General features: G+C 41.1%; 1 protein-coding gene across 1 annotated transcript; it reads right to left on the bottom strand.

Moving 5' to 3' along the window:
• Positions 1 to 74,907: 74,907 nt before the first annotated feature.
• MRPL2 (mitochondrial ribosomal protein L2) lies at positions 74,908 to 120,929 on the bottom strand. The gene is made up of 5 exons (XM_053712825.1): positions 120,775 to 120,929; positions 114,352 to 114,467; positions 114,175 to 114,285; positions 75,614 to 75,687; positions 74,908 to 75,518 (listed from the first exon to the last, which is right to left on the bottom strand). Exons 1-5 carry the CDS (start codon positions 120,927 to 120,929, stop codon positions 75,300 to 75,302), a joined length of 675 nt encoding a protein of 224 aa, XP_053568800.1. The 3' UTR covers positions 74,908 to 75,299.
• Positions 120,930 to 144,179: the final 23,250 nt, after the last annotated feature.

The following is a 144,179-nucleotide window of genomic DNA, read 5'->3' as shown; positions in this document are numbered from 1 at the left end:
AAAGGGGGGGGGGAGAGAGCTAAAGGGGGGGAGAGCCAAAGAGGGGGGAGAGAGAGAGCCAAAGAGGAAAGAGAGACAAAGAAGAGAGCAAAAGAGGGGAGAGAGACAAAGAGGGGGGAGAGAGAGCCAAAGAGGGGGGGGCAGAGCCAAAGAGGGGGGGGGAGAGCCAAAGAGGGGGGGAGAGAGCCAAAGAGGGGGGGAGAGAGCCAAAGAGGGGGGGAGAGAGCCAAAGAGGGGGGAGAGAACAAAAGAGGGGGGAGAGAGCCAAAGAGGGGAGGGGAGAGCAAAAGAGGGGGGGGAGCCAAAGAGGGGGGGAGCCAAAGGGGAGGGGGGAGCCAAAGGGGAGGGGGGAGCCAAAGGGGAGGGGAGAGCCAAAGAGGGGGGAGAGAGAGAGCCAAAGAGGAGAGAGAGCCAAAGAGAGGGGAGAGAGAGCCAAAGAGGGGGGAGAAAGAGCCAAAGAGGGGGGAGAGAGAGCCAAAGAGGGGAGAGAGAGAGCCAAAGAGGAGAGAGAGCAAAAGAGGGGAGAGAGCCAAAGGGGGGGGGGAGCCAAAGAGGGGGGGGGGAGAGCCAAAGGGGGGGGGGAGAGCCAAAGAGGGGGGAGAGAGAGCAAAAGAAAGGATGGAGAGAGCCAAAGAGGGGAGAGAGAGAGCAAAAGAGGGGAGAGAGAGAACAAAGGAGAGGGGGGAGAGAAAGCAAAAGAGAGGGGGGAAAGAAAGCAAAAGAGAGGGGGGAAGAGAGAGCAAAAGAAAGGGGGGAGAGAGCAAGGGGTGGGACCGCTGTTCTGAAAAAAATGGCCCGTGTACACGGGCTTTAGTACTAGTCATACATAATCACACAATATATATACACATCATACATAATCACACAGTATATATACACATCATACATAATCACACAGTATATATACACATCATACATAATCATACAGTATATATACACATCATACATAATCACACAGTATATATACACATCATACATAATCACACAGTATATATACACATCATACATAATCATACAGCAAATATACACATCATACATAATCACACAGTATATATACACATCATACATAATCACACAGTATATATACACATCATACATAATCACACATTATATATACACATCATACATAATCATACAGTATATATACACATCATACATAATCACACAGTATATATACACATCATACATAATCATACAGTATATATACACATCATACATAATCATACAGTATATATACACATCATATATAATCATACAGTATATATACACATCATATATAATCATACAGTATATATACACATCATACATAATCATACAGTATATATACACATCATACATAATCACACAGTATATACACATCATACATAATCACACATTATATATACATATCATACATAATCATACAGTATATATACACATCATACATAACCACACGTTATATATACACATCATACATAATCATACAGTATATATACACATCATACATAATCACACAGTATATATACACATCATACATAATCATACAGTATATATACACATCATACATAATCACACAGTATATATACACATCATACATAATCATACAGTAAATATACACATCATACATAATCACACATTATATATACACATCATACATAATCATACAGTATATATACACATCATACATAATCACACAGTATATATACACATCATACATAATCATACAGTATATATACACATCATACATAATCATACAGTATATATACACATCATACATAATCACACAGTATATATACACATCATACATAATCACACATTATATATACACATCATACATAATCACACAGTATATATACACATCATACATAATCATACAGTATATATACACATCATACATAATCACACAGTATATATACACATCATACATAATCATACAGTATATATACACATCATACATAATCATACAGTATATATACACATCATATATAATCATACAGTATATATACACATCATACATAATCATACAGTATATATACACATCATACATAATCACACAGTATATACACATCATACATAATCACACATTATATATACACATCATACATAATCATACAGTATATATACACATCATACATAATCACACAGTATATATACACATCATACATAATCATACAGTATATATACACATCATACATAATCACACATTATATATACACATCATACATAATCATACAGTATATATACACATCATACATAATCACACAGTATATATACACATCATACATAATCATACAGTATATATACACATCATGCATAATCACACAGTATATATACACATCATACATAATCACACATTATATATACACATCATACATAATCACACAGTATATATACACATCATACATAATCACACAGTATATATACACATCATACATAATCATACAGTATATATACACATCATACATTATCACACAGTATATATACATATCATACATAATCACATATTATATATACACATCATACATAATTACACAGTATATATACACATCATACATAATCACACAGTGTATATACACATCATACATAATCATACAGTATATATACACATCATACATAATCACACATTATATATACACATCATACATAATCATACAGTATATATACACATCATACATAATCACACAGTATATATACATATCATACATAATCACATATTATATATACACATCATACATAATCACACAGTATATATACACATCATACATAATCACACAGTATATATACACATCATACATAATCATACAGCAAATATACACATCATACATAATTACACAGTATATATACACATCATACATAATCACACATTATATATACACATCATACATAATCACACAGTATATATACACATCATACATAATCACACATTATATATACACATCATACATAATCACACAGTATATACATATCATACATAATCACACAGTATATATACATATCATACATAATCATACAGTATATATACACATCATACATAATCATACAGTAAATATACACATCATACATAATCACACAGTATATACATATCATACATAATCACACAGTATATATACACATCATACATAATCATACAGTATATATACACATCATACATAATCACACATTATATATACACATCATACATAATCACACAGTATATATACACATCATACATAATCATACAGTATATATACATATCATATATAATCACACAGTAAATATACACATCATACATAATCATACAGTAAATATACACATCATACATAATCACACAGTATATATACACATCATACATAATCATACAGTAAATATACACATCATACATAATCATACAGTATATATACACATCATACATAATCACACATTATATATACACATCATACATAATCATACAGTATATATACACATCATACATAATCACACATTATATATACACATCATACATAATCATACAGTATATATACACATCATACATAATCACACATTATATATACACATCATACATAATCATACAGTATATATACACATCATATATAATCATACAGTATATATACACATCATACATAATCACACAGTATATATACACATCATATATAATCATACAGTATATATACACATCATACATAATCACACAGTATATATACACACATCATAATTAATTAAATGTCCTATCCTCCTGGCTTGCTGGAAAACTTTAATAACTGGAGCCATAAAACTGGCTCAACACATAACTATGTACAATTAATAACTGGAGCCATAGAACTGACTCAACAACATAACTATGTACAACTATAACTCTTAAATAACTTTACATAAAACTGTAATACTTGAATAACCACGCAGACACAGATATATGGGAAAAGACCCGAAGGTCGCATTTATTGTAGAACGTGAGAACCGGCTGGACTCAACGGGGCCAGCTAAAACATGTGGCGGCAATCTAGTTAGGAGTAGGAACCCCCTGCTAGGAAGAATGGACCGCGCCCGTGAATGCCCACACAAGCGGAGCTCAGCTGCCGCAGAAGCTTAGGGAGTTCTCGGCATCTTAGAATGGGAGGGACCCCAGGCGCGCGCCTGCAGAGATCACCCTCCCCTGGGCAGCCGTCACTCTACCTCTGATGGCAAACCGGGGCGTGGACCAACCGCCACAAGAGATAGCCCAACAGGCTCACCTCTTGCCGCCACACCTATAGATGATTAAGTATAGCACGCCTCAAATTACAGAGGAACAGGTCAATGCCCCTCTCAGAGAGGTGCACCCCGTCCCTCCTGTAGAGGCACCTCTCAGCCGTTGATATGTTCCCATGTTCCACAACAAACCCTCCTGACTGCCCTAAGAAAATCCTCACTTCTCTGTTAATTTTCTTGCGGACCTGAAAAGCTGCGCGATGAGACTGCATATGGCGCCATTCTATCCTGGGGATGATGTTAGACCATCCTATCCTGACTTGGGGAATCCATGCCTGAATCGTGCGCAGATCCGACTGAATAACCGCACTGAGCTGCTTGCACGGTAGGAGCCCCATATCATTTCCACCTGCGTGGATGATAAGTACATGGGGTTTCTCCCACCTGCGCAAGGCCCCCTGCAGCAACTCAGGCAGAGCCTGCCACGTAAGCCCCCTGCGCCCTAACCACCTAACAGTGACTCGGGAAGAGGGGAACCCCAGCTGACGCCCATCAGGTCTTGCGATCGCCCGAAGCTCCGCCCAGTGGATGTACGAATGCCCCGTAATCCATACTCTCAGTGGACCGCTCCTTGGTCCTAAGAAAAGAAACAGAGGTTAACCATTGCATCTGCAAAACATAATCACTTCTAAACAGTCAAAGGCCTAACGTATAAAAGATACCTTTGCGACCTCCATCTCCCCAGAGCTCTAATATGGTCAGCCGACCATCCTAAACTAGCGGCAGTAATGGCCGCGCCCACCCTAAAGGAATGGGGAGCAATGACCCTTGGATCAAGACCTGCCCTTGATGCTGCCCAGGCCAACACCTTCCTAAACTGGAATCTAGTCAACGGGGAACCGTCCTCGTGAACTAGAAATTGTGAGAAACCCTCAGGACGCACGTCCATATAGGCTTTAACCAGTCTGACCGGGCAGCAAACAGATTCATCATGGGCCGGCAAAGCTAACCAGGCACCTCTCCCTTCTTGGTCAGTTTTGGATCTGGGAAGAAAGACCAAGATAGACGACCCATCGTCTCTGACATGAGGCAGCAAAAGGCCGCCCGTCTTTTTCTTAGAGGGCGGGACAATTTCCCCTACCCTAAGAGCCCCGTGAAAAGCCAGCCCAAAGGCGGCTGAGAAAAGGGCAGTTTCGTAGGCGGATGAACAGACCGCCGGCAAAATTCGGCACAACGTTACCAGACGCTCAATGGTAACTGGTTCCCTGAAATCCCTGACCCTGTGGGCCATAAGCCCCCAGCCTCGAAGTACCTGCCTAACCAGGAAGGTCTTCGAGGCGTCAACAAGCCCATACAACTTGCAGAAAAAAGGACACTGCAGCCAGGCGTGAACCCACCGCAGTCTTCGAAACACCATTACCTTTAAGTTCGGTAATCCATTCCAGTAAGCCCCACTGGTCCCCGTCACAGGAGGGACGGCACCTGAAGTCACAAAAAGCGATCCACTCCGTCCAGTATTTCACATAAGTAGCCCAGGTAGACGGAGCGAGGGAAGCCTGCACCATCGCAATCAAGGGGCCCCATCCAGCGCCACCTGCCATAAGTAAGTGGGACAGGACAATCCGTTAGTGTCCGCATCGGGCACCAGTGCATAAAATGCTTCCCATTGAAAACGGGAGAGCGCATCAGCAATCCTATTCTGGACGCCCGGAACATGCTTAGCACGGAACACAATATTCAGGTGCAGACACCTCAACACCAACAGTCTCAAATACCGCACAACCGGAGGGGAACTAGATGAAAGTCTGTTAACAGCATAAACAACGCTCATGTTATCTGTCCAGAAAACCACCTCACGGTCGCGAAGCTGATCGCCCCAAATGTCAAGAGCGACCAGTATGGGGAACAGCTCAAGAAGGCATAGGTTCCTGGCCAAGCCTCTTTCTATCCACGCGGCGGGCCATGGGCCAGCGCTCCATTGCCCGGCCAAGAAAGCCCCGTACCCGTGGAACCCAGCCGCATCAGTGAACAACTGGATCGCTGCGTTAGAAGGAACAACCTCCCGCCACAGACAGATCCCGTTAAAGTGGAGAAGAAACTCTTCCCAGACCTTAAGATCTTCCACCATCTCAGCAGACACCCGGAACCTCCGGGTCTGCGATCTTTCTCCGTACAGTTGCCTCTCGAGCCTGCGGAGGAATATTCTACCCATAGGAATAATCCTGCCGGCAAAGTTCAGCAAACCCAATAGGATTTGAAGGTCTTTTATGGAGCTATACAGCTCTGTTCTCATAGCGCGTACTGACTCCAACATGCGCTGAATTTTTTCTTGTGGCAGACGGCACTGCTCTGCCACCGAATCAACTTCGATGCCCAAAAAAGAAAGGCACGTGCAAGGACCCTGGGACTTGTCCTCCGCCAGAGGAACTCCCATTCTATCCATTAGAAACCTGGTGACTTTCATCAGGAAAGCACACTCAGATGATCCTGCCCGCCCAACCAGCAGAAAATCGTCCAAATAGTGTGCCAAGCCGTTGAATCCGGCCACCTCCGCGATGGCCCAGTGCAAGAAGCAGCTGAAAGCCTCGAAGTAAGCACACGAAATTGAGCACCCCATGGGCAAGCATTTGTCCACGTAGTACTGCCCCTCAAAATAGCACCCCATAAGCCTAAAAGAGGAGGGGTGAATAGGCAGGAGCCTGAAGGCGGATTCTATATCCAGCTTTGCCATCAGAGCTCCGGCCCCCGCCCTGCGAACTAGCCCCAATGCTTCATCAAATGATTGGTAAAAAAACTGAGCTAAGTTCAGGGGGGATGGCGTCATTCACCGAACGACCCTTCGGGAAGGACAGATGTTGGATGAGCCGGAATTTACCCGGCTCCTTTTTTGGGACTACCCCCAAGGGTGATACAACCAGCCCTGGGAGGGGGATATCCTCAAATGGGCCCGCCATACGACCCAACCCAATTTCTTTATTCAGTTTATCCCGCAAAACCCCGGGAAACTGATATGCGGATTTTAGGTTCCTGCGTGACAAGGAACCCTCCACGTGCGATCCGACTGGGATAACAAATCTGGACCGCAGACCGCCACCAAGCAGCAAGGCGGCCTCCTTAAATGGGTATAGCAGCAGCCACTTCTCAATTACGGCCACCTTCAGAGGTGTGGCCGCCCTTTCCGACAGGGAAAGGTTTGGAGCCGGCTGCTGTTCTCTCCTGGGAACGACCCGCGTCCTGGGTTCTGGTACACTCAGACCCCGAGTGGCCGCCACCGCAGGTTTTGCACGCGTGCCGAAATGCGCATGCCGCTCCCCTGGTACACGATTTGTCCTGAAAGCGCCAGCACACCCCAGTGGCCCGCCGTCGAGAGCGCTGCGAGGCCTTAACGCCCCCCGATGCTCCGACCACTATAGCAGGCGCCGCCTGTTTTTCAGGACCCAATTGCGCCCACAAACGCGAATCAACGTCACCGAAAGTAAGAAGAGGGTTCCCAACCATCTTTCTACGGAAGGCAGCGTCGTAATCCCGCCAAGCTCCATCCCTGTACTTCTCGTACACCGTTTCAATGGAATCCTGATATTTCAGGATGTTCAAAGCTTGATCGGGAAATTTAGAGATATAACAGGACGCATAAACCCTAAAGCACTTGCGCCATTCCTCATAGGAATCAGGACGTTTAAATTTTTTCGGGCCCGTGCCATCATCCGCCATTTCTTTCTGGCGATAAGCCTCCGCAGAAAGCTCAAACATGTGCACGTACCTCCCACCCTGAATGCGCCGAACCATCTTAGATTTGAGATGTTCATGGAGACTAAACGCAGGCCATGTGTCAGTGTCCCCATGCACAGCTGCCCTGCGCCTGTTCCCCATAACAGGGCTAACTAAGTCTGTTGACGCAGGAGGTGTCAACATAGGAACAGTGGGCTCCATGCGGGATGAACCAGGGGGGAGGGGAAGACCCATAGCCTTCCTTTCTTCTACTAACCATTTCACCATCCTATACATTCTTTTTTGCCCTTTCGCTTCCAACCCCAGGGATCTATCACTTTCAGAACCTGAATCATCCGAGGATGAACTTAAAACACTACGTTCAAAAGTAATAGTGTGCTTACCAGCTCCCAAGAGGCGTTGCACCGGGACAGGACCAGAAGAAGTGGACGGCTGTTCCTGAGACTGTGGTTCCCTTTCCACGGCACTGGGGGTGGCCTGGAGTGGCAGTAATGCAGTTCTGGGTTCCATAATGATCTGCGGAGAAAAATGTGAAAGAGGAGTACCCAGGGAAGGGGACGAAGGCCCACCAACCACATTACCACATTACCACGGGACCCTAGGGGACTGGGGCTCCTGTGATCACTGCCACACTCCACCATACCATCATCACCCATATCAGCCATACGCACATTCATCACTGCATTAGCAAACTGCACTTGTCTACTCTGTTCAGTCGCAGCCTGCGTGCCCTGACATAGACTGGGCGTGATAACTGGGCCTTTCTTTGCTGAAGCCCTAGTAACAACACCTGGTGGAGCCCCGCTGAGGGCCACACCCGCGGGCGCCGCCCGCGCACCCTGTCGGGCGTTACGTTTGCTGCGTGACGCAGTACTACGGCGTCTGCTAGGCCGCGATGTATTCGCGGGCCGACGCTTGCCCCCAGCCTGCGTGATTGCGGCCTGAGGCCCTGCGACTTGTTGCGCAGTAGGCATATTCCCCGTCAGGCCTGCGGCCTGCTCATTAATGCCTGTTTCCCCAATCTGGGCCCTCCCGGGCGAACGTGCCCTTGTTCCTTGCCCCTCAGGAACCACTTGCCCCTCAGACACACCGTTTGCCCTGATCGGAGCACTGTCAAGTGCTAACATACCCCCGGTCAGGCTTGCGGCCTGCTCATGAGATCCCTCATGCAACCTTCTACCCCTTTCAATGGCCGCCAAATCAGTGTCCCCTCGCGGGCGCTGAGTAATTGAGCCTCGCTGCGCACCCCCCGCGGGCGTCGCCCCCCCCCCCGGGGTACCCCTCTCTTACCTGTGTACCCCGGCGGAGACGACGATGCTGCCCGCTTGCCTCTGGATTCCGGAATGGCGTTCCCGGACGTGACGTCACCGGAAGTGACGTCACCGGAAACGGCCAAACCGGAAGAGACGGGCCCTGAAGAAGCCATGGATACCCGCGTGGACGCCGGCGCGCAAACCGAAGCCGGAGGACCTCCCCGGGATGCCGGCCCCCCGCCGGAAAGCACCGCTGCCAAAGATTGGAGCAGCGCTACCGCCGTGGAGATCGCCTCACCGGTAAGAATGACTGGATCAGATACGGCCTCCCCCCCGCCACAACTCGCATTAAGAACAGGGCCCTGCTCCCCTACCACAACCCCCTCTGCTACCTGGGGACCCACCTCTACCACTGAAAGGGGATTTAAAGGAGGGGTGGGAGAGGGAGAGACAACCATAACTTCGGGATACAGGCTAGACCCCGGGGGACGACTCACCGGGCGAGGGGGGGAAGGCTGCACCACATCTTCTCCAGAGTCAAACTCATCGATCATCAGCTCATCTAATTCCGACATCTTCTTCCACAGGACTCCTGACAGATGATCCTGACGCTGTGAAGACGAGCTGGAAAAGAGGGTTTGGGCCTTGGGAGCTGACTACTTAAAGGTAAGCTAAACCCCACCCTCACTAATGCAACATTGTTGCAACTTCACAGCAGCACACTCCTAAGGGCCTTAATTATTATGGTCGTTCTGGGCTATGCTGCCCTCCACTGTCTTACATAATCATACAGTATATATACACATCATACATAATCACACAGTATATATACACATCATATATAATCACACATTATATATACACATCATACATAATCACACAGTATATATACACATCATATATAATCACACATTATATATACACATCATACATAATCACACAGTATATATACACATCATACATAATCACACATTATATATACACATCATACATAATCACACAGTATATATACACATCATACATAATCATACAGTAAATATACACATCATAGATAATCATACAGTATATATACACATCATACATAATCATACATTATATATACACATCAGATATAATCATACAGTATATATACACATCATACATAATCACACAGTATATATACACATCATACATAATCACACATTATATATACACATCATACATAATCACACAGTATATATACACATCATACATAATTATACAGTATATATACACATCATACATAATCACACAGTATATATACACATCATACATAATCACACAGTATATATACACATCATACATAATTATACAGTATATATACACATCATACATAATCATACAGTATATATACACATCATACATAATCACACAGTATATATACACATCATACATAATTATACAGTATATATACACATCATACATAATCACACAGTATATATACACATCATACATAATCATACAGTATATATACACATCATACATAATCACACAGTATATATACACATCATACATAATCACACATTATATATACACATCATACATAATTATACAGTATATATACACATCATACATAATCATACAGTATATATACACATCATACATAATCACACAGTATATATACACATCATACATAATCATACAGTATATATACACATCATACATAATCACACAGTATATATACACATCATACATAATTATACAGTATATATACACATCATATATAATCACACAGTATATATACACATCATACATAATCACACAGTATATATACACATCATACATAATCATACAGTATATATACACATCATACATAATCACACAGTATATATACACATCATACATAATCACACATTATATATACACATCATACATAATTACACAGTATATATACACATCATACATAATCATACAGTATATATACACATCATACATAATCACACAGTATATATACACATCATACATAATTATACAGTATATATACACATCATACATAATCATACAGTATATATACACATCATACATAATCACACAGTATATATACACATCATACATAATCACACAGTATATATACACATCATACATAATCACACAGTATATATACACATCATACATAAAACCAATTAATGTTGTTGCAATAAAGTACTTCATTTGTATTCTCCGTTTTGTAGTTTGGTTCTTGTGTTATTAATTGCATACAACCCTTGTCACAATAACAGATAAATATGCTGCACTGTAGTTGTCTGGTGTGTAACTCAGTCCTGTCAACCCCTCCGTTCTGCTGTACTTCCGGATCGCTCACTTACAATTATGCCGCCACCTTGGCTAACTGCAGGATACAAACTACTGAAGCCCGCATTGGACAAAAAGAGAGATGCATTTCAGCAGCCCATGTCTTTCTCAAGCTCTAAGTTCATAGTGGTCCACTGTTTTTATTTATATGGGATTATTAAAGGCATATTCACCATATTTTATACATATATTTACATTCAATTTAAAAAAAGCCATATTAAAAATGTTTTTTAACTGTATGAAATAAATTTATACTGAAGACTATCGAAATGAATCCCATTCAATAGGTCAGTGAGCAGTTTTTTCATTATCACCAAAAATATAAAGGCCGTTCATTCTAGGTAACTCATGTCCTAATAGTATTAATATTGTATAAAACAGAAAGAATATTTGAACAACCACTTTGAAGCAGATAGTCCCTCAATTAGTGAAAAACTCCTGTAAGAAAATATCCCATCACTAATTCTTCACTTAGTCCATTGGGTTTCAAGGTCTTTAGTTCAATAATCTCCTTCCCTTCTGATGTAAGCAGTGGTTTATGTTGGCCACCCTGTCTCTATTCTATATGTGTCAATACCTTTATATGCAAATAACTTTAAGTTCACACCATTACCTATTGCAAAGTGTTTAGGTACCGATAAAGCTTCATTTCTTTCTAAATCATAATTCTCTATGGATAGAATATGCTCCCTTATTCTTTCCCACAGGGGTCTTACAGACTCTCCCACATACTGAGCCCCATATTTGCATTCAGTTAAGTAAATTATAGTTCTATCTGTACACCTAATAGTACTTTGTATTTCTTCTACAAGATACGACAAGTCCACGGATTCATCCTGCTAACAGGAAGTGGCAAAGAGCACCACAGCAGAGCTATATATATAGCTCCTCCCTTCTCTCCACCCCCAGTCATTCTATTTGCCTATGCTAGGAATAGGAAGAGGTAAAGTGAAAGAAGTGTTAAAATGATAGTTTTTAGTTTCTTCAATCAAGAAGTTTTTTATTTTAAATGGTACCGGTGAGTACTATTTTCCTCAGGCAGCATATGAAAGAAGATTTCTGCCTTGAGGTTTATGATCTTAGCAGATGTAACTAAGATCCATGTCGGTTCCCACAGAGTTGCTGAGGAGTACAACTTAAATCTTCAGGTGGGGAATGTTTTTCATGCTACAAGCAGCATTGAGGTATGTTCAGTCATTTATTTCTAAGGAGACTGTGATATATCAGAACTGGCTGACATAGTTCCCAAAGAGGGAAGGGGTAAGCAGTAATCCTATAGAGAATAACAAGGGGTATTACTGAAATCCTGTGTATTATTTTTTATTAGGGCGTAATACAGCATTCGATGATATGGCAGCATGGTTAAGACACTGGGGCAGCCTAACGTTTTTTTATTAACAGAAAAAAGGTTATATGGCTGGTTGTTATACTTTGTGCTGGGGGTCCACATGGCTAGTATCCTACTTTTTATGGATGCCTATCCACATGGCTAGTTATAAACCGCTTTACATGCGGTTGTTGAGGCTGAGTTTTCATCATATATGATGGGCGTGGCCTAATTTTCGCGTCTCAGTTGCGCAGTTACTTTGTCAAACAGACAGCAGTTTTCAGCTCCGGTTGGGCCCAAACTGAATATTTGTGTACCGGAGTGATTTTGAAGCATTTCTCAGATCCCTGGGGGCAGGTAGGCGCCACAGCAGAGCTGTGGCGAGGTGCAGGGGTTTGTCAAATTTTGTACATTTACGTTTTTTGGTGTTAATTTGCTAGTTTAGAGGGTTATTTTGCCCCTTGTTTGTGGTGCAATATCCAACTGCAATATAGGACAGGATTACCTTAAAATTGAACATTTGTGAACATTTTTAAGCAGATTTGGAAAAATTGTGTGCTTTTTATCTCTTAAAGGGACTTACACTGTAAAGAACATATTTTAGGTAATGAAAGTGTGCCTAAGGATGATTCTCAGTCTGAAGAGAATCAGGTTATGCCATCTAATTCTCTCATCTAATGTCACAACCTTTAACGCCCACGCAAGCGACGCCAAGTACTTCTAGTGCGTCTAATTCTTTTACTCTGCAAGATATGGCTGCAGTTATGTCAACTACCCTTACAGAGGTATTATCTAAACTGCCAGTTTTGCAGGGAAAACGCAGTAGGCCAGGTATTAATTTGAATACTGAACCCTCTGATGCCTTATTGGCCATTTCCGATGTACCCTCACAGTTCTCTGATTTGGGGCTCAGGGATTTGCTGTCTGAGGGAGAACTTTCAGAATCTGGAAATGTATTGCCTCAGACAGATTTGGATGTCACTTCCTTTAAATTTAAACTTGAACACCTCCATCTGTTGCTCAGGGAGGTTTTGCGACTCTGGATGATTGTGACCCTATCACAATTCCCCCAGAAAAATTGTGTAAGATGGACAAATATCTAGAAGTACCTACTTACACTGATGTTTTTCCGGTTCCTAAGAGATTTTCGGAAATGGTTAAAAAAGAATGGGATAGACCAGGTATACCGTTTTCTCCCCCTCCTAACTTTAAGAAAATGTTTCCTATATCAGACACCATACGGGACTCCTGGCAATTGGTCCCTAAGGTGGAGGGAGCTATATCTACTTTAGTAATTGTACAACTATACCTATTGAGGACAGTTGTTCTTTTAAAGACCCCATGGATAAAAAATTAGAGGGCCTTCTAAAGAAGTTATTTGTTCACCAGGGTTTTCTCTTACAGCCTACAGCCTGCATTGTTCCAGTAACTACTGCAGCGGCTTTCTGGTTTGATGCTCTGGAGGAGTCCCTGAAGGTAGAGACACCTTTAGAGGACATTTTAGACAGAATAAATGCTCTGAAGCTAGCCAATTCATTTATCACAGATGCTGCTTTTCAAATTGCAAAATTAGTGGCGAAAAACGCAGGCTTTGCCATTCTGGCGTGCAGAGCGTTATGGCTGAAATCGTGGTCTGCTGATGTGTCATCTAAATCTAAGCTTTTAGTGATTCCTTTCAAGGGTAAGACCCTATTCGGGCCTGAACTGAAGGAAATCATTTCTGACATTACTGGAGGTAAGGGTCACGCCCTACCGCAGGACAAGTCTTTTAAGATGAGAGGTAAACAAAATAATTTTCGTTCTTTTCGAAATTTCAAAGGAGTACCCTCTGCTTCCTCTTCCTCCACTAAGCAGGAAGGGAACTCTGCTCAATCCAAGTCTGTCTGGAGACCTAACCAGGCCTGGAATAAAGGTAAACAAGCCAAGAAGCCCGCTGCTGCTACCAAGACAGCATGAAGGGGCAGCCCTCGATCCGGGACCGGATCTAATAGGGGGCAGACTTTCTCTCTTTGCTCAGGCTTGGGCAAGGGAAGTTTAGGATCCCTGGGCATTGGAAATTGTGACCCTGGGGTATCGGCTGGAATTCAAAGATTTTCTCCCAAGGGGGAGATTTCACCTTTCACCTTTGTCTGTAGACCAGAGAAAGAGAGAGGCGTTCTTACGCTGTGTAAGAGACCTCTATACAATGGGAGTAATTTGCCCAGTTCCAAAACTGGAACAGGGACAGGGGTTTTACTCAAATCTATTTGTGGTTCCCAAAAAAAGAAGGAACCTTCAGACCGATTTTAGATCTCAAAAGTCTAAACAAATTCCTCAGAGTCCCATCGTTCAAGATGGAGACTATACGAACAATTTTACCAATGATCCAGGAGGGTCAATGTATGACCACTGTGTATCTGAAGGATGCGTATCTTCACATTCCTATCCACAAGGATCATCATCAGTTTCTAAGGTTTGCCTTTCTGGACAAACATTATCAGTTTGTGTCCCTTCCCTTCGGGTTGGCCACAGCTCCCAGAATCTTCACAAAGGTGCTAGGGTCCCTTCTAGCGGTTCTCAGACCGCGGGGTATAGCAGTGGCGCCCTATCTAGACGATATTCTGATCCAGGCGTCAACTTATCATCTAACCAAATCTCACACGGACATTATGTTGTCTTTTCTAAGAACTCACGGTTGGAAAGTGAATATAGAAAAGAGTTCACTTGTTCCACAAACAAGAGTTCCATTCTTGGGAACTCTGATAGACTCGGTAGACATGAAAATATTTCTGACAGAGGTCAGAAGATCAAAGATTCTAAATACTTGTCGAATTCTTCGGTTCGTTCCTTGGCCATCGGTGGCTCAGTGTATGGAGGTCATTGGATTAATGGTAGCAGCAATGGACATCATTCCGTTTGCTCGCTTTCATCTCAGGCCACTGCAGCTGTGCATGCTCAGACAGTGGAATGGGGATTATGCGAATTTATCTCCAAGAGACCAGAGACTCTCTTCTTTGGTGGTTGTCAAAGGATCATCTGTTCCAGGGAATGTGCTTCCGCAGGCCATCATGGGTAATAGTGACGACGGACACCAGCCTCTTGGGCTGGGGTGCAGTCTGGAATTCCCTGAAGGCTCAGGGTGTTTTGGTGGAGTCTCAATTACCAATCAATATTCTGGAACTGAGGGCAATATTCAATGCGCTTCAGGCGTGGCCTCAGTTAGCTTTGGCCAAATTCATAAGATTCCAGTTGGACAATATCACAACTGTGGCATATATCAATCATCAGGGGGGACAAGGAGTTCTCTAGCGATGATAGAGGTATCCAAGATAATCCGATGGGCGGAGACTCACTCATGCCATCTATCAGCAATCTATATCCCAGGAGTAGAGAACTGGGAAGCAGATTTTCTAAGTCGTCAGACTTTTCATCCGGGGGAGTGGGAACTCCACCCGGAGGTGTTTGCATCATTGATTCATCAATGGGGCATACCAGAATTGGATCTGATGGCATCTCGACAGAATGCCAAACTTCCATGTTACGGGTCCAGGTCAAGGGATCCTCAAGCTGTACTGATAGATGCTCTAGCAGTACCTTGGTAGTTCAACCTGGCTTATGTGTTTCCACAATTTCCTCTCCTACCTCGTCTGATTGCAAGAATCAAACTGGAGAGAGCTTCAGTAATTCTAATAGCGCCTGCGTGGCCACGCAGGACTTGGTATGCAGATCTATATCAGCATATTTATAAGAATCTTAGCATTTACTCTACAAATAATATGTTAGTATATAGCAGGGTTATAACTTGATATATTTAACAATCTTTCTTTAAACTAAACCCACAATTAAATATAAATTTGCTAAGACAATAAAATTAATATAAATACCTGAATTCTTTTTATTAGTAAATTATTATGAGCACATTGAAATATATATATTTATATTTGTAAGAATTAAAATATGAGTCAATATTATATATATATATATATATATATATATATATATATATACTCTAATTTAAACACTAGAAGTTATATATATATTATTTATGTAAAAACCCAATTCTGAGTTATAACTATATATATTTGCACAGATAACCAACTTAAAACTTAGGATTAGCTTAACCATACATATGAATATAAGCTAAAATACAAACAGCTCTTTAACTCTATTAAATACAAATTGACTATGTTCTCACCAGTACCCTTTTTGTTTCAAGTTTTGAAAATTAGAACAATTATACTTCACCAATTTTGAACCAATTCGTAGCGGTCTTTAGGTCATCTCATTAGAAGGAAAGTTATTGCATATATCAAGGTAAAGTTTTCAGCTCCTTGCTTAGTGAAATGTTCCCAAGGATGGCAGCCAAAATCAGATCACTAGCCTCAGCAAGTTTCAGAACAACTGTCCCTTGTGCATTCACTACTCCTGTTATGTAATCATTGAAGACCTGTTTCGTTCACGCCCTTTTCCTTGTCCCTTGTCATTGGATAATTGGTTTAGTATATATTGTTGTTATGGAAACGCATCCTTTAAACAGTTAAATCTCTTAACTGCTATACTGGGTTTTGGCCCTCGGGTGGCAGTGTGACATTACAAACAAATTCACATTTAAACCATTTCTAAACATTTTCTAACAACTTAATTATTCTTATAAAATGATTATTTATTTGATCATAACTTCCTGCAACAATTATTCACAATACTTGTTTTAGATAGGGTAGTATCTTATGAATTTTCTGATCATTTTGATATGAAACATCAGTATATTATATTAAAATAATTTATCCTGTTAATTATTCTGAAATTAATGGCATTTATACATCTAATATGGTATTCATGCAAATATAGCATGCTTCCCATTTCCAACCAGTTCTGCCTGCATGCATTCCTCTATGGTCCATCTGAAAAATAGAAAAAAATTATGTTATATATATGCACACACTGTATTAATTTCTATGTTGTCTTTTAACAATGATTTTATTTCAATTGCCTTTTAATCTATTACAAACATTTTAATTAATTTCCCATATATATTCATGTGTTTATATTTAACATCACACAAATAGACAGTCTCATATCCACTAAAATATATTTATTTATTTATTTTTTATCCTAGAAGTATATTTTACTTGAAATTTAAATACAGTTGTGCCTATAATTTTCATTAGATTTCTGGAGAACAGAGAGAATAAAAAGAATGTTGTTTTTTTGTTTCTTTGTTCCATGGCTCAGTGTTTGCAAACCCCCCCAGACGTAGCATCTGCATTACATTATCTAAGTGTCAGAGCCACACAGCAGGGTTTATTTGCATTTGAAATGCACAGAGTTACTTTCTCATAAGATATGTCGCCTGAGTCAGACTCTTAGGCACATTGTGAGGGGTAATAGATTTTATCTCACATTCCCAGGCAGTCACCCGTATGGTCTCCTGAAATGGTTGTTAAATTTTAATTAAACCAAATGCTCTATTGTTCTCACTTGTATGCCCTTTTAACTTTTGCATCCTGAGTGGGGGAGAACTAAACATGATTGAAGTCAGCCTTTCTGAATGAAATGAATAATTTTCTACTGACCAGCCAAATATCTGATTAAATATATATATTTATTAACCTTAAAATATATTATTAAAATATATATATTTATTAACCTTACATAGACCTTGACATAAATCCCCCTTCCAATTTTAAATAGATGTAGGACACATGTATTTAAATTGGCTCAAAGTCAATGGTATTTGGTGAGGATGTTGATTGTATGCATTATAGACAGTCTCTCATGCAGAGAGTCCGTCATTTTTGAGCCTTCATGTTTATCAGTTAGGCATCTTTAAACTACAATATGTCTTTATTTCATTTGGGGATATGACATTTCATTCTCCCTCTTATGACGTAGTTGGGACCTAGGATGACATGCCCACAATTGATTGATATGGACCCATTTATCTATGAAACTTTTATTTTTGGGGATCCTTATTTTATAGGCCACTGGAGATATTTTGTCAGTAATGACAAAAGGACCTTTCCATGAGGGAAGAAATTTCTTCTCCCTAACCTGATCTCTTCCAAAGTTATAAAGATAAACTTTATCATTTATTTCGTATTCCTTTTTGGACGTTTTGAGATCATAATAGGTTTTAGTGGTAGTTGCGGCTCTTTCTAAATTCCTTTGAGCAAATGCAAAGGCATATTGCAGGTGCTTTCTTAGGTTCAAAGGGAATAACCCAATAGGGGGCGCTACTAAGAACGGTGTATAATATATATGTAGGCCCACGTGACCATATATGGATGTTTCAGACAATCAACAAAGTACTAAGATAACCTAGATACAATGTAAGTGTGTGTATTCACAATATTATACCCAATCCTAGATCAGGATGATAGACAAATATACAAAGTCCAGGATAACCCAATCTGGTATAGGTATCTGTCTTCTATGGGACTGGAGGCAGCACTCGATCTTCACCCTCCAAAGGTTATAAATCTAAAATCAAACACAGGAAAGAGGCGCCGTATGTGTGAATCTGAAGAAGCGAACGACAAATATAAGACATGTGCAGGGTACTCACAATGTGAAAAGGCACTCCAATGTGCCTATAGGGGCAGGCTGGTATTCACAGCAAACCAGCTGGCTGAACCGGCTAACCAGGATACCCAAGGTAGAGGACTCTATGTCTTGATGGACTGTGTATACTGGATCCAGCAATGTGGGAACAGGAGCTAGGTGCAAACACAGGCACACCACTGTGTGAATCTGTAGGAGTACACAGGTAAATATGCAATCTGTGCAGGGTACTCACATTCTGTAGCGGCACTCAGTTGTGCCAGTAGAGGCAGGCTGGCTTTCTCAGCAACCCAGCTAGCTGTGTAGAGTATGAAGCGGGATACTAGGCAGTAATCAGGATTGGCAGGTAGCTCAGAAATAGACAATTGCAATGAGGATATATGATTAAAAGAAGGATTTTAATAAAAATTAAAAGCAATAAAATACATATATTCCTCATGCACAGTAAGTAAGTAGCATGCAACGCGTTTCTCGGTGTCAACCGTTTCCTCAGGCATGTGTTCTAACTCTACATAAACATCTTATAAAGGCCTGAGCTACCTGTATTGCCCCACCCTTCATGACAAAAGAAACCAATCACAAAGGCCCTTTGTTTAATTGCCCATTAGTTGATACACCTGCACACTTCTCATACCAAACCCTAATATGCTTGCAGGGCTTGTACATGTGTTGTATTAAATGGGGGAGGAAAACCTAACTAAATGTCTTTTTGAAACAAGTGCCCCAGTTGAGGATCATAATAACATTACTGAATGTTTAAAGAATAACATATATGCTCCCGGTATGTGGCCTTAAATAAATAACATACTCTCTGCGATTGACCTCATTCTATAACCATAAAACCAAATATTCATACCTGTCTGCTGGTCTTTGGCGTAGTACCTAACAAATACACAAAATATCCAAATATCGAAATGTTTCTATATTAGATCTTCTGTATTTCACTGTGGATCACTAATCGCCTAATACACACAATTTTGTCAAAAACAAATGACCGCCACCCAGATCGTAAAAAGTAAACAATCCTCTGTGATTGTTTGGCGTCTGACGTCAACGCCAATGATAGGCCGATAGGTTCCAACTTTCTAACCAATCCTAAATGAGAACCGCTACACACCCCCACTGGAGCGTGTCCGCGAATCTTCAAACTCATAACAAATGGAAAAAAGGCTCTCTCATTGAAGTCCTCGGTGCCCACAGCCCTCTGTAAACATTACCAGCACCGGCTCTGGTACCGATCAGTGTCGCAAGCTAGATCCAGCTCCCGCATAAGGGCCGATTTAGGGGAAACTTCTCCCAGCTAAGGTCCATCAGCGGCAAGACTCACCTCCTCACTACGTCACTCAGCTGTCAGCAACATCCTCCGTAAATACTCCCACAACTGGGTACACTCGCTCCTATGGCTAAGCGATACTAGTGCCAGCAGCTATTCCTGTTGTTTAGCCTATGATGCAGCAAGGTATCTAATGGGTGACATTGTATATATGGCAAGAAAAGTTGAAAAGATTATGGGTGTCTTGTGATGTAGGATCTTTGTATTCCAACATCACGCATGAGATAGGTTTGTTCACCACTAGTTTATATTTAGAGGGAGACATATATATGCCCAAAACACAAAAGGAATTTTTGCTCACATTGATTGATTTTATTTTACATCATAATTATTTTCAGTTTCAAGATGAATTTTATTTGCAGATCAAAGGTACGGCCATGGGCACCAGATTTGCCCCCAGTTTTGCTAATCTCTTTATGGGCCATTTCGAAAAGCTGTATATTTATGACTCGAATTGGTGGGGCAATCTGGTGTTCTATGGCCGGTACATAGATGATCTCTTGTTTATTTTTGATGGTTCCTTAGCTGAGGCAAAAGAATTTGTACTACATCTTAACAATAACAATATGGGCATTGGTTTCACCTCCAACATACAGCAATCCACAATAGAATTTTTGGATTTAAGCCTTACATGGGACATTGATGGCAATGTTTGTACTGCAACTTATTTTAAACAAGTTGACTGTAACAATTTCTTACACTTTGGCAGCAACCACTTACTAAACTGGAAGAAAAATATCCCTTTCAGCCAGTTTTGTAGAATAAGACGCAATTGCTCCTCTATAGACAAGTATGATGAACAATCCCAAACACTCAAGTCAAGATTTCTAGAGAAAGGCTACCCATTACAACTGGTAACTAATAGCTACGAAAGAGCTAGGGAACTCAATCGGACTAAATTACTTTTGTCAACAAAAAACAATGATGAGAAAAAACAAGAGGACTCATTTAAGGAGATCCCTCTTTTTGTGACCCAATACAACTCTAATCACAAAGCCATAGGAAAAATCTTAGACAAACACTGGCCACTCCTTATGAGAGACCCCATTTTGAAGAAAACATTACCTGGACGACCCAAGATTGTATATCGCAGGGCATCTACCTTAAAACAAAAATTAGCACCCAGTAAAATGGTTATGCTATCTAAAGGTACAACACAGAAAAATACCTTAAATAAATCTGCACTGATGACAACTCGACACTTACTTAAGGGCAGCTTTAGATGTGGCAAGACCCGGTGCTTTATGTGTGATTATATTACCCATAAAGCTTCTAATGTGACATCTTACACAACTGGAGAACAACATCAGATAACCTCTAGATTAACTTGTGACTCTTCATATGTAATATATGTACTTATCTGTGAATGTGGGGTCCAGTATATTGGAAGAACCTGCAGGAAAATAAGAATCAGGTGGAGCGAACATCTAAGAAACATTAAAAACAAATCTATGAAACACAGTGTACCTAGACATGTTTGCCAGGAACACACTGCAGGGAGATGTAGATTTAAAATTACCCCCTTAGAAAGTATTCCACCTAGTCGCAGATATAACAGGTTCTCACGACTCCGACAAAGAGAGACCTATTGGATCTATAGGTTCAAAACGTTGTTTCCATCAGGTCTCAATGAAGTGATAGACACTGCAAGCTTTGTATGATTTTGTGCACTTTTTTTTGTGAACCGGAGTTTAATCCTATGTTGACATCTGCCCATTTCTCTATATACACACACCTAGAGCTAATTGTTCTTTCAGGTACATAGGGATATCACTATACACATATACCACTATATGGAGATTACGCAACAAAATTACATCACACAAAGATTCCAACACATTCCCATTTGAGAATTTCTTATGTATATACATCACGCACAACATTAGTCATCACCATCACTATAATTATTTATGATTGTATATATATCACGCTTAATGGTATATCATGACCAGGAACCTTCACTGATTGATTTTACATATGTATTATGTTAAATGAGATAGGATTATCACTTGTCCATTATTCACATGATTATTTTCGGTAGGGATTTAGGACCATTTAGTTATTTATGGCACCAGTAATGGTTAGAAGTATTTGAGTATGAGGAGAATGGTATGATATTATTATTATATATATTAATAAATAAAGGTCACAATATGTGAAGCACTTTTTATCATGGTCATATGCACATAGTGGTTTATAACTAATGACCTTCTTAGTATAACTCTAATGCATAGCACTGGCAGGGTTGATAGTGTGGTATATAAGGGGTTTGGTAGGTCATTGTACCTTATCAATCAAGGGTTACAATATGTAAATCATTTTCTGACATACAGTATTTTATAAAGAGAAAATGTTGTTAATACAATATAGACCAGTGAGTGTATTGGACTCTAAAAAAATTAGCACGTTTACTTGTTACACTTGTTATAAATATTAGTGTGCGGAGAGCACACCTAGTTTAGGTATGGACCACCAAGCATGGTGGCTATGACCATGTAGAGGGTCAGTTTGTCTCGTTTTTGTTTTGGGTTGTATATTGGGGCACTAGGTAGAGATTCATTTTGGATCATATAGTGGCGATAATCTTTTCAACTTTTCTTGCCATATATACAATGTCACCCATTAGATACCTTGCTGCATCATAGGCTAAACAACAGGAATAGCTGCTGGCACTAGTATCGCTTAGCCATAGGAGCGAGTGTACCCAGTTGTGGGAGTATTTACGGAGGATGTTGCTGACAGCTGAGTGACGTAGTGAAGAGGTGAGTCTTGCCGCTGATGGACCTTAGCTGGGAGAAGTTTCCCCTAAATCGGCCCTTATGCGGGAGCTGGATCTAGCTTGCGACACTGATCGGTACCAGAGCCGGTGCTGGTAATGTTTACAGAGGGCTGTGGGCACCGAGGACTTCAATGAGAGAGCCTTTTTTCCATTTGTTATGAGTTTGAAGATTCGCGGACACGCTCCAGTGGGGGTGTGTAGTGGTTCTCATTTAGGATTGGTTAGAAAGTTGGAACCTATCGGCCTATCATTGGTGTTGACGTCAGACGCCAAACAATCACAGAGGATTGTTTACTTTTTACGATCTGGGTGGCGGTCATTTGTTTTTGACAAAATTGTGTGTATTAGGCGATTAGTGATCCACAGTGAAATACAGAAGATCTAATATAGAAACATTTCGATATTTGGATATTTTGTGTATTTGTTAGGTACTACGCCAAAGACCAGCAGACAGGTATGAATATTTGGTTTTATGGTTATAGAATGAGGTCAATCGCAGAGAGTATGTTATTTATTTAAGGCCACATACCGGGAGCATATATGTTATTCTTTAAACATTCAGTAATGTTATTATGATCCTCAACTGGGGCACTTGTTTCAAAAAGACATTTAGTTAGGTTTTCCTCCCCCATTTAATACAACACATGTACAAGCCCTGCAAGCATATTAGGGTTTGGTATGAGAAGTGTGCAGGTGTATCAACTAATGGGCAATTAAACAAAGGGCCTTTGTGATTGGTTTCTTTTGTCATGAAGGGTGGGGCAATACAGGTAGCTCAGGCCTTTATAAGATGTTTATGTAGAGTTAGAACACATGCCTGAGGAAACGGTTGACACCGAGAAACGCGTTGCATGCTACTTACTTACTGTGCATGAGGAATATATGTATTTTATTGCTTTTAATTTTTATTAAAATCCTTCTTTTAATCATATATCCTCATTGCAATTGTCTATTTCTGAGCTACCTGCCAATCCTGATTACTGCCTAGTATCCCGCTTCATACTCTACACAGCTAGCTGGGTTGCTGAGAAAGCCAGCCTGCCTCTACTGGCACAACTGAGTGCCGCTACAGAATGTGAGTACCCTGCACAGATTGCATATTTACCTGTGTACTCCTACAGATTCACACAGTGGTGTGCCTGTGTTTGCACCTAGCTCCTGTTCCCACATTGCTGGATCCAGTATACACAGTCCATCAAGACATAGAGTCCTCTACCTTGGGTATCCTGGTTAGCCGGTTCAGCCAGCTGGTTTGCTGTGAATACCAGCCTGCCCCTATAGGCACATTGGAGTGCCTTTTCACATTGTGAGTACCCTGCACATGTCTTATATTTGTCGTTCGCTTCTTCAGATTCACACATACGGCGCCTCTTTCCTGTGTTTGATTTTAGCTTTCTTAGGTTCTCCACGTATTGATGTGTATTGGCAGCATTTATCAAGTTTTGGTCTGATGTACGGTACAGCAGAGGCTGAGGTAGAACCATTCTTCTACCAGTCATCAGTTCAAAAGGTGACATTTTGGTAGCACTACTTGGAGTTGCTCTTAATGCCATTAAGACAAGAGGTAGTTTTACATCCCAGTCTTTACCCGTTTCATTCACAAACTTTTTGAGGATTTTAACAATGGACTGGTTGTAATACTCTACACCACCACTTGAGGCAGCTCTATAAGCAATATGGAGCTTTCTTTTTACCCCTAGTATTTTCCACATTTTGGTCATCACTTCGCTAGTGAAGTGTGTTCCCCGATCTGATTCGATTCTTTGAGGTAAACCAAATCTGGAAAACACGTGGTTGATGAGCAATGCTGCGCATGTTTCAGCACTATTTTTAGGTGCACTGATGCACTCTACCCATTTATTGAACAGGCATGTCACGGTTAACATGTATTTGTTACCTCTTGATGATCTTGTTACTGGACCAATAAAATCAATTTGTATATCTAACCATGGCATTACCATCCCCCTTTTCTGCAATGGCGCTCTATGCGTTGGTGCAGTGGGTTCGAACTGTGGACAGATTAAACAACCTTGACAGTAGGTTTTAACATCTTTCAACATGTGTGGCCAAAAAGCATAGTCACGCAATATTTCATACGTGAGTTTGGCACCACGATGACCAGATGTAGGAGCATCATGGGCATGTTGAAGCATTAGACCTCTGAACTTGGTGGGTACTACCCATTGCTGGATGCCAGTTTTGGAGGTTCTAATTAACAAACCATCCTGTAACTTGAATTGTGATCTAGATTTTATTAAGATTCTAAGATCTTTTTTGCCTATACAATCATCTTTTGAGATGGGGTTGCTTTCAGGATCTTCTATGTGTTTATAAAAGATGCCTACAATGGGGTCTTCTTTTTGACTAGTGATCAGGTCCTCACTAGGAGAATCCTGACTCCATTGTACCAAGTTAGGCTCACTCTGTTGTTTTGCCTGGTTTCTGGTAGTGGCTTCTACCTGAATTGCACCCATTAAGTGGTCAATATTTAGGAGTTCTCCAGTTATGGCTCCCTGTTTGGCTAATGAATCCGCTAGATCATTGCCTTCCTTATCTGGGCCTAGAACCCTGGAATGACCCTTGGTCTTTTTCCAGTGTATGGTTAAATCATTGGATACCACCAGATTATCAATCTCGCAGAACAACTTGCCATGCTTGACTGGTTTGTTATTGCTTTTCTGCATGCCATTTCTTTTTCAAGTTGGCAGGTATTCAACAAAACTGTCACGCACATAATTTGAGTCAGTTATGATCACAAATTCATGAATACCATGTTCAATAGCCATTTCAATGGTTTTTAGAATAGCAGTGAGTTCTGCAACTTGACTGGATCTTGGTCCAATGTCAAACCCCATAGATATATTTGGGAATCCATTTGCCCAAGTTATACCAATGCCAGCGACTAATCTGCGCTCATTTTTAATACTGGCATGGTAAGAACAACCATCAACATACACCCAAGGTAATGTTTGACAATTGTCCTCATTGTACATTTTATATGGGGAAATCAATTGTTCCTCCAGGAAATCATCTTCTGACAATTCTTCCCTAGGATCTTTAGCAGTACAGTCGTGGAGCTCAGCAAGCCCCTGTGCGACTGGATTCTTTTTATTCTGCTTGTAGCGAATTTCTAAAGGCCAGCCTTGTAAGGAAAGAGTCCACGCTGTTATGCAGCTATTAGACAAATTCCCATCTCTTATTCTCTCACTTTGCAAATATAGCAAAGGCTGATGGGCCGTTTCTACAATAATTTTCTCGCCCTGTATATAGTTGCGGAAATGTTGTAGAGCCCATACAGTAGATAAGAGGGCTTTTTCGCATAAGCAATGGCTTTGCTTAATTATCATGCTTTTGGTATAACACAGCACTCATGCTTACATCTGTGTAACCTGTCTCTAAGAAGAAAGGTTTACCTCCTTCAGGGTATGCTAAGCAAGGTGCTTGTGTGAGTTTCCTCTTCAGCTCTCTGATGGCTGTCTCTTCTTGAGACTCACTCCAGTGCCATTTCACATCTTTCTTTAGAACGCGTAGTAGTGGCTTAGCTAACTCTGCATAATTATCAATGAATTTGCGAGAATAATTCGTCATACCCAGGAATGACCTCAATTCCTTTAAGTTGGTTGGGTTTTTAGAATTTACTTTAGCTTCCACCTTTTTCTTCTGAGGATTTAGTCCTTCAGAAGTAACTTCATGTCCCAAGAAGTTTACACAAGTGCGGCACCATTGAGCTTTTTGTAGGGATAATTTGACACCTGCCCTTTTAAGTTTGCTGAGGACGTGTTTAAGCTCTGCGATGTGTTTTTCAAAGTCTGTGCTTTTGATTAAAACATCATCAACATACGATAAGGTCCCCCTTTCCAGTGCATCAGGCATAGCTTTATGCATGAATACAGCAAATTCATGTCCAGAATTTATGTATCCAAAAGGAAGTCTCTGAAATGCATACTGGACTTTTTGGAATGAGAATGCCAGCTTATACTGGTCCTCCTCATGTACCTTTATGGTCCAATATCCCTGTGCACAATCAATGGCAGTGAATATTTTGGATCCCTGCATCTGCGCTAGGCATTGTTAAATGTATGGTACAGGCCAGCCAGACATGTACACTCATTTGTTTAGCTGTCTTAAATCAGCACATAAATGCCATTGTCCATTGGGCTTGAGAACACCTAGAATAGTATTGTTGTAAGAGCTGTGCACCTGTCTGATAATACCTCTTTCTTCCAGGTTCCTTATGATTTCTGCAAGAGAATCATATGAGGCTAAAGGGAGTCTGTATTGTTTAATAAAGACAGGTGATGCATTAATCTTTGATTTCCTGACTTCTGTCAGAAAAATCTTCATTGAAAGAGAATCTATTATGGTTCCCAAGAAAGTTACTCTTGTGTCTGGAACTAAGGAACTCTTTTCCAAATTTACCTTCCACCCGTGAGACTGCAGGAAGGAAAGCATCATCTCTGTCTGGGACTATGCTTGACGGTGCCTGGACTAGGATGTCGTCTAGATAAGGCGCCACCGCTATTCCTCTTAAACGAAGAACTGCCAAAAGGGATCCCAGAACCTTTGTGAAAATTCTTGGAGCTGTAGCAAGACCGAAAGGAAGAGCCACGAACTGGAAGTGTTTGTCCAGAAATGCGAATCTTAGAAACCTGTGATGATCCTTGTGAATGAGAACATGCAGGTAAGCGTCCTTCAAATCCACTGTTGTCATAAATTGACCATCTTGGATTAAAGGAAGAATGGAACGAATAGTTTCCAACTTGAAGGACGGTACCCTGAGAAATTTGTTTAGACTCTTGAGATCTAAAATTGGCCTGAAGGTTCCTTCTTTTTTGGGAACCACAAAGAGATTGGAATAAAACCCCTGACCCTGTTCCTGAATCGGAACTGGGACAATCACTCCCAGATCTGAGAGGTGTTTTACACAATGTAAGAACGCCTCTCTTATTGTCTGGTCTGCAGATAATCTTGAAAGTAGAAACCTGCCTCTGGGAGGAAGGCTTTTGAACTCTAGTTTGTATCCCTGGGACACAATCTCTACTGCCCAGGGATCCTGAACATCTTGAACCCAAGCCTGAGAGAAAAGAGAAAGTCTGCCCCCTACAACTTCCGTTCCCGGATCGGGGGGCATGACCTTCATGCTGTCTTTGGCTCAATGGCAGGCTTTTTGGATTGTTTACCTTAATTCCAAGATTGACATGGTCTCCATGCAGGTTTGGGCTCTTCCTGCTTGGTGGAGGAAGAGGAAAAATTTCCCTTGAAATTTCAAAAAGGAACGAATATTATTCTGATGTCCTTTTTTGCTTGTTTCTCTTATACTGAGGGAGAAGATGGCCTTTACCTCCCGTGATAACAGAGATAATTTCTGCTAGGCCGGGTCCAAACAAGTTTTTCCCCTTGTAAGGAATATTTTTCCCCTTAAACGAAAGAATTATGACAAACATTTTAGAGGACCAAAATCAGCATGGTTTTACTTCAGGGAGATCATGTCAGACTAATCTAATTGACTTCTTTGATTATGTAACAAAAGTATTAGACAAGGGTGGAGCAGTTGATGTAGCATATCTAGATTTCAGCAAAGCATTTGACACCGTCCCACACAATAAACTAATTCACAAACTATATCTCCTTGGTCTAGATTCAAAAATTGTGAACTGGGTGGAATGCTGGCTTAAGGACAGAAAACAAAGTGTCTTAGTAAATGGAGTTCATTCAGCAGAGGGAGCTGTTACTAGTGGTGTTCCTCAGGGGTCAGTTCTGGGGCCTGTTTTGTTTAACATATTTATCTGCGATATCAGCAAAGGGCTACAGGGGAAAGTATGTCTCTTTGCAGATGATACAAAAATTTGCAACAGAGTGGATGTTCCAGGGGGGGTAGACAAAATGAGAAGTGATATACAACAATTGGAGGATTGGACAAACGACTGGGATCTAAAGTTTAACACAGCAAAGTGTAAAATAATGCATTTAGGGAAGAAAAATCCAAATGTTAATTACAGACTCAATGACACTTTACTGACTGTTACAGATGAGGAATAGGACTTGGGAATTATTATTTCAGATTATTTAAAACTTAGTAAACAATGTAGTAATGCAGTGAGTAAGGCTAGCAGAATGCTTGGATGTATTGGTAGAGGTATTTGCAGCAGAAATAGTAAGGTTCTAATGCCACTTTATAGATCATTAGTAAGGCCTCATCTTGAGAATTGTGTGCAGTTCTGGAGGCCATATCTTCAGAAGGATATTAACAAACTTGAATCTGTGCAAAGGAGGGCTACCAAAATGGTACATGGTCTAAAAAATAAAACTTACCAGGATAGGCTCAATGACCTAAATATGTATAGCTTAGAGGAGAGAAGGGAAAGAGGTGATATGATAGCAACTTTCAAGTACATTAAAGGGTTTAGTAAAACTGAGGCTGTGGGTATTTTACATAAAATGGAAAATTCAAGAACAAGGGGTCATGAGCTCAAGCTAAAGGGTAGTAGATTCAGGAGTAATTTGAGGAAGCACTTCTTTACAGAAAGAGTGATTGATTTATGGAATAAACTTCCTCAAGAGGTAGTAGCAACAAACACTGTGGGGGACTTTAAAAATGCATGGGACAAGCATAAGGCTATCCTACGAACTAGATAAGTTTATACTGTTAGGTAAGGTTGGGCAGACTTGAAGGGCCTATGGCTCTTATCTGCCGTCAATATCTATGTTTCTATGTATCTATGTTTCTATGAATAGCCAAAAGCTTAGACTTTGAGGATACATCCGCAGACCAAAGGTTTCAACCATAAAGCTCTGCGGGCTAAAATAGAAAAACCTGATATCTTCACTCCAAGTTTAATAATTTGAAGGAAAGCATCCGTAATAAAGGCATTGGCAAGTTTCAGAGCCTTTATCCTGTCCTGAATCTCTTCCAAGGACGTTTTAGTCCTGAGAGACTCAGACATAGCATCAAACCAATAGGCTGCCATGCTAGTGACGGTAGCAATGCACGTAGCTGGCTGCCACTGCAGACCATGGTGAACATAAATCTTCTTAAGAAGATCTTCTAATTTCTTGTCCATAGGGTCCTTAAAAGCACAACTATCCTCTATGGGAATAGTAGTTCTCTTAGCTAAGGTGGAAACGGCCCCTTCTACTTTAGGAACTGTTTGCCAAGTCTCCTTAATGGAGTCTGCTATAGGAAACATCTTCTTTAAAATAGGTGAAGGAGAAAAAGGAATGCCTGGTCTCTCCCATTCCTTTGAAATAATCTTCGAAGCTCTCTTTGAAACTGGAAAAACATCTGAGTAAGAAAATCTAAAAATGACAACCTCTGAATCTGTCAGAGGTAAAGTACCCTCTGAATCTGAGATTTCCCCCTCAGATACTACCATAGGATCCTCCTCCTGTCCTTGGGAGGGTGCCTCCGAAATAGCATCTGAACTGACTGAGTTTCTGGCCTTTCTCTTACGTTTGCCCTGCAACATGGGGAAGGCAGACAATGCATAACAAATTGTAGAAGACATAAGAGAAGCTATGTCTTTTAAAGTAACTCCAGCGGGCGTTAGAGCAGAGGTGCAGGGCACTGCTTGTGTGGGCGGTACACTTTGGGACGTTTTTGGAGAAGGCTGCGGCATAACTTGACCCTTATCAAGTGACCCTGGGGCAACATTAGCCTTAGAAAAATTTTGCTCAGATAAATTATAATCCCTAAAATTTAAAGTCCTCTGAATACATGTTGGACAGAAAGGGATTGGTGGTTCCACTTTGGCTTCCAAACACAAGGAGCAAGAAACATTTTCTAAGGCCCCTTGGTCCATAATTGTTCACAATTGTTCTTTTTAAGCACTAAAAATAAAATTTCAAAAAAGCGTTACTGTCTCTTTAAATTTAAAGAGACAACAATTTTACTTTACTCAATAAAAGCGTTACCACTGCTTTAAATGATCAATCTTTTGCCACAAATTATGCTCTTAGTGATGTCGCGAATAGTTCGCCGGTGAATAGTTCCCGGCGAACATAGCATGTTCGCGTTCGCTGCGGCGGGCGAACGTATGCGATGTTTGATCCACCCCCTATTCGTCATCATTGAGTAATACTTTGACCCTGTACCTCACAGTCAGCAGGCACATTCCAGCCAATCAGCAGCAGACCCTCCCTCCCAGACCCTCCTACCTCCTGGACAGCATCCATTTTAGATTAATTCGGAAGCTGCATTGTTAGTGAGAGGAGGGACAGTGTAGCTGCTGCTGATTTAGTAGGGAAATCTATAGCTAGGCTAGTGTATTCAGTGTCCACTACAGTCCTGAAGGACTCATCCGATCTCTGCTGTAAGGACAGCACCCCAAAAAGCCCTTTTTAGGGCTGCTTTTTTTCCCCCTGTGTAATCTAATTGCAGTTGCCTGCCTGCCAGCGTGTGTGTCAGGCTCACAGCGTATACTGTGCCCAGTGCCACCACTCATATCTGGTGTAACAGTAGTGTAAATTTAAAAAAAAAACAAAACTTTTTTGACTGTGAAACATCAGTCTGCTTGTGTAATCTAATTGCAGTTGCCTGCCTGCCAGCGTGTGTGCCAGGCTGACGGCGTATACTGTGCACACTTGCCCAGTGCCACCACTCATATCTGGTGTAACAGTAGTGTAAATTTAAAAAAACTAACTTTTTTGACTGTGAAACATCAGTCTGCTTGTGTAATCTAGTTGCAGTTGCCTGCCTGCCAGCGTGTGTGTCAGGCTCACAGTGTATACTGTGCCCACTTGCCCAGTGCCACCACTCATATCTGGTGTAACAGTAGTGTAAATTTAAAAAAAAAAAAAAACTTTTTTGACTGTGAAACATCAGTCTGCTTGTGTAATCTAGTTTGCAGTTGCCTGCCTGCCAGCGTGTGTGTGTCAGGCTCACAGCGTATACTGTGCCCACTTGCCCAGTGCCACCACTCATATCTGGTGTAACAGTAGTGTAAATTTAAAAAAACTAACTTTTTTGACTGTGAAACATCAGTCTGCTTGTGTAATCTAATTGCAGTTGCCTGCCTGCCTGCCAGCGTGTGTGCCAGGCTGACGGCGTATACTGTGCACACTTGCCCAGTGCCACCACTCATATCTGGTGTAACAGTAGTGTAAATTTAAAAAAAAAAAAAAACTTTTTTGACTGTGAAACATCAGTCTGCTTGTGTAATCTAATTGCAGTTGCCTGCCTGCCAGCGTGTGTGCCAGGCTGACGGCGTATACTGTGCACACTTGCCCAGTGCCACCACTCATATCTGGTGTAACAGTAGTGTAAATTTAAAAAAACTAACTTTTTTGACTGTGAAACATCAGTCTGCTTGTGTAATCTAATTGCAGTTGCCTGCCTGCCTGCCAGCGTGTGTGCCAGGCTGACGGCGTATACTGTGCACACTTGCCCAGTGCCACCACTCATATCTGGTGTAACAGTAGTGTAAATTTAAAAAAACTAACTTTTTTGACTGTGAAACATCAGTCTGCTTGTGTAATCTAGTTGCAGTTGCCTGCCTGCCAGCGTGTGTGTCAGGCTCACAGTGTATACTGTGCCCACTTGCCCAGTGCCACCACTCATATCTGGTGTAACAGTAGTGTAATTTTTTAAAAAAAAAAACTTTTTTGACTGTGAAACATCAGTCTGCTTGTGTAATCTAATTGCAGTTGCCTGCCAGCGTGTGTGCCAGGCTCACAGAGTATACTGTGCCCACTTGCCCAGTGCCACCACTCATATCTGGTGTAACAGTAGTGTAAATTTAAAAAAAAAAACTTTTTTGACTGTGAAACATCAGTCTGCCTGTGTAATCTAATTGCAGTTGCCTGCCTGCCTACCAGCGTGCATGTCAGGCTCACAGCGTATACTGTGCCCACTTGCCCAGTGCCACCACTCATATCTTGTTTAATAGTAGTCTACATTTAAAAAAAAATAAAAAAATTTTGACTGTGAAACATCAGTCTGCTTTTTTGTGTCAGGCTCACAGCGTATACTGTGCCCACTTGCCCAGTGCCACCACTCATATCTTGTTTAATAGTAGTGTAAGTGTACATTTTTTAAAAAAAACTACTTTTTGGACTGTGAAACAGCAGTCTGCTTTTTTGTGTCAGGCTCACAGCGTATACTGTGCCCACTTGCCCAGTGCCACCACTCATATCTTGTTTAATAGTAGTGTAAGTGTACATTTAAAAAAAACAAAAACTTTTTGGACTGTGAAACATCAGTCTGCTTTTTTGTCAGGCTCACAGCGTATACTGTGCCCACTTGCCCAGTGGCACCACTCATATCTTTTTTAATAGTAGTGTAAGTGTACATTAAAAAAAAAAAAACTTTTTGGACTGTGAAACATCAGTCTGCTTTTTTGTGTCAGGCTCACAGCGTATACTGTGCCCACTTGCCCAGTGCCACCACTCATATCTTGTTTAATAGTAGTGTAAGTGTACATTTTTAAAAAAAAATTACTTTTTGGACTGTGAAACAGCAGTCTGCTTTTTTGTGTCAGGCTCACAGCGTATACTGTGCCCACTTGCCCAGTGCCACCACTCATATCTTGTTTAATAGTAGTGTAAGTGTACATTTAAAAAAAACAAAAACTTTTTGGACTGTGAAACATCAGTCTGCTTTTTTGTCAGGCTCACAGCGTATACTGTGCCCACTTGCCCAGTGGCACCACTCATATCTTGTTTAATAGTAGTGTAAGTGTACATTTAAAAAAAACAACAACTTTTTGGACTGTGAAACATCAGTCTGCTTTTTTGTGTCAGGCTCACAGCGTATACTGTGCCCACTTGTCCAGTGCCACCACTCATATCTTGTTTAATAGTAGTGTAAGTGTACATTTAAAAAAAAAAAAAATCTTTTTGGACTGTGAAATTCAGTCTGCTTTTTTGTGTCAGGCTCACAGCGTATACTGTGCCCACTTGCCCAGTGGCACCACTCATATCTTGTTTAATAGTAGTGTAAGTGTACATTTAAAAAAAACAACAACTTTTTTAACTGTAAAACATCAGTCTGCTTTTTTGTGTCAGGCTCACAGCGTATACTGTGCCCACTTGACCAGTGGCACCACTCATATCTTGTTTAATAGTAGTGTAAGTGTACATTTAAAAAAAAAAAACTTTTTGGACTGTGAAACATCAGTCTGCTTTTTTGTGTCAGGCTCACAGCGTATACTGTGCCCACTTGCCCAGTGCCACCACTCATATCTTGTTTAATAGTAGTGTAAGTGTACATTTTAAAAAAACAAAACTTTTTGGACTGTGAAACATCAGTCTGCTTTTTTGTGTCAGGCTCACAGTGTATACTGTGCCCACTTGCCCAGTGCCACCACTCATATCTTGTTTAATAGTAGTGTAAGTGTACATTTAAAAAAAATAAAAAAATTTGGACTGTGAAACATCAGTCTGATTTTTGGGGCAGGCTCACAGCGTATACTGTGCCCACTTGCCCAGTGGCACCACTCATATCTTGTTTAATAGTAGTGTAAGTGTACATTTAAAAAAAACAACAACTTTTTGGACTGTAAAACATCAGTCTGCTTTTTTTGTGTCAGGCTCACAGCGTATACTGTGCCCACTTGCCCATTGCCACCACTCATATCTTGTTTAATAGTAGTGTAAGTGTACATTAAAAAAAACAAAAAACTTTTTGGACTGTGAAACATCAGTCTGCTTTTTTGTGTCAGGCTCACAGTGTATACTGTGCCCACTTGCCCAGTGCCACCACTCATATCTTGTTTAATAGTAGTGTAAGTGTACATTTAAAAAAAAAAAACTTTTTGGACTGTGAAACATCAGTCTGCTTTTTTGTGTCAGGCTCACAGCGTATACTGTGCCCACTTGCCCAGTGCCATCACTCATATCTTGTTTAATAGTAGTGTAAGTGTACATTTAAAAAAAAAAAACTTTTTGGACTGTGAAACATCAGTCTGCTTTTTTGTGTCAGGCTCACAGCGTATACTGTGCCCACTTGCCCAGTGCCACCACTCATATTTTATTTAATAGTAGTGTAAGTGTACATTTAAAAAAAAAAAAAAACTTTTTGGACTGTTAAACATCAGTCTGCTTTTTTGTGTCAGGCTCACAGCGTATACTGTGCCCACTTGCCCAGTGCCACCACTCATATCTTGTTTAATAGTAGTGCAAGTGTACATAAACAAAAAATGACAGGCAGAGGCAGGCCACCCCGCAGGTGCCGTTGTGGTCGTGGTGCTGTGATTCCCTTTGGCCCTAGAATAATGCCCAGTGTTCAGAGGTCATGTACCATGAACTCGAAAAGTTCTGAGGACATAGTTGACTGGCTAACACAGGACACCCAATCTTCTACAGCTTCCGCTCGGAACCTTGACGCACCATCCTCCTCCAGCTTAGCTTCGGGCACCTCTCAAGTTACCACTCGCCCGCCTGCCGATACCACCAACACTAGCACCACAGCCGCTTCACTTGATCTGTCAGAGGAGTTATTTACACATCAGTTTGAAGAAATGAGTGATGCGCAACCATCATTGACAGAGGATGTAGATAACAGTGATATGTCTCAGTCAGGCAGCATTACAGACATGGACGTATGGTGTGATGATGATGATGTTGTACCCGCTGCTGCTTCCTTTGTTGACTTGTCAGATACAAGTGAATCGGTTGATGATGACGATGCGTCCGTGGATGTCACGTGGGTGCCCGCTAGAAGAGAAAAAGAACAGGGGGAAAGTTCAGATGGGGAGACAGAGAGGAGGAGGAGGAGACGAGTTGGAAGCAGGGGGAGTTCGTCGCAAGGAGCTAGTGGCACAGTCAGACAGCATGCATCGGCACCCGGGGTCAGCCAGACAGCACGCCAATCAACGCATGCTGTTGCCACCACCAGAATGCCGTCATTGCAGAGCTCAGCAGTGTGGCATTTTTTTTGTGTGTCTGCCTCTGACAACAGCGATGCCATTTGCAACCTGTGCCAAAAGAAACTGAGTCGTGGGAAGTCCAACACCCACCTAGGTACAACTGCTTTGCGAAGGCACATGATCGCACATCACAAACGCCTATGGGATCAACACATGAGTACAAACAGCACACAAACTCAAAGCCGCCATCCTCCTCCTGGTCTAGCATCTTCAGCCACGTCAACCACTGCTGTCCTCCTTGCCCCCTCTCAACCATCCGCCACTCCGTCTTTCGCCTTGAGCAGTTCCTGCTCATCACCAGCCCACAGTCAGGTGTCTGTCAAGGACATGTTTGAGCATAAGAAGCCTATGTCACAAAGTCACCCCCTTGCCCGGCGTCTGACAGCTGGCTTGTCTGAACTCTTAGCCCGCCAGCTTTTACCATACAAGCTGGTGGAGTCTGAGGCATTCAAAAAATTTGTAGCTATTGGGACACCGCAGTGGAAGGTACCCGGCCGAAATTTCTTTGAACAAAAGGCAATCCCTAACCTGTACTCGATTGTGCAAAAGGAAGTAATGGCATGTCTGGCACACAGTGTTGGGGCAAGGGTCCATCGGACCACTGATACCTGGTCTGCAAAGCATGGTCAGGGCAGGTATATCACCTATACTGTGCATTGGGTAAACCTGCTGACGGCTGCCAAGCATGGAATGCGTGGCTCTGCAGAGGAGTTGGTGACACCGCCACGACTTGCAGGCAGGCCTGCTGCCACCTCCTCTACTCCTCCTACTCCATCCTCTTCCATAACCTCCTCGGCTGAGTCCTCTTCTGCTGCTGCGTCTTGCTCCACATCAATGGCACCCCCCAGCTCCCCAGGTACTATTCCACATCCTGGATACGGCAGTGTCACGCCGTCTTGGGGTTGACTTGCCTGAAAGCAGAGAGTCACACCGGACCAGCACTAATGTCCGCCCTGAACGCACAGGTGGATCAGTGGCTGACTCCACACCAACTGGAGATCGGCAAAGTGGTTTCTGACAACGGAAGAAATTTGGTGGCGGCATTGAATTTGGGCAAGTTGACACATGTGCCGTGCATGGCACATGTGTGTAATCTGATCGTACAATGCTTTGTGCATAAGTACCCAGGCTTACAGGACATCCTGAAGCAGGCCAGGAAGGTGTGTGGCCATTTCAGGCGTTCCTACACGGCCATGGCGCACTTTTCAGATATCCAGCTGCGAAACAACATGCCAGTGAGGCGATTGATTTGCGACAGCCCAACACGTTGGAATTCAACACTCATAATGTTCAACCGCCTGCTCTAACAAGAAAAAGCCGTTAACGACTATTTGTATGACCGGGGTGCTAGGACAGCCTCTGCGGAGCTGGGAATTTTTTGGCCACATTACTGGACGCTCATGCACAATGCCTGTAGGCTCATGCGTCCTTTTGAGGAGGTGACAAACCTAGTCAGTCGCACCGAAGGCACCATCAGCGACATCATACCATTTGTTTTCTTCCTGGAGCGTGCCCTGCGAAGAGTGCTGGATCAGGCCGTATATGAGCATGAAGAGGAAGAGTTGTGTTCACCATCACCACCAGAAACAGCCTTATCAGCATCGCTTTCTGGACCAGCGGCAATGCTGGAAGAGGATTGTGAGGAAGAGGAGTCAGAGGAGGAATGTGGCTTTGAGAAGGAGGAGGAAGACCAACCACAACAGGCATCCCAGGGTGCTCATTGTCACCTATCTGGTACCCGTGGTGTTGTACGTGGCTGGGGGGAAGAAGATACCTTCACTGAGATCACTGAGGATGAGGAACGGGTCTTTCATGCTGTCGTGCCTGTTGAGGAACCCTCGTATAAAAAAGCTGAAGGATAACAACCTGTACTGGGTGTCCACGCTACTAGACCCCCGGTATAAGCATAAAGTGCCTGAAATGTTACTGAATTACCGCAAGTCGGAAAGGATGCAGCAGTTCCAAAAGAAATTAAAAAGTATGCTTTACACAGCGTATAAGGGTGATGTCACAGCACAACGGGAATCTAACAGGGGAAGAGGTGAAAGTAATCCTCCTCCTCCCACGACCACGCCGGCAAGGACAGGACGCTTTACAGACGTGTTGTTGATGGAGGACATGCGGAGCTTTTTAAGTCCTATGCATCGCCGCAGCCCTTCGGGGTCCACCCTCAGAGAATGACTCGACCGACAGGTAGCAGACTACCTCGCCTTAACTGTAGATCTCGACACTCTGAGGAGCGATGAACCCCTTGACTACTGGGTGTGCAGGCTTGACCTGTGGCCTGAGCTATCCCAATTTGTGATAGAACTTCTGGCCTGCCCCGCTTCAAGTGTCCTGTCAGAAAGGACCTTCAGTGCAGCAGGAGGTATTGTCACTGAGAAGAGAAGTCGCCTAGGTCAAAAAAGTCTAGATTACCTCACCTTTATTAAGATGAATGAGGGATGGATCCCGAAGGGACTGACATTGGGCGATACATTCAACTAAAAAAGGCCTGATGAGATGAGCTGCCTTGGGCTAAAAATGGTCCACACGCTGCTGTATTTTATCTCTGAATGCTGGATGACTTGCGTGACTTATCCGCCACCAACTAGGGTTCAAGCCGCAATGTTTTAGGGCAATTTCTGCCTGGGAAACAAACATCAATTTTTCTGGCCGCTGCTACAGCAGCGGCTGACACAATACCTAATTTTTCAGGCATGTGTACATGCCTAATTTTTCTGGCCTCTGGTGCAGCACTGCGGCTTCAAAAACCAAACCAATAAAAAAGGCACATAACAGGGATTAAACTGATAGGAATAGTACTACTTAACACACCACTCATATCTGGTGGCACAGTAGATTGAACATGTAGTGCCCCAAATTTGAAGTAGGAGGACCGACCAAGCATCTTTTTCCATCTCCCGGTTCCTAAAATCCATGCCATATACACGTCCCCTGATAGGGGACGTAACAGGGATTAAACTGATCAGAATAGTACTACTTAACACACCACTCCTATCTGGTGGCACATTAGATTGCACGCGCAGTGCCCCAAATTTGAAGTAGGAGGACAGACCAAGCATCTTTTTCCATCTCCCGGTTCCTAAAATCCATGCCATATACACGTCCCCTGATAGGGGACGTAACAGGGATTAAACTGATCAGAATAGTACTACTTAACACACCACTCCTATCTGGTGGCACAGTAGATTGCACGTGCAGTGCCCCAAATTTGAAGTAGGAGGACAGACCAAGCATCTTTTTCCATCTCCCGGTTCCTAAAATCCATGCCATATACACGTCCCCTGATAGGGGACGTAACAGGGATTAAACTGATCAGAATAGTACTACTTAACACACCACTCCTATCTGGTGGCACATTAGATTGCACGCGCAGTGCCCCAAATTTGAAGTAGGAGGACCGACCAAGCATCTTTTTCCATCTCCCGGTTCCTAAAATCCATGCCATATACACGTCCCCTGATAGGGGACGTAACAGGGATTAAACTGATAGGAATAGTACTACTTAACACACCTTATAATAACGCAGAGAGAGGCAACGCAGAGAGAGGAGTCTGAAGAAGAGGAGTCAGAGGAGGAAGGTGGCTTTGAGGAGGTGGAGGACCAAACACAGCAGGCATCCCAGGGGGCTGGTTGTCACCTTTCGGGGACCCTTGGTATTGTACGTGGCTGGGTGGAGGAAGAGACCTTCAATGACATCAGTGAAGACAAGGAACGGGACATGGCTAGCTTGGTATCCAACCTTGTGCAAATGGGGAGTTTGCGGTTGTGCAAATGGACTGTTTGCGGTTGTTTGCGTTAAAGGGACAGTCTAGGCCAAAATAAACTTTCATGATTCAGATAGAGCATGTAATTTTAAACAATTTTCCAATTTACTTTTATCACCAATTTTGCTTTGTTCTCTTGGTATTCTTAGTTGAATGCTTAACCAAGGAGGTTCATATGCTAATTTCTTAGACCTTGAAGCCCACCTCTTTCAGATTGCATTTTAACAGTTTTTCACCACTAGAGGGTGTTAGTTCACGTATTTCATATAGATAACACTGTGCTTGTGCACGAGAAGTTATCTGGGAGCAGGCACTGATTGGCTAGAATGCAAGTCTGTCAAAAGAACTGAAAAAAGGGGCAGTTTGCAGAGGCTTAGATACAAGATAGTCACAGAGGTTAAAAGTATATTATTATAAATGTGTTAGTTATGCAAAACTGGGAAATGGGTAATAAAGGGATTATCTATCTTTTAAAACAATAAAAATTCTGGTGTAGACTGTCCCTTTAAACGGGGAGTTTGGTCTGTCACTGTGAAGCGGGCGTAACCCTTACACTACCTGATCGATACAACATCATACCTGATGTTTTAAAGCACGTTATTCCAAACAATTTAGGAATGTTAGGTGATTTATGCCCTTTATGGCTTAAAACCAGACTCTGCATCAACTATGTAATTTTCCATGAGAGTTTTGCCATGGATCCCCCTCCGGCATGCCACAGTCCAGGTGTTAGTCCCCTTGAAACAACTTTTCCATCACTATTGTGGCCAGAAAGAGTCCCTGTGGGATTTAAAGTTTGCCTGCCTATAGAAGTCTATGGCGGTTCGCCCATTCGTGAACAGTTGCGGAAGTTCGCATTCGCAAACGCAAAATTTTAGGTTTGCGACATCATAAGATTAAAAAGCACCTCTGCACCTATAAGCTGTGCTGTGGTGCTCCTACCTGACCAGGAAAAACGGAGGCTAAATCATCCAAACAGCGCAATCTATCTCACATGATCCGATGCATTGCAGAGTTTAAGAAAACTTTATTCCTTAGAAACGAATAATCCTACTACAGACCATGCGCCTCTACACCGCTTCTTAGGAAATGTCGACTGACCAACTTCCCGACTGCTGCGCAATGAAAATGGCGCGAATTGGAAGCTCAGCCCATCATAGGCGTGATGTTAAAAAACTGAAATCTTAACGTCTTTAGTTTGAATAAGAAAGTATAATAATAAACAACCAAAAGAGCAAATGGGTCCCCAGTATCAAGCACCTAATGCTGTCCCAATTTCTTTCATGTAATTGGCAAGAGTCCATGAGCTAGTGACATATGGGATATACAATCCTACCAGGAGGGGCAAAGTTTCCCAAACCTCAAAATGCCTATAAATACATCCCTCACCACACCCACAATTCAGTTTTACAAACTTTGCCTCCTATGGAGGTGATGAAGTAAGTTTGTGCTAAGATTTCTACGTTGATATGCGCTTCTCAGCATTGTTGAAGCCCGATTCCTCTCAGAGTACAGCGAATGTCAGAGGGACGTGAAGGGAGTATCACTTATTTGAATACGATGATTTCCCTAACGGGGGTCTATTTCATAGGTTCTCTGTTATCGGTCGTAGAGATTCATCTCCTACCTCCCTTTTCAGATTGACGATATACTCTCAATTTACCATTACCTCTACTAATAACTGTTTTAGTACTGGTTTGGCTATCTGCTATATGTGGATGGGTGTCTTTTGGTATGTTTTTTATTACTTAAGACACCTCAGCTATGGTTTGGCACTTTATGCATTTATGTAAAGTTCTAAATATATGTATTGTACTTATATTTGCCATGAGTCAGGTTCATGTATTTCCTTCAGCAGACTGTCAGTTTCATATTTGGGGAATTTAAACATTTTAAGAAATGTATTTCTTACCTGGGGTTTTAGTCTTTTTTTTTTTTTTTCAATTAACTACTTCTTACTATTGCGGGTATTAGGCCCGCGGGTGAGTCAAATGCTAAACTTTATTGCATCATTCTTGGCACGAAATTTTTTTTGGCACGGAAAAAGACGTTTATGATGCAACTTAATCATTTCCGGTGTCATACGTGACGCCGAGACCTTTCACACGGCGGCGTAATTTGTGACGCGAGTGTGTCATTTCCGGTTATTTTTGGCGCCAAAAAAGTTTACGTTACGTTGTGCGTCATACTTGGCGTCAATTTTGTTTCATTATTTCAATACCCCATTGATGTTTGCCTCTTGCTTTTTTCTCTATCAAGAGGCCTATGCTTTTGCATTTTTTCCCATTCCTGAAACTGTCATATAAGGAAATAGATAATTTTGCTTTATATGTTGTTTTTTCTCTTACATTGAACAAGATGTCCCGATCTGATCCTGCCTCAGAAGTTTCTGCTGGAACATTGCTGCCTGACATTGGTTCTACCAAAGCTAAGTGCATTTGTTGTAAAAGTGTAGAAATTATTCCACCAAATGTCATTTGTAATAGTTGTCATGATAAACGTTTACATGCAGATAGTGTTTCCATCAGTAATAGTACATTGCCAGTTGCAGTTCCTTCAACTTCTAATGTACATGATATACCTGTAAATTTTAAAGAATTTGTTTCTGATTCTATTTTGAAGGCTTTGTCTGCATTTCCACCTTCTAATAAACGTAAAAGGTCTTTTAAAACTTCTCATTTAGCTGATGAAATTTCAAATGACCAGCAACATAATAATTTATCCTCTTCTGATGAGGATCTATCTGATTCAGAAGATCCTTCCTCAGACATTGACACTGACAAATCTACTTATTTATTTAAAATAGAGTATATGCCATCTTTATTAAAAGAAGTGTTAATTACTTTGGATATTGAGGTAACCAGTCCTATTGACGTTCAGTCTAATAAACTTTTAAATGCTGTTTTTAAACCGCCTGTGGTTTCCCCAGTTTTTTTTTCCTATTCCTGAGGCTATTTCTGATATGATTTCTAGGGAATGGAATAAGCCAGGTACTTCTTTTATTCCTTCTTCAAGGTTTAAAAAATTGTATCCTTTACCAGCAAAATTGATGGGGCTATTTCTACTCTTGCTAAATGTACCACTATTCCTATGGAAGATAGTACTTCCTTTAAGGATCCTTTAGATAGGAAGCTTGAATCCTATCTAAGGAAGGCCTATTTAGATTCAGGTCATCTTCTCAGACCAGCTATTTCTTTGGCTGATGTTGCGGCTGCCTCAACTTTTTGGTTGGAGAATTTAGCGCAACAAGAATTGGATCCTGACATATCTAGCATTACTCGCTTACTGCAACATGCTAATAATTTTATTTGTGATGCCATTTTTGATATTATCAAAATTGATGTTAGATCCATGTCTTTAGCTGTATTAGCTAGAAGAGCTTTGTGGCTTAAATCTTGGAATGCTGATATGACATCTAAATCTAGATTACTATCTCTTTCTTTCCAAGGTAATAATTTATTTGGTTCTCAGTTGGATTCTATTATTTCAACTATCACTGGAGGAAAAGGAGTTTTTTTGCCTCAGGATAAAAACCTAAGGGTAAATCTAAGGCTTCTAACCGTTTTCGTTCCTTTCGTCAGAATAAGGAACAAAAACTCAATCCTCCTCCCAAGGAATCTACTTCCAGTTGGAAACCTTCCTCAAATTGGAATAAATCCAAGCCATTAAGGAAACCAAAGTCTGCCCTTAAGTCCGCATGAAGGTGCGGCCCTCATTCCAGCTCAGCTGGTAGGGGGCAGATTAAGGTTTTTCAAGGATTTTTGGATAAAATCTGTCCAAAATCTTTGGATTCAGAGCATTGTCTCTCAAGGGTATCGAATAGGATTTAAAGTAAGACCTCCTGTGAGAAGATTTTTTCTCTCACGCATCCCTGTAAATCCAGTAAAAGCTCAGGCTTTTCTGAAGTGTGTTTCAGACCTGGAGTCTGCAGGGGTAATCATGCCAGTTCCTCCTCAGGAACAAGGTTTGGGGTTTTATTCAAACCTATTCATTGTACCAAAGAAAGAAAATTTGTTCAGACCAGTTCTGGATCTGAAAATTTTGAATCGTTATGTAAGAGTGCCAACTTTCAAGATGGTGACTATAAGGACTATTCTGCATTTTGTTCAGCAAGGACATTATATGTCTACAATAGACTTGCAGGATGCATACCTTCATATTACGATTCATCCAGAACACTATCAGTTTCTGTGATTCTCTTTTCTAGACAAGCATTACCAATTTGTTGCTCTTCCATTTGGCCTAGCAACAGCTCCAAGAATCTTTTCAAAGGTTCTGGGTGCCCTACTATCTGTAATCAGAGAACAGGGTATTGCGGTGTTTCCTTATTTGGACGATATCTTGGTACTAGCTCAGTCTTTACATACTGCAGAATCTCACACGAATCAACTAGTGTTGTTTCTTCGGAAACATGGTTGGAGGATCAGTTTACCAAAAAGTTTCTTGATTCCTCAGACAAGGGTCACCTTTTTAGGTTCAAGTAGTAAGAAGTGAATACAGCGCCAACAAGAGGCCAAGGGATAAATATACTCACAGAGAGATAAAAGAAGATTATTTAATGAACCATGTTAAAATGCATCAGTAATAAAAGACTATATATAAAAATGTAAAAAGCACATATAAATAAAATTACAAATACAGGAATATCTTACAGAAGCGGCTCAAAGGGCCAAAGCTGATAATTACAATAAAAACAGAGGTAATAACAGGTGATCAGTGTGAGTGGTACACCAGAATAAGAGTGTATACTAATAAAACAGAATTAGCCTAAGTACAACTATAGCAAGTGCATCAAGCAAAAAACTAATAAACAATAGTACAAACAATAGTGTTCAAAAGAATAGTGTTTCAAAAATAGTGTTCCAAAAAATAGAAAAATGCACTGCAGTGCAAAAAAAGGGGGGTAGCAAAATAATTGTATAGATACGATCAAATAGTGAGTGAGTGCAAATGGATATAAAAATGCTAGCTACTTAATCCAGTGAGGTTGAGATATAATTAAATAAAATACACAATATGCAATAACATAAAAAATAAAATACACAATATGCAATAACATAAAAAATAATAAAATATAATCCAAAAAAATGTGTTCAAAAAGTTGATCAACAAATGTTAGTGAAGAACAAAAATAAGTCAATCAAAACTAAAAAATGGAAAAAATGGGTGATGAAAAGCAAGGTGAAAGTGAGGAAATTGATTACTTCCAATGTTAGTTACTTTAACAGATCCAAATTCCTGAGTGTGGTTGCTGAAGTAGCTGATTGGATCCTAGCACCTGTCAGCTGCTCCTATAGTATCCTAAAAAGTGTCCCTGTAAAAAAAGAAATTCACAACATAGTGTATCCAATATGAGAATGAAGTAAAGATTAAAGTAATGCTTACCAATATGTCAACGCGTTTCTGCCCTCAAAAAAGGGCCTTTCTCAAGACTAGCAGAAACGCGTTGACATATTTTTACATTTTTTATATATAGTCTTTTATTACTGATGCTTTTTAACATGGTTCATTAAATAATCTTCTTTTATCTCTCTGTGAGTATATTTATCCCTTGGCCTCTTGTTGGCGCTGTATTCACTTCTTACTACATGTGCATATTTTTTGGAGGTTGGTTAGGATCTCTGTTTGGATACAGCTTGGGGATTACCTTAGCGCTTGTACACTACCCCTTTTTCACCTTTTTAGGTTTCCAGAAAGATTCAGTGTCCACGACTCTGTCTCTAACAGACAAGAGACGTTTGAAGGTGCCGGCATGCTGCAACCAATTTTAGTCTCAGTCATTCCCTTCAGTGGCTATGTGCATGGAAGTTTTAGGTCTCATGACTGCAGCATCGGACGCGATCCCCTTTGCTCGTTTTCACATGAGACCTCTACAGCTTTGCATGCTGAATCAATGGTGCAGGGATTATACAAAGATATCACAATAAATATCCCTGAATCCCAATGTACGACACTCTCTGACATGGTGGATAGATCACCATCGTTTGGTTCAAGGGGCCTCTTTTGTTCGGCCAACCTGGACTGTGATCACAACAGATGCGAGTCTTTCAGGTTGGGGAGCTGTTTGGGGATCTCTGACAGCACAAGGGGTTTGGAAATCTCAAGGGGCGAGATTACCAATAAATATTTTAGAACTCCGTGCAATTCTCAGGGCTCTTCAGTTTTGGCCTCTGCTAAAGAGAGAACCGTTCATTTGTTTTCAGACAGACAATATCACAACTGTGGCTTATGTCAATCATCAGGGTGGGACTCACAGTCCCCAAGCTATGAAAGAAGTATCTCGGATCAAAAAGAAAAGGCGGATCCATCCCAATGCTTTCAAACCATAGGTGACTTTATTGAAGCGTATTTCTGTCAATAATACAACCTTGAAAAACTTCAGAGGCACACACTTTAAAATCAAAGGAGCTGTTAAGAGGTCCGGTGTCGGTCTTATGCGTTTCGGCGGATCCTGACCACCTTAATCATAGACCATACCGGAACCTCAATACCTGTAACCTTTTTACCTGTATACAGGTATACGCCCTCTAACATTTACTCCAATCATATATGTACAATGGAAAAGCCCTAAACGGCTAAACAACATAGAATACTATTGTATTAGACCTTGTGAATAAATTTTAACAGTTTAAAGACCATAATTCAATATTATATAAAAACGTATCATAAACCAGACACCATATTAAATTGAAGAGCTGATTTCATTCAGATGTTTTATACTTATTTCTCAAGCAAATCTTATAAGCAGATTTTTTACTATCATTTGGTTTTAATATAACTTGTTTTTCTTTCTTTTGTTATCACACTTAGCAACAATTTATAGCTCTTAAAGACCTGCAGTCTACAATCAACTTACCATACAAAATGTATATAAGAATTAAATTTAGATACAATTTACTCTTAATAAAACAGAGCTACGGAGTGTAAAAGCCTATTTTGCCCTGCATATTTATAGAATAAAAATCCTAAATACAATTATGAAGATTTTTTATATATATCTGATAACTCAATAGAACTATTGGTAGAGTATTTCACAATAGAAATAACAAAGTTTATATTAAACCATATTTTCTTGGATAATTTTTATCTTAACTTATGTATATGTTCAATGGCTGACCAACTAAATGTTCTTAGATCTTGGTTGTGTTCCTCTATAAAGTGGGATGCTAGCGCAGAGCATGATATATCATTTTCTATGTATGAGATGTGTTCTCGAATACGAGTCCTTACATCTCTTGTCGTCATTCCAATATATTGTTTTTTATGTTCAGTGCACTCTACTAGATATATTACGTGGTCAGTAGAACATTTTATGCAACCTTTAATATCATATTCTTGTCCTGTAGTGTATGACTTACAGGTTTTTGTTACTTTAATGTAACCACATGCCCTACACCTTTTGTTCCCACATTTATATATTCCATTTGTGTGCAACTAAGAACTTCCTGTATCTCTTTCTTTATTTTTAAGTTCACTAGGTGATAAAATATTAGCCAATGATTTACTCTTTTTATATACAAATCTACAGCCTTCATCAATTATTGGTTTTAGAGCACTGTCCCCGTAGATAATAGGCAAATACTTATTTACAATATCACAACTTCCTTATATTGATCTGAGAACTGAGTAATGAAAAGGGGTCTTGTGTCTCTCTTATCATTTCTCTTTTTTACTTTCAAAAGATCATTCCTGTCCATTTTATTAACTTTTTCACCAATACTGGTTACTTGCTGGCGATTATAACCTCTTGCTACCATCCTCTCTGTCAATTCTGATCTAGCTCTGACAAAATCCTCATTTTGAGAACAGTTCCTTTTTGTCCGCATCATTTGACCCTTTATTATACCCTTGGTGACATATTTAGGGTGATTACTCTTAGCATGTAATAAAGCATTGCCTGCTATTGGTTTCCTGTACAGGTCTGTTATTACTCTCCTATTTTGTCTGTTAACAATCAAAGTGAGGTATAAATAGTTAATTTTGTCTTTACTCCAGTCAGAAGTAAATCTCATACCTAGTCTGTTATTGTTGAGATATTCTAGAAACATGTCTTTCCCTGTTTCATCACCATCCCATACAAAGAGCAGGTCATCTATAAATCTCTTATAGAGAAATATAGAGCCCCTGTATGGGTTGAAGTCATTGGTAATGAGACTCCTCTCTAGCCATCCCATAAAGAGATTTTCATATGAGGGCGCAAACCGCGCCCCCATTGCAGTCCCTTGTTTTTGCAAAAAGAACTCCCCCTCGAACATAACATAATTATGTCCGAGGAGGAACTCTATGACTTCAAGGATGTAGCTCTTAAAGTAAGGGTCATAAGTTGTTTCCAGGTCAAGGAAGTATTCTATGGCTTTTAGGCCCAATTTATGTTGAATCATAGAATACAGGGATACTACATCTACTGACAGCCAGCTAAAGGTATCCCTCCACTCAAAATCATCAAAAATATTTAGCACATTTGTTGTGTCTTTGAGGTGACTATCAAGATTAAGGACCAAGGGTTGTAATATATCATCGACCCAATTAGACAGTGGTTCTAGTACTGATTCAAGCCCTTATATAATGGGTCTTCCCTTAATATCCTTTACACCTTTATGAGTTTTGGGGAGGTGATAAAAAATAGGTATTCGGGATTTTCAACATACAAAGAGTCAAAGGTTTTTCGATCAATATACCCATTCTCCAAACCATCATCTAATAGAGATAATAATTTGTCTTGAATTCTCAGAGTGGGATTATAGCTTAGTTTAGCATAACATCGTTTTCACTTAATTGCCTATAAGACTCATTGATATACCATTCCCTGTCACAGACCACTATACTATTGCCTTTATCTGACCGTTTTATCACAATCTTTTCATTCTCTTCCAGGCTCTTTAGAGCTTTCCTCTCTTTTTTAGTAAGATTTGTTTTTTTGTGTCTTACTTTTGTGGTCTCTTTAAGGGCCGTAAGATCTTCTAACACCCTCTTGTGAAATAGCTCTAACGGAGGGCCTCTAGTCCTGGTGGGATAAAAGCTAGATTTCTGTTTATTAAAACCAAGTCTCTTAGTCTTTTCTCTCTCATATTGTTCAATTTAATATGGTGTCTGGTTTATGATACGTTTTTTATATAATATTGAATTATGGTCTTTAAACTGTTAAAATTTATTCACAAGGTCTAATACAATAGTATTATATGTTGTTTAGCCGTTTAGGGCTTTTCCATTGTACATATATGATTGGAGTAAATGTTAGAGGGCGTATACCTGTATACAGGTAAAAATGTTACAGGTATTGAGATTCCGGTATGGTCTATGATTAAGGCGGTCAGGATCCGCCGAAACGCGTAAGACCGACACCGGACCTCTTAACAGCTCCTTTGATTTTAAAGTGTGTGGCTCTGAAGTTTTTCAAGGTTGTATTATTGACAGAAATACGCTTCAATAAAGTCACCTATGGTTTGAAAGCATTGGGATGGATCCGCCTTTTCTTTTTGGTTCTATGCTAATTGCAAACAGGAAGGAGTTTGCACTGTGATCACACCCTAACCTGAAAGGCAACGTAAGTGTGCAGCTGTGACCGGGCGAGCCATAAGAGCGAGGACGGAGCAGGATCCGCAAGTGTGGAGGTTACTAACGGACATTCTACACCACTAGGTAAGACCTCTTTTTTCCATGCAAAAGGAGCTCGATCTGGGAGGACAGACGGGGTGAGGCAACCACATGAGGAGCGGGGTGAGTGAGAGTTTTCATAAGTCCGTGCATATTGGTATACTGAACCTGTTGTCTGCTCTATGGCTTGTAATATAAAAGGACATTTTACACACTGCACTGTTTGTCTTAGCAACGAGAGAATAAAGGACATTGCACTTGGCAAACCTGGTTTTGCTGCTTTTTATTAAAGTATCTCGGATACTTGCTTGGGCGGAATCCAGCTCCTGTCTAATCTCTGCGGTGCATATCCCAGGTGTAGACAATTGGGAGGCAGATTATCTCAGCCGCCAGACTTTACATCCAGGGGAGTGGTCTCTCCATCCAGATGTGTTTTCTCAGATTGTTCAGATGTGGGGTCTTCCAGAGATAGATCTCATGACCTCTCATCTAAACAAGAAACTTCCCAGATACCTGTCCAGGTCCAGGGATGTTCAGGCAGAAGCAGTGGATGCACTGACACTTCCTTGGTGTTATCATCCTGTTTACATCTTCCCGTCTCTAGTTCTCCTTCCAAGAGTGATCTCCAAAATCATCATGGAACAGTCTTTTGTGCTGCTGGTGGCTCCAGCATGGCCACACAGGTTTTGGTATGCGGATCTGGTGCGGATGTCCAGTTGCCCGCCTTGGCCACTTCCGTTACGGCCAGAACTACTATATCAAGGTCCATTTTTCCATCAGGATCTCAAATCATTAAATTTGAAGGTGTGGAAATTGAACGCTTAGTTCTATGTCATAGAGGTTTCTCTGACTCAGTGATTAATACTATGTTACAAGCTCGTAAATCTGTCTCTAGAAAGATTTATTATAGAGTTTGGAAGACTTACATTTCATGGTGTTCTTCTCATAAATTCTCCTGGCATTCTTTTAGAATTCCTAGAATTTTACATTTCCTTCAGGATGGTTTGGATAGGGGTTTGTCTGCAAGTTCCTTGAAAGGACAAATCTCCGCTCTTTCTGTTTTATTTCAGAAAGATTGCTATACTTCCTGATATTCACTGTTTTGTACAGGCTTTAGTTCGTATTAAGCTTGTCATTAAATCAATTTCTCCTTCTTGGAGTCTTAATTTGGTTCTGAAGGCGTTACAAGCTCCTCCATTTGAGCCTATGCAGTCTTTGGACATTAAACTACTTTCTTGGAAAGTGTTGTTCCTTTTGGCTATCTCTTCTGCTAGAAGAGTTTCTGAGCTATCTGCTCTTTCTTGTGAGTCTCCTTTTCTGATTTTTAATCAGGATAAGGCAGTTTTGCGGACTTCCTTTCAATTTTTACCTAAGGTTGTGAATTCTAACAACATTAGTAGAGAAATTGTTGTCCCTTCCTTATATCTTAATCCTAAGAATTCTTTGGAGAAATCCTTACATTCTTTGGATGTGGTAAGAGATTTGAAATATTATGTGGAAGCTACTAAAGATTTCAGGAAGACTTCCAGTCTATTTGTTTTATTTTCTGGTCCTAGGAAAGGTCAGAAGGCTTCTGCTAGTTCCTTGGCTTCTTGGTTGAAACTTTTGATTCATCAAGCTTATTTGGAGTCGGATCAGGCCCCGCCTCAGAGAATTACAGCTCATTCTACTAGATCAGTTTCCACTTCGTGGGCTTTTAAGAATGAAGCTTCAGTTGATCAGATTTGCAAAGCTGCGACTTGGTCCTCTTTGCATACATTTACTAAATTCTACCGTTTTGATGTATTTGCTTCTTCGGAAGCAGTTTTTGGTAGAAAAGTTCTTCAGGCAGCTGTTTCAGTTTGTTATGAATATTACCTTTATCTATAAAAGTATATCATGTGAAATGGTGCAATTTTAAATTACACATTTTTGTATAAGTTATGAAAGGTAATAAACAAATCTGAATCCTTTTAGTTGCTATCAGTCTATTAATTATACCGACACCAGATGAATAACAAAAATTAGCTTTATTAAAGTATTTTGTTATTAATAATTAGCATTTAATAGAAACTTAAGCAATCAAAATATTATAACGCGATAACATAACTCCAAATAGCAAGGAAAACAGAATAATACAGAGATTAAACTATAAAGATGATTAAGTCATATTTTCGTGAAGATAAACAGGTAAGAGAACCTAAGGTTTAAGGGTTTAATATAGCACTCATTCCTACTAAAGTAAATTTTTAAAAAATTGAATTTTTATTATACTTAAAGTTAAAAAATAAAGGAGAATCAACACCTTTATAGTACCCACTAACTCGCTGTACACCTTGTCCCCCTGTTTCCTGGCCGATAGCAGCTCCCTCGGCTTCAGGTGACAGGGACAAGGGACAGCAATTAAAACCAATATAAATGTGCACCGAGGTGCTTACAATTTCCACAAACGCGTTTCGGCTGTGTAAACCAGCCTTTGTCAATGTGTAAGAGCAAACCGAGGCCTGGGTGCCACCCTCTTATATAGTGCTAACAAAAACTATCCCCACCAATCCGCTTCTGCCTTTGAGAACGCCCATCATCGCACCAATAAGCCGCTGTACATTCAAGGCGTATCCTGATGCTCACATTTGATAGGGTTCCCTGAAGCGGCTTCATCTCTACTGGTTTTCAATTGGTTGCGCGTAATGACAACTTACACTCACTAAATAAACAAACTTCCTAAGAGTGAACATATTAAGTTATTTGTAATATCCATCATCTAGTAATAATTAATAGCTGATACCGTCATTGCTATGTATGACTGTTTGAGTTGAGTCTCAGCAAATGTTCTTTATAATTCAGTGTCAAAATGTCCTGTCAGCACGGCTAATCGTAATATGATTAAACATATTTTATCGTTTTCCTATGCTCATGCATTCAACGACCACTATCTTTTCATCATTGACATATCATATTTCAGCAGAATCTTGTGTGATTTTATTTTCAAACTATCTCGTGAGTGTGGCTATTCCCAGGGCGGATTGTCGTATCCTATAGTATTGCAATATTCTTCAGCTAAAGTGTTTAAGTGAATGAATTTCAATTCCAACTGCCATTTCATCGTTTCTGCAGTGTTCGAGTTAAACAATTCCTTATAGTAAATCATGTGACTTCTGACTTAGTATAGTTACTCAGATCACTATAAGTCAATAGTGGTCACATATCTAGAACTAAGAGATTCCTGTCTTACTTAATCTCTGGTTTATCTATGTTAAGTCTGAGATCTACGTTCTCTAGCAGAGTCATGACCCATTAATATTATTATGAAATTCCTATGCGAAGTTGGTAATTCACTACATTTAACCCAGTTATGCATGACCATCACTCACAGACAGTATGTTAGCTAATATGTATGCGTTACATGTATCAAGATTTAAAAAATGTCACTGAAGTTTTGCTTCATATATTTATGGTATCGTTATTATTGAGACTTCATTTCAATGGTGTAAATCAAATATGTTAATTAATAGACAAAATATTGCCTGACTAGAGTATGAAGTCAAATATGTTTATATCATCTCTTATTAGTAAAGATGCATTACACTCATTTATAATTATAGCACGTTTTGTTAATGTGATAAGACTTATGTAAATGCTTATCTACCTAGATATATAATCCTCACATCGTAGTATTAGTATGAAAATACATATACAATATGTTTTGGATTTGCTGTATTTGCTTTTTATAATTTAAAAGTGGAGGATGTTTATGAAAGTAGTTATTAGATTGTAGTAGTTGTTGGCAGCTAAAAGGGAGGGGGGGACAGATAAAGCACTATGGGCGGCACGTTAAGACAAAATAACTTATTACTTGTATGCACAATGTACCATATGAATGTTGATTGTACATTCACAATATTAATCATCTTGTGTTCCATTCCGAGCACTTGTGATGTTTTGAATTATCATGGAATGTTATTTGAACTTTAAATCAACATTTTCATTTTACATTTATACAACATTGTAAAGTATTGTTCTAGATACAGATTCTGAAAACCAAGATTATCGTTCCTCCTAATTTACAGGAAAACCCAATAGTTATTTGCTTCATTCATTCCGTGTGGCATTACTGTGTTTAATTTGAATATCCAGCTCGTTTCTTTTTGTAACAGAGTATTCTCAGTACTACCACCTCTAATGCCCGGTTTCACTTTTTCTATACCCCAACATTTGAAGGATGTAGTTTTGCCTGCATGGTTTAGCAGGAAATGTTTTGCTACACTTGTGATTTTTTTTACCTTCTTTCATATCTTTTTTGGCATTACGTATGTTACTGAGGTGTTCAGTTATTCTGGTACCCAATTTACGAGTTGTCATGCCTGTGTATATTAGATTGCATGAACATGATAAGCAGTATATGACGTTCTCACTCTGACAGTTAATATGAGTTTTAATTTTCCATTTCTTAGAAAATCTGTCAGTTATAGAATCTTTTTTAGTCATAAATTGACAGGTTTTACAATGGCCACACGGAGTGGAGCCTTGATATATTGGCTTTTTATTTCTGTTTCTGTCAAAGTGACTTTGTGTGAGATTATCTCTTAAATTTCTGGCACGTCTGAACGTAAAAGATGGTCTTTCCGGTATCAATCCTTTTAAACGTTCATCACTTTGTAGGATATGCCAGTGTTTTTTTACAATTGAGCTCACTTTTTCACTTTGATTATTATAGGTGGATATAAATCTAATGGGGTTCTCATCTGATCCACATTTTTTGTTTTTCGGTTTTAAAAGATCTGACCTATTTTTAGCTAGTGCTTTTTGATAAGCCTTGGCTAGTAATTTCTTAGAGTAGCCCCGTTGAAGTAGTCTTTCTCTTAATTCTATTTCCGCTTGTTTGAAAGAGTTTAGGTCTGTGCAATTTCTCCTTATTCTAAGGTATTCACCATATGGTAAACTGGTGATTGTGGACGGATGATGGTTGCTATGTGCATGCAGAATATTGTTTGTGGCAGTAGCTTTTCTATATGTGTCCGTCACTAATTTGTTATCATTCTTAGAAATGGTTAGGTCCAAAAACTCAACTTTTTCATAACTGACATTATAAGTCAGGTATAATCCGAATGGATTGATGTTAAGCAATTTAATGAATTCATTTAGTGACTCCATTGGACCATCCCATATAAGGAGAATGTCATCTATATACCTGGACCAGTGGGAGATGTACTGTGTATACTGGTTCATATGTTCATTGAACACAATCATCTCTTCCCACCAGCCCAGGTATATGTTGGCATACGTTGGCGCACAAGATGTGCCCATTGCGGTGCCACAGACTTGTAAGAAAAATTTGTCATCAAACACGAAGTAATTGTGTGTGAGAACGAATTTCAATAACTTGATAATAAACTCTTTAGTGGCTAAATCCATATCAATATCTTTTTGTAAGAAATGAGCTATAGCTTTGATGCCCCATTCTGTTTTAATACTCGTATAGAGAGACTCTACATCACACGTTACTAAGATAGAGTGTTCAGTAACTTTGATGTTTTGCATTTTATTTAGAATGTGCATCGTATCTCTAGTGTGCGATGGTAGAGCCTCAACAATGCTTCTTAACCTCGCATCAACGTATCTGCTAGCTTTTTCTGTCAATGATCCTATCCCTGAGACAATTGGTCTCCCAGGTGGGCATAAGATATTTTTATGGATTTTCGGCAATAGATATAAGGTCGCTACTCTAGGGTTGGTAACCATCAAATAGTTGTGTTCTTTTTGGTCAATAATCTTATCATTAAGTGCTGTATCAATCAATTTTTGATATATTTCTTGAAAATTCTCTGTGGGATTGCCCAGAAGTCTTTTGTAATTAGTACTATTTGAGAGTTGTTTCATAGCTTCTACAGTATACATTGTAGTGGGCCAAATTACAATGTTTCCCCCCTTATCACTATTTTTGATCTGGACATTTGTCCATTGGGTCATTTCTTTTATTGCATCCATTTCAGGTTTGGTCATATTACTCATGGCACATGTATCTTCATTCATGGCTATTATATCCTGACATACTAGATTTAAAAATGTTACTGCTTGTGGTGAAATAGTGCTGGGGGGAACAAATTTGGACTTAGTTTTTATAATCTCTCTCCAATTGTCATTATTAGATAACAATTCACTAGTTACTAATTCATTATCTTAGGTTCTCTTACCTGTTTATCTTCACTTAAGTCATATTTTCAAAATAACACAAACATTGGCCAAACATTGCCAAATATTTAATTATAAACCTCTAAGGTAATTGCGGAGAATCAGGTAGATTAATAATTATGACAAACCGTCAGATGATAATCTATCCTAATTCCTGATTCACCCGGTGTTATTGTCGACAAATAAGACCAGGTGGTAGGAATTTTTATAAAGAAAACACAAAGCTATAAAACAATTAATTAATTTACCTGATTAAATATGAAAAGGCATTTTACCTACATGTTAAATGTAAATCCTAATGATATTAACATCTAAAGTGACTTTCTTTCATACATCACCAAAGTAAATAAATTCCCCCTTTTTCAGACAGGAATCAAACTGTCAGGTCGTAGGTCTGTCCCAATAGGCTAAACTCGTCTCAGCAGTTATAATCCAATAATCTCGGACCTCTGTAGTTGATTAGCAAATTACCAACTCCATAAATTATGTGACCAGTTCAAAAGCCCAGGAAAACGACCCCCTCCCCTTGGGCTAGACCCTATATATTCCCATTCTCTCATCTAGGAGGAGTCATTAATTATAATATTTTAATCATTAATTAACATAAAATTAATTAGATGAAATATTATTGTTCTAACAGTAGATGGCTCTCGCATATAGGGTAAAAATATTGGAAAAACACTTATTATATTTATGTTTACCCCAACATTCCTAAACTACAATCAAGGTTATAAACTGCACTTATTTACAGAAATAAGCGACTAGCTGGGGTCTAAGCAAGTAAACTACCTTGAATAATGAAAAACATATTGATATGAAACTTCTCAGTCAGCAAGACTGAGGAAAACAAAATTCAATGTAATAATAGCTGAGCCCTGGTTAAGCTTAAAACAAGAAAACAACATGGAGTCTGTTCTGTCATGAAAAATTCATGACATATTCCCCCTCATCTAGACTATCTTACCCCACCTAGGATGGATGAGATCAGTCTAGATCACTAGTAGTAAGAAGTGAATACAGCGCCAACAAGAGGCCAAGGGATAAATCACTCACTATTTGATCATATCTATACAATTATTTTGCTACCCCCCTTTTTTTGCACTGCAGTGCATTTTTCTATTTTTTGGAACACTATTTTTGAACACTATTGTTTGTATTATTGTTTATTAGTTTTTTGCTTGATGCACTTGTTATAGTTGTACTTAGGCTAATTCTGTTTTATTAGTATACACTCTTATTCTGGTGTACCACTCACACTGATCACCTGTTATTACCTCTGTTTTTATTGTAATTATCAGCTTTGGCCCTTTGAGCCGCTTCTGTAAGATATTCCTGTATTTGTAATTTTATTTATATGTGCTTTTTACATTTTTTATATATAGTCTTTTATTACTGATGCTTTTTAACATGGTTCATTAAATAATCTTCTTTTATCTCTCTGTGAGTATATTTATCCCTTGGCCTCTTGTTGGCGCTGTATTCACTTCTTACTACTTGTGCATATTTTTTGGAGGTTGGTTAGGATCTCTGTTTGGATACAGCTTGGGGATTACCTTAGCGCTTGTACACACACCCTTTTTCACCATCAGTCTAGATCACTGTCTTATATGGGCGATTTTTATGGTCAACCATCCGAAGACTAAGAGGAGGAGGGTATCTTCCCCTCTTGAAATTCTTATACCATAGAATCGTTAATCCACAATTCCAAATTACAATAAATATATCAAAAATGGATATAATTGCACCTATCTTCTGGTTCCAAATGTTAAAAGGAGACATCCAGCCACTAAATGTAGGATACATGAAATCAGAAATAGATAAGTCATCCTTGCGGATGTTCATCTTTACAGTATGATTAGGTTTATTATTAAGGAGATACATTAACTCAGCATCTATAGGAATCTCACGACCTTGGAAGGCATCTACCACTTCTACTTCACCATCTAATACTGAAGATTCAATATAAAAAAGAGTTATATCACCAATGGTAACAAGGTGATCTTTAGGTACCTGTATGAGCATCACATTATAGGGTATTGGTATTGTATAAACCCCACCATGCATTATGTAAGTAACAGTCATATTCTTCAGATTTGTACTCACTAACCACTTATCTTTTACCAACACAGCTCTAGTTTGAGCCAAGTCATCAGTCTTAGTCATAGTCACTTCACATTGTTCCTGAACCTGTGACATAAACCTGACACCACATAGTGCCTTTGAAGCATCATTTAAGAAAGGTTTACCAGGGCATAAATAATTATTTTCCTTAAACTTAACACAAGTTTCAAGTTTGGGAACCAAATACGGACTAGATGTACGGGATTGATATGCCACCACACTTGGGGTTTGGATTTATTATTTTTCCAAGTACCCACATTATGTACAACTTTCAATTGATAAATATCATTAAATGACATATGTGGCACCTTTATTAGAAAACAAAGTTCCATGTTTTGGGGATCAATGTAGAGTGGCAAAGCAGAACCAGCATCAAAAGCAATGTTTATTTGCATTTCATCAACATCCTTTCCATAAGCTCTTAAGAGCATTGTTTTTATAATGTCCTTGTTGGCAAAATATAATGGAATACGTCCCTCAGCAAGACTCTCAATTCCACTTTGAATCTCTCGTAACCAATTTCCTGTAAAATACACCACTGGGTCCAAAAAACTTAACAGTTCATTCTGAATTAGTTCATGTTTATATTGGACCTTTATCGCACGGATGGAAAGACCTGAATGCAAATTAGTGGTCACAACAGTTTAATTAACGATTTCCATCATATCTGACAAACTCTCCTTTTGTTTCTTCAAAACCTCCATCATGGTTGCCATCTGTTCACGAAAAATTGACATCTCATGATTCAAATTACTGATGGAAATTGAATTAGACACAGCCGCGGCAGTAACAGCTGAAAAACCGATGACGGATGTCGCAACTAGTCCAGCAATAACTCCAGGTGAACGTTTGGTACGTGATTGTACATTGTAAGATCCACCAGGAAAAGACTTCTGCAACTGCCCCAACATTTCCTTAGTAGTAGACTGGATCCTTTTAACATGTTCTTGATACCAAGATTTAATTTCTGGTGATTCAACCTTGGAAACATCAAAATATTTTGCAATAGTAACCTCAGGATCCAGACTGATGAATATCTTTTGGGAGAAAACTTTCCGGTTGGTAATCAGGAAACCGGGGGATTCCTCAAGCATGATCCCAGAAGATGGACCAGGTTCTATCACAGGTTGCACATGAATCTCAACCAAGACACCCTGGCACAGGAACAGGAAGGTCCAGATGACTGCCAACATCCTGGATCTCATCAATTCAAACCCAATTGGAAGGTGATATTTATCTGTAATAGGGGAAAAAAAAACCAAAACATTCAGTACAAAATATACACCTTTATCCTAAAGAAACCATTTTAATAATCATAGTGATTATTCTTCTATATATGGATTATTCTCCCCCTCTAGTTTTAACTTTGACCTAGGGTGACAAGCACGCAATTGGTTAATGTGCACCCACTTTTCTATTGACTTCCCATTTGTGGGAATCAAAATCTTGTATGCCACAGGTGAAAGTTTGTCAATAATGACATATGGCCCTTTCCATGATGGGAGAAACTTCTTCTCCCTAACTTGATTTCTAAGAAAATTATAAAGATAAACTTTATCATTTACCTCATATTCTTTCTTTGTGGTTTTCATGTCATAATATGTTTTAACACATATTGCGGCTTTCTCAAGATTTTTCTGAGCAAAAGCAAATGCTTGTTGCAAATGCTTTCTTAAATTCTCAACATATTGATAGGTTGTTGTTGCATTGATCAAACTCTGATCCTGAGTACGATACAACAAATGCTGTGGAAGTACCATCCTTCTACCTGTCATTAGTTCAAAAGGAGACATTTTTGTCGCAGTTCTAGGAGTGGATCTAATAGCCATCAACACCAAAGGCAACTTAATATCCCAATCTTTCCCTGATTCCTTCACAAACTTTTTCAGGATATTTACAACTGACTGATTATACCGTTCAACTCCACCACTCGAGGCAGCACGGTAAGAAATATGTAATTTTCTTTTCACACCCAGAATAGACCACATTCTTCTCATCACTTCACTTGTGAAATGAGTACCTCTATCAGACTCAATCCTCTGAGGAAGTCCAAACCTAGAGAAAACATGATTGATTAATAAAGCAGCAGCTGTTTCAGACCTACAATTAGGGGATGGAAGACACTCCACCCATTTGGTAAACATACATGTAACGGTTAACATGTATTGATTGCCCCGTGATGTCTTTGTAAGTGGTCCTACAAAGTCAATTTGTAGATCAGACCATGGGAGAGACATACCTCTTTTTTGTAAAGGTGCCCTGTGGGTTTGAGAATTTGGTTGAAACTGTGAACAAACCAAACACCCCTGACAATAAGTCTGAACATCTTTCAGCATATGTGGCCAAAATGCATAATCACGCAATACTTCATAAGTAATTCTCTCCCCGCGATGACCTGATGTTGGTGCATCATGGGCATGCTGCAGCATAAGACCTCTAAAAGTAGTAGGAACAACCCACTGTATAGATCCATTATTAGTTGTCCGAACTAACAAACCATCTTTAAGACTAAATTTAGACTTATACTTAAATAAGATCCTAAGGTCCTCATTTTCAGTGCAATCTTTCTCCTGGATTGGATACACTATAGGATTCTCCTTAAAAAGGTAAAATTTACCCACAACAGGATCCTCTTTCTGACTGGTAATCAAATCCTCGTTAGGTGCATCCTGACTCCATTGCACTACAGATAGTTCTTGATCCTTCTTTATTTGCTGACGGGTTACTACTGCGATTTGACATGCACCAAGAAGGTGTTCAATGTCAAACATTTCCCCCTCTAGGGCACCTTGTTTAGCCATTGTATCAGCTAAATCATTTCCTTCCTTGTCAATACCATGCATCTTTGAATGACCCTTTGTCTTCTTCCAAAAGACAATCAAGTCATTAGAGATAACAATATCATCAATTGCAAGTATCATCTTTCCATGTTTAACTGGCTTGTTACGGGCTCTCATCATCCGATTACGTTTCCACACAGGAAGGTATTCAACAAAACTGTTACGGACATAATCTGAATCTGTAATGATAACAAATTCTTTAAATCCCTGATTTACTGCCATCTGAATGGCCTTATACACAGCACTTAATTCAGCCATTTGGCTACTTTTTGGGCCCAAACAATATCCAACAGGTTGTATGTGATAATCACTACCCCACACAATACCTGCTCCAGCTACAAGTTTCTTTTCACCATTTTCAGTGGTATGAAAAGCACAACCATCAACATATACCTTAGGTAGTGGTTGACAATACATTTCCTCATAAACCTTATGTCGTGAGAATATATAATCATCCATATAATCATCCCCACAAATTTCCTCCTTTATGTCATGAATTTTTCATGACAGAACAGACTCCATGTTGTTTTCTTGTTTTAAGCTTAACCAGGGCTCAGCTATTATTACATTGAATTTTGTTTTCCTCAGTCTTGCTGACTGAGAAGTTTCATATCAATATGTTTTTCATTATTCAAGGTAGTTTACTTGCTTAGGCCCCAGCTAGTCGCTTATTTCTGTAAATAAGTGCAGTTTATAACCTTGATTGTAGTTTAGGAATGTTGGGGTAAACATAAATATAATAAGTGTTTTTCCAATATTTTTACCCTATATGCGAGAGCCATCTACTGTTAGAACAATAATATTTCATCTAATTAATTTTATGTTAATTAATGATTAAAATATTATAATTAATGACTCCTCCTAGATGAGAGAATGGGAATATATAGGGTCTAGCCCAAGGGGAGGGGGTCGTTTTCCTGGGCTTTTGAACTGGTCACATAATTTATGGAGTTGGTAATTTGCTAATCAACTACAGAGGTCCGAGATTATTGGATTATAACTGCTGAGACGAGTTTAGCCTATTGGGACAGACCTACGACCTGACAGTTTGATTCCTGTCTGAAAAAGGGGGAATTTATTTACTTTGGTGATGTATGAAAGAAAGTCACTTTAGATGTTAATATCATTAAGATTTACATTTTACATTTATGTAAAATACCTTTGTCTATTTAATCAGGTAAATTAATTAATTGTTTTATAGCTTTGTGTTTTCTTTATAAAAATTCCTACCACCTGGTCTTATTTGTCAACAATAACACCGGGTGAATCAGGAATTAGGATAGATTATCATCTGACGGTTTGTCATAATTATTAATCTACCTGATTCTCCGCAATTACCTTAGAGGTTTATAATTAAATATTTGGTTCTTATCATCATTCCAATGTTTGTGTTATTTTGAAAATATGACTTAATCATCTTTATAGTTTAATCTCTGTATTATTCTGTTTTCCTTGCTATTTGGAGTTATGTTATCGCGTTAGTGATTATTATAGAACGGTAGTTTATATCTCTGTAATATTTTGATTGCTTAAGTTTCTATTAAATGCTAATTATTAATAACAAAATACTTTAATAAAGCTAATTTTTGTTATTCATCTGGTGTCGGTATAATTAATAGACTGATAGCAACTAAAAGGATTCAGATTTGTTTATTACCTTTCATAACTTATACAAAAATGTGTCATTTAAAATTGCACCATTTCACATGATATACTTTTATAGATAAAGGTAATATTCATAACAAGTTTGATTCTTCTGCTTTTGATTTAAGTTTTTTTCTTTCAAAGCTGAAATAAACTTATTTTTGTTTTGGGTTGTGGATTAATTTTTTCAGTGGAATATGGCTGTTTTTATTTTTATTCCCTCCCTCTCTAGTGACTCTTGAGTGGAAGACTCCACATCTTGGGTATTGATATCCCATATGTCACTAGCTCATGGACTCTTGCCAATTACATGAAAGAAAACATAATTTAAGTAAGAACTTATCTGATAAATTCATTTCTTTCATATTGGCAAGAGTCCATGAGGCCCACCCTTTTTATAGTGGTTATGATTTTTTGTATAACGCACAATTATTTCCAAATTTCCTTTGTTGATGCTTTCTACTCCTTTCTTTATCACCCCACTGCTTGGCTATTCGTTAAACTGAATTGTGGGTGTGGTTAGGGGTGTATTTATAGGCATTTTGAGGTTTGGGAAACTTTGCCCCTCCTGGTAGGATTGTATATCCCATATGTCACTAGCTCATGGACTCTTGCCAATATGAAAGAAATAAATTTATCAGGTAAGTTCTTACATAAATTATGTTATTTCTCCTGAACTAGGAGAGTCATTATGTCCCAGATTAAGTGTCCTCCATATTATAACACTTAAGTCTGCTTTTAGGTAAAGGTGCGCTAGCTCCTTCCTGGGTCCCCACAGAAATACATAAGTAGCACTTACCTTAACTTCTACCTGACAGCAAGGCAGATCACACGTTTAAGAGGCCCTCTTCCTCCCATTGACCTGTGGAAAAAAAGGCATGCTGAGTAATCTTTTTCCTCAGACTAAGACATACAGGGCAGCAAATGTATGGGAGGAGCAGTGAGAATTATGTCCCACAAGTTCCCATTGCTCTAAAGCCACCACTGCTCTACTGTAGAGACTGATATGGACTACGGCTACACCCTAGGACAAAGCAGCACTATCTGGCACTACTTTAAAAAATATTAAAAAATAATAAACTCTTGATTGAAGAATCTATAGTAACACCTCACTTTGTCACTTCCTATCACTAACGTAGGCAAAGAGAATGACTGGGGTGGGAGGGAAGTGAGGAGCTATTTAACAGCTCTGCTGTGGTGCTCTTTGCCTCCTCCAAGTAGTAAGAAGTGAATACAGCGCCAACAAGAGGCCAAGGGATAAATATACTCACAGAGAGATAAAAGAAGATTATTTAATGAACCATGTTAAAAAGCATCAGTAATAAAAGACTATATATAAAAAAATGTAAAAAGCACATATAAATAAAATTACAAATACAGGAATATCTTACAGAAGCTGCTCAAAGGGCCAAAGCTGATAATTACAATAAAAACAGAGGTAATAACAGGTGATCAGTGTGAGTGGTACACCAGAATAAGAGTGTATACTAATAAAACAGAATTAGCCTAAGTGCAACTATAACAAGTGCATCAAGCAAAAAACTAATAAACAATAATACAAACAATAGTGTTCAAAAATAGTGTTCCAAAAAATAGAAAAATGCACTGCAGTGCAAAAAAAAAAAAAGGGGGGGGGCAGCAAAATAATTGTATAGATACGATCAAATAGTGAATGAGTGCAAATGGATATAAAAATGCTAGCTACTTAATCCAGTGAGGTTAAGATATAATTAAATAAAATACACAATATGCAATAACATAAAAAATAAAATACACAATATGCAATAACATAAAAAATAAAATATAATCCAAAAAAGTGTTCAAAAAGTTGATCAACAAATGTTAGTAAAGAACAAAAATAAGTCAATCAAAACTAAAAAATGGAAAAAATGGGTGATGAAAAGCAAGGTGAAAGTGAGGAAATTGATTCCTTCCAATGTTAGTTATTTAACAGATCCAAATTCCTGAGTGTGGTAGCTGAAGTAGCTGATTGGATCCTAGCACCTGTCAGCTGCTCCTATGGTATCCTAAAAAGTGTCCCTGTAAAAAAAGAAATTCACAACATAGTGTATCCAATATGAGAATGAAGTTAAGATTAAAGTAATGCTTACCAATATGTCAACGCGTTTCTGCCCTCAAAAAAGGGCCTTTCTCATTTTTATATCCATTTGCACTCACTCACTATTTGATTGTATCTATACAATTATTTTGCTACCCCCCTTTTTTTGCACTGCAGTGCATTTTTCTATTTTTTGGAACACTATTTTTGAAACACTATTTTTGAACACTATTGTTTGTATTATTGTTTATTAGTTTTTTGCTTGATGCACTTGTTATAGTTGTACTTAGGCTAATTCTGTTTTATTAGTATACACTCTTATTCTGGTGTACCACTCACACTGATCACCTGTTATTACCTCTGTTTTTATTGTAATTATCAGCTTTGGCCCTTTGAGCCGCTTCTGTAAGATATTCCTGTATTTGTAATTTTATTTATATGTGCTTTTTACATTTTTTATATATAGTCTTTTATTACTGATGCTTTTTAACATGGTTCATTAAATAATCTTCTTTTATCTCTCTGTGAGTATATTTATCCCTTGGCCTCTTGTTGGCGCTGTATTCACTTCTTACTACTTGTGCAAAAATGTTTTGGAGGTTGGTTAGGATCTCTGTTTGGATACAGCTTGGGGATTACCTTAGCGCTTGTACAATACCCCTTTTTTCACTCTTTGACTCCTCCTGCTAACCAGGAGGTGAATATCCCATTAGTAATTGAGATTATCCGTGGACTCATCGTGTCTTAAAAAATAAATAAGCTTTTTGCAGCAAAACTGAAAGGATTTTAGACTATGGGGAGAGCTGAGCAAAGAGGATGTTTACTCACCTAACACAGACCAAAAGACTGATAATAAAAATATTATTAGTTTTTCATAAAAAGCATCCCTCTACCATTGGTAATTTGTAACCACATGATCTAGGTGATCATGGGATTACAAATATAATATCAGGAGCCATATTGGAAAAGGGAATGTGGCATTTTATAGCTAAGTGATCACTGCATTTACACTGATTACTACAGTGATCATTTAGTTAGAATACATAAACCTATATTATTTTTTTTAAAGATATACTAGTTAATTTTTAGAAAATATATTTTGGAGGTCTCTAGGCAGTTTTTATTTTTATTTATGAGCCCCTAAAGACCCCCACATCTTTTTTTTAAAACTTTTTTAGAACATTTAGTTTTATAACTTTTTAATGTTTTTTGCAGATGCCACATACGGTATACTGTTGGGAAGGTTAGGCAATTACCTTTCCAACAGTGGGCCTTGGGGGTCTGTAGTTGCTTAGATGCCTGAGATACAGGCTTCTAAGCAGCATGCCCCCATCTCCCTATAACTGACAATTGTCAGTTGTCAATAAAGTTGCACGGTGACATCATCACGTCATTGCGCATGACATCGCTGTGCGAAACGTGAAGCCCCGCTGATGCCTGTCACTATGCAGATCACCGGAGCCCCCAGTCCTCCCTCAAGGTGGGAGAGTGCTAGCAACCGCTCTGAGTCATCATTAGCACCTGAGACAATTTGCGACGGCTCAGAGCCGTCGTTAGCACTCAAGGGGTTAAGTAGTAAAATAGGTATGCACGTAGAGTGAAATATGTATTACGATCCACTGATAGGTTAGGAACAAATAAGTTTAATTTAACATAAGTTATATAGCTAATTATGTTACCTCTGGGTGGCTTATAGTAAGTAACTGACTGGAACCTAGTATCTGACTGTAACGTAAGTTAGAGTGTCCTATGTCCTATGGTAAATTATTGTTCTCACGGATCTCAATATAGGTCATAGGGGTACCAAGGATATGACTTAATTGAGGGTTTGATCACGTTTATAGGTAACGGATCGTATATCCCATAGTGTATAGGAGTATGCCTTTTGAAGCTAATGTTGCATGTATATACAAGATCGTGTGTCACTTGATGTATTGATGCTATACCTTCAATAGAACAGAAAAGCTAGTGGCATAAACTTTACACTTTGTACTTATAAGGTTTAGTGTGATTACCAGGGTTAAATAGCGATAATACCCCTTATAGTTTCCAAAATAGGTTAACACGCAAGAGGTGTAAAAGTATACACATTAAAGGGACAGTCAACACCAGAATTTTTGTTGTTTTAAAAGATAGATAATACCTTAATTACCCATTCCCCAGTTTTGCATAACACAGTTATAATAATACACGTTTTACCTCTGTAATTAACTTGTATCTAAGCCTCTGCAGACTGCTTCCTTATTTCAACTCTTTAGACAGACTTGCATTTTAGCCAATCAGTGCTCACTCCATGGTAAATTCACATGCATGAGCTTAGTGTTATCTATATGAAACACAAGAACTAATGCCCTCTAGTGGTGAAAAACTGCCAAAATTCATTTACATTAGAGGAGGCCTTCAAGGTCTAAGGAATTAGCATATGAACCTCTTAGGTTTAGCGTTCAACTAAGAATACAAAGAGAACAAAGCAAAATTGGTGATAAAAGTAAATTGGAAAGTTGTTTAAAATTACATGCCCTACTTGAAACATGAAAGTTTTTTTGGGACTTGACTGTCCCTTTAACAAGCTGTGAGATTTTGTTGATAGAATACCCCTTGTGGTATAATTTAGTCGCTTGACTCAATAATGCATAAGTACCAATAGTTTCCGCTTTAGTCAGTCAGATTACTAAACAGGTTAGCCCAGAGTGATTACACTTTGTATATTTAGTCGCTGCACAACCATAAAGTCACTCCAGCATGAGAGCAAATTAGTATACTACAGTAATTAAGGAAAGCCTAAGGCTAACTAAAAACACAGGAGCTCCTAGGACTCCTCACCAGTACCCAACCGTTAATTACATGTTTTGCTGTGAACCGGCTTTTTCAAAGGGTGAGCGCGCCGCTGGGCTGTTGGCTTTTTATAGCGTATTCGGTAACGCCCACAAATGTGATGTCATTTTCTAGCAGGGAATCCATTGGATATCTCTGCCATCCTCCTATTCTGCATGTTGCAATATTCTCTAGGAGGCCGATATATTACATGGGAATTAATAAGCCTGTTATATCTGTTTTAGGAGAAGCGGGCCAGACCAATAACGTAAGGAGTTGTATTTTCACTATGATTACAAATAAATATTGTGGTGTAGACAGGCTTTATAATTGGTGTGAAATAACATCAGCTAAATGGGAGAATGAAATGAAGAGGGTTCGATCATAATAAAAAATGGAAAGTGAGCTGTGTAAAAGTTGTGATTAAACGGATTGCCAGTCCTTACTTGTGGGATATTATCCTCCTGCATAACAGGAAGTGGCAGAGCGCCACAGCAGAGCTGTATATATAGCTCCTCCTTTCCCTCCACCCCCAGTCATTCGAACGAAGGTTTAGGAAGAGAAAGGAAAAGCTAAAAGGTGCAGAGGTGACTGAAGTTACAAAAAATATATAATTTAAATCTGTCTAAAAAAATGACAGGGTAGGCCGTGGACTCGTATCGTAGAAGAAATTAATTTATCAGGTAAGCATAAATTTACTTTTCTTCTACAAGATACAACGAGTCCACGAATTCCATCCTTACTTGTGGGATACAATACCAAAGCTACAGGACACAGATGAAATGGGAGGGACAAGACAGAGACCTAAACGGAAGGCACCACTACTTGAAGAACTTTTCCCCAAAAAACAGCCTCCGAAGAAGCAAAAGTATCAAATTTGTAAAATTTGTAAAAAGTATGAAGAGACGACCAAGTCGCAGCCTTGCAAATCTGTTCAACAGAAGCATTGTTTTTAAAAGCCCATGTGTAAGCCACAGCCCTAGTGGAATGAGCCGTAATTCTTTCCGTAGGCTGCTGTCCAGCAGTCTCATATGACAGATGGATGATATTCTTCAGCCAAAAAGAAAGAGAGGTAGCCGTAGCTTTCTGACCCCTACACTTTCCAGAATAAACAATGAATAATGAAGATGATTGACGGAAATCCTTAGTCGCCTGCAAGTAAAATTTCAAGGCACGGACCACGTCCAGGTTATGTAACAGACGCTCCTTCTTAGAAGAAGGATTAGGACACAAGGAAGGAACAACAATTTCCTGATTAATATTCTTATTAGTAACAACCTTAGGAAGGAATCCAGGTTTGGTACGCAAAACCACCTTATCAGAATGAAAGATAAGAAAAGGCAAATCACATTGTAAAACTGAAAGCTCAGAAACTCTACGAGCAGAAGAAATAGCAACCAAAAACAAAACTTTCCAAGATAACAGTTTAATATCTATGGAATGCATGGGTTCAAACGGAACCCCTTGAAGAACTTTAAGAACTAAATTCAAACTCCAGGGAGGAGTAATTGGTCTAAATACAGGCTTAATTCTGGTTAGAGCCTGAAAAAAAGACTGAACATCTGCCAGACGTTTGTGTAGTAAAATAGACAAAGCAGAAATCTGTCCATTTAAGGAACTCGCTGATAATCCTTTCTCCAATCCTTCTTGGAGAAAAGACAAAATCCTGGGAATCCTAACTTTACTCCATGAGTAGTCCTTGGATTCACACCAAAAAAGATATTTACGCCATATCTTATGATAGATCTTTCTAGTGACAGGCGTACGTGTCTGAATCAAAGTATCGATGACCGTATCGGAGAATCCCCGCTTAGACAAAAACAAGCGTTCAATCTCCAAGCCGTCAGCTGCAGAGAATTTAGATTTGGATGTTGGAAAGGTCCTTGAATGAGAAGGTCCTGTCTCAAAGGAAGTTTCCATGGTGGCAGAGAGGACATATCCACTAGATCCATACCAAGTCCTGCGAGGCCACGCAGGCGCGATCAGGATTACTGAAGCCCTCTCCTGTTTGATCCGAGCAATCACGCGTGGAAGAGGAAACGGTGGAAACATATAAGCTAGGCTGAACGACCAAGGCATCTATCAATTCGGCCTGGGGATCCCTCGACCTGGATCCATATCTTGGAAGCTTGGCATTCTGACGAGATGCCATCAGATCCAATTCCGGTCTGCCCCATAGGAGAATCAGTGAGGCAAACACCTCCGGGTGGAGTTCCCACTCCCCCGGATGAAAAGTCTGTCGACTTAGAAAATCCGCTTCCCAGTTCTCTACTCCTAGGATGTAGATTGCCGACAGATAACAAGAGTGGGCCTCTGCCCATCGAATTATCTTGGATACTTCTATCATCGCTAAGGAACTCCTCGTTCCCCCTTGATGATTGATATAAGCTACAGTCGTGATATTGTCCGACTGGAATCTGATGAATTTGGCCGAAGCCAACTGAGGCCATGCCGGAAGCGCATTGAATATTGCTCTAAATTCCAGAATATTGATTGGAAGTAGAGACTCCACCTGAGTCCATACACCCTGAGCCTTCAGGGAATTCCAGACTGCACCCCAGCCCAGGAGGCTGGCATCCATTGTCACTATCACCCATGAGGGTCTGCGGAAACACGTCCCCTGGGACAGATGATCCAGTGACAAGCACCAAAGAAGAGAGTCTCTGGTCTCTTGATCCAGATTTATCTGAGGACATAAATTTGCATAGTCCCCATTCCACTGCCTGAGCATGCACAGCTGCAGTGGTCTGAGATGAAAACGAGCAAAAGGAATGATGTCCATTGCAGCTACCATTAATCCAATTACCTCCATACACTTAGCCACTGATGGCCGAGGAATGGACTGAAGGGCTAGGCAAGAATGTAGAATCTTTGATTTTCTGATCTACGTCAGAAATATTTTCATGTCTACCGAGTCTATCAGAGTTCCCAAGAAGGTAACCTTTGTCTGCGGAACTAGTGAACTCTTTTCTAGGTTCACCTTTCAACCGTGAGGCGCCACTGCTATGCCCCGCGGTCTGAGAACCGCCAGAAGGGACCCTAGAACCTTTGTGAAGATCCTGGGTGCTGTGGCCGAACTGAAAATGTTTGTCCAGGAAGGCAAACCTTAGGAACTGATGATGATCCTTGTGAATAGGGATATGAAGGTATGCATCCTTCAAGTCCACGGTAGTCATATATTGACCCTCCTGGATCATTGGTAAGATTGTTCGAATAGTCTCCATCTTGAACGATGGGACTCTGAGAAACTTGTTTAGACACTTGAGATCTAAAATGGGTCTGAAAGTTCCCTCTTTTTTGGGAACCACGAAAATATTTGAGTAAAACCCCTGTCCCTGTTCCAGTTTTGGAACGGGACGAATTACTCCCATGGTAGAGAGGTCTTTAACACAGCGTAAGAACGCCTCTCTTTTTATCTGGTCTACAGACAATCGTGAAAGATGAAATCTCCCTCTTCAGAGAAAATCATTGAATTCCAGTTGATACCCGTGGGCCACGATTTCCAATGCCCAGGGGTCCTGAACATCTCTTGCCCAAGCCTGGGCATAGAAAGAAAGTCTCCCCCTACTAGATCCGGTCCCGGATCGGGGGCCGCCCCTTCATGCTGTCTTTGTAGCAGTAGCGGGCTTCTTGGGTTGTTTACCTTTGTTCCAAGCCTGGTTGGGTCTCCAGGCGGATTCGGACTGAGCAAAATTCCCTTCCTGCTTTGTGGAGGAAGAGGAAGCAGAGGGTACTCCTTTAAAATTTCAAAAGGAACGAAAATTATTTTGTCTACCCTCATCTTAACAGACTTATCCTGAGTTAGGGCGTGACCTTTACCTCCAGTAATGTCAGAAATGATTTCCTTCAACTCAGGCCCGAACAGGGTCTTACCCTTGAAAGAAATAGCTAAGAGTTTAGATTTTGATGACACATCAGCAGACCACGATTTTAACCATAACGCTCTATGCACTAAAATGGCAAATCCTACATTTTTCGCCGCCAATTTAGCAATTTGAAAGGTGGCATCTGTAATAAAAGAATTAGCTAGCTTGAGAGCCTTAATTCTATCTAAAATGACCTCTAAAGGGGTTTCAACCTTTAGAGACTCTTCTAGAGCATCGAACCAAAAAGCTGCTGCAGTAGTAACTGGAACAATGCAAGCTGTTGGTTGTAAAAGGAAACCCTGATGAATAAATAATTTCTTTAGAAGACCCTCTAACTTCTTATCCATAGGGTCTTTGAAAGCACAACTGTCTTCAATAGGTATAGTTGTACGCTTAGCCAGGGAAGAAATAGCTCCCTCCACCTTAGGGACCGACTGCCAAGAGTCCCTGATGGTGTCTGATATGGGATACATTTTCTTGAAATTAGGAGAGAACGGTATACCCGGTCTGTCCCATTCGTTTTTTATAATTTCTGAAATTCTTTTAGGAACCGAAAAAACATCAGTTTAAGTAGGTACCTCTAAATATTTGTCCATTTTATACAATTTCTCTGGTGGAATTACAATAGGGTCACAATCATCCAGAGTCGCTAAAACCTCCCTAAGTAACAGGCGGAGGTGTTCAAGCTTAAATTTAAAAGACATAACGTCCGAATCTGTCTGAGGTAACATACTTCCTGGGTCTGAAAGTTCTCCCTCAGACAATTCCCTGACCCCCAACTCAGAGCCCTGTGAGGGTACATCGGAAATAGCCAACAAAGCATCAGAGGATTCAGTATGCACATTAATACCTGACCTACTGCGTTTACCCTGTAACACTGGTAATTTAGATAATACCTCTGTAAGTGTAGTTGACATAACTGCAGCCATCTCCTGCAGAGTAAAAGAATTAGACGCACTTGAGGTACTTGGCGTCGCTTGTGTGGGCGTTAAAGGTTGTGACACTTGGGGAGAATTGGATGGCATATCCTGATTCTCTTCAGACTGAGAATCATCCTTAGGCACACTTTCATTACTTAAAATATGCTTTTTACATTGTAAGGCCCTTTCAGTACAAGAGGTACACAAAGTAAGAGGGGATACCACAATGGCTTCTAAACACATTGAGCAGTTAGTTTCCTCAATGTCAGACATGTTGAACTGACTAGCAATAACCACAATACTTGTAGATCACCTTATCCATTGATTTAAACCACTTTTAGAAAAATGTGTACTGCGCCTTTAAGAAATAAAATGCGCACAATTTTTTTCTCAGATTGTAAAAAACGTTAATGAATGCTACACAATTAAATATTTATATTCAATTGGCCCAAAAATTATTGCACCCTATAAGGAAAATTGTAATTTACCCTCTAAGAGACATTTTTAACCAAAAAATATATTTTTACTGAAAAAATGACCCCTGCGCCTACCTGCCCCCAGGGTACTGCAAAATGACTCGACAACGATCCGGTCAACAGAACACAAGTTTAGGCCCCACCGGAGCTAATGCCTGCTGCTTTCTCAGTCAGAGTAAACTGCGCGTCTGAGCGCGCGAAATAGGCCCCGTCCATCATGGACATCGTCCTAACAGTTTGATTAACCGCATGGGAAGCGGTCTGAAAACAAGCCATGTGGTCCCCATATAATTAATAAACTTGCAGCCCTACTGACTTTTGTTGTTAATAAACCATAGTGTCAAGCTGCCTCTCCCAGTGTCAAGCCCCATACAGTGCCAACGTCATATGTTAAGGCAATATGAATAAACATAGGTCTCTCAGTAACACCCTCAGTGTACAGGTCTACTGCTTACCTCTTCCCTTGCAGGGAAAAAATGTCAGCCAGCTCTGATATACCAAGTCTCCTCAGAATAAAAGACTGAACATATCTCAATGCTGCTTGTAGCATGACACCACACTGAAGATTTCTCTTGCACTACCTTCAGAAGCTCTGTGGGAACCATAATGGATCTTAGTTACATCTGCTAAGATCATCAACCTCAGGGCAGAAATCTTCTTTCTCATATCGCCCTGAGGAAAATAGTACTCACCGGTACCATTTAAAATAACTAAACTAAACTAACACCTCACTTTACCTCTTCCTATTACTAACACAGGCAAATAGAATTACTGGGGGTGGAGGGAAGGGAGGAGCTATATATACAGCTCTGCTGTGGTGCTCTTTGCCACTTCCTGTTAGCAGGAGGTTAATATCCCACAATCAGTGGACTCGTCGTATCTTGTAGAAGAAACTGGAATTGTGTGTGAATATGTTTGTTTTCTGTGTTGTGCCTAACTGTAATGTGCTGAAAATTTATTTTGTGGAGTAATAAACTATAATGTGGGTGATTTTAACATATAATGTCTTAAGGAAACAGTGGCTAAGAAATGGGAACGATATTTGATGCTTTGACTGGGGTGTATTTGCCCCTACATGGTGGCCAGGTGTTGAACTCCCATAGGTAATGAAATTGTGGACTCTCACTGCCCTAAAGCACTCAACAACCTCACTCGCAATTATATTTCCTCTTTCATCTCCAAATACTTCCCGAGCCGTCAACTTCGATCAAACTCTGACCTACGCCTCTCCTCCAGGACTTCTCACGCGCTGCTCCTGTCCTCTGGAACTCTCTACACCGCTCCATCAGACTGTCTCCAACCTGGTATAGCTTCAGACACTCAGCTATTCAGAGAGACCGTCTCTCCTCTGGTTTTCATCCTATCCAAAATAAATCTTGAACTGTGTTGACTCATTACAGTCTACTTGACAAGCTTCCCCAAATCTTATGTCTCTGCTCCCTCAAACTGTTGTCTGTAAGCTCTTCAGCGCAGGCTTCCTCTTCCTCCTGTTCTAGTTTTGTTTAGTCTGTAATGTATTTGTACCGTATCACACATTTTTGTCATTGTGTACCCCATATCCCTGTACCCAGTGCTAGTTTGTGTCGCTATAGAAATAAATGATAATCATAATAATAATATAACGAAACAACAGTACTTTAGCCAGTATCAGCTGCAATGGATAGATTGCAAATGGAGATTTACCGGTCCTGATATTGTGCAGTTTGTGAGTTACAGGAATCCAGCACAAGAGCAGAAACTAATGACTTACAAGAATAACGTTTGAACTCTCTGTGCCTAGTGAATGTTTAAAGAGACATTAAACACTAAATTAATGCTAGATAGAGTGATGCATTTAAAGAAAAAAAATAGTCTGAGAATAACAAGTAGATGGATTTTTTAAAGTTTCATTAGCTGTTTAAATAGTGACAAAATAACTGTAAAGTTCTAGTGTCTATAAAACAATGGGAGCTGCCATGTTGTAACTTAGGTCACCTTCTCTGCTGTGGCCAATTAGAGACAGTTATAAATAGGTCACTAGAGTGTGCAGCCAATGGCTGTGGGGAATATAACTGTGTTCTGCACTTCCATTTCTAACAGGACTTGAAAAGCTCACAATTTCAGAATGGAATTATAGGAAAAGGGGACAAAATAAATAATGAAAATATACTGCAGAGTTTATTTTATATATACCATTTATAATTTTATATTACCATCTCAATGTGTTTAATGTCCCTTTAACTGGGGCAGGATTGGCACACTCCCTAAGCCACTGGCAGTCTCTGAGACACATGAAGGGCTGTCTTTTGTGCATTTTTGTGCTGGCAGTGACCCCTGCTCCTGTTAGGCTTTTACTTGTCACAAAATAACCCACTCTAGTGATTTTACTTGTGTTTTACTGCCGTGCCACTTTAAATAAATGTCAAAACATTGATCAATGACAAAGTACAATAATTTCAAAAGAAAATGTGAAAATAATTTCTAATGTGCTTCACCATGACAAATATATTGTGTTAGTACCATGTGTGACGTTGGCTTACAAAGAAGAAAGCAACATGTCTACACAAAGTGGGAACAATGTGTCCACATCAGCAAAATTAGCACCAATACACCAGTGTCCTACAGTGTATTCAGCACTTGTGCCGAACAGTCTCACGCTGGGTAATGTCCGGAGCAAACAGACAGGATCAGCTTTTTATTACTGTTTTGACAGACCCCTCGGGAGGTGAATTCTGGATGTTTCAATGTCCTGGATGATCACATCATACATATTAGGTACGCAGAGCAGGAGCAGAGCTGGGCAGCTTTACATAACTCTTCAGTGCAGGCAGTGGTTTAATCTTGCGCCCTGCCCAGCCCCCCTTCCTCTTCCAAAGACCACTAGAAGGTCGGATACCTAGCCAGCGGTTCCGGCCCGCCTTTCCTATGATACGCTTGTTATGATCAACATTAGACACTCGACCAACGGTGGCAACACAGGTTTCCAAAACCTGAGAGGATGACAGGGAGAAAGGAAGACAGTGTTAGTGTGTAAACAGCAGGAGAGGTAGGGAAGTGACGGCTGTGGTGAAAAAGGCTTCAGTACCTGAACTTGTCTTTTGGATGGCAACTGAACAATGGCCGTACCATTCACTTTCCTGAGTAACACTCCGCAAGTCCCTGTGAAATACATATCAGCAGAAATGACATTGTGCTCGAGATCATACAGCAGGACTTGCGCATACTTATACTATGCCTACATCACACACAGAGCGGACTGGAAAGCACCAAATAATCACAGTGTAGTTATTATTATTAACAGGTATTTGTAGAGCGCCAACAGATTATGCAGCGCTATAAACATAGGCGGTGTACAAGATAACATTTATAGGGATCAAATGGGTAGAGGGCCCTGCCGAGAGTTAAACTTTTGTAGTCGGCTTTTATGAAGGCGATCTACACTCAGCTGGGCTCCTAGGCTTACATTCTAAGGGGTTCAAGGGGAAAGTAATGGAGTTAGGAAAGGTTAGTGTTGGTTGTATGCATCCCTGAACAGTAGAGTCTTTAGGGAGGGCTTGAAGCTGTTAAAACTAGGGGAGAGTCTTGTGGAGCGAGGCAGGGAGTTACACAAGATGGGGGCCAGTCTGGAGACGTCCTGTAAACAGCAATGTGAGGAAGTAACAAGAGAGGAGGAGAGTAGGAAATCGTGAGCAGAGCGAAGGGGACGGGAGGGAGAGTATCTGGAGACAAGGTCTGAGATACAAGGGGGAGCAGTGCAGTTGATAGCTTTGTGTGAGTGAGGATTTTGTGTTTAATCCTGGAGGCAAGAGGAAGCCAGTGAAGGTATTGGCAAAGAGGTGCAGCAGATGAAGAGCGACGTGTAAGGAAGATGAGTCTGGTAGAGGCATTCATTATGGAAAGTAAAAGGAGCTAGGCGGCAGCTAGATAGACCAGAGAGGACGGAGTTGCAGTAGTCGAGGCGGGAAAGGATGAGAGAGTGGATTAAAATCTTAGTTGTGTCTTGTGTAAGGAAGTGTCTGATTTTAGAGATGTTTTTAAGGTGAAAGTGGCAGGCTTTAGCCAAGGACTGAATGTGAGGAGTGAAAGAAAGATCTGAGTCAAGTGTGACCCTGAGACATCGGGCATGCGGGCTAGGGGTAATGATGAAATTATCAACAGTTGTAGAAAATTCGGGGTGGAGATTTTGGAAGAAGGGGGGAAAAAACAAATTATGCTTACCTGATAATTTTCTTTTCTTCAGATGGAAAGAGTCCACAGCTGCATTCATTACTTTTGGGAAACAAGAACCTGGCCACCAGGAGGAGGCAAAGACACCCCAGCCAAAGGCTTAAATACTCCTCGCACTTCCTTCATCCCCCAGTCATTCTGCCAAGGAACAAGGAACAGTAGAAGAAATACCAGGGTGAAAAGGTGCCAGAAGAATAAAAAAAAAAAAAAGACGGCCCACAGAAAAAAAAATGCAGGTGGGGAGCTGTGGACACTTCATCTGAAGAAAATGATCAGGTAAGCATAATTTATGTTTTTCTTCATAAATGGAAAGAGTCCACAGCTGCATTGATTAATACCCACGCTATAGGGGACACTTAATGCAAGAATGGGAGGGTAGAATAGGCGGCCCATTCTGAGGGCACCAGGCCTGAAAACCACACTCAACCAAACCCCGCTTCGTCAAAGCAGGGCAAAAAAACTAGAAGGTGTGGAAAGGTGATAACTAAGCGCCAACTATAGCGCAACAGACCTCCAGCTCTAATAAATTGGCACCTAGTTGCCAAGGGTGGATTCAATTTTAAGATTGGATATCAGAGCGCCAAACAACGTAGGCAGGGGTCTTGAGACCGAAACCGGTTGACTGGTAAGGAGTATTTTAATTGTGATCACATTAAGAAGCCATCTGCACTATTGTTTGCCTTTCCTTTTTTGGCAGGTAAGGGACAACATTGCAAGTTGGAATTATTTGTTAACTACCGCCCAAGAAGATTTCTACATAATCAGCAGTTGGGATCCATATTGAGACAGACTATAGCAAGATTCTTGTTATCCAATTTGAATATTTATTTGGACTTTTAAGCATTTTATGTTATATCATCCGTTTTTTAACCCACTGTTATATGGTCTCTTTTAATTAACATCTCGAGGCTCTTTGAGCAAGTCCCTTATATTTAGCTCAGCAACTCTGAGCCCTTTAGATTTGTATTTTAGGCTATCAATTTAGAGCCTGTGTTCAATTTTAATCCAATCACAAAGTTTTGCCACTATTCAGTGTTTATAACAGATATTTGTTCACATCACAGTTTGCAAGCAGAAACACATTTGAACACACGTTAAAGTTGTGCTGCTGTTTTTTTTTGGTTCTATTTATGCTTTATGTTTGCATTAGTTGATTTGTCAAAAATTCACTTGTATATCGTTTTATTTTGAATTCATTGTTTATTTTGAAAATAAGGTTCACACACCCCTGCAATATTTTTTCACTTGTTAGGATTTACCCCCTTTTTGGATAAACACATAGGCACAACCTCAGGTCTTATATTTTGAATTCAGGTTCTAGACATTCCTGTAACATTTTTTGTCCACCTGTTAGGAGTTACACAATTTTGGATAAACACATAGGCAAAACCCCAATTTGGAGCCACTTACATTTCACATCCACCGGTTTCAAGCAACCTGGAATCTATCCACCTGTGCATTGTAACCCATTGTTTTTATAAATAGAGTGTGCATAAGCGCTCCTAGCATTCACATATTAGAATTTAAGTTTTAAGCGATAGACATTATTTGTTAGATTTTTTTTGTTGTTGTTGTTATTTATTGTTCTACAAGCATTTTTAAATTGTTCCTATTGTTTCAATATATATTTTAAAGTGTAACTGTCAGGATCCTCCTAGCTGACAGCCTAATTTTCTTTGACATTATACTGTTTCTTTAAATTTCAATTATCTTTTCCAGCCAGCCTATAAATCTCCCAGTATCCTTTACTTCATTGCTTGGTATTGGATTTTTCCTCATCTAGCTACTGAACAACACGCAGTTGTTACTAACCTAAAGCCACTTTGATCTTTGTCTATTTTGATTGCTGTCAAGTTCAAGTTTATTATCCTCACTTGCCTGCATACCTCAACCAGGCTCCGCTATTAGCACTAAGCGTAGCAACTCTCCTACGTTTTTTTCCCGGATCTCTTTCTCAGCCAGCAGTACAGGGATTCCTCCGCGGTGACGTCACACGCCAACTTCACGGAACTCACCAGCTCCTCACTGCTTCTACCGCTCCGGATTTTTACACACAGGTCAGTCAACTTGCCTTCCTGACTACCGAAGCAAACTCTGTAGTATACTCTAGCTTCACTGTTTTGATAATTATCGCTGTACCACCAACGACTTGTGTGTATATACTAGTGACATTCCATTCTCTCTAGTCTGCCATATGAAAAGTTGTTACTAGCAATGCCGGTTTATAATACATTTACCGCCTTTATATTTTTTCCCTATTTTTTCTTTGCATATTAAGTTTCTCATATTGGTTGGCGGAATAGTTCCCTGCTGCACATATTTCACACTGTGATACAAGATGCAGGAATAGAGTTCTATTTTCCATTATTCCAATTACAATAAATGCTATTTGTTAATGGGGTTTGCAAATCACCTCTTAGGTGATTTATTTGCTCATCCCACACATCCTAGCTACAAACCTTAAACTATAAATATCTCAGCAGCTGAGACTCACATTATTTTTAACACTTATTTCTTTAGTGTTTTAGTTCGTCTGACAGAATACCAAGCCCTTTAACAAAATGAATCCAGCTGAGATGACTACACTTCTACAGACTCTAACTCAAAGAGTAGATTCCTTGACTGAAGGGTTAAATACACTTAGAGCTGAAAACACTGCACTCAAAGCTTACATTAAGGATTATATTGAGACAAAGTTACATACTCCTGAACCACAAGTCAGTTTACCTGAAAAATTCTATGGTGATAGGGCACACTATAGGGACTTTAAGAATGCATGCTTACTTTTATTTACATTGAAAACCCAATCTTACCCCACTGACAGGATCAGAGTCTTAACAACCATATCTTTCCTAAGGGGGGAACCACGTAGTTGGGCAAACAGTTTTTTTGAATCTAATGACACCATATTAGACTCTTTGGAGAATTTTTTCTCTGCAATGGGTCAATTATACGAAGACCCATTCAAGCAACAAACCGCAGAAACTGCCCTTAGGGCACTTAAACAAAAAAAAAGAATGGTGGAAGATTATATAGCTGACTTTAAGAGGTGGGCAAAAGACTCTGAGTGGAACAACTTATCCTTAAGGAATCAGTTCCGCCTGGGTCTTTCAGACGCGGTTAAGGATGAATTGTCCTGAACTGATATGCCCCCCACTCTAGAGGGTTTGATAAATCTAAGCATCACAATAGATAGACGCTTACGAGAAAGACAACATGAACGATCATATCCTGATTCTTACACAAAGAAAACCACTAGTGTTACACCCTCTATCTCCCCTGCAAAGTCCCACTCTGAGCCAATGGATATTGGGTTCCTAAAAGCCCCTTTAACCGCACAAGAAAAGACCAGAAGGAGAGAAAATAATCTCTGTCTCTACTGTGCGTCAGATGAGCATACAGTAAAAGAATGCCCAGTTCTCCAAAAATCTAACAGGGGTAAGTCCCTATTATTTTCCTCTTGTTGCAATACGTATGATAGTAGAAGTGCCTATTGTAAACTTTCACTTCTTTTCCAGTGGGATCTCCATCGTCTCCACGTAATTATTGACTCAGGAGCTACTGCCTGCTATATTGATAAAGAATCTACACTTAGAAATAAAATTCCACTTATGCAGAAAAAGTCTCCTGTTTTATTAAGAGGAATTGATGGTAACCCTATCTCATCAGGTCCAGTAGCTTATCAAACTATTCCTCTCTTAGTTAGTTCCACAGATCATCATAGAGAATACCTTACATTTGATGTAATCTCCTCTCCGGTTTCTCCGGTTATACTTGGTTTAAATTGGTTAACCTTACATAATCCCACTATCTCCTGGGACACTCTCTCTGTAACTTTTGACTCAAAATTCTGTTCAACAACTTGTTTCCCTATCAGTATTATGCATACTTCCACCACTGACTTAGATTTCCAGTTACCTAATGAGTATAAGGATTTTGCTGATGTTTTCTCCAAAACTGAATCTGAAACTCTTCCACCTCACAGGAAATACGACTGCCCCATAGAGCTAGTCCCTGGAGCACAGATTCCTTATGGCCACATTTTCCCTCTATCTAAACCTGAACTTACATACCTTAAAACTTATTTAGAGGATAATTTAAGGAAAGGTTACATACGGCCCTCTACCTCACCAGCTGGTGCCGGTATGTTTTTTGTAAAAAATAAAGACGGCAGTTTACGCCCCATAGTTGACTACCGACAGCTTAATAAGGTGACAGTAAAAAATCGCTACCCCTTACCGCTTATCCCAGAGTTAATAGAGAGATTGGAAGGGGCTAAATTTTTTACAAAATTAGATCTAAGGGGAGCGTACAATCTAATCCGAGTAAGAAGTGGTGATGAGTGGCTGACGGCTTTTCGTACTCGCTACGGCCTGTACGAATATACCGTGATGCCGTTCGGGCTATGTAACGCCCCGGCCACTTTCCAACACCTAATAAATGACTTATTCAGAGATTTCCTTGACGTTTTCTTAGTCATTTATTTGGATGACATTCTGATCTACTCAAAAACTTTAACCCAGCACATATCACATGTCAGACAGGTACTTTCTAGATTAAGAACTAACTACCTATATGCAAAACCTGAGAAATGCATATTTAATTCTAATAAAATAACCTTCTTAGGCTACGAAATAAGTTCTATGGTTATACGTATGGAGGAAGGTAAGATTCAGGCGATTATTGATTGGCCTGTCCCCAAATGCAGAAAAGAGGTTCAGAGTTTTCTCGGTTTCGCGAACTTTTATCGCAAATTTATTAAAAACTTCTCTAACATTGTTAAACCCTTAACAAATCTGACCAAACAAAATGTACCTTTCCATTGGGATCAGCTTACTCAAAAGGTTTTTGAAGATCTAAAAAACAGGTTCACAACAGCTCCTATCCTCAAATTTCCTAATCCTGAATTACCTTTTGTTCTCGAGGTAGACGCTTCTGATGTCGCCGTGGGAGCCGTGCTCTCTCAACGCCAAGGTTTAGATCAACCTCTCCATCCAGTGGCCTTCTATTCTCACGGTTTGTCCCCCCCTGAACAAAACTATCCTATTGGGGATAAAGAGCTTTTGGCCATCAAGATGGCACTTGAACACTGGCGACATCTCTTGGAGGGTACCAAGATACCAACTTTAATTTATACAGACCACCGTAATCTGCAATATCTCAAATCCACAAAGACTCTGTCGGCCAGACAGGTACGATGGAACCTTTTTTTTTCTACATTCAATTATCAGATTGTTTATCGTCCCGCAAACAAAAATCATAAGGCAGATGCACTATCAAGGCTTCCAATGTATGTCCGTTCAAAGTCCTCGGTAGAAAGCATTATACCTCCTGAAAATTTAATCTCCTTTGTTATTGACTCCGAATCTTACCTAAAGGGAGAACAACTAAATGATACAAACAAACCTTTACATCTACTACAGAAAAGAAGTAACGGTCTCTATTATTTTCAGGACAAATTGTACATTCCACCCACTCTACGTCAGATGGTTCTTGAATCCTCACATGACTCTTTACTCGCAGGTCACCCTGGTGTTAGGAAGACCCAAGAACTTATAGGGAGGAATTACTGGTGGCCGGCTATGTCGCGAGATGTGAGGACCCATATACTCTCCTGTAGAAAATGTACCATATCGAAGAGGTCAAAACATTCTCCTTATGGCTTATTAATTCCTCTTCCTACACCCAGTAGGCCTTGGCTAAATATCGCCGTTGATTTTATCGTTGATTTACCTAAATCAATGAATAACACAACCATCCTGGTTATTGTTGACCTATTTAGCAAAATGTGTCATTTCGTTCCATATCACAAACTTCCGACAGCATCTGAAACCATCCAACTTCTCATCTCTAACGTCTTTAAATATCACGGAATACCTGATAGCATCACCAGTGACAGAGGAACTCAATTCTCTAGTAAATTGTGGTCTGAGTTTTGTAAAACCTTTGGAATAAATAAAAGATTAAGCACCGCATATCATCCTCAGTCAAATGGCCAAACTGAAAGATCAAACCAGTGGCTAGAACAATTTCTCAGAACGTATTGCGCATCTCAACCTCAAAATTGGTCCACTCATCTATCATACGCTGAGTTCTGTTTTAACAATACCGTTCACTCCACTACAAAAGAAACCCCCTTTTTCGTGAATTATGGGTTCCATCCAAGGTTTCAAATTCTACCTAATCTCCAGACTCCCTCATTGACTGTTTCGGAACTAGCTGATATGATTTCTTCTAATTTCACTACCATAAAGGCCAGTATCGATGAGGCTAAAAGAACTCAAAAGTATTATTATGATAGGAAAAGGACTCCGTGACCGGTCTATTCTGTAGATGACTTGGTGTGGTTATCCACAAAGAACCTCAACATGAACACCCCTTCTAAAAAACTCTCACCTCTGTTCATAGGGCCTTATCCTATATCTCACATCGTTAACCGGAATGCTGTTCGTCTCCAACTTCCAGATTCCTTCAAGATTCATTCTACCTTTCGCTGATAAAACCCTACAGAGCTCTCAGGGATTCTCTTCCTTCTTCTTTGGCTGTCCCGTTGGTAGTGGATCCAAACACCGAATATGAGGTACACTCCATCCAGGACTCGAGACTTTCCCGTGGAATCCTCCAATATTTGGTCCGATGGAAGGGCTATTCTCCGGAGGATGACTCCTGGGAGCCTGCCTGCAACATATCTGCTCCCAGACTTGTTGCCTTATTCCATCGTAGGAACCCAGATCGCCCTCGACCTTGAGCCCCGGGGTTGCTCCTTGAAGGGGGGGGGTCCTGTCAGGATCCTCCTAGCTGACAGCCTAATTTTCTTTGACATTATACTGTTTCTTTAAATTTCAATTATCTTTTCCAGCCAGCCTATAAATCTCCCAGTATCCTTTACTTCATTGCTTGGTATTGGATTTTTCCTCATCTAGCTACTGAACAACACGCAGTTGTTACTAACCTAAAGCCACTTTGATCTTTGTCTATTTTGATTGCTGTCAAGTTCAAGTTTATTATCCTCACTTGCCTGCATACCTCAACCAGGCTCCGCTATTAGCACTAAGCGTAGCAACTCTCCTACGGTTTTTCCCGGATCTCTTTCTCAGCCAGCAGTACAGGGATTCCTCCGCGGTGACGTCACACGCCAACTTCACGGAACTCACCAGCTCCTCACTGCTTCTACCGCTCCGGATTTTTACACACAGGTCAGTCAACTTGCCTTCCTGACTACCGAAGCAAACTCTGTAGTATACTCTAGCTTCACTGTTTTGATAAATATCGCTGTACCACCAACGACTTGTGTGTATATACTAGTGACATTCCATTCTCTCTAGTCTGCCATATGAAAAGTTGTTACTAGCAATGCCGGTTTATAATACATTTACCGCCTTTATATTTTTTCCCTATTTTTTCTTTGCATATTAAGTTTCTCATATTGGTTGGCGGAATAGTTCCCTGCTGCACATTTTTCACACTGTGATACAAGATGCAGGAATAGAGTTCTATTTTCCATTATTCCAATTACAATAAATGCTATTTGTTAATGGGGTTTGCAAATCACCTCTTAGGTGATTTATTTGCTCATCCCACACATCCTAGCTACAAACCTTAACCTATAAATATCTCAGCAGCTGAGACTCACATTATTTTTAACACTTATTTCTTTAGTGTTCTAGTTCGTCTGACAGTAACATGGATCCATGACTAATTGTTGTATAATTTTAAATGTACCAACTTTTTTATCTTATGTATTAAATCATATTATTTCAACCTATTGTTACCTTTGGTATTTGACTATCTGCCCATAGACCCTGCCTACGTTGTTTGGCGCTCTGATATCCAATCTTAAAAAAACTAGAAGGAACAGGTCCCAAGGACACTGACCCGCAGATAGTCCGAAAGCCTAACTAGAGACTGCAAGCAAACACACTGAGCCAACACTCATCCAGGAGAACCGTCGCCCAGCAGTCGGTCCCCACACAACCCTTTACTAGCACAAGTACCAAAATCCCCAAAAGGGAGAGGACAAGGGGGAGCCATAGGGATACCCAAAAGGTACAGCAAGATCCTGAGAACAAGGGGAGACAACGCCCAACCCAGGAAGAACCACAAGGAGCAAACTGGGCATCACCAAGGAGAAGAAACATCTCCCAAACATTGTGCAACAGCACCGAAAAAGACAGCTGAAGACAAACGTCCTCAAACGTCAGAATTCAGAGACTGAGCAAACAGAAAAAATACTGGTAGTAAACTCAAAAGATAAACATCTGAGTCAACTAACACGCTGCCATCCGTAGGAAGATATAGAGAAAACACTATCCGTAAGGAAGATTGGCCGAACACAATTTTAGATTGCCCAACCTCCAAGACAGAGGGCACACACCTGGCAATCCAGGCCGCCAGGCCTACTCAGAGATCTCAAACAGGGGAGAGGCACAGAACCTCAAAAAAAAGGTCCACTGGCACCCCCAAGACCTGAAGATGACAACAGATCTCAGATCCTACACCTAGCCGGACCAGTCCAAGCAACGCCAGATCTGAAGCAGGGGAACCAAGGAACCCCAAGACCGGCCCCCAAGAGGGCGGAAGAATGGACATAGCCAATTCAACCTAGAGACAATCAAGCAGGCGTTAGACTCAAGGAGATCTAGCAAAGCCACCCAACTAAGTCTCAATGCTGTCAGTATATGGCCGGGTTATAATACAATATATTTGATAATTGTTCTTTAAAAGCAAACCCCCAATAAAATGCATATACAAAACAATAAAATGAACATAAATTCCTAAATTCTTTATATTAGTTAAAATTTATAGACACATTGAATTATATTTATAGGAAAACAAATATGAATCAAACTATACAAGCGTAAACTGTTACAATATTCTTTACAAAACAACACAAATATACCTTTAGAATTAACCTAATTCACAATTGAATTTCATTAAAAAAGGAAATTAATGCTTACCTGATAAATTGATTTCTTCTACGATATGAAGAGTCCACGGATTCATACTTACTTGTGGGATATTATCCTCCTGCTAACAGGAAGTGGCAAAGAGCACCACAGCAGAGCTGTCTATATAGCTCCTCCCTTGACTCCACCCCCCAGTCATTCGACCGAAGGTATAGGAAGAGAAAGGAAAAGCTAAAAGGTGCAGAGGTGACTGAAGTTTTTTAAAAAAATTAAAAAATATATAAATTCTGTCTTAAAATGACAGGGCGGGCCGTGGACTCGTCGTATCGTAGAAGAAATCAATTTATAAGGTAAGCATAAATTTCCTTTTCTTCTACAAGATACGACGAGTCCACGGATTCATCCTTGTGGGATACAATACCAAAGAAACAGGACACGGATGAACGGGAGGGACAAGACAGATACCTAAATGGAAGGTACCACTGCTTGAAGAACCTTTCTCCCAAAAATAGCCTCAGAAGAAGCAAAAGTATAAAATTTGTAAAATTTGGGAAAAAGTATGAAGGGACGACCAAGTCGCAGCCTTACAAATCTGTTCAACAGAAGCATCGTTTTTAAAAGCCCATGTGGAAGCCACAGCTCTAGTAGAATGAGCCGTAACCCTTTCAGGAGGCTGCTGTCCAGCAGTCTCATATGCCAGGCGGATGATGCTTTTCAGCCAAAAAGAGAGAGAGGTAGCCTTAGCTTTTTGACCCCTACGTTTTCCAGAATAAACAATGAATAAAGAAGATGCTTGACGGAAATCCTTGGTCGCTTGTAAGTAAAACTTCAAGGCACGAACCACGTCCAAGTTATGTAACAGACGTTCCTTCTTAGAAGAAGAATTAGGACACAAGGAAGGAACAACAATTTCCTGATTAATATTCTTATTTGAAACAACCTTAGGAAGGAATCCAGGTTTAGTACGCAAAACCACCTTATCAGAATGGAATATAAGATAAGGTGAATCACATTGTAACACAGAAAGTTCAGAAACTCTTCGAGCAGAAGAGATAGCAACTAAAAACCAAACTTTCCAAGATAACAGCTTAATATCTATGGAATGCATGGGTTCAAACCGAACCCCTTGAAGAACATTAAGAACTAAATTCAAACTCCATGGCGGAGCAATAGGTTTAAACACAGGCTTGATTCTTATTAAAGCCTGACAAAAAGACCGAACGTCTGGGACATTCGCCAGACGCTTATGTAGTAAAATTGACAAAGCAGAAATTTGTCCCTTTAAGGAACTAGCTGATAATCCCTTCTCCAATCCTTCTTGGAGAAAGGACAAAATCCTAGGAATCCTAACCCTACTCCATGAGTAGCCCTTGGATTCGCACCAATAAAGATATTTACGCCATATCTTATGGTAAATTTTTCTCGTGACAGGCTTGCGAGCCTGAATCAAAGTATTAATGACCGACTCAGAGAATCCCCGCTTAGATAAAATCAAGCGTTCAATCTCCAGGCAGTCAGCTGCAGAGAATTTAGATTTGGATATTGTAACTGACCTTGAATGAGTAGGTCCTGCCTCAATGGTAGTTTCCACGGAGGTAGAGACGACATGTCCACTAGATCTGCATACCAAGTCCTGCATGGCCACGCAGGCGCCATTAGAATTACTGAAGCTCTCTCCTGTTTGATTCTTGCAATCACACGAGGCAGGAGAGGAAATGGTGGAAACACATAAGCCAGGTTGAACGACCAAGGTACTGCTAGAGCATCTATCAGTACAGCCTGGGGATCCCTTGACCTGGACCCGTAATGTGGAAGCTTGGCATTCTGTTGAGATGCCATTAGATCCAATTCCGGAATGACCCATTGTTGAATCAATGATGCAAACACCTCCGGATGGAGTTCCCACTCCCCCGGATGAAAAGTCTAACGACTTAGAAAATCCGCTTCCCAGTTCTCTACTGGGATAGATTGCTGATAGATGGCAAGAGTGAGTCTCCACCCATCGGATAATCCTTGATACCTCTATCATCGCTAGAGAACTCCTTGTTCCCCCCTGATGATTGATATATGCCACAGTCGTGATATTGTCCGACTGGAATCTTATGAATTTGGCCAGAGCCAACTGAGGCCACGCCTGAAGCGCGTTGAATATTGCTCTCAGTTCCAGAATATTGATTGGTAATTGAGACTCCATCGGAGTCCAAGCACCCTGAGCCTTCAGGGAATTCCAGACTGCACCCCAGCCCAAGAGGCTGGCGTCCGTTGTCACTATAACTCATGATGGACTGCGGAAGCACATTTCCTGGGACAGATGATCCTGTGATAACCACCAAAGAAGAGAGTCTCTGGTCTCTTGATCCAGATTTATCTGAGGAGATAAATTCGCATAATCCCCATTCCACTGCCTGAGCATGCACAGCTGCAGTGGCCTGAGATGAAAGTGAGCAAACGGGACGATGTCCATTGCTGCTACCATTAATCCAATGACCTCCATACAGTGAGCCACTAATGGCCGAGGAATGGACTGAAGAGCTCGGCAAGTATTTAGAATCTTTGATTTTCTGACCTCCATCAGAAATATTTTCATGTCTACCAAGTCTATCAGAGTTCCCAAGAATGGAACTCTTGTTTGTGGAACAAGTGAACTCTTTTCTACATTCACTTTCCAACCGTGAGTTCTTGTGAAAGACAACACAATGTCTGTGTGAGATTTGGTCAGATGATAAGTTGACGCCTGAATCAAGATATCGTCCAGATAGGGCGCCACTGCTATGCCCCGCGGCCTGAGAACCGCTAGAAGGGACCCTAGCACCTTTGTGAAGATTCTGGGAGCTGTGGCCAACCCAAAGGGATGGGCCACGAACTGATGCTTGTCCAAAAAGGCAAACCTTAGAAACTGATGATGATCCTTGTGGATAGGAATGTGAAGATACGCATTCTTTAGGTCCACGGTGGTCATGTATTGACCCTCCTGGATCATTGGTAAGATTGTTTGTATAGTCTCCATCTTGAACGATGGGACTCGGGAGAAATTTGTTTAGACATTTTAGATCTAAAATGGGTCTGAAAGTTCCCTCTTTTTTGGGAACCACGAAAAGGTTTGAATACAACCCCTGTCCCTGTTCCAGCTTTGGAACTGGACAAATTACTCCCATGATATAGAAGTCTTTTACACAATGTAAGAACGCCTCTCTTTGTCTGGTCTACAGACAAACGTGAAAGATGAAATCTCCCCTTGGGAGAAATTCCTTAAATTCCAACCGATACCCCAAGCCTGAGCAAAGAGAGAAAGTCTGCCTCCTACTAGATCCGGTCCCGGATCGGGGGCTGTCCCTTCATGCTGTCTTGGTAGCAGCAGCGGGCTTCTTGGCTTGTTTACCCTTATTCCAGGCCTGGTTAGGTCTCCAGACAGACTTGGATTGATCAAAATTCCCTTCCTGTTTAGTGGAGGAAGGGGAAGCAGAGGGTACTACTTTGAAATTTCGAAAGGAACGAAAATTATTTTGTTTACCCCTCATCTTAAGAGGTTTGTCTTGAGGTAGAGCGTGACTTTTACCTCCAGTAATGTCGGAAATGATTTCCTTCAATTCAGGGCCGAATAGGGTCTTACCCTTGAACGGAATTGCTAAAAGTTTAGATTGATGATACATCAGCAGACCACGATTTTAACCATAGCGCTCTGCGCGCCAAAATGGCAAAGCCTGCATTTTTCGCCGCTAATTTAGCAATCTGAAAAGCAGCATCTGTGATAAAGGAATTAGCTAGCTTGAGAGCTCTAATTCTGTCCAAAATGTCCTCTAAGGGCATCTCTACCTTCAGAGACTCCTCAAGGGCGTCAAACCAGAAAGCCGCCGGCATAGTTACTGGAACAATGCAGGCAGTAGGCTGTAACAAGAAACCCTGGTGAATAAATAACTTTTTTAGAAGACCCTCTAACTTTTTATCCATAGGGTCTTTGAAAGCACAACTGTCCTCAATAGGTATAGTTGTACGCTTAGCTAGAGTAGATATTGCTCCCTCCACCTTAGGGACCGTTTGCCAAGAGTCCCTGATGGTGTCTGATATAGGAAACATTTTCTTAAAATTAGGAGGGGGAGAGAACGGTATACCTGGTATATCCCATTCGTTTTTAACAATTTCCGAAATTCTTTTGGGAACCGGAAAAACATCAGTGTAAGTAGATACTTCTAGATATTTATCCATCTTACACAATTTTTCTGGAGGAATTGAAATAGGTTCACAATCATACAGAGTCGCTAGGATCTCCCTGAGCAAAAGGCGGAGGTGTTCACGCTTAAATTTAAAGGACGCTAAGTCCGAATCTGTCTGAGGTAACGCATTCCCTGAATCTGAAAGTTCTCCCTCAGACAATAATTCCCTGACCCCCAATTCAGAGCACTGTGAGGGTATATCGGAAATGGCTAATAAAGCATCAGATGGTTCAGTATTTACATTAATACATGGCCTACTGCGTTTACCTTGCAAAACTGGCAGTTTAGATAATACCTCAGTGAGGGTAGTTGACATAACTGCAGCCATATCTTGCAGAGTAAAAGAATAAGACGCACTAGAGGTACTAGGTGTCGCTTGTGTGGGTGTTAAAGGTTGTGACACTTCGGGAGAATTGGATGGCATATCCTGATTCTCTTCAGACTGAGAATCATCCTTAGACACACTTTAATTTCCTAAAATATGTTCTTTACAGTGTAAGGCTCTATCAGTACAAGAGGTACACAATGTAAGTGGGGGTTCCACAATGGCTTCTAAACACTTATTAGAATATTCTAAGGAATAAAGAATTAACTTTGGCATTTTGGTGAGCTTCCAGTTTGTACATTGACTATTCATCTATTGGAGTTTGGTAGTAACTCCTTGGGGCTTGAACCTTTGGTGTTTTGTGCTGGACTTTACTTCTAAACACATAGAGCAATGAGTTTCCTCAATGTCAGACATGTTAAACAAAGTAGTAATAACCACAACAGTTGGTAAACACTTTATGTATTGAAAAAAACAATTTTTCCAAACACACTTACTAACGTCTATAAACGTTCAAAAACTAGGTATGGATATACAGAGATGCCAAAAATTATTGCATCCCACATGCAAGAGCAGACATTTACCCTCTACAGGAACATAAAGCAAAACAAAACTCAATTTGCTAAATAACGACTACCTGCCCCCAGATAACTGCCAAACGATTCGACACCAATCCGGATAGTATAACACACAGATAGGGCCCAACCTGAGCTAATGTCTGCTGTCCCCTTCAGAGTAAACTGCGCGTCTGAGGCGTGAAAATAGGCCCCGCCCATAATAGACGTTGTACTGTTTGATTAATCTACCGCATGGGAAGCGGTTACAAACAGCCATGTGGTCCCCAAACATATAAGCACAACATAAAGTCCTCTATATCAATAAACTGATTTTATGCCATAATTTTGTAAAATACCCCAGTGTCAATATTATATGCTGCGTATCTAATTGCTGCAATAATGTCAGTAAAACACCCAGTAGGACAGTAACACCTTTTTCATTTACAGGACTACTGCTTACCCTGTTCCCACTATAAGGAACCAAATCAGCCAATTCTGATATACTAAGTTTCCTCAGAGGAAAAGGGCTGAAACATACCTCAAATGCTGCTTGCTGCATGAGACCTTCCTCCACACTGAAGAGTTTTCTCATATTACCTTCAGATCTGTGGGAACCATAATTGATCTTAGTAACTGCTGCTAAGATCATCAATTTCAGGGGGAAATCTTCTTCCATATCCTCCCTGAGAAAAATAGTACTCACCGGTACCATTTAAAATAAAAAACTTCTTGATTGAAGAAATTAAAACTATCATTTTATCACCACTATCACTTTACCCTTCCTATTACTAGCATAGGCAAAGAGAATGACTGGGGGTGGAGTCAAGGGAGGAGCTATATAGACAGCTCTGCTGTGGTGCTCTTTGCCACTTCCTGTTAGCAGGAGCATAATATCCCACAAGTAAGGATGAATCCGTATCTTGGAGAAGAAATACCACAATGAAATACCAGAATCTTCTGTTATTAACCAATAACGCTAGTTCAATGCTCAATATGGATTACCCATTTACTATGCTTAATTAATAACTACCAGGGATATAATCACACTAACCAGTTCTGAAAGAGTTCACAATAATAACTGACTTATAAATATGAAGTATAAACCCCTGTCTAATAAATAAATTATTTAGCAATAATGACTAGTTAAGATTACACAGGCCTATGAAATACAAGCTTAAAATACTAAGTGCCCTTTAAAATCTATTAACTGCAATTTGACTAACAATAATGAATGTATTTGCTTTAAAATATCAAATTATATACTTAACAATTTATTATACTTTACCAGGTCACCAGTTTGAGAATTCAGTTAATATCCAAATATGTCTATCGTCATATGTTTAGAGGAATTATGCACATTTGTGAGAGAATTCATCTTGATAGTCTCTTATCCACAAAGAGTGTCCCAACGTATTTGTCTTACAGAAAACTGTGTTCGGACACTGGTTTCTCTTATAAGCAAAATGGCAGCAAGCAGGATTGCAACAGTTACCAACCAAAAAATTTCCACCAAGCTCTCTCTCTCTGTGCAAGAAGCTTTTTGTCCGAGACAAGACTCCTCCTCATCTCTTAATCATTCGATAGATTTGGGTATGCACTTTTCTCTGATTGGCTACTGGGAAATTTCATTTTCAACAGCCAAATGCCTTTTGGCTATAATACCGGATTTAGGCCATCGGGGGCAGCAGACAGAGACAAACAGTTTCATTCAAATATTGCTACAATTAAATTATCCAATTTTATAAAATGTCTATCAAATACACTATTTCTTTAAATTAATAAACCTGTCTGGTCATATTTTAATATACATGTATTATATTTTGTCATCTTTCCTGATTATTTTAATATGAAACATCAGTATTATTTCTAACATCATACTATTATTATCTTAAAATCCATTTAAAATTGCATTTGATTTTTTTAAAAAACATAGCATATTACACATACAGTACACCTCTTTCTGATTGCGTAAAACATATTACACGATTTATGGGACGACCACACGTATATTTGTTAAATGCCTGGAAAAATAAAAAGAAATAGGTTGTTAAAATTGGCCATTTTAAATCCTTAAAACATTCTATACTTTAAAAAAAATACATAGGTTAAGACATGCTGAAATTCGTATTCTGAGATTTTCAGCTTTCAATATTACACTTCTTAGGCATAGACAATCTTCCAGATTCATGCGTTTATATTTAATATGTGTCTGAATATACATGTTCATTTGAGTATCTCAAACTCATATGAAAACCTGGCACAATTCCTTTTGCAAGATTAATTTTTTTATGTCATACAGAGACTTGAAATGCTAATTTGTCTGGGGCTGCATATTGGAAACTCTGCAGGGGACAATTCAAACCCAGGTGTTATGAGCCATCTCCTCAGCCAGAAACTGTTTTTTCCTGAATCCAATCAAGCTTCAAACTAAATCCAGTGAGCCATGGTGTTAAATTATCACGTCTGTTGGCATATGCTTCTCTCAGATCAGAAAGTATATTGAGAAATCTTCAAAGGGCTGTTTGTGATTGAATAATTGTATGATTTAGCATATTGAGTGGGGAGGGGAGGAAAAGTTCCAGCTGAATCCTGATGCAATCAGCAAGGTCTACCATGTCTGAACCTCAGACCTGCAACCCACAGAATCCACCCAGCAAATGGTATTAAGCATGCTCAACCTTAATATTTTATCGATTGCATACTGATACATATCTTATTATTTAGATATGTATTATCCACTGACATTTACAGGTACCCTGACAATGATGGAAAGGAACGACTCAAAGAGCAGGCCAATCTCCGAACCGGAGAAAACATCTGTACCAACCTCCAGAACACAGGAGAAGCCCCTAAAAAAAGGAACCACACCTCCGTAAGGAGGACAACGAGCCCCCTGAAGAGGAGAGCATTGATAAACACCTGCCAATAAGACAGGAAGTCGTAGGAAGAACAGAGAGAACACAAGGCCACGTCACTGACGAACATGGAAAGGACCCCTTAAAACCATCATGGTAGCACACATACCAGGCGCAGGAGTGATAGCTGAGCAACTGCAAACCTTCCGCTTGCTAGGCAGGAAAGCCCATCATCAGGTTACATCAGTTGGCTGTCCCAAGGGAACCGTTTTGTCCGGTACTAGACAAGCTTTCAGAAAATCTGGCCAAGTTGTAAAACAGAACAGCCAGAACAAGGGCTAAGCCCAAGTACCCCGGAAACTGGAACCCCCAGGCCAATCCTAGGATCATAAGGTCCGGTAACATCCCACAGTGGGAACAACAAAGTGAAAACGCCGAGTAAAACCCTTGACAACGGGAAGAATCAGAACAAGAAACCCAGGCCCCACAAATGTTTAAATTAAACAATCTTCAAGGAACATAATCCCTTGTCTGATATAAAAAACAGACCTCCCAGGGAAAAATCCAGATTAACCTGGATGTCAAGAGCAAGAAGCCCTTGCAAGTCCCGAACCAAAAGGAAAAGACCACCCCTTGTAGGAGCCCAACACTCAAAAAGAGCTAAGGCTTCCCAAGGCCATATAAGGACGCTAGCAAGCATCCAAGCAACATTAACATGATTGTGCTTGAAAAGCACAGCTAATCCCCCCTAAGGTACTCAAGGCACTGCTCATTTTATCAACTTCGAAAGGAGGAAAGGCTGAGTAGATCTCGACGGGGATCGAACTTGCAACCCTCGGTATGCTACAGTGCAGAATAACCACAGAGCATTAGTATGCTGAGCAAGCTATCCAGCTAGCCACAAGCTCCAGGCACAAGCGGAACAGTGAGGACAAGTCACCCGAACAGAGCAACAGCAAGTCTCTGCATCACCTCAGATATGAAGTCAGAGGACAGTAAAACATGGGTTTGGATGCCACATGGATGGCAATACCTGAACTATATGAGCGGAAAGCCACTAGGACCTCTTCTACTCAAGAAGTAGATGCAGAGCATTCCCAACACCGGGGAGGGACCCCTAACCGGAGCCCAAAAAGACCCCACTGTCTAATGTCCCGAAAAAGGAACAATCAACTCCCGAAGGGAATCCAAGTCCCCAGAAGTTGACCCAATTCACAAGGAGAAACAGACAAAGTCCAAAAAGGTCTCAATGAAGAAGAGAACCACTAAAGGAACAAGTCCAAAGGGGACAATTCCTAGAGCCTCCTAAAGGCAAAACCGCCAACGGCTGAAAAGAGGCGCTAAACCCTCTAACCTTCCCACCACATAGGAAGGAATACTCTAGGTCCCGAGGGTATCAAAAGCAACAGAAAGTGACGCAGCAGAATTCACTGACCCAGTCACTAGAGCGACGGCTATTTAAGGACTGAAAGAATCCTGGGAGCCGCAGGCGCCCCAACCTGACCAGCCAGGTAGAATAGGCGCCACGTGTCTGAATAAGCTGCGAGACAGAAGAAGATCTGAAGCCAAGCAGGACCAGCCTGCAAACCGGGTCATAACTGCCAAAAAGAACAGAAGACCCGCAGGACCACTAATGGAAACCCTGTTCCTCCAACAAAACTAGGAAGGATCTCGATAACAAGACTTAAAGGAGATTACTACACATACACATAAGCAGATTGAATCACATAACAAACATGATTAAAAAAAACCATGTTCAATAATCCCTCTCAGGAGATATTAACCCTTGATTCAAAGTCCCACTGAGACCCTGTATTTTTCATGTAAGTTTGCAGAAACAAATGAGTTACAGTACATTCATGAAGAAATAAAATGAAACGATCTTACCGGAATCTACGCCGTGGAACAGGAACACGGCCCTTCAAGTGTGACGGATAGTAGCATCGCCTCCGCCATGGACTTGAGAGAAGAAAGCAGGCAGCGAAGCAAAGTTCGACAACGCTGATTGCTTGTAGAGTTGTTAAAATGAATCGGGATGGTTTCTCAAAAAGACTCTTCCTGCATCTCACTCTAACTTTAATCCAAGCCCTCACTGAGAGACTGATAGGATTATTTAAAACTCCCGTCCCATGTCGAAGAGTACTACCCTCCATAAGAGACGAAAACTTCTGATACTTCAATACCAACCTCCTGGGACGAAAGGCAAAGAATGACTGGGGGATGAGGGAAGTGGGAGGAGTATTTAAGCCTTTGGCTGGGGTGTCTTTGCCTCCTCCTGGTGGCCAGGTTCTTATTTCCCAAAAGTAATGAATGCAGCTGTGGACTCTTTCCATTTATGAAGAAAATAAGGAGTACAGATTTGGAGAGATTTAGCTTACGGTAGTGAGAAGACATCCAAGATGAGATATGAGAAAACAAAATTTATGCTTACCTGATAAATTTCTTTCTTTTGCGATGTACCGAGTCCACGGATTCATCCTAACTGGGATATTGTCCTTCCTGACAGGAAGTAGCAAAGAGAGCACCACAGCAGAGCTGTCTATATAGCTCCCCCCTTAACTCCACCCCCCAGTTATTCGACCAAAGGCCAAGGAAGAAAAGGAGAAACTATAAGGTGCAGAGGTGACTGAAGTATACATAAAAAAAATACTATCTGTCTTAAATAGACAGGGCGGGCCGTGGACTCGGTACATCGCAAAAACTGAATTTATGCTTACCTGATAAATTACTTTCTCTTGTGGTGTATCCAGTCCACAGATTCATCCTTTACTTGTGGGACATTCTCCTTCCCTACAGGAAGTGGCAAAGAGAGCACACAGCAGAGCTGTCCATATAGCTCCCCCTCTAGCTCCACCCCCCAGTCATTTGACCAAAGGTTAGGAAGAAAAAGGAGAAACCATAGGGTGCAGTGGTGACTGTAGTTTAACAAAAAAAAATTATTACCTGACTTAATTGCCAGGGCGGGCAGTGGACTGGATACACCACAAGAGAAAGTAATTCATCATGTAAGCATAAATTCTGTTTTCTCTTGTAAGGTGTATCCAGTCCATGGATTCATCCTTTACTTGTGGGATACCAATACCAAAGCTTTAGGACACGGATGAAGGGAGGGAACAAGACAGGTACCTTAAATGGAAGGCACCACTGCTTGCAAAACCTTTCTAACACCACATTCACTTTACCCTCCCGAGAGAGACCCTAGTGCTTAGAGCCGGCAAAGAGAATGACTGGGGGGTGGAGCTAGAGGGGGAGCTATATGGACAGCTCTGCTGTGTGCTCTCTTTGCCACTTCCTGTAGGGAAGGAGAATATCCCACAAGTAAAGGATGACTCCGTGGACTGGATACACCTTACAAGAGAAAGAAAGAAATTTATCAGGTAAGCATAAATTTTGTTTTCTTTTGCATGATGTACAGAGTCCACGGATTCATCCTAACTTGTGGGATACCAATACCAAAGCTTTAGGACACAGATGAAGGGAGGGACAAGACAGGAACCTAAACGGAAGGCACCACTGCTTGCAAAACCTTTCTCCCAAAAAAAAGCCTCAGAAGAAGCAAACGGAACTATGTCCATTGCCGATACATTAGTCCGATTACCTCCATACACTGAGCCACTGACGGCCGAGGAATGGAATGAAGAGCTCGGCAGGTGGACAAAATCTTTGATTTCCTGACCTCCGTCAGAAATATTTTCCTGTCCACCGAGTCTATCAGAGTCCCTAGAAATGAAACTCTTGTGAGGGGGGGAAAGAGAACTCTTTTTTTATGCTCACTTTCCACCCATGAGACCTTAGAAAGGCCAACACTAAGTCCGTGTGAGACTTGGCTAGTTGGAAGGACGACGCTTGAATTAGAATGTCGTCTAGATAAGGCACGACTGCTATGCCCCGTGACCTTAGAACCACCAGAAGGGACCCTAGCACCTTTGTGAATATTTGCAGCGCCGTGGCCAACCTGAAAGGAAGAGCCACAAACTGATAATGCTTGTCCAGAAAGGCGAACCTTAGGAACTGGTGATGATCTTTGTGGATAGGAATATGTAGATACGTATCCTTTAAGTCCACAGTGGTCATATATTGACCCTCCTGGATCAATGGTAAGATAGTCCGAATGGTCTCCATCTTGAAAGATGGAACTCTTAGGAATTGGTTTAGGATCTTGAGATCCAGAATTGGTCTGAAGGTTCCCTCCTTTTTGGGAACTATAAACAAATTGGAGTAGAACCCCTGCCCCTGTTCTGCTTTTGGAACTGGGCAGATCACTCCCAGAGGTCTTCTACACAGCGTAAGAACGCCTCTCTTTTTGTCGGGTTTACAGACAATTGAGACAGATGGAACCTCCCCCTTGGAGGGGAATCCTTGAAATCTAGAAGGTATCCCTGGGTTACAATTTCTACTGTCCAGGAATCCTGAACGTCTCTTGCCCAGGCCTGAGCAAAGAGAGAGAGTCTGCCCCCTACTAGATCCGGTCCCGGATCGGGGGCTACCCCTTCATGCTGACTTAGTGGCAGCAGCAGGCTTTTTGGCCTGTTTACTCTTGTTCCAAGCCTGATTAGGTCTCCAGGTTGGCTTGGATTAAACAAAGTTCCCCTCTTGCTTTGCAGCAGGGGAAGAGGTAGAGGGACCACTCTTGAAGTTTCGAAAGGAACGAAAATTATTTTGTTTGGTCCTAGTCTTATTTGACTTATCCTGAGGGAGGGTATGACCCTTCCCTCCAGTAATGTCTGAAATGATCTCTTTCAATGCAGGCCCGAATAGGGTCTTACCTTTGACAGGGATCGACAAAAGCTTAGATTTAGATGACACATCAGCTGACCAGGACTTAAGCCATAACGCTCTATGCGCTAAAATGGCAAAACCTGAATTCTTAGCTGCTAATTTAGCAAGATGAAAAGCGGCGTCTGTAATAAAAGAATTAGCCAACTTAAGAGCCTTAATTCTGTCCAAAATATCATCTAGTGGGGTCTCCATCTGAAGAGCCTCTTCTAGAGCCTCAAACCAAAAGGCAGCTGCCGTGGTTACCGGAACAATGCACGCTATAGGTTGGAGAAGAAAACCTTGATGAACAAAAATTTTCTTTAGGAGACCCTCTAATTTTTTATCCATAGGATCAATTAAAGCACAACTGTCTTCAATAGATATAGTTGTACGCTTAGCCAGGGTAGAAAACAGAATTTATGCATACCTGATAAATTACTTCCTCTTGCGGTGTATCCAGTCCACGGATTCATCCTTTACTTGTGGGATATTCTCATTCCCTACAGGAAGTAGCAAAGAGAGCACAGAGCAAAGCTGTCCATATAGCTCCACCCCCCAGTCATTCGACCAAAGGTTAGGAAGAAAAAGGTGAAACCATAGGGTGCAGTGGTGACTGTAGTTTAAACAAAAAGTTTTTTACCTGACTTAAATGCCAGGGCGGGCCGTGGACTGGATACACCGCAAGAGAAAGTAATTTATCAGGTAAGCATAAATTCTGTTTTCTCTTGCAAGGTGTATCCAGTCCACAGATTCATCCTTTACTTGTGGGATACCATTACCAAAGCTTTATGACACGGATGAAGGGAGGGAACAAGACAGGTACCTTAAACGGAAGGCACCACTGCTTGCAAAACCTTTCTCCCAAAAATAGCCCCCGAAGAAGCAAAAGTATCGAATTTGTAAAATTTGGCAAAAGTATGCAGAGAAGACCAAGTCGCTGCCTTACAAATCTGTTCAACAGAAGCCTCATTTTTGAAAGCCCATGTGGAAGCCACTGCTCTAGTAGAATGAGCAGTAATTCTTTCAGGAGGCTGCTGGCCAGCAGTCTCAGGCCAAACGGATGATGCTTTTCAGCCAAAAGGAAAGAGAGGTAGCAGTCGCTTTCTGACCTCTCCTCTTACCAGAATAGATAACAAACAAGGAAGATGTTTGTCTGAAATCCTTAGTTGCTTGTAAATAGAACTTTAAAGCACAAACTACATCAAGATTGTGTAATAGACGTTCCTTCTTCGAAGATGGATTAGGACACAGAGAAGGAACAACAATTTCCTGGTTAATATTCTTGTTAGAAACAACTTTAGGAAGAAAACCAGGCTTGGTACGCAAAACTACCTTATCTGCATGGAACACCAGGTAAGGTGAATCACACTGTAAGGCAGATAATTCTGAAACTCTTCGAGCAGAAGAGATAGCTATCAAAAACAAAACTTTCCAAGATAACAACTTAATGTCTATGGAATGTAAATGTTCAAACGGAACCCCTTGAAGAACTAGATTCAAACTCCATGGCGGAGCCACAGGTTTATAAGACAGGCTATGACTAAAGCCTGAGCAAACGCTTGAACGTCTGGTACCTCTGCCAGACGCTTGTGTAACAGGATAGACAAAGCAGATATTTGTCCTTTTAAGGAACTAGCTGACAATCCTTTCTCCAGTCCTTCTTGGAGAAAGGACAATATCCTGGGAATCCTAATCTTACTCCATGAGTAACCCTTGGATTCACACCAACAAAGATATTTCCGCCATATCTTATGGTAGATTTTCCTGGTGACAGGCTTTCTAGCCTGAATCAGAGTATCTATAACTGACTCAGAGAACCCACGCTTTGATAGAATTAAGCGTTCAATCTCCAAGCAGTCAGACGTAGAGAAACTAAATTTGGATGCTTGAACGGACCCTGTATTAGAAGATCCTGCCTCATTGGCAGTGACCATGGTGGGACAGATGACATGTCCACTAGGTCTGCATACCAAGTCCTGCGTGGCCACGCAGGCGCTATCAGAATCACCGAAGCCTTCTCCTGCTTGATTCTGGCAACCAGACGCGGGAGGAGAGGAAACGGTGGAAAAACATAAGCCAGATTGAAGGAGCAAGGCGCTGCTACAGCATCTATCAATACCGCCTTGGGATCCCGGGACCTGGACCCATAGAGAGGAAGTTTGGTGTTCTGACAGGACGCCATCAGATCCAACTATGGGGTGCCCCATAGCTGAGTCAGCAAGGCAAATACCTCCAGGTGGAGTTCCCACTCCCCCGGGTGAAAAGTCTGACGACTTAGAAAATCCGCCTCCCAGTTGTCTACTCCTGGGATGTGAATTGCTGAGAGATGGCAGGAGTGATCTTCCGCCCACCTGATTATTTTGGTTACTTCCGTCATCACCGAGACCATAAGCCCTGAGCTTTCAGGGAGTCCCAGACCGCACCCCAGCCAAACAGACTGGCGTCGGTCGTTACGATGATCCACTCTGGCCTGTGGAAACATATTCCTTGAGACAGGTGATCCTGAGACAACCACCAGAGAAGAGAATCTCTGGTCTCCTGGTCCAACTGAATTTGAGGAGACAAATCTGCATAATCCCCATTCCACTGTTTGAGCATGCATAGTTGCAGTGGTCTGAGGTGTATCCAAGCAAAAGGGACTATGTCCATTGCCGCAACCATTAGTCCGATTGTCTCCATGCACTGAGCCACAGATGGCCGAGGAATGGAATAAAGAGCTCGGCAAGTAGTTAAGAGTTTTAGCTTTCTGACCTCCGTCAGAAATATTTTCATTTCTACCGAGTCTATCAGAGTTCCTAGGAATGGAACTCTTGTGAGGGGGAGAGAGAACTCTTTTTGATGTTCACCTTCCACCCGTGAGACCTCAGAAAGGCCAATACAATCTCTGTGTGAGACTTGGTTCTTTGGAAAGTTGACGCCTGAATTAAGATGTCGTCTAGGTAAGGCGCCACTGCTATGCCCCGCGGTCTTAGAACCGCCAGGAGGGACCCTAGCACCTTTGTGAAAATTCTGGGAGCAGTGGCCAACCCGAAAGGAAGAACCACAAACTGAAAATGCTTGTCCAGAAAGGCGAACCTGAGAAACTGGTGATGATCTTTGTGGATAGGAATGTGCAGATACGCATCCTTTAGATCCACGGTAGTCATATATTGACCCTCCTGGATCATTGGTAAGATTGTCCAAATGGTCTCCATCTTGAATGATGGGACTCTGAGGAATTTGTTTAGAATTTTGAGATCCAGGATTGGTCTGAAAGTTACTTCTTTTTTGGGAACCACAAACAGGTTTGAGTAAAACCCCAGTCCTTGTTCTGCAATTGGAACTGGGTGGATCACTCCCATTGTATGTAGATCTTCTACACAGGGTAAAAACGCCTCTTTCTTTGTCTGATCTGTAGACAGACGAGAAATGTGGAACCTTCCCCTTGGAGGAGAGTCCTTGAATTCTAGAAAGTATCCCTGGGCTACAATCTCTAATGCCCAAGGATTATGTACATCTCTTGCCCAGGCCTGAGCGAAGAGAGAGAGTCTGCCCCCTACTAGATCCGGTCCCGGATCGGGGGCTACCCCTTCATGCTGTCTTGTTGGCAGCTGCAGGCTTTTTGGCCTGTTTACCCTTATTCCAGCCCTGGTAAGGTTTCCAGTTTGCCTTGGGCTGTGAAGCATTACCCTCTTGCTTTGCAGCCGGAGAGGATGAAGCGGGGCCGTTCCTGAAATTGTGAAAGGAACGAAAATTTGCCTTATTCTTTGTTTTAAAGGCTTTGTCCTGAGGGAGAGCATGGCCTTTTCCCCCGGTGATATCTGAAATAATCTCTTTCAATTCAGGCCCGAATAGGGTCTTCCCTTTGAAAGGAATGTTCAAAAGCTTGGATTTAGACGACACATCGGCCGACCAGGACTTTAGCAATAGCGCCCTGCGCGCCAAAATGGCGAAACCTGAATTTTTCACCGCTAACTTAGCTATTTGGAAAGCGGCGTCAGTGATAAAAGAATTAGCTAGCTTTAGAGCCTTAATTCTATCCATAATTTCCTCATATGAGGTCTCCGTCTGGAGCAAGTCTTCCAGCGCCTCAAACCAGAAAGCAGCTGCAGTAGTTACAGGAATAATGCAGGCAATAGGTTGGAGAAGAAAACCTTGTTGAACAAAAATTTTCTTAAGTAAACCCTCTAATTTTTTATCCATAGGGTCTTTAAAAGCACAACTGTCTTCAATTGGTATGGTTGTGCGTTTAGCTAGTGTAGAAACAGCTCCCTCCACCTTAGGGACCGTCTGCCACGAGTCCCGCATGGGGTCAGATATGGGGAACATTTTCTTAAAAACAGGAGGGGGGACAAAAGGGACACCTGGCCTATCCCACTCCCTAGTAATGATATCCGCAATCCTCTTAGGGACCGGAAACGCATCCGTGTAAACAGGGGCCTCTAGGTACTTGTCCATTTTACACAATTTCTCTGGGATCACCAAAGGGTCACAGTCATCCAGAGTAGCTAATACCTCCCTAAGTAAAACCTGGAGGTGTTCTAGTTTAAATTTAAAAGCCAATGTATCTGAATCTGTCTGGGGAGGAACCCTTCCTGAATTAGAGACTTCTCCCTCAGACATCAAATCCCTCGCTCCCACTTCAGAGCGTTGTGAGGGTATATCGGATACGGCTACCAAAGCGTCAGAATGCTCATAATCTGTTCTTAAAACGGAGCTATCACGCTTTGCAGGTAACACGGGCAGTTTAGATAAGAAGGCTGTAAGAGAATTATCCATGACTGCCGCTAAAGGGACACTGTACCCAAATTTTTTCTTTCGTGATTCAGATAGAGCATGACATTTTAAGCAACTTTCTAATTTACTCCTATTATCAAATTTTCTTCATTCTCTTGGTATCTTTATTTGAAATGCAAGAAAGTAAGTTTAGATGCCGGCCCATTTTTGGTGATCAACCTGGGTTGTTCTTGCTGATTGGTGGATAAACTCATCCACCAATAAAAAAGTGCTGTCCATAGTTCTGAATAAAAAAAAAACTTAGATGTCTTCTTTTTAAAATAAAGATAGCAAGAGAACGAAGAAAAATTGATAATAGGAATTAATTATAAAGTGGCTTAAATTGCATGCTCTATCTGAATCATGAAAGAAAAAATTTGGGTTCAGTGTCCCTTAAGTCTTGTAATGTAAAAGGGTTAGACGCACTAGAGGTACTAGGCGTCGCCTGCGCAGGCGTAACTGGTTGTGACACTTGGGGAGAAGCAGACGGGCTACCCTCGTTACCTTCAGTCTGAGAATCATCTTGGGCCACATTCTTAAGTGCAACAATATGATCTTTAAAGTGTATAGACATATCAGTACAAGTGGGACACATTCTGAGAAAGGGTTCCACCATGGCTTCTAAACACATTGAACAAGGATTTTCCTTAGTGTCAGACGTGTTTAACAGACTAGTAGAGTACACAAACAGGCTTGGAATCACTTTAATCAAATAAAAAACACAATTTGAAAAAAAAACTTTACTGTGCCTTTAAGAGATAAAAAGAGCACACAATTTTACAAAACGGTGAAAAATGCAGTAATCTTTCTGAAATTTTCACAGTATGTAGCTAAAGCCTTAATATGATTGCACCCCAAGTTTCAAAACGATTAACCCCTTAATGCCCAAACCGGAGCAGCCTAAAGCAAACACCTGGTTAAATCACTACAGCACCTTGCCACAGCCTTGCTGTGGCCCTACCTTCCCTTAGGGATCAGATTTGGGGGAATATAGCTTATTTTAGGCCCTCAAACATCAGCAGGACCCTCCATGTGAAACAGCATGAACTTATCTGCAATTCTAAGTGCGCATCTGAGGCAATTAGGCCCCTCCCACTCTACTCCGGAGCTGTGAGGCCTAGTAAATCACTCCTAAGTGACTAAAAAACAGCCATGTGGTAATAACCCCAGAAAAAAACCCAAAAGGGCTTTCAAAGTGTCTTGCAAAACGATTTTTCCTTAGCTAAACAATCGATTGCCCTGAATTAGTGTCAACCAGCATAATTAGCCCTATTATGTAAGCATTCAATTCCTTACTAAGTCTGTGAACATAGCTTACCCTCCCCTCATGGGGATATTGTCAGTCTCTTCTAGCATTATCTCAGTCTTGTCTAGAAATAAATGACTGAACATACCTTATTGCAGATCCCCCTGCAAACTGTTCCCCCCAACTGAAGTTTTCTGGTACTCCTCAGTCCTGTGTGGGAACAGCAGTGGATTTTAGTTACAACATGCTAAAATCATTTTCCTCTCAGCAGAAATCTTCATCACTTTTCTGCTAGAGAGTAAATAGTACAAACCGGTACCATTTAAAATAACAAACTTTTGATTGAAGATAATAAAACTACAATTCTAACACCACATTCACTTTACACTCCCGAGAGAGACCCTAGTGCTTAGAGCCAGCAAAGAGAATGACTGGGGGGTGGAGCTATATGGACAGCTTTGCTGTGTGCTCTCTTTGCTACTTCCTGTAGGGAATGAGAATATCCCACAAGTAAAGGATGAATCCGTGGACTGGATACACCTTGCAAGAGAAATAGCTCCCTCCACCTTAGGGACCGTCTGCCATGAGCCCTTTATGATGTCAGAAATGGGAAACATTTTCTTAAAAACAGGAGGGGGAGAGAACGGAATACCTGGTTTATTCCACTCCTTAGTAACAATGTGCGAAATCCTCTTAGGGACCGGAAACACATCAGTGTAAACAGGAACCTCTAAATATTTGTCCATTTTACACAATTTCTCTGGAACTACAATAGGGTCACAATCATCCAGAGTAGCTAAAACCTCCCTAAGCAATAAGCGGAGGTGCTATAGCTTAAATTTAAATGCCGTCATATCTGAATCTGTCTGAGAGAACATCTTTCCTGAATCAGAAATCTCTCCCTCAGACAGCAAATCCCTCATTCCTACTTCAGAACCTTGTGAGGGAATATTGGATACGGCTACTAAAGCGTCAGAAGGCTCAGCATTTGTTCTTAACCCAGAGCTACTGCGCTTCCCTTGCAAACCAGGCAGCTTAGATAAAACCTCTGTGAGGGTAGTATTCATAACTGAAGCCATATCTTGCAAGATGAAAGAATTAGACTCACTAGAAGTACTTGGCGTCGCTCGTGCGGGCGTTACTGGTTGTGACACTTGGGGAGAACTAGATGGTAAAACCTGATTTCCTTCTGTCTGAGAATCATTTAATGCCAAACTTTTATAAGTCAAAATATGCCGTTTGCAATTTATAGACATATCAGTACAAGTGGGACACATTCTAAGAGGGGGTTCCACAATGGCTTCTAAACAAATTGAGCAATGAGTTTCCTCAGTGTCAGACATGTTTAACAGACTAGTAATAAAGCAAGCAAGCTTGGAAAACACTTTATTTAAAGAAAAAAAACACAATTTGCAAAAACGGTACTGTGCCTTTAAGAGAAAAAAAGGCATACACAAACTGCAAAACAGGTTAAAATTGCTTAAATTTTTCTGAAATTTTAACAGTGTACCCACTAAGCTTTAGAAGGATTGCACCACAAGTTAATAAGCAATAAACCCCCAAATGACAAAACCGGATTGAAATTTGTCTAAAACCGGTTAAACACCCCTATAAGCACCTTGCCACAGCTCTGCTGTGGCCCTACCTGCCCTTAGGAACGATAATATGGGGTTAAAGCTTCGAATAGGCCCTCAGAAGATCATCAGGACCTCAGGAGAAGTTGCTTGCTGCTTGTCTGTATAACTGAATGCGCAACTGAGGCACGAAAATAGGCCCCGCCCACCTCACTCAATGTTACTGGGGCCAACTCAAATCTAACAAACCTAGTTTGGAAACCATGTGGGTTATAACAAACCCAAAATAAGCCAAATGACCCCTCAAGCAAACGTCCCATAAACCTAAACGTTACTCCCCCTTTATGCAAGCTAGTAAAACCTCTTTCATACTAGGATTACTGCTTACCCTTCCCCTAATGGGGATACTGTCAGCCTTTCTGAGTTAACACAGTCTCTGCAGAAAAATGACTGAACATACCTCATTGCTGTATAGCAAGAACCGTTCCTCTCACTGAAGTTTTCCTGTACTACTCAGCTCATATGGGAACAGCAGTGGACCTTAGTTACAAATGCTAAGATCATCATCCTCCAGGCAGAAATCTTCATCTATGTCCTGCCTGAGAGTAAATAGTACAACACCGGTACCATTTAAAAATAACAAACACTTGATTGAAGATTAAATAAAAACTAACAGTTTAACACCTCTTCTCTTTACTCTTCCTGCTTAGAGCCAGCAAAGAGAATGACTGGGGGGGTGGAGTTAAGGGGGGAGCTATATAGACAGCTCTGCTGTGGTGCTCTCTTTGCTACTTGCTGTCAGGAAGGACAATATCCCACAAGTTAGGATGAATCCGTGGACTCGGTACATCATGCAAAAAAAAGACAGTTAGTGACACGGTTAGTAGGGAAGGAGATAGGTCTGGTGCAGAGAGGTAGATTTGGGTGTCATCGACATACAAATGATATTGAAACCTGTGGGACTTTATTAAGGAACCTAATGATGACATGTAGATTGAAAAGAGAAGGGGACAGAGGACAGAGCCTTGAGGTACCCCAACAGAAAGTGGTAACGGGGCAGAGGATGTTCCGGAGAAGGCTACACTAAAGGTACGGTTAGATAGATAGGAAGAGAACCACAAGAGAGCAGTGGGTCAAGAAGAGAGTTTAGTGTAAGGAAATGGGATAGACGTGCATATACTAGTTTTTCAAGAAGCTCTGAGGCAAGAGGTAGTAGGGAAATAGGGCAGAAGTTGGATGGGGAGGTTGGATCGAGAGAAGGTTTTTTGAGGATAGGTGTGACTAATGCATGTTTAAGAGATGTGGGAACAATACCAGTGCTGAGGGAGAGGTTGAATATGTGTGTGAGTATAGGGGTAAGGGTAGAAGAGAGGGAGGGGAGTAGTTGTGAGGGGATGTGGTCAAGGGGACAGGTAGTGAGGTAAGAGGATAGTATAAGGGCAGAAACGTCTTCCTCTGTAACAGGGGCAAAAGAGCTAAATTTATGGCTATGCGGGTTTTGGATGATTGTGAGCTTTTGAGGGGGTGGGAGACCGGTAGTATGTTGAGAGCTGATTTCATTTCTGATGGAGTTCATTTTGTTATTGAAGTAGCTGGAAAAATCTTGAGCTGAGTGAGAAGTTGTGGTGGGAGGTGGGGGTGGGCGGAGAAGAGTATTGAACGTAGAAAACAGACATTTTGGGTTAGAGGTAAGAGTAGAGATGAGATTAGAGAAGTATTAATTATTATAAAGATTAAGGGCAGAATAGTAGGGGTTCAGGATGAACTTATAGTGATGAAAGTCAGCAGAACTCTGAGATTTCCTCCAGTGTCGCTCAGCAGTACGGGAACATCTGCGTAGGTACCGTGTCAGAGGAGCATGCCAGGGCTGAGGATGAGAGCGTGGTTTCTGAGCTATGGTAGGAGAGGCCAGATTGTCAATGACCGATGTAAGGGTGGAGCTATAGTGGCAGATGGATTGGTCAGGGCAAGAAAAGGAGGTGATGGATGAGAGGTTGAGTTTCGAGAGAGCTAGCGAGCTGTTGCTGATCTAAAGACCTAGCGCTTCTGTGAAGTTTGGTGCAAGGGGTAGAGGAAGGGGGGGGTTGTAGGGAGGGAAGTGATATTGCAAGTTAGGAGATGATGGTCAGAAAGTGGAAAAACATAATTTATGCTTACCTGATAAATTCCTTTCTTCTGTAGTGTGATCAGTCCACGGGTCATCATTACTTCTGGGATATTACTCCTCCCCAACAGGAAGTGCAAGAGGATTCACCCAGCAGAGCTGCATATAGCTCCTCCCCTCTACGTCACTCCCAGTCATTCGACCAAGGACCAACGAGAAAGGAAAAGCCAAGGGTGAAGTGGTGACTGGAGTATAAATTAAAAAATATTTACCTGCCTTAAAAACAGGGCGGGCCGTGGACTGATCACACTACAGAAGAAAGGAATTTATCAGGTAAGCATAAATTATGTTTTCTTCTGTTAAGTGTGATCAGTCCACGGGTCATCATTACTTCTGGGATACCAATACCAAAGCAAAAGTACACGGATGACGGGAGGGATAGGCAGGCTCTTTATACAGAAGGAACCACTGCCTGAAGAACCTTTCTCCCAAAAATAGCCTCCGATGAAGCAAAAGTGTCAAATTTGTAAAATTTGGAAAAAGTATGAAGCGAAGACCAAGTTGCAGCCTTGCAAATCTGTTCAACAGAGGCCTCATTCTTGAAGGCCCAAGTGGAAGCCACAGCTCTAGTAGAATGAGCTGTAATTCTTTCAGGAGGCTGCTGTCCAGCAGTCTCATAAGCTAAACGAATTATGCTACGAAGCCAAAAAGAAAGAGAGGTAGCGGAAGCTTTTTGACCTCTCCTCTGCCCAGAGTAAATGACAAACAGAGAAGACGTTTGTCGAAATTCCTTAGTTGCCTGTAAGTAAAATTTTAGAGCACGTTCCTTCTTTGAAGAAGGATTTGGGCATAAAGAAGGAACAACAATCTCTTGATTGATATTCCTGTTAGTAACTACCTTAGGTAAGAACCCAGGTTTAGTACGCAGGACTACCTTATCCGAATGAAAAATCAAATAAGGAGAATCACAATGTAAGGCTGATAATTCAGAGACTCTTCGAGCCGAGGAAATAGCCATTAAAAATAGAACTTTCCAAGATAACAACTTTATATCAATGGAATGAAGGGGTTCAAACGGAACACCCTGTAAAACATTAAGAACAAGGTTTAAACTCCATGGTGGAGCAACAGTTTTAAACACAGGCTTAATCCTGGCCAAAGCCTGACAAAAAGCCTGGACGTCAGGAACTTCTGACAGACGTTTGTGTAACAGAATGGACAGAGCTGAGATCTGTCCCTTTAATGAACTAGCAGATAAACCCTTTTCTAAACCTTCTTGTAGAAAAGACAATATCCTAGGAATCCTAACCTTACTCCAAGAGTAACCTTTGGATTCACACCAATATAGGTATTTACGCCATATCTTGTGGTAAATCTTTCTGGTAACAGGTTTCCTAGCCTGTATTAAGGTATCAATAACTGACTCAGAAAACCCACGTCTTGATAAAATCAAGCGTTCAATTTCCAAGCAGTCAGCTTCAGAGAACTTAGATTTTGATGTTTGAAGGGACCCTGTATCAGAAGGTCCTGTTTCAGAGGTAGAGACCAAGGTGGACAGGATGACATGTCCACCAGGTCTGCATACCAAGTCCTGCGTGGCCACGCAGGTGCTATTAGAATCACTGATGCTCTCTCTTGTTTGATTCTGGCAATCAATCGAGGAAGCAACGGGAAGGGTGGAAACACGTAAGCCATCCTGAAGTCCCAAGGTGCTGTCAGAGCATCTATCAGGACTGCTCCTGGATCCCTGGATCTGGACCCGTAACGAGGAAGCTTGGCGTTCTGTCGAGACGCCATGAGATCTATCTCTGGTTTGCCACAACGTCGAAGTATTTGGGCAAAGACCTCCGGATGAAGTTCCCACTCCCCCGGATGAAAAGTCTGACGACTTAAGAAATCCGCCTCCCAGTTCTCCACTCCCGGGATGTGGATTGCTGACAGGTGGCAAGAGTGAGACTCTGCCCAGCGAATTATCTTTGATACTTCCATCATAGCTAGGGAGCTTCTTGTCCCTCCCTGATGGTTGATGTAAGCTACAGTCGTGATGTTGTCCGACTGAAACCTGATGAACCCCCGAGTTGTCAACTGGGGCCAAGCCAGGAGGGCATTGAGAACTGCTCTCAATTCCAGAATGTTTATTGGCAGGAGACTCTCCTCCTGACTCCATTGTCCCTGAGCCTTCAGAGAATTCCAGACGGCACCCCAACCTAGAAGGCTGGCGTCTGTTGTTACAATTGTCCAGTCTGGTCTGCTGAATGGCATCCCCCTGGACAGATGTGGCCGAGAAAGCCACCATAGAAGAGAATTTCTGGTCTCTTGATCCAGATTCAGAGAAGGGGATAAGTCTGAGTAATCCCCATTCCACTGACTTAGCATGCACAGTTGCAGTGGTCTGAGGTGTAAGCGTGCAAATGGTACTATGTCCATTGCCGCTACCATTAAGCCGATTACCTCCATGCATTGAGCCACTGACGGGTGTTGAATGGAATGAAGGGTGCGGCAAGCACTTTGAAGTCTTGTTAGCCTGTCCTCTGTCAGGTAAATCTTCATTTCTACAGAATCTATAAGAGTCCCCAGGAAGGGAACTCTTGTGAGTGGAACGAGTGAACTTTTCTTTTCGTTCACCTTCCATCCATGTGACCTTAGAAATGCCAGCACTAACTCTGTATGAGACTTGGCAGTTTGAAAGCTTGAAGCTTGTATCAGAATGTCGTCTAGGTATGGAGCTACCGAGATTCCCCGCGGTCTTAGTACCGCCAGAAGAGCACCCAGAACCTTTGTGAAGATTCTTGGAGCTGTAGCCAATCCGAATGGAAGAGCCACAAACTGGTAATGCCTGTCTAGGAAGGCAAACCTTAGGTACCGATAATGATCTTTGTGAATCGGTATGTGAAGGTAAGCATCTTTTAAATCTACAGTGGTCATGAACTGACCCTCTTGGATCATAGGTAAAATTGTCCGAATAGTCTCCATCTTGAACGATGGAACTCTTAGGAATTTGTTTAGGATCTTTAAGTCCAGGATTGGTCTGAAAGTTCCCTCTTTTTTGGGAACCACAAACAGATTTGAGTAAAACCCCTGTCCCTGTTCCGATCGTGGAACTGGATGGATTACTCCCATTAACAAGAGCTCTTGTACGCAGCGTAGAAACGCCTCTTTCTTTGTCTGGATTGTTGACAATCTTGACAGATGAAATCTCTCTCTTGGAGGAGAGTATTTGAAGTCCAGAAGGTATCCCTGAGATATTATCTCTAGCGCCCAGGGATCCTGAACATCTCTTGCCCAAGCCTGGGCGAAGAGAGAAAGTCTGCCCCCCACTAGATCCGATCCCGGATCGGGGGCCCTCAATTCATGCTGTTTTAGGGGCAGCAGCAGGTTTCCTAGTCTGCTTGCCCTTGTTCCAGGACTGGTAAGGTTTCCAGCCTTGTCTGTAGCGAGCAACAGCTCCTTCCTGTTTTGGTGCAGAGGAAGTTGATGCTGCTCCTGCTTTGAAATTACGAAAGGAACGAAAATTAGACTGTCTAGTCTTGGCTTTGGCTTTGTCCTGAGGCAGGGCATGGCCTTTACCTCCTGTAATGTCAGCGATAATCTCTTTCAACCCGGGCCCGAATAAGGTCTGCCCTTTGAAAGGTATATTAAGCAATTTAGACTTAGAAGTAACATCAGCTGACCAGGATTTTAGCCACAGCGCCCTGCGTGCCTGAATGGCGAATCCTGAATTCTTCGCCGTAAGTTTAGTAAGATGTACTACGGCCTCCGAAATGAATGAATTAGCTAGTTTAAGGACCCTAAGCCTGTCCGTAATGTCGTCCAGAGTAGCTGAACCAATGTTCTCTTCCAGAGACTCAATCCAGAATGCCGCTGCAGCCGTGATCGGCGCAATGCATGCAAGGGGTTGCAATATAAAACCTTGTTGAACAAACATTTTCTTAAGGTAACCCTCTAACTTTTTATCCATTGGATCTGAAAAAGCACAGCTATCCTCCACCGGGATAGTGGTACGCTTAGCTAAGGTAGAAACTGCTCCCTCCACCTTAGGGACCGTTTGCCATAAGTCCCTTGTGGTGGCGTCTATTGGAAACATTTTTCTAAATATCGGAGGGGGTGAGAACGGCACACCGGGTCTATCCCACTCCTTAGTAACAATTTCAGTAAGTCTCTTAGGTATAGGAAAAACCTCAGTACTCGTCGGTACCCGCAAAATATTTATCCAACCTACACATTTTCTCTGGTATTGCAACTGTGTTACAATCATTCAGAGCCGCTAACACCTCCCCTAGTAATACACGGAGGTTTTCCAGTTTAAATTTAAAATTTGAAATATCTGAATCCAGTCTGTTTGGATCAGAACCGTCACCCACAGAATGAAGTTCTCCGTCCTCATGTTCTGCCACCTGTGACGCAGTGTCTGACATGGCCCTAATATTATCAGTGCACTCTGTTCTCACCCCAGAGTGATCACGCTTACCTCTTAGTTCTGGTAATTTAGCCAAAACCTCAGTCATAACAGTAGCCATATCCTGTAATGTGATTTGTAATGGCCGCCCAGATGTACTCGGCGCTACAATATCACGCACCTCCCTCTGAGCGGGAGATGTAGGTACTGACACGTGAGGCGAGTTAGTCGGCATAACTCTCCCCTCGTTGTTTGGTGAAATTTGTTCAATTTGTACAGATTGACTTTTATTTAAAGTAGCATCAATACAGTTAGTACATAAATTTCTATTGGGCTCCACTTTGGCATTGCAACAAATGACACAGGTATCATCCTCTGAATCAGACATGTTTAACAGACTAGCAAATGAACTTGCAACTTGGAAATACAATTCAATTAGAATAATATTAAAACGTACTGTGCCTTTAAGAAGCACAGAAGATCTATGACAGTCGAAAATTAATAAATTGAAACAGTTATAGCCTCAATCCTTGTAAACAACACAACTTTAGCAAAGGTTTAATCCCATTAGCAAAGATAACAAATTCTGAAAGCAGGAAACAAATTATAGAATAAACGTTTTTTATCTCAGTCAAACTATAATTCTCACAGCAATTCTGAAAGAAATTACCTCCCTTAAAATAAGTTTTGAAGACCCCTGAGTTCTGTAGAGATGAACCGGATCATGCAGGGAATACAATGAGTTGCTGACTGAAATATTTGATGCGTAGTAAAAGCGCCAAAAAACGGCCCCTCCCCCTCACACACAGCAGTGAGGGAGAACAGAAACTGTCAGAAAAACAGATTAAGCAACTGCCAAGTGGAAAAATAGTGCCCAAACATTTATTCACTCAGTACCTCAGCAAATGAAAACAATTTTACATTCCAGCAAAAACGTTAAACATAATCTCTAGTTATTAAACAGCTTTATGTATTTCTTACAGTGTAATTCTAGTGAAGTACCATTCCCCAGAATACTGAAGTGTAAAGTATACATACATGACATTATATCGGTATGGCAGGATTTTCTCATCAATTCCATTGTCAGAAAATAAAAACTGCTACATACCTCTATGCAGATTCATCTGCCCGCTGTCCCCTGATCTGAAGTTTACCTCTCCTCAGATGGCCGAGAACAGCAATATGATCTTAACTACTCCGGCTAAAATCATAACAAAAACTCTGGTAGATTCTTCTTCAAACTCTGCCAGAGAGATAATAACACACTCCGGTGCTATTTTAAAATAACAAACTTTGATTGAAGATATAAAACTAAGTATAATCACCATAGTCCTCTCACACATCCTATCTAGTCGTTGGGTGCAAGAGAATGACTGGGAGTGACGTAGAGGGGAGGAGCTATATGCAGCTCTGCTGGGTGAATCCTCTTGCACTTCCTGTTGGGGAGGAGTAATATCCCAGAAGTAATGATGACCCGTGGACTGATCACACTTAACAGAAGAAAGGGGAGTTTGTGAAGTTTAAGTGCATCGATAGCTGAAAATCAGATCAAGGGAGTGACCATCTTTGTGAGTGGGAGAGTCAGTCCATTGTGACAGGCCGAAAGAGGAAGTGAGTTGCAGAAGTTGTTTTGCAGAGGAGGCAGTGGGATCACTGCCAACTCAGACCAACTCAGCTATTATCAATAGGGAGACACATCCTGCCCAGCATTATAGCCATTTCTAAGACTCACCTGCTGCTCTTATGTACTGAGCCCCTCTGCCAGGAATAACTTCCAGGTTATTGATAAGGGTTCCCACAGGCAGTGCCCCCAGTGGATGTGCATCCCCCTCCTGTGCCGACACTGCAAGAAGTGCAGAATTAGTACACATAATAAGCACTGCGCAGCACTGCAGCGCCAGTCACGTACCTGCCATGCGACCAATGACCCCAGATGATGTTATAAGATCACCCTCCTGCATGTTCTCTGTAGCAACGATCCATCTCTTTCTCTTTCCTCCAGCTACAAGTGCAATGTCTGCAGACCTGAAAATCAGCGCTCAGCTAATTGTAACGTGTTACTTATAAGTAAATAATATGTGCCCGCCCCTCACCGTAAAGCTTTTTTTCCCCTTCAGTTGGCGGTATAGCCAATCAGAAGTGCTCTACGTTCTCATCACTCCTGGGGTTAACACATGACTTGCACACGTTAGTGAATACGCACAGCAGCGCAGTATATATCACTGGACTGTTAAACGCTGGATTTCACGTCTGCCATTTTAGATTACGTGAATGATAATGCAATTTTTGTGGAAATGCTAAATGTTTTTGAAGTAAATGAGTATTTCTAGAGTTATTAAAGGGACAGTCTAGTCAAAACTTTCCTTCAGAGAGGGCATTTAATGTTAACCAACTTTCCAATTTACTTTTTTGATCAATTTTGCTTTGTTATCTTGTTATTCTTTGTTGAAAGCTAAACCTAGGTAGGCTCATATGCTAATTTCTCTTATGGCCGCCTCTTATGTATTAACATTGTGCTCACTCCTGTGAAGTTATTTATGAACCAGCACTGCTAAAATCCAAGTCTGACAAAAGAACTCAGATAAGGGACAGTCTGCAGAGACTTAGATACAGCGTTATCGCAGAGGTAAAAAGTATATTAATATAACTCAGATAAGGGGCAGTCTGCAGAGGCTTAGATACAAGGTAGTCACAGAGGTAAAAAGCATATTAATATAACTGAGATAAGGGACAGTCTGCTGAGGCTTAGATACAGGGTAATCACAGAGGTAAAAAGTATATTAATATAACTAAGATAAGGGGGCAGTCTGCAGAGGCTTAGATACAGGGTAATCACATAGGTAAAAAGTATATTAATATAACTGAGATAAGGGGCAGTCTGAAGAGGCTTAGTTACAAGGTAATCACAGAGGTAAAAAGTATATTAATATAACTGAGATAAGGAGCAGTCTGCAGAGGCTTAGACACAGGGTAATTACAGAGGTAAAACGTGTATTAATATAACTGAGATAAGGGGCAGTCTGCAGAGGGTTAGATACAAGGTAATCACAGAGGTAAAAAGTATATTAATATAACTGAGATAAGGAGCAGTCTGCAGAGGTTTAGATACAGGGTAATCACAGAGGTAAAAAGTATATTAATATAACTGAGATAAGGAGCAGTCTGCAGAGGTTTAGATACAAAGTAATCACAGAGGTAACAAGTACATTAAAATAACTGAGATAAGGGGCAGTCTGCAGAGGCTTAGATACAGGGTAATCACAGAGGTAAAAAGTATATTAATATAACTGAGATAAGGAGCAGTCTGCAGAGGCTTAGATACAGGGTAATCACAGAGGTAAAAAGTATATTAATATAACTGAGATAAGGAGCAGTCTGCAGAGGCTTAGATACAAGGTAATCACAGAGGTAAAAAGTATATTAATATAACTGAGATAAGGAGCAGTCTGCAGAGGCTTAGATACAGGGTAATCACAGAGGTAAAAAGTATATTAATATAACTGAGATAAGGAGCAGTCTGCAGAGGCTTAGATACAAGGTAATCACAGAGGTAAAAAGTATATTAATATAACTGAGATAAAGCAGTCTGCAGAGGCTTAGATACAAGGTAATCACAGAGGTAAAAAAGTATATTAATATAACTGAGATAAGGAGCAGTTTGCAGAGGCTTAGATACAAGGTAATTACAGAGGTAAAAAGTATATTAATATAACTGAGATAAGGGGCAATCTGCAGAGGCTTAGATACAGGGTAATCACAGAGGTAAAAAGTATATTAATATAACTGAGATAAGGAGCAGTCTGCAGAGGCTTAAATACAGGGTAATCACAGAGGTAAAAAGTATATTAATATAACTGAGATAAGGAGCAGTCTGCAGAGGCTTAGATACAAGGTAATCACAGAGGTAAAAAGTATATTAATATAACTGAAATAAGGGGCAGTCTGCAGAGGCTTAGATACAAGGTAATCACAGAGGTAAAAAGTATATTAATATAACTGAGATAAGGAGCAGTCTGCAGAGGCTTAGATACAGTTTAATCACAGAGGTAAAAAGTATATTAATATAACTGAGATAAGGAGCAGTCTGCAGAGGCTTAGATACAGGGTAATCACAGAGGTAAAAAGTATATTAATATAACTGAGATAAGGAGCAGTCTGCAGAGGCTTAGATACAAGGTAATCACAGAGGTAAAAAGTATATTAATATAACGGAGATAAGGAGCAGTCTGCAGAGGCTTAGATACAAGGTAATCACAGAGGTAAAAAGTATATTAATATAACTGAGATAAGGAGCAGTTTGCAGAGGCTTAGATACAGGGTAATTACAGAGGTAAAAAGTATATTAATATAACTGAGATAAGGAGCAGTTTGCAGAGGCTTAGATACAGGGTAATTACAGAGGTAAAATGTATATTAATATAACTGAGATAAGGAGCAGTCTGCAGAGGCTTAGATGCAAGGTAATCACAGAGGTAAAAAGTATATTAATATAACTGAGATAAGGGGCAATCTGCAGAGGCTTAGATACAGGGTAATCACAGAGGTAAAAAGTATATTAATATAACTGAGATAAGGAGCAGTCTGCAGAGGCTTAAATACAGGGTAATCACAGAGGTAAAAAGTATATTAATATAACTGAGATAAGGAGCAGTCTGCAGAGGCTTAGATACAAGGTAATCACAGAGGTAAAAAGTATATTAATATAACTGAAATAAGGGGCAGTCTGCAGAGGCTTAGACACAGGGTAATTACAGAGGTAAAACGTGTATTAATATAACTGGTTTTTACGCAAAACTGGGGAATCTAAGCTCTAATCGCGTTTGTAGCGCGTCCGTCGCCGTCGGCAGTTGCGCACGCATCCTTAAAGGAATGTTAGATGCGCGTGCAGCCACCTCAGCGTGATATAGCTTCAGGAGCTCTAACTCTCAGCTGTAACATAACAGCTGAGAGCTGGAGCTTCAGGCATCTGGAGCTGGAGCGGGATCGGTGCCTCCATATGAGGCCAGATGCCTGATCGTTACAGACGGTGACATTGTGTGCATCACCGTCTGTAACGATCTTCTGCTGGTGCCGGCGAGAGGTGTGGGCGGCTGAGCAGGGAAGGCAGTGGGAGTGCCCTAATACAAAAAAAAAATAAAAAAGGACAGGGGGAGAGAGAGCAAAAGAGAGGGGAGAGAGAGAGCGCAAAAAAAGACGGGAGAGAGAGCGCAAAAAAGAGGGGAGAGAGAGAGCGCAAAAAAGAGGGGAGAGAGAGAGCGCAAAAAAGAGGGGAGAGAGAGAGCGCAAAAAAGAGGGGAGAGAGAGAGCGCAAAAAAGAGGGGAGAGAGAGAGAGCGCAAAAGAGAGGGGGGAGAGAGCGCAAAAGAGAGGAGAGAGAGAGAGAGCAAAAGAGAGGGGAGAGAGAGAGAGCAAAAGAGAGGGGAGAGAGAGAGCAAAAGAGAGGGGAGAGAGAGCGAGCAAAAGAGAGGGGAGAGAGAGAGAGCAAAAGAGAGGGGAGAGAGAGAGAGCAAAAGAGAGGGGAGAGAGAGAGAGCAAAAGAGAGGGGAGAGAGAGAGCAAAAGAGAGGGGAGAGAGAGAGAGCAAAAGAGAGGGGAGAGAGAGAGAGCAAAAGAGAGGGGAGAGAGAGAGAGCAAAAGAGAGGGGAGAGAGAGAGAGCAAAAGAGAGGGGAGAGAGAGAGCAAAAGAGAGGGGAGAGAGAGAGCAAAAGAGAGGGGAGAGAGCGAAAGAGAGGCGAGAGAGCAAAAGAGAGGCGAGAGAGCAAAAGAGAGGGGAGACAGAGAGAGAGCAAAAGAGGGGGGAGACAGAGAGAGCAAAAGAGAGGGGAGACAGAGAGAGAGCAAAAGAGAGGAGAGAGAGCGAGCAAAAATGAGAGGGGAGAGAGCGAGCAAAAAAGAGAGGGGAGAGAGCGAGCAAAAAAGAGAGGGGAGAGAGCGAGCAAAAAAGAGAGGGGAGAGAGCGAGCAAAAAAGAGAGGGGAGAGAGCGAGCAAAAAAGAGAGGAGAGAGAGCGAGCAAAAAAGAGAGGGGAGAGAGCGAGCAAAAAAGAGAGGGGCGAGAGCGCAAAAAAGAGAGGGGAGAGAGCGCAAAAAAGAGAGGGGAGAGAGCGCAAAAAAGAGAGGGGAGAGAGCGCAAAAAAGAGAGGGGAGAGAGAGCAAGAGAGAGGGGGAGAGAGAGCAAAAGAGAGGGGAGAGAGAGCAAAAGAGAGGGGAGAGAGAGCAAAAGAGAGGGGAGAGAGAGCAAAAGAGAGGGGAGAGAGAGCAAAAGAGGGGAGAGAGAGCAAAAAGAGAGGGGAGAGAGAGCAAAAGAGAGCGGAGAGAGAGCAAAAGAGAGGGGAGAGAGCGCAAAAGAGAGGGAGAGAGCGCAAAAGAGAGGGGGAGAGAGAGCAAAAGAGAGGGGGGAGAGAGAGCAAAAGAGAGGGGAGAGAGAGCAAAAGAGAGGGAGGAGAGAGAGCAAAAGAGATAGGGGAGAGAGAGCAAAAGAGATAGGGGAGAGAGAGCAAAAGAGATAGGGGAGAGAGAGCAAAAGAGGGGGGGGAGAGAGAGCAAAAGAGAGGGGGGAGAGAGAGCAAAAGAGAGGGGGAGAGAGAGCAAAAGAGAGGGGGAGAGAGAGCAAAAGAGAGGGGGAGAGAAAGCAAAAGAGAGGGGGGAGAGAGAGCAAAAGAGAGGGGAGAGAGAGCAAAAGAGTGTAAGCTGCATCCAGGTTGATTCTGAAAATGGCAGGGTTGTTCCATCATAACAATTGACTGCCCTCAGGGAAGGCTTTCCCACTAGTGGGTAATAAAGAGATTATCTAGCTTTTTAAACAACAAATATTCTGGAGTAGACTGTCCCTTTAATAAAGGAAAAAATTTACTTTTTACCATCTTGTAACGATGAAAACGTTCAGCCAAAACTATATACCAAACCACTGAACTCATCTTAATGAAATCTGACAGAGTATATTGTAGGTGCCTTTTTGTCTGCAGTGGTTACCGAGATACAAAAGTCACTTATCTTTATTTATAACGTTTGTAAGAATGCTATGCATACACCGCTCATGCACGCTCCTAAGCCTACAGAGGTATGTTATTCTACAAGGCAGAAAACCTGGTGAAAGTTAGATTTTTGCCGATGAATTTTCAATATAACATTTAAAGGAGAAGATTTGCACAAACGACAAATGTCTGATATAAAGACAATAGATATCCCGCACTATACCAGGTGCAGACGATATAGGAGCAACTACAAACAAAAAACAATGTCCACAGCACCAAACCTTATAAAGATATTGTAGCATCAAGGCATTAATCATGCTAATACAGAGTACCTGTGTGTTACTCTTTACACAGCCTCCAATAACTCTTTAAACACATACTGCCATCTAACAGCAATATTAAAAAAATTTTCCCTACTGAGTGCTACATTTCAATTCAAAATACTTTTGTTAAAAACATATAATAAACACAGACAGACATATGTAATTCTCTATTGTGTCCCTCAGGGGTGTCCAGTTTGTGGATCTCCCGGTTGCCCTACACTATCAATAATTTGCCATCTCAGTTGAGCTGTACTGTGCCCCGCCGCAAGGACATGACAAGCCACCGGCGCCTTCTGTCACCACACCTAATATTGGATCTATGCTGACTGAGTCTAGCTTTGATCTTTCTAACCGTCTCTCCTGCTGGTGACAAAAACTGTAAATATAAAAAAAGAGCGTGCACATTGTGTTAATGTAGGTAAATAGGAAAGTTATTTAAAATGTTATGCTCTGAATCATTAAAGTTTAATTTTGACTTGAGTGTCCCTTTAAGGCTAAAAATAAATACAAAGAAGAAGGAAACTAAACTGTGACAGGCCTAGGGCTGCATGGGCACTAGTGCTTATCTCTTGTTATTAAAACAGACATGAAGACTCCACCAAGCTTATCACTGATAAGAGAGGGTCTAGTGCCCAGAGGCAGGGCTGGGTGACTTCCCTATTGTCCTGCCTAGATTCTAATCAAGGTATATAAATGTATGTGACCTTCCAATAAAGTAGTGTTCCTGTTTTTGCTTCAAAATCGGTCTTGTCTGATTATAGGGGTCATTTTCTAGTGTTTGGTGGTTTTAGCTTGGTTGTTTAGCAGTAGTTGGCGGACATACCCAGTTGGGGTACCAAGGAGGTCCATAACAATTACCCTTCAGACCAAACAGCAGGTTGCACTGCTCCTCCCCTGAGTCAGCCACACGTAACATCAGTCAACAGCGAGTGAGGCAAGTAGAGGGAGGCTATAACAAAGCCTGTTATGTGATGCCAGCTGTGCCACGGCTCACGTATGAAGCAATAACTAAAGAACAAACTTTCCCAGAAATCCTCACCTTAAAGGATCATAGCGCACTTGAATCACTTTCTCCTGGAAAGGTTGGTTCTCTCTGCCAGGCTCATAGTTCAACCTCTGGAAGTCAATCATGCGATAGAGCTGCTTGTGGCCTCCTCCGATGCCACGAACTCGGACTCGCCCTGGAGAAGACATTGTCATAGATCACAACCAATGCCACCGACTTTTTGCTGCTCACACCAATGTTATCTAGCTGTTACTGGTCCCACCCAATGTCTTCCACCTGTTACTGATCAAAGCCCTGTCATCTACCCTTTACTGATCACAAGTAATGTCATCTACCTATAATTGATCACACCCTTCCCCTACCCTTAACTGGTCACACTCAATGTCATCTACCTGTTACTGATCATATCCCCATCATTTGTTACTGATCCGACCCCCTGTCATCTACCGGTTACTTTTCACATCCATTGTCATCTACCTGTTACTTTTCACACCCCTGTCATCTACCGTTTACTGAACACACCCAATGTATGTCACCGACTTGTTACTGCTCACACCCCTGTTATCTAGCTGTTACTGATCACAGTCAATGTCTTCCACCTGTTACTGATCAAAATCCTGTCATCTACCTTTTATTGATCACAAGTAATGTCATCTACCTATAATTGATTACATCTGTCATTTACCCGTTCCTGGTCACACCCAATGTCATCTACCTGTTACTTATCACACCCAATGTCATCTACCTGTTACTTATCATACCCAATGTCATCTACCGGTTACTTATCACACCCAATGTCATCTACCGGTTACTTATCACACCCAATGTCATCTACCTGTTACTTATCACACCCAATGTCATCTACTGGTTACTTATCACACCCAATGTCATCTACCTGTTACTGATCATATCCCCATCATTTGTTACTGATCCCACCCCCTGTCATCTACCGGTTACTTATCACACCCAATGTCATCTACCTGTTACTTATCACACCCAATGTCATCTACCTGTTACTTATCACACCCAATGTCATCTACCTGTTACTTATCACACCCAATGTCATCTACCTGTTACTTATCACACCCAATGTCATCTACCTGTTACTTATCACACCCAATGTCATCTACCTGTTACTTATCACACCCAATGTCATCTACCTGTTACTTATCACACCCAATGTCATCTACCTGATACTTATCACACCGAATGTCATCTACCTGATACTTATCACACCCAATGTCATCTACCTGTTACTTATCACACCCAATGTCATCTACCTGTTACTGATCACACCCAATGTCATCTACCTGTTACTGATCACACCCAATGTCATCTACCTGTTACTGATCACACCCAATGTCATCTACCGGTTACTTATCACACCCAATGTCATCTACCTGTTACTTATCACACCCAATGTCATCTACCTGTTACTTATCACACCCAATGTCATCTACCTGTTACTTATCACACCCAATGTCATCTACCTGTTACTTATCACACCCAATGTCATCTACCTGTTACTTATCACACCCAATGCCATCTACCTGTTACTTATCACACCCAATGCCATCTACCTGTTACTTATCACACCCAATGTCATCTACCTGATACTTATCACACCCAATGTCATCTACCTGTTACTGATCACACCCAATGTCATCTACCTGTTACTGATCACACCCAATGTCATCTACCTGTTACTGATCACACCCAATGTCATCTACCGGTTACTTATCACACCCAATGTCATCTACCTGTTACTTATCACACCCAATGTCATCTACCTGTTACTTATCACACCCAATGTCATCTACCTGTTACTTATCACACCCAATGTCATCTACCTGTTACTTATCACACCCAATGTCATCTACCTGTTACTTATCACACCCAATGTCATCTACCTGTTACTTATCACACCCAATGTCATCTACCTGTTACTGATCACACCCAATGTCATCTACCTGTTACTGATCACACCCAATGTCATCTACCTGTTACTGATCACACCCAATGTCATCTACCTGTTACTGATCACACCCAATGTCATCTACCTGTTACTGATCACACCCAATGTCATCTACCGGTTACTTATCACACCCAATGTCATCTACCTGTTACTTATCACACCCAATGTCATCTACCTGTTACTTATCACACCCAATGTCATCTACCTGTTACTTATCACACCCAATGTCATCTACCTGTTACTTATCACACCCAATGTCATCTACCTGTTACTTATCACACCCAATGTCATCTACCTGTTATTGATCACACCCAATGTCATCTACCTGTTACTTATCACACCCAATGTCATCTACTTGTTACTTATCACACCCAATGTCATCTACTTGTTACTTATCACACCCAATGTCATCTACCTGTTACTTATCACACCCAATGCCATCTACCTGTTACTGATCACACCCAATGTCATCTACCTGTTACTGATCACACCCAATGTCATCTACCTGTTACTGATCACACCCAATGTCATCTACCTGTTACTGATCACACCCCATCATCTACCTGTTACTGATCACACCCAATGTCATCTACCTGTTACTGATCACACCCAATGTCATCTACCTGTTACTGATCACACCCAATGTCATCTACCTGTTACTTATCACACCCAATGTCATCTACCTGTTACTGATCACACCCAATGTCATCTACCTGATACTTATTACACCCAATTTTACCTTCTTGTTGCTGCTCACACCCAATGTCTTCCACCTGTTACTGATCACAGTCCTGATATCTACCTTTTACTGATATCACTATCACCTAGATTACGAGTTTTGAGCGCTATAGGGAAAGTAAAGAACGCCAGAAAAGTTGTGTTATTTAACCCCCTATAGCGCTGCCATTACAAGTTTAAAAAAAAAAATGGCTTGTGCGGGTGATATGGCTGCATGAGCTCCATACGCACACAAAAGCAGCGGTGTTTTGACGTGCTTGTGCACTCTTTCCCCATAGACATCAATGGGGAGAGCCGGCAAAAAAAAAACACCTGTGATCGTGGAAACAAAAGCTCCGTAACGCAGCCCTATTGATGTCTATTGAGAAAAAGAAATTACAGTTTAAATCTAACACCCTTACATAAACCCTGAGTCTAAACATCCCTAATCTACCTACAGTTATTAACCCTTAATCTGCCGCTCTTGATAATCGCTGCAACTATGTTAAAGTTATTAACCCCTATTCTTCCGCACCCTAACATCGCTGCAACTATATTAACAGTTCACATATGACAGACAGCACACACCTGATGCACGTGATGGAGGGCTACTTCAAACGCCACTCTGTAATGTAGTAACAACTGAAGTCCACAGCACCAATAATTTGAAGGAAAAAGGTTTTCAGTTGCAACTATATTAAAGTTATTAACCCCTATTCTGCCGCTCCCGATATCACCGCCTATATATTAACTCCTAAACCTCTGGCCTCCCACATCACTACCACTAAATAAACCTATTAACCCCTAAACCGCCAGGCCCCCACATCGCAACAACCTAAATGAAACTATTAACCCCTAACCCTAACACCCCTAACTTTAAAATAATTAAAATAGATCTAAATTACATTTACAATTATAAATAATAATGCCTAATGCTATACAAACCCCCACCCCCAAACTACCAAGGGCCCTTAAAAGATCCTTTTGTAGAGCATTGCCCTAAGTTAAACAGCTCTTTTACTACAAAAAATAAAACACCCCCAAAAATATACATTACACAAAATACACCTAATCTAATAGCCCTATCAAAATAAAAAAGCCCACCCAAAATAAAAAAAAAAAAAACCTAGCCTACAATAAACTACCAATGGCCCTTAAAAGGGCCTTTTGTGGGGCATTGCTCTAAAGATAACAGCTCTTTTACCTGTAAAAAACAAAAAACAAAGACCCCCCCAACAGTAAAACCCACCACCCAACCAACCCCCCCCCAAATAAAAAAACTATCTAAAATTACCTAAGCTACCCATTGCCCTGAAAAGGGCATTTGTATGGGCATTGCCCTTAAAAGGGCATTTAGCTCTTTTACCTGCCCAGACCCTAAACTAAAAAAAACCCCACCCAAAAAACCCTCAAAAAACCTAACACTAACCCCAAGACGATCCACTTACAGTTGTTGAAGTCCCGCTTGAAGGATCCATCCAGCCAGTGAAGTCTTCATCCAGACGGCCTCTTCGATCTTCATCCAGCCGATCGTGGGTCTATTCTGAAGACATTCGGCGCGGAGCATCCTCTTCATGCGGTTGCCGCCGTATACTGATTCTTCAATGCAAGTGACGCAATCCAATCCAATTTCAGCCAATAGGAATTAGAGCTGCTAAAAACACAATTTATGCTTACCTGATACATTTATTTCTCTTGTGGTGTATCCAGTCCACAGATCATCCATTACTTGTGGGATATTCTCCTTCCCAACAGGAAGTTGCAAGAGGATCACCCACAGCAGAGCTGCTATATAGCTCCTCCCCTAACTGCCATATCCAGTCATTCGACCGAAACAAGCCGAGAAAGGAGAAACCATAGGGTGCAGTGGTGACTGTAGTTTAATCTAAAATTTTGACCTGCCTTAAAATGACAGAGCGGGCCGTGGACTGGATACACCACAAGAGAAATAAATTTATCAGGTAAGCATAAATTGTGTTTTCTCTTGTAAGGTGTATCCAGTCCACGGATCATCCATTACTTGTGGGATACCAATACCAAAGCTAAAGTACACGGATGAAGGGAGGGACAAGGCAGGAACTTAAACGGAAGGCACCACTGCCTGTAAAACCTTTCTCCCAAAAATAGCCTCCGAAGAAGCAAAAGTATCAAATTTGTAGAATTTTGAAAAAGTATGAAGAGAAGATCGAGTCGCCGCCTTGCAAATCTGTTCAACAGAAGCCTCATTTTTAAAGGCCCAAGTGGAAGCCACAGCTCTAGTAGAATGAGCTGTAATCCTTTCAGGAGGCTGCTGTCCAGCAGTCTCATAGGCTAAGCGGATTATGTTTCTTAGCCAAAAAGAAAGAGGTTGCTGAAGCCTTTTGACCTCTCCTCTGTCCAGAGTAAATAACAAACAAAGCAGATGTTTGACGAAATTCTTTAGTAGCTTTTAAGTAAAACTTTAAAGCACGAACCACGTCCAGATTATGTAAAAGACGTTCCTTCTTTGAAGAACGATTAGTACACAATGATGGAACAACAATCTCTTGATTGATATTCTTAGTAGATACCACCTTAGGCAAAAACCCAGGTTTTGTACGCAGAACTACCTTATCTGTATGGAAGATCAGATAAGGAGAATCACATTGTAAAGCAGATAACTCGGAAACTCTACGGGCCGAGGAAATAGCCATCAAAAAAAGAACTTTCCAAGATAAAAGTTTGATATCTATGGAATGAAGAGGTTCAAACGGAACCCCCTGAAGAACTTTAAGAACCAAATTTAAGCTCCATGGGGGAGCAACAGTTTTAAACACAGGCTTGATTCTAATCAACGCCTGACAAAATGCCTGAACGTCTGGAACATCCGCCAGACGCTTGTGCAAAAGAATAGACAGTGCAGAAATCTGTCCTTTCAAAGAACTAGCTGATAATCCTTTTTCCAAACCCTCTTGGAGAAAAGATAATATCCTGGGAATCCTAACCTTACTCCATGAGTAACCTCTGGATTCGCACCAATAAAGATATTTACGCCATATCTTATGATAGATTTTCCTGGTGACAGGCTTTCGTGCCTGTATTAAGGTATTAATAACTGACTCGGAGAAGCCACGCTTTGATCAAATCAAGCGTTCAATCTCCAGGCAGTCAGCCTCAGAGAAATTAGATTTGGATGATTGAAAGGACCTTGTAGTAGAAGGTCCCGTCTCAAAAGGCAGGGTCCAAGGTGGAAAGGATGACATGTCCACTAGGTCTGCATACCAGGTCCTGCGTGGCCACGCAGGCGCTATCAAGATCACTGATGCTCTCTCCTGCTTTATTTTGGCAATCAGTCGAGGGAGCAGAGGAAACGGTGGAGACACGTAAGCCAGGTTGAAAGACCAAGGCGCTGCTAGAGCATCTATCAGCGTCGCTTCCGGGTCCCTGGACCTGGATCCGTAATAAGGAAGCTTGGCGTTCTGGCGAGACGCCATGAGATCCAGTTCTGGTTTGCCCCAACGATGAATCAATTGAGCAAACACCTCCGGATGGAGTTCCCACTCCCCCGGATGAAAAGTCTGACGACTTAGAAAATCCGCCTCCCAGTTCTCTACACCTGGGATATGGATCGCTGATAGGTGGCAAGAGTGTCTCTCTGCCCAGCGAATTATTTTGGAGACTTCTAACATCGCTAGGGAACTCCTTGTTCCCCCTTGATGGTTGATGTAAGCCACAGTCGTGATGTTGTCTGACTGAAATCTGATGAACCTCAGGGTTGTCAACGGAGGCCAGGCTTGAAGAGCATTGAATATTGCCCTCAATTCCAGAATATTTATTGGGAGGAGTTTCTCCTCCTGAGTCCACAATCCCTGAGCCTTCAGGGAATTCCAGACTGCACCCCAACCTAGAAGGCTGGCATCTGTCGTTACAATTGTCCAATCTGGCCTGCGAAAGGTCATACCTTTGGACAGATGGACCCGAGATAGCCACCAGAGAAGAGAATCTCTGGTCTCTTGGTCCAGATTTAGTAGAGGGGACAAATCTGTGTAATCCCCATTCCACTGACTGAGCATGCAAAGTTGCAGCGGTCTGAGATGTAGGCGCGCAAACGGTACTATGTCCATTGCCGCTACCATTAAGCCGATTACCTCCATGCACTGAGCCACCGAAGGGCGCGGAATAGAATGGAGAACACGGCAAGAATTTAGAAGTTTTGATAACCTAGACTCCGTCAGGTAAATTTTCATTTCTACAGAATCTATAAGAGTCCCTAGGAAGGAGTCTCTTGTGAGTGGGGACAGAGAACTCTTTTCCTCGTTCACTTTCCACCCATGCGACCTCAGAAATTCCAGAACTATGTCCGTATGGGACTTGGCAATTTGGAAGTTTGACGCCTGTATCAGGATGTCGTCTAGATAAGGGGCCACTGCTATGTCTAGTGGCCTTAGGACTGCCAGAAGCGACCCCAGAACCTTTGTAAAAATTCTTGGGGCTGTAGCTAACCCGAAGGGAAGAGCCACAAACTGGTAATGCCTGTCCAGAAAGGCAAACCTTAGGAACCGTTGATGATCTTTGTGTATCGGAATGTGAAGGTAAGCATCCTTTAAATCCACGGTAGTCATATATTGACCCTCCTGGATCATAGGTAGGATGGTCCGAATAGTTTCCATTTTGAATGATGGAACTCTGAGGAATTTGTTTAAGATCTTTAGATCCAAGATTGGTCTGAAGGTTCCCTCTTTTTTGGGAACCACAAACAGATTTGAGTAAAATCCCTGTCCCTGTTCCTCCTTTGGAACTGGATGGATCACTCCCATAACTAGAAGGTCTTGCACACAGTGTAAGAATGCCTCTTTCTTTATCTGGTTCACAGATAATCGTGAAAGGTGAAATCTCCCTAGTGGAGGGGAAGCCTTGAAGTCCAGAAGATACCCCTGAGATATAATCTCCAACCCCCAGGGATCCTGAACATCTCTTGCCCACGCCTGGGCGAAGAGAGAAAGTCTGCCCCCTACTAGATCCGTTACCGGATAGGGGGCCGTTCCTTCATGCTGTCTTAGAGGCAGCAGCAGGCTTTTTGGCCTGCTTGCCTTTGTTCCAGGACTGGTTAGCTTTCCATGCCGTCTTGGACTGAGCAAAAGTTCCCTCTTGTTTTGTAGCAGAGGAAGTTGATGCTGCACTTGCCTTGAAGTTTCGAAAGGCACGATAATTAGACTGTTTGGCCCTTGATTTGGACCTGTCCTGAGGAAGGGCATGACCTTTACCTCCAGTAATGTCAGCAATAATTTCCTTCAAACCAGGCCCGAATAGGGTCTGTCCCTTGAAGGGAATGTTAAGTAATTTAGACTTTGAAGTCATGTCAGCTGACCAAGATTTAAGCCATAGCGCCCTGCGTGCCTGGATGGCAAATCCAGAATTCTTAGCCGTTAGTTTAGTCAAATGAACAATGGCATCAGAAACAAAAGAATTAGCTAGCTTAAGTGCTCTAAGCTTGTTAAGTATATGATCCAATGGAGTCGTTGCTTGTAAAGCCTCTTCCAGAGACTCAAACCAGAACGCCGCAGCAGCAGTGACAGGAGCAATGCATGCAAGGGGCTGCAGGATAAAACCTTGTTGAATAAACATTTTCTTAAGGTAACCCTCTAATTTTTTATCCATATGATCTGAAAAAGCACAACTGTCCTCGACAGGGATAGTAGTACGCTTTGCTAAAGTAGAAACTGCTCCCTCCACCTTAGGGACCGTCTGCCATAAGTCCCGTGTGGTGGCGTCTATGGGAAACATTTTTCTAAAAATAGGAGGGGGGGGGGGGGGGGGAAACGGCACACCGGGTCTATCCCACTCTTTATTAATAATTTCTGTAAACCTTTTAGGTATTGGAAAAACCTCAGTACACACCGGCACTGCAAAGTATTTATCCAGTCTACACAATTTCTCTGGCACCGCAATTGTGTCACAGTCATTCAGAGCAGCTAAAACCTCCCTAAGCAGTACACGGAGGTTCTCAAGCTTAAATTTAAAAGTAGAAATATCCGAATCAGGTTTCCCTGAGTCAGAGATATAACCCACAGACTGAAGCTCTCCTTCCTCAGCTTCTGCATATTGTGAGGCAGTATCAGACATGGGCCTTAAAAGCGTCTGTATGCTCTGTATCACGCCTAACACCAGAGCTATCACGCTTTCCTCTAAATTCAGGCAGCCTGGCTAATACCGCTGACAGTGTATTATCCATGACTGCCGCCATGTCTTGTAAAGTAATCGCTATGGGCGCCCTTGATGTACTTGGCGCCATTTGAGCATGAGTCCCTTGAGCGGGAGTCAAAGGGTCTGACACGTGGGGAGAGTTAGTCGGCATAACTTCCCCCTCGACAGAATCCTCTGGTGATAAATTTTTTAAAGACAAAAGCTGATCTTTATTGTTTAAAGTGAAATCAATACATTTAGTACACATTCTCATAAGGGGTTCCACCATGGCTTTTAAACATAATGAACAAGGAGTTTCCTCTATGTCAGACATGTTTATACAGACTAGCAATGAGACTAGCAAGCTTGGAAAACACTTTAAATCAAGTTAACAAGCCTATATAAAAAAACTGTACTGTGCCTTTAAGAGAAACAAATTTTGTCAAAATTTGAAAAACAGTGAAAAAAGGCAGTAAATCAAACAAAATTTTTACAGTGTATGTAAAAGGTTAGCAGAGCATTGCACCCACTAGCAAATGGATGATTAACCCCTTAATGCAAAAAACGGATCAAAAAAACGAATTAAACGTTTTTTAAACAGTCACAACAACTGACACAGCTCAACTGTGGCCCTACCTTCCTCAATAAACGACTTTTGAAGCCTTTAGAGCCCTTCAGAGATGTCCTATATCATGCAGGGGACTGCTGAGGGAAGCTGAATGTCTCTGTCTGTAATTTTAACTGCGCAAAAAAAGCGCTAAAATAGGCCCCTCCCACTCATACTACAACAATGGAAAGCCTCAGGAAACTGTTTCTAGGCAAAAATCAAGCCAGCCATGTGGAAAAAAACTAGGCCCCAATAAGTTTTATCACCAAAGCATATATAAAAACGATTAAACATGCCAGCAAACGTTTTATATTGCCATTTTATAAAAGAGTATATATCTCTGATAGTAAGCCTGATACTAGTCGCTATTAAATCACTGTAATTAGGCTTAACTTACATTAATCCGGTATCAGCAGCATTTTCTAGTCCCTAGAATAACTTAAAACTGCACATACCTTATAGCAGGATAACCTGCACGCCATTCTCCCTCTGAAGTTACCTTACTCCTCAGACATATGTGAGAACAGCAGTGGATCTTAGTTACAATCTGCTAAGATCATAGAAAACGCAGGCAGATTCTTCTTCTAAATACTGCCTGAGAGAAAATAGTACAACTCCGGTACTATTTAAAATAACAAACTTTTGATTGAAGAAAAAACTAACTATATTTTACCACTCTCCTCTTACTACCTCCAGCTTTGTTGAGAGTTGCAAGAGAATGACTGGATATGGCAGTTAGGGGAGGAGCTATATAACAGCTCTGCTGTGGGTGTCCTCTTGCAACTTCCTGTTGGGAAGGAGAATATCCCACAAGTAATGGATGATCCGTGGACTGGATACACCTTACAAGAGAAATCCTATTGGCTGTTCCAGTTAGCCAATAGGATTGAGCTCCCATCCAATTGGCTGTTCCAATCAGCAAATAGGATTTAGCTCTTATTCTACTGGCTGATTGGAACAGCCAATAGAATGAGAGCTCAATCCTCATATCTTTGGGGCAATGCCCCACAAAAGGCCCTTTTAAGGGCCATTGGTAGTTTATTGTAGGCTAGGGTTTTTTTATTTGGGGGGGGGGGGTTATTTTGATAGGGCTATTCGATTAGGTGTAATTCTTTTTTATTTTTGATAATTTGTTTGTTATTTTTCGGAATTTAGTGTTTTTTTTGTGATTTAGTTTTTTTTGTAATTAGATACTTTCTTGTCAGTGTTAGAATTTTTTAATGTGTAGTTTAGTTTTATTTAATTGGTAGTTACTTTAATTGTTAGTTTAAAATGAATTTTTTAAATTTGACAGGTAAGTTTTAATATAATTTAAGATAGGGAAAATTTAATTTTAATATAAAGTTAGGGGGTCATTAGGTTTAGGAGTTGTTTATTTTAGTTTATTTAGTTGTGGGGGGCTTAAAGTTTAGGAGTTAATAGGTTTATTATAGTGGCGGTGTGGGCGGGTGGGTGGTTTGGACGGCAGATTAGGGGTTAATAATATTAAAATAGTGTTTGTGATGCGGGAGAGCGGAGGTTTAGGGGTTAATAGGTTTATTATAGTGGCGTCGATGTTGGGGAGCGGCGAAAACATAATTTATGCTTACCTGATAAATTCCTTTCTTCTGTAGTGTGATCAGTCCACGGGTCATCATTACTTCTGGGATATTACTCCTCCCCAACAGAAAGTGCAAGAGGATTCACCCAGCAGAGCTGCATATAGCTCCTCCCCTCTACGTCACACCCAGTCATTCGACCAAGGACCAACGAGAAAGGAGAAACCAAGGGTGTAGTGGTGACTGGAGTATAATTTAAAAAAAAAAAAAATAACTGCCTGCCTTAAAAACAGGGCGGGCCGTGGACTGATCACACTACAGAAGAAAGGAATTTATCAGGTAAGCATAAATTATGTTTTCTTCTGTTAAGTGTGATCAGTCCACGGGTCATCATTACTTCTGGGATACCAATACCAAAGCAAAAGTACACGGATGACGGGAGGGATAGGCAGGCTCTTTATACAGAAGGAACCACTGCCTGAAGAACCTTTCTCCCAAAAATAGCCTCCGAGGAAGCAAAAGTGTCAAATTTGTAAAATTTGGAAAAAGTATGAAGCGAAGACCAAGTTGCAGCCTTGCAAATCTGTTCAACAGAGGCCTCATTCTTGAAGGCCCAAGTGGAAGCCACAGCTCTAGTAGAATGAGCTGTAATCCTTTCAGGAGGCTGCTGTCCAGCAGTCTCATAAGCTAAACGTATTATACTACGAAGCCAAAAGGAAAGAGAGGTAGCAGAAGCCTTTTGACCTCTCCTCTGACCAGAGTACACGACAAACAGAGAAGATGTTTGTCGAAATTCCTTAGTTGCCTGTAAGTAAAATTTTAGGGCACGAACTACGTCCAGATTGTGTAGTAGACGTTCCTTCTTCGAAGAAGGATTTGGACACAAAGAAGGAACAACAATCTCTTGATTGATATTCCTGTTAGTGACTACTTTAGGTAAGAACCCAGGTTTAGTACGCAGAACTACCTTATCTGAATGAAAAATCAAATAAGGAGAATCACAATGTAAGGCTGATAACTCAGAGACTCTTCGAGCCGAGGAAATAGCCATTAAAAATAGAACTTTCCAAGATAACAACTTTATATCAATGGAATGGAGGGGTTCAAACGGAACGCCCTGTAAAACGTTAAGAACAAGGTTTAAACTCCATGGCGGACCAACAGTTTTAAACACAGGCTTAATCCTCGCCAAAGCCTGACAAAAAGCCTTAACGTCTGGCACTTCTGACAGACGTTTGTGTAACAGAATAGACAGAGCTGAGATCTGTCCCTTTAATGAACTAGCGGATAAACCCTTTTCTAAACCCTCTTGTAGAAAAGACAATATCCTAGGAATCCTAACCTTACTCCAAGAGTAACCTTTGGATTCACACCAATATAGGTATTTACGCCATATCTTATGGTAAATCTTTCTGGTAACAGGCTTCCTAGCCTGTATTAAGGTGTCAATAACTGACTCAGAAAACCCACGTCTTGATAAAATCAAACGTTCAATTTCCAAGCAGTCAGCTTCAGAGAAGTTAGATTTTGATGTTTGAAAGGACCCTGTATCAGGAGATCCTGTTTCAGAGGTAGAGACCAAGGTGGACAGGATGACATGTCCACCAGGTCTGCATACCAAGTCCTGCGTGGCCATGCAGGTGCTATTAGAATCACTGATGCTCTCTCCTGTTTGATTCTGGCAATCACTCGAGGAAGCATCGGGAAGGGTGGAAACACATAAGCCATCCTGAAGTCCCAAGGTGCTGTCAGGGCATCTATTAGGACTGCTCCTGGATCCCTGGATCTGGACCCGTAACGAGGAAGCTTGGCGTTCTGTCGAGACGCCATGAGATCTATCTCTGGTTTGCCCCAACGTCGAAGTATTTGGGCAAAGACCTCCGGATGAAGTTCCCACTCCCCCGGATGAAAAGTCTGACGACTTAAGAAATCCGCCTCCCAGTTCTCCACTCCCGGGATGTGGATTGCTGACAGGTGGCAAGAGTGAGACTCTGCCCAGCGAATTATCTTTGATACTTCCATCATTGCTAGGGAGCTCCTTGTCCCTCCCTGATGGTTGATGTAAGCTACAGTGATGTTGTCCGACTGAAACCTGATGAACCCCCGAGTTGTCAACTGGGGCCAGGCCAGGAGGGCATTGAGAACTGCTCTCAATTCCAGAATGTTTATTGGCAGGAGACTCTCCTCCTGACTCCATTGTCCCTGAGCCTTCAGAGAATTCCAGACGGCACCCCAACCTAGAAGGCTGGCGTCTGTTGTTACAATTGTCCAGTCTGGTCTGCTGAATGGCATCCCCCTGGACAGATGTGGCCGAGAAAGCCACCATAGAAGAGAATTTCTGGTCTCTTGATCCAGATTCAGAGAAGGGGACAAGTCTGAGTAATCCCCATTCCACTGACTTAGCATGCATAGTTGCAGTGGTCTGAGGTGTAAGCGAGCAAATGGCACTATGTCCATTGCCGCTACCATTAAGCCGATTACCTCCATGCATTGAGCCACTGACGGGTGTTGAATGGAATGAAGGGTGCGGCAAGCACATTGAAGTCTTGTTAACCTGTCCTCTGTCAGGTAAATCTTCATTTCTACAGAATCTATAAGAGTCCCCAGGAAGGGAACTCTTGTGAGTGGAACGAGTGAACTTTTCTTTTCGTTCACCTTCCATCCATGTGACCTTAGAAAAGCCAGTACTAACTCTGTATGAGACTTGGCAGTTTGAAAGCTTGAAGCTTGTATCAGAATGTCGTCTAGGTACGGAGCTACCGAAATTCCCCGCGGTCTTAGTACCGCCAGAAGAGCACCTAGAACCTTTGTGAAGATTCTTGGAGCTGTAGCCAATCCGAATGGAAGAGCTACAAACTGGTAATGCCTGTCTAGAAAGGCAAACCTTAGATACCGGTAATGATCTTTGTGAATCGGTATGTGAAGGTAAGCATCCTTTAAATCCACTGTGGTCATGTACTGACCTTCTTGGATCATGGGTAAAATTGTCCGAATAGTCTCCATTTTGAATGATGGAACTCTTAGGAATTTGTTTAGGATCTTTAAATCCAGGATTGGTCTGAAAGTTCCCTCTTTTTTGGGAACCACAAACAGATTTGAGTAAAACCCCTGTCCCTGTTCCGACCGTGGAACTGGATGGATTACTCCCATTAACAATAGTTCTTGTATGCAGCGTAGAAACGCTTCTTTCTTTGTTTGGTTTGTTGACAACCTTGACAGATGAAATCTCTCTCTTGGAGGAGAGTATTTGAAGTCCAGAAGGTATCCCTGAGATATTATCTCTAGCGCCCAGGGATCCTGGACATCTCTTGCCCAAGCCTGGGCGAAGAGAGAAAGTCTGCCCCCCACTAGATCCGATCCCGGATCGGGGGCCCTCAATTCATGCTGTTTTAGGGGCAGCAGCAGGTTTCCTGGCCTGCTTGCCCCTGTTCCAGGACTGGTTAGGTCTCCAGCCTTGTCTGTAGCGAGTACCAGATCCTTCTTGTTTTGGAGCAGTGGAAGTTGATGCTGCTCCTGCTTTGAAATTCCGAAAGGAACGAAAATTAGACTGTCTAGCCTTAGGTTTGGCTTTGTCTTGAGGCAGGGCGTGGCCCTTACCTCCTGTAATGTCAGCGATAATTTCTTTCAAACCGGGCCCAAATAAGGTCTGTCCCTTGAAAGGTATATTAAGTAATTTAGACTTAGAAGTTACATCAGCTGACCAGGATTTTAGCCACAGTGCTCTACGCGCCTGAATGGCGAATCCGGAATTCTTAGCCGTAAGTTTAGTTAAATGTACTACGGCTTCCGAAATGAATGAATTAGCTAGCTTAAGTATTCTAAGCCTGTCCGAAATGTCGTCCAGCGTAGCTGAACTAAGGTTCTCTTCTAGAGACTCAATCCAGAATGCCGCTGCAGCCGTGACCGGCGCAATGCATGCAAGGGGTTGCAATATAAAACCTTGTTGAACAAACATTTTCTTAAGGTAACCCTCTAACTTTTTATCCATTGGATCTGAAAAGGCACAGCTATCCTCTACCGGGATAGTGGTACGCTTAGCTAAAGTAGAAACTGCTCCCTCCACCTTAGGGACCGTTTGCCATAAGTCCCGTGTGGCGGTGTCTATTGGAAACATCTTTCTAAATATCGGAGGGGGTGAGAAGCATCAATACAGTTAGTACATAAATTTCTATTGGGCTCCACTTTGGCGTTGGCACAAATAGTACAGGTCTCATCCTCTGAATCAGACATGTTTAACACACTAGCAAATAAACTTGCAACTTGGAAATATTATTCAAGTAAAACACAATGAAAAAGCGTACTGTGCTTTAAGAAGCACTGAAGGATATATAACAGTTGAAATCAATAAACTTTGAAAAACAAAACACAATTTAGCAAAGGTTTGTTCCCATTAGCAAAGAAAAACTAACCCTGATGGCATAAAAAAGTTAAAGAATAAACGTTTTTTATCACAGTCAACTATAATCTCACAGCTCTGTTAGATTACTTCCCTCAAACAAGCTTTGAAGACCCCTGAGTTCTGTAGAGATAAACCGGAACATGCAGGAAAAAACAATGAGCTTCTGACTGAAATTTTTGATGCGTAGCAAAAGCGCCAAAAAAAGGTCCCTCCCCCTCACACACAACAGTGAGAGAGATCAGTAAACTGTCATAATTAGATCAAGCAACTGCCAAGTGGAAAAAATAGTGCCCAAACATTTTATTCACCCAGTACCTCAGAAAATGAAAACGATTTTACATTCCAGCAAAAACGTTTAACATAAATTAAGAGTTATTAAAAAACCTGTTGCTTTGCAATTAGGCTAAAGTCTTATATACACAGTGTAATTCCAGTGAAGTACCATTCCCCAGAATACTCAAATGTTAAATATACATACATGATATTATGTCGGTATGGCAGGATTTTCTCATCAATTCCATTGTCAGAAAATAAAAACTGCTACATACCTCTTTGCAGATTAAACTGCCCGCTGTCCCCTGATCTGAAGTTTACCTCTCCTCAGATGGCCGAGAAACAGCAATATGATCTTAACAACTCCGGCTAAAATCATAGTAAAAACTCTGGTAGATTCTTCTTCAAACTCCACCAGAGAAGGAATAACACACTCCGGTGCTATTAAAAAATAACAATCTTTTGATTGAAGAAATAAAACTAAATAAAATCACCATAGTCCTCTCACACATCCTATCTAGTCGTTGGGTGCAAGAGAATGACTGGGGGTGACGTAGAGGGGAGGAGCTATATGCAGCTCTGCTGGGTGAATCCTCTTGCACTTCCTGTTGGGGAGGAGTAATATCCCAGAAGTAATGATGACCCGTGGACTGATCACACTTAACAGAAGAAATAGGGGTTAATACATTTATTAGTGGCAAAATGTCGGGAGCGGCAGATTAGGGGTTAATAAATTTATTATAGTGTTTGCGATGCGGGAGGGCCTCGGTTTAGGGGTTAGTTAGTTAGTTTATGGTTGTTAGTGTACTTTTTAACACTTTAGTTATGAGTTTTATGTAACAGCTTTGTAGCGTAAAACTCATAACTGCTGACTTTAGATGGTGTAACGCTCACTTTTTAGCCAGACTGCAAAACTTGTAATACCGGCGCTATGGGAATCCCATGAAGAAATCATAATTTTTACGAGTGCGGTACTGACGTTGCGTTACAGGCTAAAAAGGTGTGCGGTACAGCTATACTGTACTGACAAGACTTGTAATGGCAGCGTTAGGGAAATTGATGTGTTATGGGCCACAACGCTGCTATTTGACTCATAACGCAAAACTCGTAATCTACCCGTTACTGATCACACCCAATGTCATCTACCTGTTACTGAACACACCCAATGTCATCTACCTGTTACTGAACACACCCAATGTCATCTACCTGTTACTCAACACACCCAATGTCATCTACCTGTTACTCAACACACCCAATGTCATCTACCTGTTACTGAACACACCCAATGTCATCTACCTGTTAGTGAACACACCCAATGTCATCTACCTGTTACTGATCACACCCAAGGTCATCTACCTGTTACTGATCACACCCAAGGTCATCTACCCATTACTGATCACACCCAATGTCATCTTCCTGTTACTGAACACACACAATGTCATCTACCTGTTACTGATCACACCCAAGGTCATCTACCTGTTACTGAACACACCCAAGGTCATCTACCTGTTACTAAACACACCCAATGTCATCTGCCTGTTATTGATCACACCCAATGTCATCTACCTGTTACTGATCACACCCAATGTCATCTGCCTGTTATTGATCACACCCAATGTCACCTACTTCTTACTGATCACACCCAATGTCACCTACTTCTTACTGATCACACCCAATGTCATCTACCTGTTACTGATCACACCCAATGTCATCTACCTGTTACTGATCACACCCAATGTCATCTACCTGTTACTGATCACACCCCGTCATCTACCTGTTACTGATCACACCCCGTCATCTACCTGTTACTGATCACACCCCGTCATCTACCTGTTACTGATCACACCCCGTCATCTACCTGTTACTGATCACACCCCGTCATCTACCTGTTACTGATCACACCCCGTCATCTACCTGTTACTGATCACACCCAATGTCATCTACCTGTTACTGATCACAAACAATGTCATCTACCTGTTACTGATCACAAACAATGTCATCTACCTGTTACTGATCACAAACAATGTCATCTACTCCTGTTACTGATCACACCCAATGTCATCTACTTGTTACTGATCACACCCAATGTCATCTACTTGTTACTGATCACACCCAATGTCATCTACCTGTTACTGATCACACCCAATGTCATCTACCTGTTACTGATCACAAACAATGTCATCTACTCCTGTTACTGATCACAAACAATGTCATCTACCTGTTACTTATCACACCCAATGTCATCTACCTGTTACTGATCACACCCAATGTCATCTACTCCTGTTACTGATCACACCCAATGCCATCTACTCCTGTTACTGATCACACCCAATGTCATCTACCTGTTACTGATCACACCCAATGTCATCTACCTGTTACTGATCACAAACAATGTCATCTACCTGTTACTGATCACAAACAATGTCATCTACCTGTTACTGATCACAAACAATGTCAACTACCAGTTACTGATCATATCCCCATCATTTGTAACTGATAACACCCCTGTCATCTACCTGCTACTAATCACACCCAATGTAACCTACTTGTTGCTGCTCACAACCAATGTCTTCCACCTGTTACTGATCACACCCGTCATCTACCCGTAATTGATCACACCCGTCATCTACCCGTTCTTGGTCACACCCAATGTCATCTGCCTGTTATTGGTCACACCCAATGTCATCTGCCTGTTATTGGTCACACCCAATGTCATCTACCTATTACTGAACACACCCAATGTCATCTGCCTGTTATTGATCACACCCAATGTCATCTGCCTGTTATTGATCACACACAATGTCATCTGCCTGTTATTGATCACACCCAATGTCATCTGCCTGTTATTGATCACACCCAATGTCATCTGCCTGTTATTGATCACACACGTCATCTGCCTGTTATTGATCACACACAATGTCATCTGCCTGTTATTGATCACACACAATGTCATCTGCCTGTTATTGATCACACACAATGTCATCTGCCTGTTACTGAACACACACAATGTCATCTGCCTGTTACTGAACACACACAATGCCATCTACCTGTTACTGATCACACCCAATGTCATCTACCTGTTACTGAACACACACAATGTCATCTGCCTGTTACTGATCACACCCAATGTCATCTACCTGTTACTGAACACACCCAATGTCATCTGCCTGTTACTGATCACACCCAATGTCATCTGCCTGTTACTGATCACACCCAATGTCATCTACCTGTTACTGATCACACCCAATGTCATCTGCCTGTTACTGATTACACCCAATGTCATCTACCTGTTATTGATCACACCCAATGTCATCTACCTGTTATTGATCACACCCAATGTCATCTACCTGTTACTGATCACACCCAATGTCATCTACCTGTTACTGATCACACCCAATGTCATCTTCCTGTTATTGATCACACCCAATGTCATCTTCCTGTTATTGATCACACCCAATGTCATCTACCTGTTATTGATCACACCCAATGTCATCTACCTGTTACTGATCACACCCAATGTCATCTTCCTGTTATTGATCACACCCAATGTCATCTACCTGTTACTGATCACACCCAATGTCATCTACCCGTTACTGATCACACCCAATGTCATCTACCCGTTACTGATCACACCCAATGTCATCTACCTGTTACTGAACACACCCAATGTCATCTACCTGTTACTGATCACACCCAATGTCATCTACCTGTTACTGAACACACCCAATGTCATCTACCTGTTACTGAACACACCCAATGTCATCTACCTGTTACTGAACACACCCAATGTCATCTACCTGTTACTGATCACACCCAATGTCATCTACCTGTTACTGATCACACCCAATGTCATCTACCTGTTACTGATCACACTCAATGTCATCTACCTGTTACTGATCACAACCAATGTCATCTACCTGTTACTGAACACACCCAATGTCACCTACTTGTTACTGAACACACACAATGTCATCTGCCTGTTACTGAACACACCCAATGTCATCTACTTGTTACTGAACACACCCAATGTCACCTACTTGTTACTGAACACACACAATGTCATCTGCCTGTTACTGATCACACCCAATGTCATCTACCTGTTACTGATCACACCCAATGTCATCTACCTGTTACTGATCACACTCAATGTCATCTACCTGTTACTGATCACAACCAATGTCATCTGCCTGTTACTGAACACACACAATGCCATCTACCTGTTACTGATCACACCCAATGTCATCTGCCTGTTACTGAACACACACAATGTCATCTGCCTGTTACTGATCACACCCAATGTCATCTACCTGTTACTGAACACACCCAATGTCATCTGCCTGTTACTGATCACACCCAATGTCATCTACCTGTTACTGATCACACCCAATGTCATCTACCTGTTACTGATCACACCCAATGTCATCTACCTGTTACTGATTACACCCAATGTCATCTACCTGTTATTGATCACACCCAATGTCATCTACCTGTTATTGATCACACCCAATGTCATCTACCTGTTACTGAACACACCCAATGTCATCTACCTGTTACTGATCACACCCAATGTCATCTTCCTGTTATTGATCACACCCAATGTCATCTTCCTGTTATTGATCACACCCAATGTCATCTACCTGTTATTGATCACACCCAATGTCATCTACCTGTTACTGATCACACCCAATGTCATCTTCCTGTTATTGATCACACCCAATGTCATCTACCTGTTACTGATCACACCCAATGTCATCTACCCGTTACTGATCACACCCAATGTCATCTACCCGTTACTGATCACACCCAATGTCATCTACCTGTTACTGAACACACCCAATGTCATCTACCTGTTACTGATCACACCCAATGTCATCTACCTGTTACTGAACACACCCAATGTCATCTACCTGTTACTGAACACACCCAATGTCATCTACCTGTTACTGAACACACCCAATGTCATCTACCTGTTACTGATCACACCCAATGTCATCTACCTGTTACTGATCACACCCAATGTCATCTACCTGTTACTGATCACACCCAATGTCATCTACCTGTTACTGATCACACTCAATGTCATCTACCTGTTACTGATCACAACCAATGTCATCTACCTGTTACTGAACACACCCAATGTCACCTACTTGTTACTGAACACACACAATGTCATCTGCCTGTTACTGAACACACCCAATGTCATCTACTTGTTACTGAACACACCCAATGTCACCTACTTGTTACTGAACACACCCAATGTCATCTACCTGTTACTGATCACAACCAATGTCATCTACCTGTTACTGAACACACCCAATGTCACCTACTTGTTACTGAACACACCCAATGTCACCTACTTGTTACTGAACACACCCAATGTCAAATACATGTAACTGATCATACCCCTAACAGTATTGAAAATAATCACATTTTGTTGCTTTGCAGCCTGAAATAAAGACAGACACAGTTTTTGTTTATCTAGTTGTAATTACTCAGTGCAACGTATAACATCCAAGTGTAAGATATAACAGCAACATGTTAGACAAAAATAAAGACAAATTTAAAAACAGAATCACTGACATCTAAATTACAAGTTTTGAGCGCTATAGACAAATTAACGAACGCAACAAAAGTTACGTTATTTCATTTCCTATATCGCTGCCATTACAAGTACATACGCCTTTTGCGTGCGATATGGTTGCGTTGAGCTCCATACCGCACCCAATCAGAGCGCTGCTGAGACATGCTCGTGCACGATTTCCCCATAAACATCAATGGGGAGAGTCGGCAAAAAAAAACAAAACAACTAAACTAACACCTGCGATCGTGGAAACAAAAGTTCCGTAACGCAGTCCCATTGATGTTTATGGGGAAATAAAAATACTGTTTAAACCTAACACCTAACATAAACCGTACGTCTAAACACCCCTAATCTGCTGCCCCCAACATCGCTGACGTCTGCCTACAGTTATTAACCCCTAATCTGCCGCTCCCGATATCGCCGCCACTATACTAATTTATTAACTTCTAAACTGCCAGCCCCCCACGTCGCAACAAGCTAAATTAAACTATATTAACCCCTAAACCTAACGTAACCCTAAACCTAACACCCCCTAACCTTAACATAATAAAAATATAGCTAAATTAAATTTAAAATTTTTAACTAATTAAACCTATTAACCCCTAAACCTCCAGCCCCCCACATCGCAACAGTTAAATTAAACTATATTAACCCCTAACTTTAACCCCCCCTAACTTTAACATAATTAAATTAGATCTAAATGAAATTTACAATTCCTATTTAAAACTAAATACTTACCTGTGAAATAAAACCTAAGCTAGCTACAATATAACTAATAGTTACATTGTAGCTAGCTTAGGTTTTATTTTTACATTAAAACCTATCATTACAAAAAAAACAAAAACAAAATTATCTAAAAAAATAAAAATTATTCCTATTCTAATACCTATAAAAAAAACACCCCCAAATAAAAAAACCTAATCTAGAATAAACTACCAATGGCCCTTAAAAGGGCCTTTTGTAGGGCATTGCCCTAAAGATATCAGCTCTTTTACTGAAAACAAATTACAAAGATCCACTAACATTACAAACCGCCACCCCCCCCTAAACCCACAAAAAATAATCTAAACAAATCTAAACTACACATTGCCCTTAAAAGGACATTTAGCTATTTTACTGCCCAGACCTTAAACTAACAAAAAAAAACACCCAAAAAACCCTTAAAAAACCTAACACTAACCCCAAGACGATCCACTTACAGTTGTTGAAGTCCCGCTTGAAGGATCCATCCGGCCAGCGAAGTCCTCATCTATGCGGCAAGAAGTCTTCATCCAGACGGCCTCTTCGATCTTCATCCAGCCGGCACGGGTCCATCCTGAAGACATCCGGCGTGGATTTCTAATAAATCCCAATAAGATTCGAATTAGCCAATAGAATGAGAGCTGTTTAAATCCTATTGGCTGATTTGAATAGCCAATAGGATTTTAGCAGCCCTAATTCCTATTGGCTGATTCAAATTTTTCAGCCAATAGGAATGCAAGGGACGCCATCTTGAATTGTGTCCCTTGCATTGAAGATTCAGTGTATGGTGGCGACCGTATAAAGAGCATGCTCCGTGCCGGATGTCTTCAGGATGGACCCGGCTGGATGAAGATCGAAGAGGCCGTCTGGATGAAGACTTCTTTCCGCATGGATGAGGACTTCGCTGGCTGGATGGATTCTTCAACTGGGACTTCAACAACTGTAAGTGGATCGTCAGGGGTTAGTGTTAGTTTTTTTTTTTAAGGATTTTTTGGGTGTTTTTTTTTTTTTTTTTTTTAGTTTAGGGTCTGGGCAGTAAAAGAGCTAAATGCCCTTTTAATGGCAATGCCCATACAAATGCACTTTTCAGGGCAATGGTTAGCTTAGGTTATTTTAGATAGTTTTTTTTATTTGGGGGGTTGGTTGGGTGGTGGGTTTTACTGTTGGGGGTGGTGTTTGTATTTTTTTTTACAGGTAAAAGAGCTGATATCTTTGGGGCAATGCCCCACAAAAGGCCCTTATTTTGATAGGGCTATTAGGTGTAATTCTTTTTTATTTTTGATAATTTGCTCGTTATTTTTCGTAATTTAGTGTTTTTTTTGTAATTTACTTAGTTTTTATTTTTTGTAATTAGATACTTTTTGTAATTTTTAGAGTAGTGTTAAGATTTTTTTATTGGTAGTTTAGTTTTATTTAATTGGTAGTTAGTTTAATTTTAGTTTAAAAATATATTTTTTAATTTGACA

Source organism: Bombina bombina, chromosome 4, assembly GCF_027579735.1.
Source record: "Bombina bombina isolate aBomBom1 chromosome 4, aBomBom1.pri, whole genome shotgun sequence".
In the NCBI taxonomy this organism is placed as follows: Eukaryota; Metazoa; Chordata; class Amphibia; order Anura; family Bombinatoridae; genus Bombina; species Bombina bombina.
The sequence above is the reverse complement of the archived record's forward strand: the minus strand, read 5'-3'. Positions and strand labels throughout refer to the sequence as shown.

What these genes read in the sequence shown, in the direction of transcription:
- MRPL2 (XM_053712825.1), bottom strand. Translation starts at nt 120,929, where the DNA reads ATGTCTTCTCCAGGGCGAGTCCGAGTTCGTGGCATCGGAGGAGGCCAC. An exon ending in GGTCATTGGTCGCATGGCAG is followed by an intron (nt 114,286 to 114,351) that starts GTACGTGACTGG and finishes CACTTCTTGCAG; the next exon opens with TGTCGGCACAGGAGGGGGAT. An exon ending in CATCCAAAAGACAAGTTCAG is followed by an intron (nt 75,519 to 75,613) that starts GTACTGAAGCCT and finishes TCATCCTCTCAG; the next exon opens with GTTTTGGAAACCTGTGTTGC.